This window comes from Lepisosteus platostomus, chromosome 8, assembly GCF_059453375.1.
Source record: "Lepisosteus platostomus isolate fLepPlt1 chromosome 8, fLepPlt1.hap1, whole genome shotgun sequence".
NCBI lineage: Eukaryota > Metazoa > Chordata > Actinopteri > Semionotiformes > Lepisosteidae > Lepisosteus > Lepisosteus platostomus.
Window position 1 is genome coordinate 30,169,626 of NC_142618.1, and position 144,179 is coordinate 30,313,804.

General features: G+C 37.8%; 4 protein-coding genes and 1 long non-coding RNA gene across 7 annotated transcripts; 2 read left to right on the forward strand and 3 right to left on the reverse strand.

The window, feature by feature from the left end:
* Positions 1–347: 347 nt before the first annotated feature.
* On the reverse strand, positions 348–2,896 carry LOC148657179 (cathelicidin antimicrobial peptide-like). Its single transcript, XM_088643085.1, has 4 exons — positions 2,673–2,896; positions 2,251–2,373; positions 1,783–1,890; positions 348–515 (listed from the first exon to the last, which is right to left on the reverse strand). Exons 1-4 carry the CDS (start codon positions 2,850–2,852, stop codon positions 468–470), a joined length of 459 nt encoding a protein of 152 aa, XP_088499211.1. The 5' UTR covers positions 2,853–2,896; the 3' UTR covers positions 348–467.
* Positions 2,897–7,710: 4,814 nt separating this feature from the next.
* Positions 7,711–21,305, reverse strand: LOC148657180 (uncharacterized). Its single transcript, XM_088643083.1, has 4 exons — positions 19,445–21,305; positions 18,828–18,944; positions 14,959–15,063; positions 7,711–8,992 (listed from the first exon to the last, which is right to left on the reverse strand). Exons 1-4 carry the CDS (start codon positions 19,616–19,618, stop codon positions 8,900–8,902), a joined length of 489 nt encoding a protein of 162 aa, XP_088499209.1. The 5' UTR covers positions 19,619–21,305; the 3' UTR covers positions 7,711–8,899.
* A 148-nt stretch (positions 21,306–21,453) lies between these two features.
* On the reverse strand, positions 21,454–29,021 carry jmjd4 (jumonji domain containing 4). Of its 2 annotated transcripts, none has more exons than XM_088643077.1 (6): positions 28,211–29,021; positions 26,707–26,872; positions 25,746–25,871; positions 23,957–24,188; positions 23,056–23,202; positions 21,454–22,068 (listed from the first exon to the last, which is right to left on the reverse strand). In XM_088643077.1, exons 1-6 carry the CDS (start codon positions 28,464–28,466, stop codon positions 21,766–21,768), a joined length of 1,230 nt encoding a protein of 409 aa, XP_088499203.1. In that variant the 5' UTR covers positions 28,467–29,021; the 3' UTR covers positions 21,454–21,765. The 2 variants fall into 2 exon arrangements, with proteins under 2 accessions (XP_088499203.1, XP_088499202.1); XM_088643076.1 differs by having other exon boundaries at positions 23,957–24,224; positions 28,211–29,019.
* A 193-nt stretch (positions 29,022–29,214) lies between these two features.
* On the forward strand, positions 29,215–63,288 carry snap47 (synaptosome associated protein 47). 2 transcript variants are annotated; one of them, XM_088643074.1, is made up of 6 exons: positions 29,215–30,043; positions 30,161–30,315; positions 30,631–31,179; positions 32,783–33,291; positions 36,728–36,846; positions 58,309–63,288. In XM_088643074.1, exons 3-6 carry the CDS (start codon positions 30,677–30,679, stop codon positions 58,453–58,455), a joined length of 1,278 nt encoding a protein of 425 aa, XP_088499200.1. In that variant the 5' UTR covers positions 29,215–30,043; positions 30,161–30,315; positions 30,631–30,676; the 3' UTR covers positions 58,456–63,288. The 2 variants fall into 2 exon arrangements, with proteins under 2 accessions (XP_088499200.1, XP_088499201.1); XM_088643075.1 differs by lacking the exon at positions 30,161–30,315.
* Positions 63,289–91,866: 28,578 nt separating this feature from the next.
* LOC148657183 (uncharacterized) lies at positions 91,867–102,297 on the forward strand. The gene is made up of 3 exons (XR_015941093.1): positions 91,867–92,047; positions 98,095–98,226; positions 101,958–102,297. It is a non-coding gene; the product is annotated as an uncharacterized LOC148657183 (long non-coding RNA).
* The last annotated feature ends 41,882 nt before the right edge of the window (positions 102,298–144,179 follow it).

The following is a 144,179-nucleotide window of genomic DNA, read 5'->3' on the forward strand; positions in this document are numbered from 1 at the left end:
TACATCTATATCTATATTCATACGTGTGATACGATTTTCTGTGTACTGTTCTGTTCTAGTTTCCTCTTGTGTGTCCGGACTGTGAGTAACTCTTGTACTGTATTGTATGTATTGTACTATTATTATATAATTCGTTACACTGTGGCTGTGTTGTGTGTGTTAAGCTGCTGTTGCACTGCAATTTCCCTCACGGGATCAATAAAGTATCTATCTATCTATCTATCTATCGATCTATCTATACAATGACTCATAAATGAAGAAAGTAAATTAAAAAAACCTTAAAATAAAATAATGTGGCCAACCACAATGGTTCTTCAAAACACATAAAAGCAACCAAATAACATTCATTAATTCAGAAAGCTTTATTTAATAAAATCTTCTTCCACAATAGTTTATACAACATAAATATAGTTCACAATTGTCCGCAGGTGAGCTCCAGGCACAATGCTGCTGTTCCTAACATGTTCTTATGATCTACCAAAAAGATACCACCAGCTGGGTGGTTCTTCAAGTTTCTGAAATAGAAATTAAAGATAGCAGGTGAGGAAAATACATTATGTACAGTAGTTTTTGATCATTCAAGAAAAACTTTAAAAAATAGAACATGTATTGGCACCAAATAGCCTTACGAACTATTTTTTATTATTTGTTATATTTTTGTGTTTCAGGCATTCTGAGATTCTGACATAAAAGCACATTTGAATTATTGATATTTTCTGGGCCGCTTTCTTTCTATTCTTCTTAAATGCAGTCTTTTTTCACATAAATATCTCATTGAAGAAATGTCTTAGTGATTCACAGACATCAAACTACTCACAAATCAGGGGGCATTAAATATACTGAGACAAATCTGGATTTCAATCATTAAGTGGAAAAGTAAAACACCAAGTATGATAGGTCTGGGTTTAAAAACAAGATTAAGAGAAATATATTTCATATCTGGACATATTACCAGGTGTAATGATGATTTTCATCATTACATGACTTGCTTGTCATGTGTTTCATAATAATAATAATTGCTTACACTTATATAGCACTTTTCTGGACACTCCACTCAAAGCACATTACAGGTAATGGGGACTCCCCTCCACCACCACCAATGTGCAGCCATGATGCGACGGCAGCCATAGTGCGCCAGAACGTTCACCACACACCAGCTCTCAATGGGGAGGAGAGCAGAGTAATGAAGCCAATTCATAGATGGGGATTATTAGGAGGCCATGATTGATGACCACAGAGAGTCAGGACCTCGGTTTTACGTCTTATCTGAAGGACAGTGCCTGTTTACAGTATAGTGTCCCCGTCGCTATACTGGGGCATTAGGACCCACATAGACCGCAGGGTGAGTGCCCCCTGCTGGCCCCACTAACACCTCTTCCAGCAGCGATCTTAGTTTTTCCCAGGAGGTCTCCCATCCAGGTACTGACCAGGCTCACCTCTGCTGAGCTTCAGTGGGTTGCCAGTTGTGAGTTGCAGGGTGATATGGCTGCTGGCAATGATGTGTAATGTACTGATGATTTTAGTACTTTATTGTCATGTGTTTCATGATTGTCAGTAAAGGTTCAATTTGTTGAATACTGTCCATTGTGTGTAATTGTTCTGATCATACCTTTTATATTTAGAAAATGTGATACTGTACATGATTAAATTACACTAGACATCAGGGTATGTCATATTTGTGTTAAAGATAATATTTTAAACATAAAAAATATGTCAAAACATTCACAGTTGAAATAATTAACTCCAGAGATGGCTTTTTAGCTACTTTTTTGAAGGATTTACCTTGCGCTCCTCTGGGTCTGTAACTTCTTCACAGGTCACTACTACAGCGCTTGCTTCTCCTGGCTTAGCCCTCACAACCGTGACAAGACCTGTGCACTTCTTTAAAGACTGAAAAAGAGAAAGAGGAAATGCCCACTGTTGTTTACTGCTATAGGACTTGAGAAGTGTTTAAGTACTATCTCTTGGTAAATATCTGGATGAACTGAATGCGATGTGTTTTGCAAAAGAACAAAGGTGTTATCAATGACCTTCTTTGCACATCACCCAGAGAAGAGCAAAATAATAAATATTGTGTGTCTAGTAACATATTGATTTCAGTTTAGTTTCCCCAAATTGATTTAACTAAATAGCAGGAATTACAGTAACATTATACCATTTCAGAAGTTAGTTGTAGGGTGCACAAAGAAAACATATTATATCAGAGGTATTTTTGGCTATAGTGAAGAATAAAGAACAGCATGAGCTCACCCCATTTTCCTTGAAGTCACATTCTTCCTTTCCATAGTCCACAAATCTCGGGCACACAGTCTCCTTCAAAATGAATCTTATAGTATACTCGGTTCCAAAGCCATCACCAGGAATGAACATTGACTGAAAAAGAGAGAAAACCAGGACACATATTGCATAAGAGTCATATAAATCATTGTGCTGAACATCTTCCCGTTTTAATATTTCAGCTCTCAGTTACATAATTGAACCCTTAATTGACTGAATAATTGGACCACTTTGAACTGTTTGACGGCTTTTAAACAAAAATGCTTCTGCTATGAAATGTTTTAATATGCTTTAATGCTTTGATCAAAGTTAATTATTGTTGTCTTTATGTACAGACTGTTTTATAATTCACTTCCAGGCAAAAATAATCTGAGACTTTGACAGTACTGACTTACCATTCCCTTTAGAGGAGCTACTTTGGGAGGTTTGAAAGCATTAGTCTCCACACTTTCCTGGTTGTAATGAGCTGTTGCTGCTGAGAGAGCATCCATGTAGCTGAAGGTCTTCTTTGCTAGAGACACAGTGGCCACAGCAGCCATGCAGAGCAGCAGCAGATATTCAACTGAAGTTCTCATCTTGTCAGTTAGCTCTTCACTCTCATCTGGGGTTTATAATCTGCCTCAGACAGCAGAGAGCCTTTTGAATGTTCTGAAATTGTGCAACACACTGCAGAACATGGTGGATGTTTGCCTTTGAGAAATTTAGGAAACTTTATTGTGTCATGACATGACTTCGAGTTTCAAACTTTCCAGTAAATTTGAAAACATGATGAAGGAGGCAGTACTAAAGCAAATCAATAACTTGCTCAATGGTACATTGTGGGAAAGGTAACAGTAGACAATCGTGGAAAGGAGTAGAGGGTGTTTATGTATTGTGCCCCTCAAAGTAAATATTGATTTTGGCCTTCAAAAATATTGATTTCTTAATCTTGTAAAGATATGTTCTTTGTGCCAGTCAGAGAGATGTGAGTACATGAACAGCCCATTTGGAGAGGGACTGCAATGGTCAGTGATAACACGACCAGAACTACACAATAAAATTCCTACAGCATTTCCTCATGATGGAAAGCACTAAGGTGACCTCTTGCTCTTTTAAATTTCTACATTTGTGTGATTATTGCTGCAGTCACTCCTTACATTAAGGTCTTCTGAGAGCTGGGTTTCTTATTTTCTCCTTCATTGTTCAGATTGCTTTACTTTTGCTTTACTGTTTTTCTTCTCTATTTTACCCTTTTTCCTTTTCCTTGTATTTCATTTCCACTGTCACACTCCGAGCAAAATTCCTACTTGGGATAACACTTGGATAGTCAGAACCCTGCAGTCTTAATGGCCTGGACTGGGAATTCCAATATCCATCCATCCATTTTCTAAAACACTTAATCCTGGTCAGGATGATAGGGAGCAGGGGCAAATCCCAGCTAGCAAGCTACGCCCAGTACTGAAGTTTAACTGGAGCACCCAGAAGACACCAACGCAAAGACAGGGAGAGCATACAAATACCATACAGATAGCAATCTCTTAAAATGGCATAATAAATGTTCCAAAAAAATGAATACTCCTGCAGGCTGCGCTTTGCTTGCAATAATTACATTATTGAAATCTGACATTAATTCCTTTTTCATGTACAATTTCTAAAAAGTGTGATTTATGTTCCTTAAACAGCACATTGTTGTTAATTTGTTTGATGGTTTGAGTGCAGAAGTCCTGAACAGAGCATACCATACACTTTCTTTGCTTCTCTGAGGCCTCAAAAAAGGTTGTGAAACTGAGGAGTGAAAATGAAAGGAGGAGTAGTCTGCTTGTCACCAATGTCTGACAGGCCAACAGGAATTTTCCAGGGAGTGTTGTTTATGTGATCTTCATACTTTAACTGCTGCGGTAGTTTTTTAATATGTATGTTGAAATAACTGATTGTGATTTGTTAATTCCAGTAAGTTTTAACATATGCCCTTAAATATTCTGGTTAACAGAACAAATTGCCTGATTAGGACATGAATACATGGTTCTTACATACAGTACAGTGAAAAGCATACAGTACAGTAGGTATTGGGACAATGTAATGAAATTCATTTTTACTGTGTAAGAATTACATTTAGATTTGATATGAAAGATTAATACGAATCTTAAGTATACCGTTTCAGCTTTTGTTTCTGGGTACTGTTTTGCATACATGTTTTGCCATGTTAGAACAATGTCACTACTCCATTTACTCCATACTCCATTGGATCCATGGATACTCCATTTTAGGTCAGTATTGGGACATATGGCCGACAGATGTTTCTAATTGTTCAGGTGTTCCATGTTGCATTCATTGTGAATGTACTGTATAGTCTTGGTTCCAACCTTTGGAGTTTACTTTTTGGCCTGGCTCTTGAGCTAGATAGCAAAAACCCACATCAAGACTGGAGAGTTGTCTAGCAAGCAATTCTGAAGATAAGAGCAAAAATAAATTCTAGTTAGAACCATTGCAGACAGACAGGGCATCACAAAATCAACTAAATGGAATGTCTAGGGAAAAAAAGAAACTACTAGAGGAATAAGCAATCGGCAAAGATTAGGTCATCAAAGGATGATGACAGTAGTTGATGACAGAGGAATCATTAGAGCTATGAAGAAAATAACAGTAAGAGATTGCAGAGTGCAGGAGTATCTCAATCCTCAATTACAAAGGCTACAATTGCAAAGATTGGCCACGAAATTTCTGTAACAAAATTTAATGGACAGATGAAATGAAGATAAACTCTTTGTCAATGTGAAAGAAAGGCAAAGATTGGCAAGATTATAGTAAGATGTTGCTTTATATGACAAAACAAGCTTACTAATTTGGTGCAACATTCCTCACTTAAAACATAAACTCAACCTCTCACTCAACATTTGATCATGTGAGTTGATCAAGTTGATGTGTTACACCCTGTACTACTCTGAAGGAATCCGAGTTGGGTTTCATTTTATGTATGTCACGATTATAGTCCCTCCTCCTTAAGGGTGCTCCAGCCCTTTCACTTCAGACTTAATTCTGTGCACCTGACCCCTTTTCCCAGCCCACCTTAAAAGCCAGGCGCTGACGTTCATCCTGGCTGTGCATCTGGTTTCCGCACCGTGCGAGTCCGGGATCTGGATGCGCCTGGTCCCGTTAAGGTTTTAACCTCTGTTCCTGTTCCTTGCCTGCCGGTTCTGACCCGGTTCGTGTTTTTAATTCCTTGTTTGGATGGATCACCTGGCTATGGACTTTCTTGTGTTTTTGGATTCCCTCTTTGGATTACTTTTGGATTGTTTGCCTCGGCCACACCTTCCCCCTGCAGCAGCGCACTTTGGACACGCCCTCCCGTTTTCAGCCCCGTATTCCTGCATGACTTTTTCCTAGTGTTTCCCCACTTCTTCGGATTGTGTCGTCCGCATAGGGTCCGGAAAGAACTGTTCGTTACAATGTATCATTCTAAGATCAGGTTAAAGTCTCAGAATTTCCTCTGATTCATAACAAGATCCTGCATTCTGCCTTTCATCTCTTTATGTACTGTGAATGCACAGAGAGGACCTGTCATCCTTAAAAATAATTTAACAAAAAACACGTTTTGTTGAAAACTTAAAATATCTTTTATTTATTTTGCTTTGTTTGTAGATGGCAATTTCAGTTATAAGTGAAATTTAAGAGTGGGTTTATTATTCAACAGGATCAACACAGTAGATGTTTTGGCAAGGTGAACATTCATACAGTAGCAATACAGTGCATAAAATGTGGAAGTTTCAGCATTTTTGAGTGTATTATTACTTCACCAAGAGAAATCCACAGTACATCAGTGTAATTCAGCATATTATTAGGCTTTGTCATTACAGTACGTCACTACAGAGAACATTATTCACATATGAGATTAAGCAAGATTGGATTTCCTTATTGGAAACTGAGAAAGCAGCATTTAGAGGGAAAAACAATTCCTGTCAACCTGCTGGTAGTTATCCACCCCAGAAGTAGCAGAAACAAGTCGGAGTTCATCAAGACTGACAAAAATGTACTTTTTGTGTATCTTCTGTAGATAAAAAGTGTTGGTGTTCATTTGTTCTTTTTAAATGATGCACTACCTGTGTTTTAATTAATATACTAAGATTTACTGTATAATAAATATTAGGAAATTCTAAAATTTCCCAACAGACTTGAGCTGAAAAAGCTGGCTGCTTTTCAAAAGTCTCAGCCCAGATTCATTGGAAGGAAAATAATCTCCAGTGGATACCTCCTGCTTCTGCTCTCCAGTCTCATTACTAAATCTTGAAAAGCATTATGTAAATATACATTTTTTTGGTCTTTAGTGTGGGGAAAAAATGTGATATGTTCATGTACAGTACCTGGATAAATGACCAGAGATATTCAAATATGAGGGTGTAAAGCTATAGTTGATACAAATATTATTAGAATGAAACCAGCTAAAAATTATGAAAGGGAACCAAAAAAGTGAATGAGTAAACAGAAAATTTATATTGGTGCCTTAGACCTTATGGCATGTTATTTTGCAAGAGTAAATGATTGTGATAGAGGCAATCTATAGCAGCGTCATTTTACAGACATGACAGAAGTATCATCTTTAAAGTACATAATATCTCCTATCAGCCTATTGTATTTGTAATGGACTGACAATGTCTTGGTATTTATGAAAGTGCTCACATGTAATGCTTTAATATGTGGACATATATTTATTATTATTATTATTATTATTATTATTATTATTATTATTATTATTATTATGCCTGAGAGAACACATGGGAACGGACATATTCCCACTATGAGCTTTTAACCTAGTCATGTTGGAACAGTTATCAATTATTGAACACTTGGAAGTTGCATAGAAGTTGTACTGTATGTTCTCCCTGTGTTTGTATGGGTTTCCTCTGGGTACTCCAATTTACTCCCACAGTCCAAAGACAAACTGGCAGGTCATTTGGCTTCTGGGAAAACTGGCTCACGTGAAAATACAGTATGTGAGTGTCCCTGAACTGGATAAATCTGTTAGATAATGGATGAATGGAATATTACTAATACACTAATACAGATAAAAATGGTAATTCATCCAGTTATACACCACCCACAACCCTTTTGTTTGATTTTACAAGTTAAATACATTTCAAATACATTGTAATTAACAATGTTGACTCAAACACCCTGGAGCAATTGCGGTGAAGTGCTTTGTTCAAGGATAAAATAGTAGTATTCCATGTGGGATTTGAACCTATTCTAAGGATAGAATTAATATAATTGGAAATTACATATTATATGTGGTGTAGGGGACATTTTCAGAAGAAAATCATAATACCTGTATAGTAGCTTTGCATTCCAGCCACAGCAATCTGTTGAAGGCTGCAGCTGCACATGTATTTCTAATAATATAGTATCATACCAAGTTAATGAAAATGTGCCATAGCAAAGGAGAGGAGTCACAAACATAAATTCACTAAATAAATTGTATTTGAATCCAAATCAATAAAAACAATGTAAAAAGGCAGCTGGGACTTCCAAAGATAGATGTAGACAACACAGAAGCTTTAGGAAAACTTAATATATAATTTGTTTTATGGCAGATACTCAGTTTTTGGTCATCAATAAACGCATCACCTTTTCAGAATCCAGAAATGAACTTCAATCATTTGTTTTCCACTTTTGTATCACGTTTGAGTTTCAACAGTTTCAACTGTTCCACAGCCTAGTAGGGGATAAGAATCAGATGATTATGCCACCTTGTGGATGAAAACTGAATACTCTTTATGTCCAAAAAAGGTTTGTCCAACAAGGATCCCATAAAGCTTGGCATGTGATGCACTGTGTTGAAAATACAATCCTTGCTCTACAGGCAGAGCAACTTAAAAAACGTGAAAAGGGTTCTTAGAGTGTATAATAATATGGGAAGACATGGCGACACAGTGGTTAGCATTGCTGTCTCACAGTGCTGAGGCTCTGGGAGCAATTCTGCTATCTTTGTGTAGGTTCATATAATCTCCCCAAGTACATGTGGGTTTCCTCCATGCTCCATGCTCCAGCTTCCTTCCACAGGGCCTGCAATTGACTGACATCCCATCCAGGGTATACCCTGCCTTGCACCTGTTGCTTCCAGCTCCCCAGTGATTAGCATTGCTGCACACGGAGCTGGGGCCCTGGGTTCAATTTCTTGGGTACAATCTTCATGGAGTTTTTATTTTTCCCCTGTGTTCACATCCAAAGACATTCTGGTAGGTTAATTAGCTTCTGAGAAAAATGGCCCTGGAGTGAGTGTGTACATCTCTGTATCTGTGTCTGCCCTGTGATGGACTGGCATCCCATCGAAGGTATATCCTGCCCCTAGTTGCTGATCTCGATAGGCTCTGGCTACCCCATTCCCCTGTATTGGATGAAATGGTTATAAAATGGGTGGATGGGTGAATAATAGAATGGATGGTTCTTTTGGATCCATGTTAATAAACTTGAGAAGAGTAACAATGATACTTAAAACAATTAATAAAAAAGAGAAGCAAAGACAAGGTACGAAAAAAATGAAAGAAAAATAGTTAACAAATTGTGTAAATTGCCTGAAGTTCTTAGCAGTGAAAAGCACAGTTTTGAGTAATGTTGCTGTCCATCTTTTGATTTCACTAGCTGCGAAAGTCTAGTGCTTTTGACTCCCATAGTTATGTTGACCTATGGAAGACCCACTCCTTGACCTTTGTCCTGGAAGATTCTGATTACCATCTTGCACTCCCTGAAAAGAACATTGAATAAAATAATGCATTTAATTAATTCACATCTTAAATCAAGACGCACTTTATGTTTATTAGCAAACTTTAATAACAACTTAACCAAAATCTGTATATGATAAAACAGCTATAATAACAGAAAAATATAAAGAAAAATTCTGTGACTGAACATACAGTAATAATGGAATATCACATTATGTGGCTATAATTGAATGCTGTTTCATGATTATCAAGAAGTGAGAACATTAACATTGTTTTCTGAATCTGAATCCAGATCTTTCGTTGGAAGATGAAAGCAATACTGGCATCATCATCATCTTGCACTTTTCTTATAAGAAATGCTATTTTTGGGGTACAATAACAGTAATAGTGATTGTACTAATAAGAAATTAAAGTTAGAAATAAAAGTATTTCAGTAGTTCTGTCAAATCATAATTACTCGAAAATAAGCAGAGGGATAGCATATTTAATAATTTGTGTTTGGCACTAACTCCCCTAGCTGAGAAAATGACAGCCCTGGCTGAAGAGCAGAGCTGTTACAATTCCCCTCTGTCACAACCCCGCCTAATCAGAATAAATGCAACCGGCATTCTGACACAGCTCCCGACAATCATAATCAAGCACCTGTCAATTCCTGCAAATGACACCGTCTGGACTAATTACCAGATCACACTCCTCAATCACTACCACACTCTTAGAATCCCAGAGTACTTATGTACACCAGTTAACAACTACAGCTTTGGATAAGTACTCCCTGTTTTTTCCCTTCTCTGTCTTAACCCCGCATAGGGTTAATCATTTTTTCTCTCCCAATGTTACAGAATACCGAGCCATTAAAATGAACCCCACAAATCAAAATATGATTAATTCCGTCCTCAACCAGCAATCCCACGCCCTCATACAGCTCCATGTTTCCATTCAACAGCTCACGGATCATATGGCTAGACTCCCTGAAGAACCTTCGACTCCCCATAGCCCCCCCTCTGCTGTAGCTTCACTCACCGTGGCTCTCTACAGCTCACCACCCCTTCCCACACGGGATACATTCGATGGACATCCAACTAAATGTCAGGGCTTTATAGCCCAGTGCTGGTTAGCCTTCCAGTTGTACCCAGAATGTTTTTCCACCTCTTGTGAAAAAATTGCTTTTGTCATCTTGCTACCTGCTGGAAGGATTCTGGACTGGGCTGCTGCCCTGCTAGCTAAAGGGGGACCTGTAACAGCCAATTTTAATTAATTCTACCCGAAGTTCAAGGCAGTATTTGCTCCGGCTAGCTCTGAATACCATTTCTTATCACAGCTTTCTACTCTCCGACAGGGCGATAGACCTAAATGAGATCACCATTAAGAACCGCTACCCTCTGCCCTTGATTGCGGCAGCACTAGAATTACTGCATGGGGCTACAATTTTCACTAAACCTGATCTCCGAGGAGCATATTATCTAATCCATATCAGGTAAGGTGATGAATGGAAAATGGAAAAACAAATATGTCCTCGTATATCTTGATGACATCCTTATTTTCTCTAACAATCCCCAAGACCATGTCCAACATGTCCAAGAGGTACTCTCACAACTCATCCACAATAAGCTCTATGCTAAATTAGAGAAATGCCTTTTGCATGTCTCCAAAATACATTTCCTCGGTTACATAATTACTCCCCACAACATTGAAATGGACTTCTTCAAAGTAAAAGCCATCAGGGACTGGCCAACCCCCAGGAAAAAAATTTTTATAGACGTTTTAATTGCAACTTTAGTTCCATGCTGGCTCCCATCATGGCCCTCACGAGAAAAGGTCCCAACCAGAGCAGATGGAATCCCAAAGCGAATAAGGCATTCCTCCACCTGAAACATCTGTTCACAACAGCCCCGCTTCTCCATTGCCCAGACCCCTCCTTGCCCTTTGTGGTTTAGGTTGATGACTTGGCTCACAGTGCAGGGGCAGTCCTTTCACAGGGTCACAGGGAAAAAGACATACTCCACCCCTGTGCATACTTTCCCCTGCAGAAATAAACTACGATTCAGGTAACCGGGAGCTCTAAGCTATCAAACTTGCCCTTGAGGAGTGAAGACATTGGCTGGAGGGAGCACAACACCCGTTCACCATCATAACTTGCCACAAAAACTGAATCTACATCCAATCGGCCAAACATCTTAATGCCCACCAAGCCAGATGGTCCTTGTTTTTCTCTAGGTTTTGTTTCATCATTACATGGTCCCCTGGTTCTCAAAACGTGAAGGCTGACACTCTCTCCTGCCTCTTTGACCCTCCAGACCTTGAGAAGACACCCAAACCCATCATTCGCCCGGTAAGTTCCTTGCTGGCATCAGAAGGGACATTGAGGAGCAGATGAGGTACGCCCGGGCTGGTCATTCAGTTCCCCCACAGTGCCCTCCAGATAGGCTTTTCATCACCAATCTGGTCCGGTTGGCAGTCTTACAGTGGTGTCATGATTTGCACATTGGATCTGATCGATAGGGACTTCTGGTGACAGACTATGAAATTGGACGTCGTCGACTACATGCGAGTCTGTACCGTATGTGCTAGAACCAAGACCCCACGCAATAAGAAAGCCTCCTCCATCCTCCCCAGGTTCCCGAAAGCCCCTGGTCCCACATCTCCGTGGACTTTCTCACTGATCTTCCACCAAGTCAAGACAAACTGCAGTTTTGGTCACAGTGGACAGATTCTCCAAATCAGCTCATTTTGTCCCTTTATCTACCTTAACCACTGCACGTGAGATGGCAAACTTATTCGTTAACCACGTCTTTAGACTCCATGGCATCCCAAAGGACGTGATTTCAGATAGGAGTTCTCAATTCATCTCAAGATTCGGGTGGGCCTTTTGTAAGCCTCTTGGGGCATCCATTTCGCTGACTTCAGGATACCATCCGGAGGCCAATAGACAGACCGAGAGGATCAACCAGGAGCTCTTGACTTTCCTGAGGACCTACAGTATATTTCGGCAACCCAAGACAACTGTGTCTCTCTACTTTCTTGGGCCGAATTCACCCACAACTTCTTTCCACTATGCTATTGCATACCAAACCCCTCTCCCCCCCAGAAACCCAGGTGCCCTCTTTCCAGTAATACTTATCTTCAATTCAGAAGCTTTGGATGACCGTTAAACCTTCACTCCAAAAGACTGCACAATGTTACAAAAAATCTGCAGCTCGACACCGTCATCCTTTTCCCCGCCTCTGAAGAGAACAGTTTGTCTGGCTCTCCACCAAGAATCTCCACCTAAGACAACCCCTTAATAGATTCGGATCTCATTTCATCGGCCCTTTTTGGATAATTTCTCAAATCACCCCTGTCTCTTACTGTCTGGCTCTATCACCTACTCTCAGAATTCACCCCACTTTCCATGTCTCCCTCCTCAAACCTTTCCACAGGTCTCCCCTCTCCAAACCTCAACCTCGTCCGCCCCCACCATGACTAGTAGAAGGTGCTCCCACCTTCACAGTCAACAAGATCCTGGACTCCCATTGGTACCAAGGCTCCTTACAATACTTGGTTGATTGGGAAGGGTGTGGCCTCGAGGAAAGATCTTAGGTACCTGAGAAGGACATTCTGGATCCAAATTTAATTCAAAACTTTCACCGCGCTTTCCCTAAACGTCCTGTTAGGGCGTCAGGAGCTGCCTGTGAAGGAGGGGGGGGTACTGTCACAGCCCCGCCTAATCAGAATAAATACCGCCGACAATCTGACATAGCTTCTGACAATCATAATTAAGCACATGTCAATTCCTGCAAACGATGCCATCAGGACTAATTACCCTCTCACACTCCTCAATCACTACCACACCCTTAGAATCCCAGAGTACTAATGGACTCATTACCCTCATCGCAACGAGCGGAGCTCTCTCTCTCGTGTCTTCCCTGCGTCTCTGTGCAATTCCCCTGATGATCTTGGGTTCTTGTGCTGTTGCTCTTCTGATCTTCTGGCTAACGACTTGCACCGGTTAACAACTACAGCTTTGGATAAGTACTCCCTGTTTTTTCCCTTCTCTGTCTTTACCCTGCGTTCCACCTTGCCTGGGAAATCGCATAGGGTTAATCATTTTTTCTCTCCTGACATTATACCTTCACTGGTGAGGAATTAGCCAGGTAGCTGCTACAAGGGTGCAGTTGTAGAGGAGAGAAGGCATATATAATAGCAATTTTATAGTTCTATAATAGCAACTAATAGCAAATATAAAGCAACTTTATGTTTAAGAACACAGTTTAAGTGCAAGATTACAATTTGATCTCCTCCCAGACTTCTGTTTAGCAATACCATTTTAGTTCAAATTCCAAACTATACAAATTGAGCCTATGAATATAAGGGGATAACATACTTTACTTTTGTTTGATACTTTAGGTTTTGTTTTTACCCAATCTGTCTGAGGAAATGACAACCCTGGTTGAAGGTCAGATTTGTCACAGCCACCCAAAAAATGAAGAGAAACCCAAAAGACCAGTGCAGACCTCAATGCTATTGGAGTGTGATTTTTGTTTGGTTGGGTATGTTTGGATATTGTAAAGATACATCAGAGAATGTGCTGTAGAATGGAGTGGATGAGAAGCTTTGGATATGCAATGTATCGGAGAAACACTGATGACTAATGTAATGAATAGGAAGTATGATACAGGCGATGGAATGTAAGTCAGTGAACAGGTATAAAACCCAAGACCTTAGCTTGCTTGAGATAGGAATTCTGTGGTGGGCAGCAGAACATGTTGTGATGACCTGGAAAGAGTAGCCAGAGGTGAACTGTACTGATGGTGAAGTAGAATAGGAACTGGTAATGAGTGATCACATGCAGAAGTGACAAGAACCGAGTAGATGAGGACAGGTTCCAGTGGATTTCCCAATGAAGAAGAAATATCAGTTACATTTGAGGATGAAAGCTTGGATGGGAGAAAGTGGGGGACATTCTATTTAGGTGCCAGTGGATGGGGGGGTAAAAGGGGGGTGGGGACCCAACACTGTGGCAGATTGATTCGCAAGCGAGGCACTGGCACCAGGGGTGGCAAAAAGTTGTCTCATGTGCAGACTGATGTTGTGTGTTCACATCCTTAGGGCAGAGTGAACATTAGCAACCAGAACAGGTCTTATGGGAACAGTGAAGAGGAGGATTGGGAAAAGGAGAAAGAGACATAACAACAAGGACAGGCTGGCTGGGACCGTAGGTGCAGTTGGCTTGTTTGTTTGACAAGAAATGGAGAGAAGGCTGAAGGAGAGATTGGAGTGAGTGGGGATACAGTAGTTGAAGACAGAATGGATACAAAATGGCTGTGATTGTTACCAGTCCCAAGGATGGTTAATGACATTGGAAGAAAATTGGAAGAAAAGAGTGGACATTGTGCGAATTGCAGGGAGGAGATTTATTGTGGGTAGACTGAGACTGGAGAACTGCTTATTGGAGAAGAGGTGAGGAAAGAGAAGTGGAAGAGGAAAAAGCAACAAAAGTTAATATCTAAAAATACTGAGTGTGAGAGACCTTTGACTCCGGAAAAAAATAAACGTAAAGTGCTATAAAAGATACGTGCAGAATTGTGCAGGCAACTATGTCTATTGTATGTAAGAGAACATAAGAGTGTAAATACAATTTGACCTTCTCCTGAACAAGTTTCAGAGCACCTTAGATAAACTTTAAAAAGGCTTAAGATTCTGCTAAATATGAACAGAGTGAGTTATTTAACGAAAACATTTAAGCAATTTTTGTTTTATTAATTTTTTTATCTTTTGTGAATTCACAAAGACTTTAACATTGCCCTTAACTGTTTGTTATAATGTTACATGATACACAGTGAAATCAATTCAAGGAAAGTTTAAAATCCAAATAATTGTCACTTTGAAGTACTATAATGTATAATTCAATGAGATGTTAAAAGTTAGCCACTAATTTGCCATTAAAACCATGGGCATCCATAAACCTCATGATTGCTGAGACCCATATCACAAACTTAGATTATTTTCTTACCTCTTTAAGCTTTGTTGGGATAGGCGCACAAGTAACTTTGATATTCTTTACTTTAGAAAGGTTTTCCTTTAGCACAGAAACTAGAGAGTTACACTTTAATTGCATCTGTAAAGGAAAAAATGGGCAGACATTAACAGGCAAATTTCACAAATACTTTACAGTATTTGACAATTACTATTTGAATTCAGGGTGCTTTTTGAAATGTTAGGTATGTGTTATAATAAAGGAGTTACAGTATGTTTTCAGTTTAGCAGCATGGTATATGACCTGAACAACAAGATAGAACCATACAATGCACTTACCATCAAACAAAACATACATACACTTACCATAACATACAAAACATAAGTAACAAAATAATTAATCTTTAATTTTTAAATACAAATATAATCTATGGAAATCGGGTGGGGCAGTGGTTAGCAATGCTAACTCACTGTGCAGTAGCTCTGGATTTAATTCTGGACCTGGGATGCTATCTGTGCGGAGTTTGTATGTTCTCTCTGTGTTTGTTTGGTTGCCCCCAGGTGCTCTGGTTTCCTCCTATAGTCCAAAAACATGTTGGTAGTTGGCTTGGCTTCTGGGAAAAATTGGCTCTGGTCTGAGAGTGTGCATGTTTGTATCTGTGTGTAATCTGTAACTAACAGGTGTCCTTTCCAGGGAGTATACTGACTTGTGCTCTTGTTTGGTGGAATAGGCTCCAACTCCTCTGTGATCCTGTATTGGATAAAGAAGCTAAAATATGTATGTATATATAGCACTTTTAATTCTGATCCCAAGGATCCCAAAGTGCTTTGCATCAAAAAGGGGACCCACTTCATTCACCACTGAAGTGCAGGACCCTCCTGCGTGATGTGCAAAACTATTATGGGCCAGCAGCCCACCTTTAAAGCAGATCAGAGAAAAGAGAGAGACTGCCTCACCAATTGAATTGAATCAAGGTGGAAAATTAGTTAGGTCAGAGTGGGATTTAGCCAGGACCTAATGGTTAAGACCCCAGTTTTCACTACCCTATAGCGGCAATGCTTGTTAATAAGACAGAATTAAGCGTTGCTGTGCTTTCCTAAATGAGGCCCCATCTCACTCTCCATCTCTGTGGTGCAGCCACAGAGAAAGTATTCATGCAGGCTGATTTAAGAAGTTTTCTTTTGATAAGGGACAGCTCCCAAACGGGGATGCACTTAGCTAAGCCTGGCTATCATGATCAATGGTCATCCATTGGCGCCTATCTGTCTAGGGAGTGCCAAATGGACATCTGGACTGCATTCCTAAGTGTCAGGAGTAAGTGACTCATATCTCACCTTGATCAACCAATCAGGTACTGGCAGGGCGTGGTAACACCACGTGGGTCTCCAATGCCCCTATTGGACTTTGTTCTAAGCACGAGGCCGAGGATCCCGTACGTACTCAGAATTCTACCAACGTGAATGCTCCGCTTGATCAACGGCAGCCTACAGTTGGACCCTCCTCGACAACCTGAATAGCTTATTCAGAAGCAGCGCTGGAACGGGAATGAACCAGCTTCTTCCCGGGCAAAAGAGTGACTTGTGAGGACTCGTGGTCACATTGTGTGAATAGAGACTTTCTACTAGCCAGCCAGACTGCTGGTAGATCCCCTCGGAGCAATGACTGCCCTGCGCGCCGCAGTTAGATTCCTCTGCCCGTCCTACTCCGAGCTGCACCTCGACTGGTTGGCCGGTAGCCAGAGGACGCTTTGACAACGCCCATTGGACAACCGCTGGAACAGAGGCTGCAACACAGCCTGTCAGCTGGTTTGGTGTTCGTGCCGGGAAATTCCAAATCCATACACAGTGGATAAGTAAACCCCATGTTCTACATTGCGTCTCGAGAATTCAATTGTACCTCAACACAAGTTGTTAGCAATTTAATTCATGAGTAATGTATTTACTTCCGAGTTTAGAGTAACAGTGGGTAATAACACTGATTAGCGATTTGGTAACCGAATGATATATATTGACATATATTCTCTGTTGTGTATCTCTTTGTGTTTGCATCTCTTCGAGATTATATACCTTGTATATTGATAACCCTCACAGTAAGGTCTGCCGTTTGTATCCAGGCAGACTAGTACACGTTTGGTGCACAATTTATATTAATAAATGTATCTCGTGTATTGAACCCGTGTGTGTGCGTTGTTAGTTGTTCTGACGATTGATTTTCTAAAAGCCACAAGGAACCACCTCGTGATTACTGCTACAATTAATAATTGTCTCAGTAAAACCATCAAACCACTACAACCCCCACAACTCTTTGAATGATCTGTTATGTTTTGAATGATCTATCAAATTAATCTATAATGTTAAAGTAGAATGAAAGTTGTTGGATTGTTTTTACAGGACATTTAAATGGAAACTGAAATGTTTTGATCTTATAACTACTCCCTTTGCTATGAAACTCCAAATTTGCCCCAGGTGCATCTAAATTTCCTTGTAAGATCACTCGGAATCCACCTGTGGTCTGTCCAATTGCTTGATGTCAGCAGAAATACACCTATTTATATAAGGTATCCCCAGTTTACAGTGCTTGTCGGAGTATACATACTCCGTATCTATACAATACAGTATCTATACAACTCTTTGATGGATGTTTTAGGAAGCATAGAGCTAGTGAGGGGTATAAAACCATATCTAAGGTGTTGAAAGTTCCCAGGAGCACACTCAGGTATATCATAAGGAAATGGAAAGAATATGGAATCACCCAGACTCTTCCTAGAGAAGACTGTCCTCCCAACCTGAGCAACTGGACAATAAGGACCTTAGTCTCAGACAGAACTACAGAGTTCCATGGCAGGGTTCCATGAGACCAGGGAACATGTCCAAGAACAACAATCTCTTCAGCACTACCCATATTTAGCCTCTATGATGGATGCTAGACAGAAACTAGTCAATTAGCATGCCTGAAGTTTGCAAGTAGGCACATGGCAGACCCTGAGACCGTGTGGCAAAAATTCAATGGGCTGATGAAATAAAAAAAATGAACTGTATGGGCTGATGAAATTAAAAAAATGACAAGGGTACAGCTCATCACCCATGTAAACTATAAATGGCAGTATATTACGGGTATCGTTTTCAGTGGTAGGAAATGGTTCACTTGTTAGGATAGTGGTCATAATAAATGGAGCCAAATTCAGGCAACAATGCTTCCCATCCAGCCTGACAGAGCTTGAACAAATTTGCACGGAAGAATGAGAGAAAATCCCCAAATCCAGATGCGCAAAACTGATACAGACATACCTAAGAAGACCCAAAGTTGCAACTGCTGCAGAAGGTACTTCTACAAAATTTGACTCAGTGTGGCGAATGCTTCAGGAAACAAAATATTTCCCCGCTTCATTTTTCAGAAATTTTTAATTTTTTGCTTAAACTTAAATTTAAAAAAAAATGTTACGTGCTATTTGAATGAAGGGAAAAAATAATTTCAATGCATTAAAAATTGGATGTAACACAATATTTACATTGCTCTGGGGGTAGATATTTACTGAAGGCACTATAAGTTAGATAAAAATGGGTCATGACAGTACAAGGAAGAAAAGAAAATTTAAACACAAAAAATAAATTGTCCGTTTTACACTTTCATCCAATTTTGCATTTTATGGTACGCAGGATACATTTTATTTAATGCATTATTTCTATAAAAAAGCAAGAGATGAAAACAAAGCTATTGAAGCATTAAAGGAATCAAACCAGCCTCTTTACTCAACTCCCTGATCTAAAATTAAAATCCAAAATAACATTCGGCACAATAAATTTAGCCTTTTGATTTAGCCATTTAATTTCTAAAATTTGAAATGCAAAAATCACATCAACTGATATCTCCTTCACATTCCTGCTGTTCAAAGAACTGTAACTTACTACTCCTTCCATAAAAGAGCAGTGCAACTTGTTGAAGTTCTCTGTATTTGGGCATACGGTTTCTCTCATAGTGAACTTCAGCTTATAATACACACTGGAGTCATCCTCCCTCCTTCTCTAAAGAGGAAAAAAGAACAGTTTCATTACCTTTTATCACATACTATTCTTCAGATGGTATTGGTAACAACATCTTTAAAGTAAATACTTTAAAAACTGTTTTCATTACTGTTTCCTTTTGGTTTAATCAAACTACCTACATACTGCATGCCCTGTCTTTATGGTGTTACAGGCACCACTCACACAACATTTCCACATAAATATGGAATTGTGTTTCTATTCAAATGACATGAAAAGGCAGTTGAAAAGAAAGCAGAGATGCAAATTCAAGTGTCTACATTCCTTACCTTTACCTTAATTTTTAAAGGAGCAGTAAATGACTTCTGCCCTTTGTGCCGCTTTTTTCCTGATCTATATTTGAGAATACGTCTTTCAATTTTGTACATTTATTATGCTGAATAATGCTATTCAGGCAGAAAAAGAGCCTTTGAAAATCAAGATGATTTACTTATTACATGACTCTTGAAATGAGAGCATTATGTTGAAGCTGGAGGACTCACTGGTTCATGTAGAGCACTCTCTTCCTTGAAAGCATTGGGCTGCTCACTGCCCCTGTTGTAGAACTCTACAGCAGCAGACAGGGTATCCTGGGGTGAGAAAGCTGCCTCTTCTAGACTCCCAGTGACTGCAGCAGCCAGGGACAGCAGCAGAAGGTATCCAGCAGAAGTCTTCATCCTGTCTGGGACTCCTTTATTAATGGCTGCTGCTAATGAGCAAGTGCAAGGCAGCTGGTTCTTTTAATAATCCTTTGCCTACTGATTGAGCAACTTGCTTCAAAGTTCAGGGGGAGGATATTTGTATCTGGAAATCTGAATGTCTGAGGCAGCCACTTTGTGTTATATGTCTCGTTCTGAGACATTTACCATAAAAAATACTAGTATTGGATCAGGCTGGCATATTTGCCCCATTGCATATGTTTGAAGTATGTACTGTATGGAGCAAAATGGTGCTTGTCACACCTCCCAAAATATGAATTCAGCAACCCATTTTTAAATTGATTTTTTCTCCATCTTTGAATCTAATTTACAGTAATACTTTTCAGTGATATTATCAAAGGACAACAGTTCAAATTTTCTATATCTAAAAATATGTAAAATGATTGTACAGAAAAAATACAGAATTGGTTTTGGAACCATTTACAGAACTGACACAATATGAATGCAGTTTTATGTTGCTACTATTTGTTCCATGCAAGACAAGAATGCACTTCCATTTTATGAAAGACACAACTCCTGTCGGATTAGACCATACTGTACACTCAGGGAATGCAATCACAGGCACTTGTCAACGTTCTTCCACATGTTCGACAGGGTTCATTATTACAGCAGGGGTATGCTACCCTGACTGGCACTGGAGTAGAATGCAGCTCACAGCTCATAGGCTGTGAAACGTATTCTCAGCCTTCATTTTATATCAAGATCCTCCAATATAGAATTCCACCTATCTAGGACTAAATTAGTAAAGGTTTCTCCAAAGAGGGAATTTCTTTTATGGAAAGTCACTGCATGGATGACTATAATTTTACACACACCCTGTGTAAGCAGTTGTCTATAATAAATGATATCACAAAGTAGTTACCTCACTTACACCTTATCAGTATTATGCATGGTTCCAGAACAAACATTCTTTCCAAACTTTGTCTGTTGATTTATGTCTAGTCTTTATACACATTCTACCTTGTTTAATCAGTGTAGCACAAATGCAGGTTGAGCTTGATTATTTAGTAACACCAAAGATTAAACGTCTTCTTTCTTTGGTATTTTCTTTTTGTTGGATAAATAATTCAACGGTGAAGACCAAAGATCTTTTCCCTGCTGTCAAGCATAGTGGTAAGATTATTACTGTTCTGCTTCTCCTCTGCAGGTACTGGGAACCTTGTCACAACTGATGGCAACGCAGAAGGAGGAAAGTACTGGGGAAATAAGAGGTAAACCTGCTTCAGCCCTAAAACTGGGACAAAAAAAACTTTCTGCCAATGATCTAAATGTAAATGTAAAGTAAGACAAAGAAAGTGAAAGTTGTTAAATGTCCCTTTCCCTCTCAAAGTCTTGAATTAAATCCCATTGAGCATCTGTGGAAAGTTGAAAACTGTTGTCCATAAGCATTCTCCAAGCTAACTGAGAGAGTCTGAGGAAATCTACCAAGAATGGTCAAATATTTATCAAACCGATGTGTAAAATTCATAAAGCCTTGCTGCTGCAATTGCTGCCACACACTTATTCACTTCCGAATACTTCAGCAATCAACATATTTCACTTTTTCTCTTTAGTTTTTGCTGACATTTACTTAACTGATCTTAACTTTAGTAGTATTCAGTGTCAGCATTGAATCTATGAACGAAATATTAAACTTAAATAAAATAATGTGTATTCATCACTTCTCAAAATGGGACCACCATAGTACGGATCTGCATCTTTTTCAAAGCACTGTATGTCCTTCCTTTACAGAAACACTGCTATTCTCTTCAGTGCTTGTGAACATTTTATATTAAAACACTACTGTACACAAATCATTGAATATCTGTTCATTTTTAACAGGGAAGATGTTTTATATTCAGATAGATTTATTTTACCCTGTATAAGCAGGTAACCTGCTTTTGTTCAGATTCAACTGATAGATGAAACAGAAGTGAGACTTAGGATCACACACAGTAAAAAGAAGAAAAAGAATTGGTTACTTGTGTCACACTTAACAGTGCCAATTCACAAGACACTGAAATATCCACAGCGGCAGTGCAACAAATGAAATCAACACAAGTGAAAAACTGCAACATTACATGTTGCATCCTGCAGCATCTGTCTTTTTCTCTGAGTGGGTATCATCACAGTACTGATCCCAGTGCCTCTTTGATTTGCTGTAGCAAGTTTTCTGGCTGTGATGACAAGGAATCAGGGTCCAGCCTCTTGAAGTCTTCGTTGCTGAGCAGACACTCCAAGACATGTGCCACTCGCTGCAGATCAAAAGCTGCGTGGTAAGGACCTAGAGCAGCCAAGGCCTCAGACAGCCTGCTGGAGGAAGAGCTTCCTGCACAGGAGTTGAGGAAGGCGAGACGGTTCTCTGCAATGATCTTCAGGAAGGTGTAGAACTCCCTGTAGTCAATGCCACTGCATGACTTCATGATCACCTGGAACACACACGATCGGTATGTGATTTTTAAAGCAACCCAACGTGTTTGTAGAGACCTGCATTTTCGACAATGTTCTGGTTTAGGGAAAAGCTCGGTCGCTATGCTTTAACATTAAATTAGCTCATGAATTACAAGTTGAAAAGTCCCAGAGAAGAGGAGGCAAACGATTCCACAAAGTAAACTGCAATGGAATCTCTCAGATTTCAAAATGATCTTTCCATATTGCTCCTATTTGTTTTTTTCTTTTTAAAAAGGAGGGACATTTAACACACCAAAAAAGAACAGCAAATCTTTAAAATCTGAATACAAATAGAATTTTACAATGTGATACAGGAATGGGGAGAATTGAGAGAGACTGTTAATATTATACTTATAAATCACCTAAATCAGGGATGGGCAATTCCATTCATTTTAATTTAAGTAATGGCTTTTGATTCTAATCACTTACTCATTGAAAAACGTGAAATTCAGCCCTGGAGGACTGGAGTTGCTCATCACTGATCTAAAATGATCCCGTCAGCTTAGAAGGAATAACTAGAGATGTGTTGGGAAGAAGGTTTTGTGTATCATCAAGCTTTTAACTTTTAATTTTGAGGCTGTCCACAAAACTGATCAAACTTGCTGAACTGTCCTAAACATGTACAACCACTTTTTTTTTCTAAAAAAATAGTATATCCACAGAATCGCTACAAAGCACATGTTTAAATATTAATCAAAGTAGCAAATTCAATTATAGCCAACTACTCAATCAAAATGCAAAGTCCTGATGAAACTACACACAATTATTATCAGAATCACAATACAACAAAGTACAGCAAGTACAGGTGCCATGCTAAAGATACAGTCTGACTGAACAACCAGCTTGTTACAAAGTGAAAATCCCAAGGTGCTTAACTATTACAAGTCTTTACTTCTGCAATACAACTTGAAGTTCTCAATGACCTACAAGGGGAATGTGAGAATCCTTGCTTTCTGTCTGAATACCTGGCAGTGCTGGTGCCAATTGTCCATGGTGTTTTTCCACTCTCCAATCTCATTCTGCACAGCACTCAGCTCCCCTTGAAGAAACTGCCACATGATGTCCAAGTTACAGCCATTGAGCCAATTGTGATTAATAGAGATGGTGTCCTCCTAATACATGAGAAAAAGACAACACACAGTTTTATAAAACTGCAACTGATAGCCATTCTACTCTTAAGACGTTTTCAGATCTTTTTGTTCAATTAACCAGATTAAATCACTGTAAAATATTTACAATTTGCATTATTTTTTACCATCACAGAACAACAGAGATTAAGGTAGCACCCACAGACAGGTATGTCTTTACGGTTCTTAAAAGATATAATTTGAGTGGGACTTAATTATTAAGACAGTTCCAGTAAAATAAAAACTCAAAGCCATAGACCTTGTTAAAACAGAATCTTGAGCCCATTAGGAAAACCAGCCAATGCAGATATGTAAGAGTCCTTGTAACATTGTGTCTTGTCTGTGTCTTAGTTAAAGCACACAATGATGATTGCTGCCTTGCAGTGCTGGGGCCCTGGGTTCAGTTCTGGCCCTGGACATTGTATGTTCTCCCTGTTTTTTGCATTGGTTTCCTTTGGGTCAAAAGACACATTAGTAGGTTAATTGGCTTCTGAGAAAACTGGCCTTGGTGTGAGCGTGTGCCTGTTTATGTTTATGTTTGTACTCTATGTGCCCTGTGTTAAACTGGCATCCCGTCCAGAGAGTACTCAGCCTTTCACATTTTGCCTGCCAAGATAGGCTCTCCCTGAATTGGATGAAGCAGTTAGAAAAAACAGAACAATGGACATCATAGGTCTTATGTAATATTATATGTGATATAAGACATATAATGTGTTCAAACAAATAAGGTGGCACTTACTAAATTATACACCTGGTGATGCCATCCACTGGGCACAAAGATGACTTCACCCGCTTCCTGGATGATTTCCAGAGGCTTACAGACCTCCTCGTAATGAGGGTATTGCCTCTTGTCCTGGAGTATTGGCGCAGTGATGTCATAAGCAAGCTTGCCATGACAATCTCGAAGATATTCTTCCTGTCCCGGAGGGTACAGAAGCCACTTTTTCCTTCCACACACATTCGCTGACCAGCTGTAGGAGCAAAAGACATCCACGTGGAAGGGGGTCCTGCGAAACAAAGTTAAACTATATGACACACACAGAGATTTTCCAGCAGAACGGGAGCTGGAGGCACATGAATATCAAAAATCAAAATAAACAGCGCCATCTAGTGGTAGTGATACTTGGAAATGGATATTAAAACAAAATAAGTCTTTTAGGACATTAAAAACTGATACTAATTAAACAACTTTTTTGCCCTAAAAAGGAATGGGAAGTCAATGTCCCTTGCTGGGGAATGATACTAAAGTCACCCAATCAAACCTGACCATGTCACACAGCTCCATCCTATTTGATACCAAAGCAGGAAGAGGTCGAAAGCCAAGGTGGTGACAACATCCCCCTTGTTCCTTTTAAAGCAGAACGCAGTCATCACCAATAGGTAAACAGGAAACAGGAACCATCTGCTACCCAGGTTGAGAGGAAGCTCAAGATCATTGAGGGCCTGGGCTTGGAACAGGAGCAGGTGCTGAGTCCAATACATTGAAATGCAGTGAGCAACAACACCATGTCAAGTATCAAGGATGGCTTGTATTGTACCAATGGACGATCAACACCTTCAGAATTTAAAATGAACTCACCAATTATGCCTAGAACGTCCCCTGCCTGACAAGTTGGCATGAGAACCCAACAAGAGAGATCCACAAACTCTGGGGTTTAAAAGGAGCCATTAAAAAGGTCAATAGAAATGTCTGGGGGGGATCATAGGCAGAATGGCCCAAGTAACTGCTGGCTGGATGGTGAGCACCCATCAAAATTCCATCCACAATGGTCATCATGTACACCTTCAATGAAAAGCCTACTTTTCCTCCCCCCCCCCAAAAGCCAAACAGAACTGGATCAGGCCAAGATCATAAGCAGTGCACCATGTCTCAAAAAACTACCAACGTGTACAAGGACTTGTCTGCTGTACAAGGAGTTTTCAGAATGTGCAAACCATCACCTCTGAGAAGATTAGTCCCAACAGTCATCACCACTCAGTGGCCAGACTCACAGCTTGGTGGTTACAGCCATGGCTGCCCATATGCATCTGCATCTCTCAACTTTGAAAACAACCAGCTTGGAGCTGTGTGACACAGAAGAGTCTAACTGGATGGCACTCTGTCTGAAATAGAACTAATGCTGCTTATCTTGAAAGGAAATAAAAAATATAAATAATAATAATTCCTTACACTTATATAGTGCTTTTCTGGACACTCCACTCAAAACGCTTTACAGGTAATGGGGACTCCCCTCCACCATTACCAACGGCAGCCATACTGCGCCAGTACACTCACCACACACCAGCTATTAGTGGGGAGGAGAAGAGAGTGATGAAGCCAATTCATAGATGCGGATTATTAGGAGGCCATGATTGGTAAAGGCCAAGGGGAAATTTAGCCAGCACACAGGGGAAACACCCCTACTACACTCCAAGACACTGCATTTAACCCTTCTAAAGTATCAAGAAAGAGTTGGTGACATTCGTCATGCTTTAATAGGTTTAAGAAATGAAATGAAACAATCCTTTAAATTGAAAGAATTCCATACCATGAGCCTTCAGGTCCCATGTAGACAAAGCGGTAATCATCCACTTCAATGGCATCCCAGTACTCATTCAGCCAGTCTGAGGTGGCAAACATTGGAGTGCTATAAACATTATGCTCAGGAAACTCCCTGTCATAAATTTCACAACATTAGAAATCATTATTTTGTTATGACCTAGAATATGCTATTCACATGTGGCCCCTAAGTTTCATTTCACCACAGAACTTTGGCCACTACTTCACTTTGAACCACGACTTCATCATATTGATCTGGCAAATGATCATTTAGGGAAATTAAAACTTGAGTGTTACAATTCTCTAACGAAGTGGACTGGAAGGGTCAAAGGTTTAGTAGAGCTGACAATGTATTTCTAACTTCATTAAACTGATACTGTAATTATACAATTCCTATCAATGGTATAAAACAGTTCATCACAAAGTATCCTAAACAGCTTTATATACAGTACTATGTTGAAACAATGTATTCATAATGTCTTAAACATTATAATACAACATAACTTCTATATTTGTTCCAAACGCTGAAAAATTTGAGTTCTCTTACAAACTGGTGTTATTCTAAAATGTTAAAGGATGTATGCACAAAAAATAAAATATGGCATTCTGTACTTTTGCCTCTTATTCATCTTTTCATATCAAATCTGAATTGCTTGAGTATGCAGCAAAAATTGCAGTTTTGACTTCACTGTCCCAATTCTTAAGGAAGACACTGCAGCTGCAGAAGCCAGACTCAAATCCAGATGCAAACATATTTTAGATAACAGACTAATTCAAAATTACATTTAATGAAACACTGTCTAGTGTCATGGTTCACAAATGCCATGCACATCATTAAATGGCATTAAATGAATCTTCAGAGTTGCAGTACCATAAGAGCAGCCTGCTGTGTGAGTAAAGAAGTGGGAACTACCACAAAACTCAGGGAACATGCAAAATCATGATTTTACCTGTCCATATGCCAATCCTTGAGGTATAGGCATCCCTTGTTAGATGAGTGTCCGTTTTGAATGTATTCTTTCCAATAGGCAACATAGTCTTTAAAGGGCATAATCTGTTTTGGATTGGCATTGTATTCCTTCACATTGCAATTTGCCACAGGAACCAGAGCATCTCCTAAAATACAAAGTGGACATTGATATAAAGATAAATTAAATCTAGCCAGCTAACTGACAAATGAAAAAACTAAGTAAAACATTTCTGTTCAGGCTTTTCCTAATAGTTACAGTACCTTAGAATGGTAATGACCTATGATTCCTACTACACAGAAAGTCAAGCTGAACCATTAGATATCAGTGCACATTTTCCATTCACATTTATTTTATTTAACAGTGCCTTGCAAAAATATTCAACCCTTCTTATGATGTAACAAAACAATTTCCAATTGTTATCGTCTAATGAAGTAATTAATTAACTTTTAAAAGATGAATATTATGATTAAAACAAACCTTTATGCTTAAATATGTTAAATGTAAGCACCTGAAAATAAAAATAAAAATGTAAAATGTGTTGATTGCATAATAATTTATCCCCTTTGCTATAGTAACTGCTAGGGTAGTAATAGGGCATTCAGGTGAATGATTGTATTGGTGCATCAAAGTAGACAGGATAACAGAAAACTTGTCATTTCCCTTGGAAATGCTTCAAAATTCATCCTTGACTATTTGACTCCTTGAGCAACACCTGTATAAGATGTTACACATCATCTGTGTAAGATGATGTTTGAAGACCTCATTGGTAAAGATCAGACCGATGGAAGGAAACACATTGTCTGTTTTTAGAGATGCTTACTGAGGACCCAGACATAAATTCACAACTGGGACAACGAGACAAAACAGAGAAACAGGATGTATGCTCAGTCATCAATGGGCAAGACCATAGAACCAATTTTCTGGGACTCTATGTTAAAGAAAACTAATAGGGGTAAATCACAAGTCAAAATCTGAGGAAAAAAATACAGTACAGTAAGTCCCATATTGCTCCACCAACATTCTTGAATATACAGTATTTGACTTCTTGCAGCTAAATGACCCTCCCTACTGTTAAGTATTAAACCTGAATGACTATTATCTATTTTCTAAGTTACAGGCTCACTTCTGTTGTGAGTGAGCAGATCATGAAAGTCTTAAGGCATCCACTGAGGTCTGTCTAGAGGTTCATCCTTAAGCATTATTTCTGTTGGCATGGACAGTATGAAAAAGAACTGACCCTATGGCTTTAACTCAAGGGGAGCTGTAATGCTTTAAAGTCATTGAGGACAGAACTGCAGGTACAGTATATGTACTGTACTGTACATTATTTACCTTAGATCAAGCCACAGACCCGCCTTGCAGAAATTGCATTAATTCGTTAAGAATGACAAACAAACCCACTATAACTAAACAGCACATTATTGCTCTAGTTCAACAGATGTTGTTGAAATAGAATCATAAAGTAGAAAATAAAACTCTTTACCATAGTCCTGCAGCAGTCGCTGGAAATTTGGTTTTCCTTCTTCAGTGACCCAGTGTTTCCTACAGCTCCAGTCTTCCGTAAATTTTGTCGAAAACACACAAGGATGGTTTGGAAGCAAGTAATTTTTAAAAAACTTGGAATAGCTAAAATCCCTTTTTACTATATAGTCGACAAAGTGAGAGGAAAAGAACTGCTCGTATGATTTTCTGGAGATCTTACTTAGACTTGAACACGACTGAAAGGTTTCCCTATCCATTTCTGTTTTTATTTGTAGAACTAATTCACGTTCTGCTTTACAATGTAAAATGGTAGTAAATTAAATTCATTAGACGTGTAAACGACCTTTTCATTTTCATTCAAAACCAAACGTTCTCTTGTGCATGACTCCATGTTCATAAAACACAGCACACACGTTAATGATTAATGGTATTAGTTACGACGTTTATGACAAGAATAAGTTATAATAATATTAGCATCGAAGACAAGCTGTATATTATTTCGAAAATTAAAAGTGCACGAATTATTTGTATGCACTTTTTAAAAGCTTAAAAATCAAACTCGCCACACTGGATCACGTTGTAAATATAAATTCTATATTTATCTTACCAGGCTATTATTATACAGTATTCTTGTTCCACACAAATCATAAAATAAAATCGCATCGTACAGAAAGCGCTCTTATTCAGAGTTGTAAAATGTGTTGCAAAAATTATTACTGACTTTCCAAACGTGGTCTCTTACAAACTCCATTTTTCTGTTACACTTCGATATCTGCAAGACTACTGTGGATCTCCTACGTAAAGGGGGAAGGATCAAAGCGTTACACCAAATATATTAAGGTTATATTTTTTTACGAAAATCATTTGCGTTTCATACTTACTTGTGCATCTAATTTTTCTATCCTATTTTATATTTTTTCTGTGTCATTTTTATAACACTAGAAGCGAAGTAAAACAACACATCAATAAACACATCGCAGTTAGAGTTTCAGTTGGACAGTCGGACTGTAAATATTGTGACACACCTTTGACACTGGACTGAAGAAGGAAAACAGGAGCTTTCGACTACTCTTATTGATTGAAAGAGATGAAAGATAAAAACAAAATCGGATTCGTTAAAATGGTTAACTGAAAGAAATTCGTCTTTGTCTTCTCGGCAATACAGATATCAGAAAGATGTAGCTATTTTAATATAATAAAATATAATATTGATAGCTGTACGTTGTATTAGTATTCAAAATATTACAAAATTCACGTATAATGCGGCTAACAATGGAAATATTGCAAAGACGGAAGTAGCAATTATTTGGGTATGTACAGTAAACAATCAGGTTCTTAACGTACTTTACATTAAATACCTGATTTTATATTTTTATAGTTTCGAGTTAATTTGATAAACATTCTAACATTGAATACAAAACGTTGAAGGAATTAACGGTTGAAAAAATAAACGATTTTATCTATTAGATTGTATCAGTTTTGGTGTTTTTTTTCGTTATTAAAGGGGGTCACAGGTTTGAGGCGAGAAGCTCAAAGGGCGTTTAGGATGACGTGCTCCTTTGAGTAACGTTTATTGAACGTCTAATTCATGTAGACCGACATATTCTATCAAATTGAAATAAAATACGATACATAAGGAATCCCGTTTAGCAAACGTGTTCGGTTACGAATCAAGCAAATAACTGTTAAAGCAATATTAAGTTAAACTATCAGTTGGCATATTATTCAGGGGATTCAGTATAAATAGTCCCAGCAAGAATGAGAACATCTTAGGTTAAGAATTTTGAATTGCAAAACTACACTGTCGGACAACTTTTTCACCTTCTGCATTCAGGTATAGTCTGTCGTATTTGGCACAGATTTCCTTCATTTGTTTATGAACTTTTAAATGCATGAGCTCCTTGGATTTTAATGATAAAATATTTTATTTCCAACTTCTGTCGTAATCTAGATTCCTGCCTTGTAAACACATGGGTGATGTTTGCTTTTTTATTTACCAAAACAACGCATACAGTATGCAAAAACAAATGGCAGGTAATCGGGGGCAGTGTTGTGGAGGAGTTCAAAAAGTCAAGGCAGGTGTGCCATTTGAAACATCACAGACAGGTACATATGCCGCTCCATATTACCATGTTTTGTCACAGTACTTGAATTTCTGCAAATGCTCTACACATTTTGTGCATTATTATCAATATGCTATGTAAAGTAAATACTGTTGAAATACTGTATATAGAAATCCTGAGGCCTTTTACACTAGGAGATATCTACAAAGTGTTTTCTTGGTTCTTATGAAAAGACCTATCATAAGATATTAAAATGTGGTTTTATGACAGAGAGGTAGAGTTTTAATTTGTGGGGGGTGGCAACAATGTAAAAAAAACATCTCCAGTAACTACACAGTCTTCATCTTTATTTTTGCAGTTGCAGTAGTTAGAAAACTGGGCAAACTGACCCTGAGGCTTTGAAGATGAGCAGGGACGTCCCCATTCATAGCTGGCTGGGCTCCTACTACATTAATAGCGAGAAACGCTGGGTCACTGGTACTCTGTCTCTGACCCGCTTATCTATGAGGTTCACAGCCAGCAAGGGAGCGGAAACTGTGGCCAGCATCAAGCTTTCTCGTGTTGTAGAGATCAAGAAGGAGTCCTCCAGCTTTATTTTCAGTGCTCTTACCATTCTGGAAGAAGGGAACATAAAGCACTGGTTCAGCTCTCTGCAGCCCAACCGGGCGGTTGTGTACAATGTGCTAGAGCACTTCTGGAGGGAGGAGCTGTTGTCATCTGATGGTGCCACTGGAGCCACAGCCTCAGAACCACAAATGAGCAAGGGGAAGGAACTGATAGGCCTGGTATCTGGTAGTCAGAAGAAGCTGGAGGATACTGGGACAGTACTTCACCACCAGGGGGAGCAATTCGACAACATCATGCTGGGGTTGGACAAGATCGAGTCGGATTTATACGTAGCAGACAAGTATGTAAAACAAGAGAATGCCTCTTACTGCATGCACACTCGCACTGTGTGACACAGAACTTTTGTAAAAACCTGGATCCTTATTTTATACATGAAGCGATATTTGGGATAAATATTTGTTGGTGAGGCATTGGGACTGGCACATACACTGGCTTTTAATGTAGGTTAGAGATTGGAAAACTATATAGAATGGAATGATCTTGGTAACAGAGCAGTCCTGATACTCTTAGTGCAGATGTTATGAAGGTGTGTAAGTCCTACGGTTTTGGATGTGGATACTTGCAAAATACTTGTTTCTAAATGTAAAAAGTAATGTGTCTAAAATATGGATCCTTCATTACAAAACATCAACACAGTAGGCTGTACTTGTAAACGAGTATTTTTCTTCTTTTTCATCATTTATCTTTGTTATACCTATTAGGTTTGGAATAACCAGTTGTTTGCATTTCATGTCTCAGCTTGCGGGTACAAACCATGTAGCCACATGCAGGGTAGAATGAGGCAATGCAAGCCAAATTCTCAGGTTTGCCCACCTTCAAGTTATTTGTCTGTTAACATGACGCAGGCAGCTCAGCCCTGTACTTTCCCTGTCATTCTATTGCTGAGAGTAGAGCAAGCCCTAGCCAGCTGATCCCACCCTACCCTCAGAAGTCCCAGTCATAGGCAGCCAGTGGCATGATGCTGGCTTGAACCTGTGGTTATAGAACTCATTTTATACTCTGATTATTGAACTCAAGCGTCAGCAAAGGCCTGTCATTGGTTGAGCCATTCAGGGAGCTCCTGTAAGCTATTGCAGGAAGTTGTTGTTTACTGATCATATGTCAGATTCTTTGGGATTACCAGTGTACTCACTATGCACTCTGAATATGCTTTTTTTCTTAAAGTTTATATTGTTATTTTTAAAATGATGGATTTCATTTACTAGCCCTTCTGGCATTAGACACAAATACTGCAAAGTTCAAAATTCAAAGTCTTTAAAAAAAATAAAATTACAGTAATCAGACATATGCAAATAGAAAACGTTTTTTTCTGGAATCATACATTGTAATATGTATGTAACTTGTAATACTATGATTGGAGTTATTTCTTTGTGAAGTTGCCTCTTGCTTTCATCTCAGTTACTTTAATCCATTAAATTAAACTGTGAAAATCTGCAGAAATTCAAAAGACTGGTAAAAATGTTTTATAACACCAACGAAGTGGAGTACAGTATTTCCCTTCTCTAAGTGACCCGAAAAAAAATTGAGAGTGCACATTTTTGGTAGATTGGAAACACTTGTACACTCAAGATTTCCAGCTAAAAAAATAATAAATTTTAAAGAGGATTTAGAGAATTCCCTTTACATACATATTTATTATTTAAATGCCTCTGTATTATCATTCCTTAATAAAAAGGGGTTTGCCAGAAATCTTGAGTGCTTGACTGCTTTCAGTCTGCCATATTTTGTTCCTCAGGTTTGTGCCTCAGACAAAACAGACTTTTCTGAAAGACTTTTGGATTAAAGAGCTAGGACTCTGGATTGTACACAGGTGCGTAGTTGAGCCTCAAGAGCCCTCATTGCTTCGTTCGACTAATCTCTTTTCCTCTGCCCCAATTCCTCAGGCTGCTTTCAGAACTGGAATCCCCACCTTGGTGGCCCTTTAGTAAATTGCCCTGGAGAAGCCATCAGGAAGCAAAAAGCAAACAGAGAAACAAATCCCAGAGCCCTGCATCTGCATCTACCACAAGAGGTCATGGAAAGCAGGGGGTGATAACTAACATTCCAGTGATTTATTCCAAAGGAGGTGACACCAACCTCAAGCCGGGCAAACTTACAGTGCAAGTGTCAGCTCTAGAGGTTTGTGATGGCGACTCCCGGCTGATGCACAGATTCGAGAGGGAGGAGGTAGATGACATCCGAGTTCACAGCCCTTATGAACTAAGCATCCGGCAGCGCTTCATTGGCAAACCAGACATCAGCTACAAACTCCTTTCGGCCAAAATGCCCGAAGCTCTGTCAGTGCTGGAGATGCAGTACAAGAAAAAAATTGAGTTCATGCCGGACTATGCAGAATTTATGACAATGCCTCCAACACCCACATCTGGTTCGGAAAACTGTATATGGAATGCAGGTGATTATTTGGATTTTTTTTTCAATAAAAAATAAATTTCCCAATTCAGATAAAGGAGCATGTGTAACAGAGCAGTTTATAATATCCCCGAGGCAAGAAACTTTTTAAAAATGAAGCTGTAAAATGAAGAAAAACAAGTGCCCAAAGGATAATGTATGACAAAGTTTCATGTACTTTGCAGAAACACAAAACAAAATATTAAGCGTAAAAACATGGTTGTTAACTACATGTTAGTGCAACTACAGATGCTTTGAAGATGGTGAAAAGCTGACACACTTCAGTACAGTAATGTGTGAGAGAAAATAAAAGGAGAGGCTCTGCATTGTATATTAAAGTAAAATAGCAGTATACCTAGATCACATGAAGTAACATTTAGAAGCAACAACATTTATTAATTCTGGTTAATTCAACATTCATTAATTCATTTATTAATGTTTTGTTCTTATACAGCATTATATAGAGTTAGTTTTGTAGGTAGTAATTACTTCCCTCTCTTTATAGTGTATGTTTAATCCGATGTTTATAGAACAGGTCAACATTTTAAAAGCAAAATTAATTTCAAAGTGTACACTTTACAAAATGTAAAGTGCTATCATAGCATTTATCAACCCTACCCCCTCACTAGTCAGTAGCACACTATTGTGTATGTTGTATGTTGCAATGGGCATATTCAGGTTTGGCCGAGAAATGCTGAATTGGATTTTTCCATTCCTGAAACCCCATCACTAGAATCCTAAGTGGTATGTGTTTCTGTGTCACTTTATTTTATAAACTGTCTTTCTGCTGTTCTGTAGGTTAGGCTTAGGCTCGTTACAAAGACTGTGAGAATGTAGCACAATATTAAATTAAATTAAAAACTGCCTAAGAGGCAAGGGTTTTCCCAAACCCTGTCCTGAAAGGCTGGATTCCTGTAAGTTTTCATGACAGCACAAATCTTAATGATCTAATTGAACTGATTTTTAGCTTAATCAGAGCAATTTTACAGATTTCCTCAGTTCTTATAGCATTGGTTACTTGAAGAGATTTATAAAACCACCAGTAATGCTTCATTCCAGGATTGGAGTCAGGAACCACTGGTTTGCATGTTACTTATTCCACTGGGATAGACACTGGCACCTAGTAAGGCTAGCATAGTGACAACTGACCATATTTGCAAGCTCACTGCAGAGAGCTGTGTCTAAACAAGAAAAGGCAATTACAAAACACGGGTCAAGTCTGACACATTTGCAGAATCCAGGATTTCAATTTTATTTCTCAGTTTAAGTGAAAATGATGACTTAACAGTACTTGTCATTTTAAAATGAAATCTCCATTGTCAGTTTCTGTGGTGATGCTGTGTGGTAGCAAACATTTTTTTAATTGCAAAGGAACAAGTAATCAGTTTATTCCATGCTGAAAAAAAGAAGAAAGAAAACACAACGTTCCGGCCGTGGAGCCTTCTTCAGGTGTGAGGTGCTCACACGTTGTATTTTCTTTCTTCTTTTTTTCAGCATGGAATAAACTTATTACCTGTTCCTTTGCAGCCTACACATGCTGACACAGCTACCCACCTGAACTATTTTTTATTTACAATTTAAATCAACTATTTGAAAACTTGAGTTAGCTTACTCTAAAGACATAAAAGGGAGGTTACAAATTAGAGGAGGTGATCTGGTCAACCTGGCACAAATATTTAGATTTTTGCATTTAAAAATGTTTATTTAGTTCAACACAGAATTTAAGAGGTTTAAGATACTATAGTTGGAAAATATACTCTTAAGTGAGAAAGAAATGAAAGGCAGGACCTTACAGTACTGTGTACTGTATGTGATCACAGATACACCTGTCGTCTGCAAGTGCACCAGGTGATGGCACTGCAGAGCTACAGTATGTGAAATATAGCTGTATAAAAACTAAAGTAAAATAAAGCTGCATAAAGTGTTATTCAGCTTTATCAAAGTCATGTTGTTGTTTATTTCCATGTGTAGGATTCTGCCATTAATTGAAAGTGTAGTGAGCTTCAAGTGTATAAATTGTCCCACAGAAGTAAAGATTCTTGTATCTTTCCTATGTAGTGAATGTTAAGTATCTTATTACATTTCCTGTGGTGTTTCACAGAGTAATTTTATTGGGCGTGCAAGTATTCTGTGCAATCTGCCCCTTTGCTTCTCCAAATTCCTTGGCACACATGTTGCACCATTTTTAAATCTATGGTGTATTTTATGTTTTGTTAAGCTTGTGAATTTGGTCGTCAGCTTAAAATAGGTGCCTCTACCTATTAATAGGTGCATATAACGTGCTGCCACCTAGTGATTGTCAAGTTCAGAATTATACTGTAGCTGCATTACTCTGAGTGCTCTTTTAGGCTAATGTTTCACAGTACATCTAAACTGATCTGAACATCTAAACGCCAATAGCCATATCACCCTGCAACTCACAATTGATAACCCACTGAAGCTAAGCAGGTGTGAGCCTCGTCAGTACCTGGATGGGAGACCTCCTGGGAAAAACTAAGGTTGCTGCTGGAAGAGGTGTTAGTGGGGCCAGCAGGGGTGCTCACCCTGCGGTCCATGTGGGTCCTAATGCCCCAGTATAGTGATGGGGAAACTATACTGTAAACAGGCGCCATCCTCCGGATAAGACGTAAAACCGAGGACATGACACTTTGTGGTCATAAAAATCGCAGGGCGTTTCTCGAAAGAGTAGGAGTGTAACCCCGGCGTCCTGGCCACATTTCCCATTGGCCCTTACCAATCCTGGCCTCTTAATAATCCCCATCTATGAATTGGCTTCATTACTCTGCTCTCCTGCCCACTGATAGCTGATGTGTCGTGAGCGTTCTGGCGCACTATCGCATCATCCAGGTGGATGCTACACATTGGTGGTGGTGGAGCAGAGTCCCCATTACCAGTAAAGTGCTTTCAGTGGAGTGTCCAGAAAAGCGCTATATAAGTGTAATTAATTAATTAAACTATATAGGCTTGGTACCATAATAAAAATTATTGAATACCAAAAGTAATGACGAAGTTTAATTAAACTATTCTGTGAAAAAGACTAAAACTAGAAATAGAAATAAAAATAAATTCCATATACATTATCTGTATTGTATCCAGATTGAATGACAGAAAATCATATTCAAAGCAGATAGAAAAAGGTTTGGGATAGAGAAACTGTAATTTACAGTTTCATGAATAGTCCATTGTTAGGATCTTATTTGCTAATTCAATTAACAATGCCCATCTGAGAACTGTGGCCAAAGGAATGAACATTTTCAAAGATCAAACGTGCTTATTAGCCTGCATTTGCTCTCTGTTTTTTAAAAATAATATTGCTGAATACTACTTGGTACTGAATTTCTTGTTGTTCTTCTTATATGACTCTGCGCTACATTTACCAATGTGAAGGGAATTCTAAAAACAAATTGAAAAACGAATTCTAAAATCTTTTTCTCCTTTAGCCACTGGATTCATTGACCGAATAAGAATGAAGGAGCTCCCACCAGGTGAGCTGGTACAGTTGCAGGTACAGGCCCAGCAGTCACCTGTCTCAGAGTCTGAAGCCCAGGAGCTCAAACAGGTAAAGGCAGTCTGTCTGAACCCCGGCCATAAATACTGTATATTTCCCCAGGAAATTTGTGAGGTAACTGCTATGCCTCATTTGTGTCAGGAGGCAGTTGTTTCTTTTCTTGAATGGCACACTGCACGTAGGTCCTTTCTCTTTGTAAAAGTTGTTAAAAGGTGTAATCTACACAATTATAAATTACATTCAAAGGTAACAGACTTTAATTAAGTTCAGGTGAAGAAGGCTCCACAGCCGAAACATTGTGTTTTCTTCCTTCTCATTTCAGCATGGAATAAACCTATTACTTGTTCCTTTGCAGACTTTTACTTAGTCCTCTCTGGTGAAAATTACTCCAGACCAAAATCGGACACATTGGATATCACAATAAATTATTTTATATATTGGGTGCAGATTATTGTTTCTGAGAAGGCAATCAACAAAAGAGCACTTTATAAACAACAACAGCAATAATAGCTTGGTACAGTAAATTAAATTGCTGAGTTCTGAATAAACACTTTTTGAGAGAAATGGGTTCTTCGCTCCAGGGCCCTTCCTGTCTTAAAGTTAGCACAACCTAGACAGAGGGATCCCCTGTGCAGAACAGAGAGGAGTCTGGCACAGAGTAAGGTTCTGCTGTTCTGTTTTAAAGCTTTCCTCGGTGTGTAGTGCTGTCATGGAAGGCAAGAATCCTGGAATTCTTAAGCCAGATTTCCTCCTGTCCTCCAAGTGCAGACAGCAGATACTTATTGGCTACAGCAGTGCTAATTTCTTCCATAACATATGTCAGTATGCCGCAGGTTGTTCTGGGGTCTCAAAAGTGAGCTGCTGCTTTAGTAAGCTTTTACAAAATGTTTGGGACAAAATCCTTAGGATGAAAAAGAGAAGTAGAAGTTGCATATCTTCTACAATTGATCAGAATGCATTCTGACCCATTTTTTATCTTATCCTGAAATGACAAACTCTTCTTTTTAAATTTTCTAGCATTACTATGGTGCTACTATATAGAGACTAGTCATAAACTTCTGTGCTGACAGTACAGCACAGCAAGTTTGGACTGTCCCTGTTGACTAGTATCTGGTATTTCACTAAACTGTAAACAGATGTTGCATTTAGATGGAAAAGGTCTAAATTTTGCTGCAACAGCAGCAGTTTCTTAGGTGAGGGGGGAAATGAAAATGCTTTTGACATATTTTTTTCCAAGTCTCCTGGGTTATATATTTATTTCAGACAAAGAATCCCACTTTTAGTCACTGTCTGCTGGCATCTTTGCTGATTTAAGAATCATCCCAAAGCAATTGGGCCAAGCCTTGATTAATAATGTTTTCGTGGATGGAAAATAAAATTTCAGAAAAATACATTGACTTAAGTGTTGTTGAGTCCATTAGACTTCTGCAGACTGGCAAACCAAAAGTGGGCGTTACAGCCACAAACCCATATATCACAGAATTAAACTGCACAAGGCATCAAAAAGAGCTTTAATGAATATTCTGTTCTATTTTTAGAATATTAATATAATGTCTGCTGGTTGTTTGAATTAAAATGTTAAGTCCATTTACATACTGTAGATTGTCACTGTGTACGTTTAGTTTCTATCTGTTTTGTTTCAATACAGGAAATTTAAAGCATATGAGAAAAAGCCTTAGTTTTTAATACAAATAGTTCTTTAAAACAGTTTCTACAATCGTACTAACAAGGTTTCTGTAGTACGTTTGCTGTCTTACTGGTTTGCTATTATATAGGTGTTGTAACAGAAGAAATAAGGTTCTTGATCCCGAGATGAAGTAAAACAGATGAGTTTATTGCATGCAAGGAACAATAAAGCCGAAGTCTTGTTTCCCGCAAGAAACAACAAAACCGAAGTATTGTTCCCCGTACTGTTACAAACTTTTGGGTTATATACAGTTTTCTTCTCCGTTTCTGACGTCACTCGGTCTGATGGTAAAGAGGGGGGTTCATGGTATTTGGCCAGTTTACGATGTTCTGGGCAAATGCTCAGTTTAACATTACACCCAGGGGGGTTCCTAGCTGGCATCTGCAATCCTTATCAGTTAACCCCCTTTCCTGCCATAAACCCCAGCTTGTGACTTGGAAGTCTAAACCCCCTACAGAAAAGATTAAATTCAAACCCCCGTCTTCACATCTTTCTTCATTCCCCCCTTATAAAATATGGCATACGTCAGTGTAGCCTATTTTTATACATACAATGTCAGGGCAGATCTTTCCTTTCTTGGCGAACAGGTATGTATTGCCATGACATTGTACGTTCCACGGTTATGGCAAGATGTGATACATGTTTTTGTGCACGTGATGATTACAATTATACATATAAACAATACTATTCCTACAAATAAACACTGTAAAAAAAGTTCCGCCCCAGGCCCCAAACACAGACTTTACCCAAGATCCAATTCCCCAATTTTCAGTATAATAGTCCTGATATTTCTGTCCCTCATTGTAAATGTGTTGGGCCAGATCTGAGATGTGCTCAGAATTATCAGGGATATATGTGCAGCATTCAGTGCCAATTACTGCACAAGTTCCTCCTTGGGCCGCCAGTACATAATCTAAAGCTAGTCGGTTCTGCATGGCCACTGTTCTGAGGGCTACCATCTCATCATTAACAGCCTTCAGACTAGATGAGGTAGAATTTGCTAATTCTTCTAAAGTCGAGGCCATTTGAATTAACTCTCGACTCAGAAAGTTCATGCCGGCTTGTGGAAATATTATACCTAAATAATATTCCCAATCAGCCAATTTTCTTTGTGGTCTGTGGTTAGGTCCGAAGGGGCTGTGGGTTTGAACACGGATATGAGGAACCACATATCCTAAATAACATGAGCCAGACCACTGGGCTGGCAACCATGGGTAGGCTCGTTTTCCACAAATGAAATATGTTCCGTTTGGCGCTCCCCATGCCTCTGAAAATAAGAAACTTATACCGAATTGTGGGGTGTGCCGATCCCATCCTGGAATTTGGAAGGTAGAGGTGGATATATTTGCAGCGATGGTAAGGTTGCAACGACTCCATCCAACCAAGTGCAGACCATTAGTGTGTTGAAAACATATGTTTCCCTCACGTTCCTTATTTAGAGTCAGGTATGGTGGTGTATGGCTTCTGTTATATTTAGGAGCGTAAGAGCCTGTGAAACTCGTGGGCTCTAAGCCTCGCTCCTGTAGATATTGTAATGTTGTGCAGGTTAAAGTCGTGTTATGGCAACCCCCATAGTGACGCGTGGATCCAGCGATCTTTTCCTTCCACTCGAACCGCAGACTCGGTTGTCAACAGGATCTGGTAGGGTCCGTCCCACCTGGGCTGGAGAACCTGTGAAGGAAATTTCCTGATCCATACCCACTCTCCTGGGATGAGGTCGTGCCCTCCTTCAGGTGGTGGTCCCCACGCCTCCAGGACCTGCTCACGGGCTCCTTGGGTGGCCTCTGTCAGCAACTTGCAATACTGTAACAGAGAATCAGTTAGTAAACTCAAGCCTACTCTGTCATGTCCTGGAGAGTCACTCAGTCTCATGGGACGCCCCGTGATCACCTCAAACGGGCTCAGCCCCACTATTCGATTTGTCCCAGCCCGGATGCTGCACAGTACGGCGGGCAATGCATCCACCCAGGGGATCCCTCCCAGGTGGTACTTTGTCAATTTAGCTTTCAAAGTCCGGTTCACCCGTTCCACCATGCCGGAGGACTGCGGGTGATGAGGGCAATGCAGGTCCCATTTGATCCCTAGTAGGTCTGCCACCACCTGACACACTTTTCCAGTAAAATGTGTGCCCTGGTCTGAGTCTATGCGACACGGGAGTCCCCATCGGGGAATTACTTCTGTCACGAGATATTTGGCAGTTGTCTGCGCAGTCTCTCGTTTGACAGGGACAGCCTCCACCCATCTAGAAAACTGGTCCACTATCACTAGGAGGCCTGTTTTCCCTTTACAGGGTGGCAGTGAACAATAGTCTATTTGCCAGTGTCTAAAGGGCCCCTCGGGTGCAGGACGTCGAAGATTAGGAGCCCGAACCGGCGGTGCTCCAGAGGCTTTTTGGCACTCTCCACAGCGTTGTACTACATCAGCTGCGAAGGGTGTGAAGCCTGTGCCCACCCAGCTCTGAGCAAAGCGTCGAGTCATTTGGCTAACACCTGGGTGCCCTGTGGAGTGTATTTGCTGTGCCAGGTAGGGCATTAGTTGCTTGGGACAGGCGGGTCTGCCTGTACGCTGGCACCTCCAGGTCCCATCCTTCTGCAGCCCCACATTGCGTTCCATCCAGGTCCATTTCTCAATCCTTGGAGCCTGGGCCTGGAGCTCGCTGAGCTGTTCCGTCCGGAGTGCCTGTATGTTCACTGTGCAAACTGAAATAATCTGAAGAGGTTTTTCTATAGCCCACTCCTCCCATTGCCCCAGGGCAGCTTGACGTGCTGTCCAGTCTGCTAGCTTATTGCCCCTGGCCTCGGGAGTGTCCTCTCTGCTGTGGCCCTTACATTTGACTACAGCTACCTGCTTTGGGAGTTGGAGAGCCGCAAGCAGCTCAGACACCAGATCTGCATTCTTTACCGGAGTGCCAGCAGAGGTTAAAAAATCCCTATTACTCCATAACCTTCCAAAATCATGGCATACTCCAAATGCGTATCGTGAGTCTGTGTATATTGTGGTGGTCTTGCCTTTTGCTAATTTACAGGCTTCCACCAAAGCTTTCAGTTCAGCTCGCTGTGCTGACGTGGGTACCTCAAATCTTCCCCCACATTGGATATCATGTTCTGTAGTCACAGCCCAACCCGCTTTCCTCTCCCCACTAGAATTTATGAATGAAGTTCCATCAGTGAAAAGGATGAGGTCTTCATTCCTTAGTGGTTGCTCGGCTATTTTGATGCCCTCATCTTCTCCCATTGCCCAAACATCACAGCTGTGTTCTAACATGTAGGCTTCTGATGGGTCAGGTAACAATGTGGCTGGATTTAGAGCTCCTTCACGTTCAATGGTAATATTTGGAGCCTCTAACAAGACCTGCCACTTGCTCCATCGTATCGCATTAACCTGACTGACCCGATTCAGGGACATGAGGGTGTGTACCGCATGTGGGCATCGAACAATCAGTTGTTGATCTAGCACTATGTTATTGACTGCCTGTACTGCTAGACAGACGGCCTGAATGGCTCGTAGACATGGTCCCCAGCCCCTGGCTACCTCGTCCAAGGATCCAGAGTAATACCCTACCGGGCGGTACCTACCCCCATGTTCCTGTGTTAGTACAGCTGTCCAAAATCCATTCTTTTCACTTACGTAGAGGTAGAATGGTTGATCTGTCTGAGGAAACCCCAATGCAGGAGCCTGTAACAGAGCTTGTTTTAAATCATTAAAAGCATGTTCAGCTTCAGGACTCCAAGCAATAGGATCAAGGGACCTCCCTCCCCCCTTTAATAGGTCTGTAAGTGGTTTGGCCCTTTCAGAAAAAGCATCAACCCAATTTCTATTGAAATTGCACAGACCCAGAAATGATCGGAGCTCTCTCACCGTATTGGGACTAGGGTGTGTTCGGATTGCCTGGGCCCGATCTTCTGTCAATTCCCTTTTTCCCTGACTAATCTTTTGTCCCAAGTAAATTACGGTGTCTAGGCATAACTGTGCTTTGCTATAACTAGCCTTGTGTCCTTTTTTAACCAAATGGTTGAGAATAATTTGGAGGTCCTTCTTGTGGGTTTCCTCGTCAGGAGACGCGATTAAAATATCATCCACATATTGGATAACGACGGAGGACACTTGAGGCAGCTCCCGGAGATGCCTCCGAAGTGCCATGTGATACACGGTGGGGCTGTTATGAAACCCCTGTGGTAACCTGGTCCAAGTATATTGTTCTCCATCTACAACAAAGGCGAACCAATCTTGTACCTCTGGGTGTAGAGGAACAGACCAGAACCCATTAGCCATGTCAATTACTGAAAACACCTGGTGCTCAGGGGTCAGTAGTTGAAAAATAGCAGAGGGGTCTGCTACTAAGGGGGTGAGACGGTTGATGTGTTGATTAGCTTTTGAGTAATCAACTGTGAATCGCCATGCTCCGCTGGCTTTCTTTACGGGCCATATTGGACTGTTGCTTGTACTATGTGTTTTTCGTACAATGCCTTGAGTCAATAGTTTTTGTATTACTGGTCGAACCCCTTCCTCCGCCTCTTTGTTGATTTTATATGGCTTTGTGTATGGCGGGGATTTCCCAGTAAATGTGGCGGGTTCCATATCCAGAAGCCCGCATTCGTCCTTATCCATAGTCCAAATTGAATGCCCTTTTAGTTCGTCTTTTTGGAGGGACCAGATGTTTACCTCCACCCTCTCCTCATGTACGGTTAATGTAACCCCTTGTAGGTATTTCAGAGCATCCCATCCCAACAGATCTGGGGTAGATCCTACCCACATGACAGCATTAAATGTTACCTCCCCATCTCCTAGTCTAATCTTGAGTTCTTGAGTTTCTCTGAGTGTTATTCAATTACCCCCTACACCAGTGGCCTCCAGCTCCTTCCCTGTGAACATGACACCACACCGTTTGGCTGACTGTTCAGATAAACACGATAATTGAGCCCCAGTGTCCCATAAAAGTGACATTTGAATCCCATTAATCGTGCATTGTAATTTGAGCTCTTTTTCACTCAGTTCCTGAGATAGGCGTAGGGAGGCCACTAGGGGGAGTCCTAGTTTAAAAGCTCCCTGATAGTGCGTTTGTCTGCTTCGCTCAGATCCTGTAATTGTGACAACAGGTTTTTTTGCCCCTCTCGATTTGAGGGATTGAAAGGGGGATCTCGGTATCTTTCAAACCTGCCCTCACTGGCTAATCGCTTTTTGCAATTCTTTTGCCAATGTCCGAAATTTTTACAATAATGGCACCGAGTTGTAATTTCGCCTTTTGGATTTAGTCGGGTGTCAGGGCCAGCTCCACCCTTCAGTATGGGGGGTGTCCAACCTGTTTGTATTGCCCGCACCTTAGCATACATATTTCTCTCGATTTGCCGTGCCATTTTAACTATTTCCTCAAATTGTTTAGTCGTATCTTGCCCTATTTCGGGCTCTTTTAACTGAAGGGCTTTGGCTATATCAGGCTTAAGACCGCCCAAATAAATTTGTTTAATTACAGCAGAGGCGTCGCTATTCACATCATCTTCGTCACTTAGTCCTGAGCATTCCAGCCAGAGTGTGACGAAGCGGTCAGTGAAGTCAGCCACATCCTCGCTTTCTTTTTGCTGACACGCAGATATCTTTTTCCAATCTGTCTTTGGTGGATAATTTTGTTTAAGCCATCGCCAAACCCATTCCCATCGCCCTCCCCTGCCGTTATCCTCACACAATTGTTTAAGTTCTCCGACACGCTTTTCCCCTGTCCTTCTGAGGATCATAGCGGCAGTCAGGGGGGAGATACCATAAGTATCTTTTAATTCCTGAAGCGCACTCCAGGTTCGCTGCATCCCTAATTTTGGGTGCGGTACTTCTCTAGCCCACCGGTCAATATCCTCCGGTTTTGGATTTGATCGTATTGGGGGTTCAGGGAAGGTAGGTGCGAGAACGGACCCCCTCAGCGGGGTGCGAGACAGAGTTAGAGTGGCGCTGTCATCAACGGCACCAGCCCCTGCTACATCAAGTCCTTTCCCGCTTCGAGTGAGAGTACAGACCTGCGGGCGCCCTCCCTCTAACAGGGGAGACCCTGATCCGTCTTTATCACACTCATACCAAGTGTTATCCCAATCAGACCCCCCTTCTCCATATGGCCACTGAGGGAATTGATCCCAATTATTTTCGTTTCCTGCCTGTTTGTTCCCCTGTGGGAGAGCAGGATATAACTTAGTCGCCGGCTGTAGCACATTAACCAGTGCAGCGTGACCAGGAGTTAATTCCTTCTTTAGTTTCTCATTCTCCTGTACTGCCTATTTTAGTTTTTTTTCTAGTACCTCTTTTGCCGTGAATAAATTATCTTTCCTCTCATTTAACGCTTTTATTTTTTCTGTGAACTCCTTCTCTTTTCTATCCCATTCTGATTTCTCCTTCATGCTAATCTGCCACCTCAGGTGTCGGCCGATCACCAGGGCTGCAGCTAAATCTTTGTTTTTGTTCCAATGTTCATACGCTCTTTTACAGGCATCTTCGCCCCAAACTCCTTCTGACAGACTCAGCTTCTTCCTATATTTCTCTTCCCTTTCAGTCAATTTACACTTTTCCGATATGTAATCAGATACTTCCACCACTTTCTCAAACACCCAATTAGCACGCATGTTTGGTTTCTTTAAGATTTACTTTTGTCGTGTGTGAGGTAACAGCTCATTCAGTAGGGGGATGTTTTCACTTGGAAAAACCTGTGCATTACTGCACTCATTCAGCTAAGGGCGTCTGTTACCTCCAGATCTAAATGCCTCTCCGAGACTTTAGAGAGGACTTACACCGCACTGTTCACAGGTAAGAAACGAGACCTCGAAAACCCCCTTTCTTGATCAGTAATTCACCATCCCCAGAACGCCAGCATCGCTGCTTTTGCCCCGGGATGGACTTACGCACTGAGCTCAATCAGGGCGATTCTCGGGTCTCAACGTCCCCCAAATCCTGCCACTTAATGCCCCGCTCCCCACTATGAGGTGCGCCCATGCCAGTGTCGCGCGTGTGTATATGTATTTCACAAACAAGGAAAACACCAAAAACATACATACATATATCTCCTCCACTCATGCTTCCTTTAAAACAAAAAAAAACCACGCCACGCCAGAAACCACGCCACTCCAATCTGTGCACGATCAAGGCGTAGCTAATCTCAGGACCCCGGGCGTAATCAAAGCCCACACCAATCCTGGATTATACGTGCATTTAATGCACCACTCAGCTCCAGAACCCCGGGCGCAATTAAGGCCCACACCAATCCCGAGCCACAGAACTCCGGGTGCAATTAAGACCCACACCAGTTCTGACCTTCAGAACTCCGGGTGCAATTAAGACCCACACCAGTCCTGAACTACGTGCATTTAATGCACCACTTGCTCTAGAACCCCGGGCGCAATTAAGGCCCACACCGATTCTGAGCCTCAGAACTCCGGGTGCAATTAAGACCCAAACCAGTTCTGACCTTCAGAACTCCGGGTGCAATTAAGACCCACACCAGTCCTGAACTTCACGGTAAGGGTCCAAAACCCGTTCAAAACTCCACGCGCAATTAAGGCATACACCAGCTTCGAACGCCTGTACACAATACCGCGGAACCCCTGCCAGACCAAATTCTGGGCTTACAGCAACCAACCCATTACATACACCGGTGCCTTCCCCGGGCCAGAGGAATTCAGAAACTCACGTTTACTCCGTCATCTCGGGCGATTCTCGCAGGGAGCAGAGATTTCCCAATCGGTCAGAGAGAGTCGGGACTTTTAAATAAAAGAGGAGTCCTTACCTCTTAGTTATGTGCGCGCTGACCGTCTCTCCTGCCGATGGGAAGTTCTGCGCCTTCTGGAGCATCCGCCGACTACGCCAAATTTGTTGTAACAGAAGAAATAAGGTTCTTGATCCCGAGATGAAGTAAAACAGATGAGTTTATTGCATGCAAGGAACAATAAAGCCGAAGTCTTGTTTCCCGCAAGAAACAACAAAACCGAAGTATTGTTCCCCGTACTGTTACAAACTTTTGGGTTATATACAGTTTTCTTCTCCGTTTCTGACGTCACTCGGTCTGATGGTAAAGAGGGGGGTTCATGGTATTTGGCCAGTTTACGATGTTCTGGGCAAATGGTCAGTTTAACATTACACCCAGGGGGGTTCCTAGCTGGCATCTGCAATCCTTATCAGTTAACCCCCTTTCCTCCCATAAACCCCAGCTTGTGACTTGGAAGTCTAAACCCCCTACAGAAAAGATTAAATTCAAACCCCCGTCTTCACATCTTTCTTCATAGGTTCAAGGAAAGATTATCATTATTATTATTTGATGCTATACTGTATATTTATTCATAGATGAACTGATAAATATGCTAGACAGCTATTATAATGCAATGCTTCACCTAATAGAATATTTATCATATTGATTTTTATACTTATTGGCATTACATATACAGCAAAATCGATTAGCTCCTATACTTACAGTATTTGAAAGGTTTTAAACACCTCTCAGTGTATGTAAATGCTACTGGGGTTTAGTGTAGTGTCTATTAATGAAATACCTTTGTAGTTTTGAAGCACGTATTTCTGAAATATGGAGACCAGTGGTGTTTATAGTAAAATTTAAACATTTTCTTTTAAGACTCTAAACAGGATAGCACCTAATTGCATCTGTGAGGGTCCTTTACCAAATACAGGTATCTCAACGTGGAGCCTTCATCTCTTTACTCTGGGTCTATATCTAAACACTGTGGTTTCAGAAGCAGAGCTTTTTCTTGATGAATGACTTTCTAAAGGTGATAAGGTAGCGTGACACTGAACATTCAAATTTAACTGAAAAAATATTTTTTTACTATCCATATTTAGAAGCACCTCAGCTGGATCCTACGACTGAGGTGCAGGTAAAGATGGAGTTCTGTGTTTCTACCACATTTTCTGCAGGTGCAACACATTTAAATTTAGTTACTGAATGCAGAGTAGGTAACTCAATTTAATGTAAATTTATGAGGTCTGAACAAGTTTTATTTAGTTACACTAGGGTACATGCAAGATCATACAGAATTCCAATTCCCTGATAATTCAATTATTAAGTAAACCTCTTTGACTCATATGCATAGCAATTGTATAGTTACTATCAAAAGTAACTGATTGCAAAAGTATTCACACCAAAGTTATGCTGTGGTCTCTGAGGTTGAAGGGCCATGGCAATTGACAATCCAAGATCCGTGGTCCGCAGAGGATCCTTGTGAGCCTTTGGGAAGGCTTGCTAGGACCGAGGCTTTAATGAGAGATGATGAAGTAATTATGCATGCTGATTGAAATGAAGCTGTCTGAATAATAACTGAGCAGGAATGAGGATGCCTTGACATAGCAGAGAAGCTGACTTGAGTGAAGCTGTCTTAATAATGCAAAGGCTGCCAGTGGACCAAGGCTGTCTTGAAACTGCAGCGGAGAAGTCTGGGGTACCTTTTTAGGTGAAAAAGAAAAAGGGTTTAAGAATGACGAGTCAAGAAAAAAGTAGTGAGGGTAGAATGACCCCTCTGATTCAGTGCTTGTGGTTCAAGGGAAAAACTGGGTGTTTGTCAGGTGAGTGTTTCAGTACTGAGAAGCTTAGCACAGAGGGTTTAGATCAATGTTGGGGCACTGAATAAACAGGGGAAAAAGCCTTAAGTAGTCTGCTGGAGAGTCCACCCTATTGAAAAATTAGTGGCCTTTAGGAGTTGCGTCATGAGTGAGTTTGCGCAGGGTGGAAGCAGGCTGAGAGCACGTGTGAATGTGCTGGTTGAATGGGGAAACATCAGGCTGTAAGCCATTCCCAGCCCGGGTGTAACAGGGTATAAGAAAATTTCCAGGACATTCAATATCCTCCAAAGCACAGTAAAATCCATCATAAAGAACTGTGAATTTATGCAGATCAGGGCATCCTCATAAACTGAGGATTTGAGCGAAAGGTGCACTAGCCAGGGAGGCCACCAAGAGGCCTATGACAACCCTTAAGACAAATTTAGACAAACTGAATCTCGGCTGAGATTGGTGAATCCGTGCATATGACAACAATTCCCCAGGTGCTTTACAAATCTGGATTTCATGGGAGAGTGGCAAAACAAAAGCCATTGTTGAGAAACACATCAGATCTTGATTTCAGTTTGCCAGAAGGGAGACTGTGAGACAGAGCAAAAAAGATTCTATGGTCTAATGAGACCGTATGAGGATGTTTTGCTTCATCAGGGCTTTGTGAAGATAGATTGCAAAATGGATGCAGCAAAGTACAGAGAAATCCTGGAGAAAAACCTGCTGCACTCTGCAAGAGACCTGGGACTTGGAGAAGATTCATCTTCCAGCAACATATAGCTAAAGCCAGATTGGAGTCAGTGTTCACAAGTAGTCCCGTCAAATCCAGGACTTCAGTCCAATCAAGAATCTGTGGTAGGAGTTGATAATTGCTGTTCATCAACGGTTCCCATCCAACTTCAGGATGCTTGAGTAATTTTGCAAAGAATAGGCAAATATTGCAGTGTCCAGAAGTGCAAAGCTTATTCAAGTAGACTCCTAGCAATAATTTCTACAACAGCTGTCTACTGTTGAATACTTATACTAAAGTGAATACTTATGCAATCTGTTATTTTCTGTTTTATACATATCTATAATTTATTTAGGAGGATCTACTGTATATAATTTGTTTTCACATTGACATTATAAAGTGTTTTGATCAGCAACAAAAAATGCAGTTAAATACATTATGATTCCATATTATAACACATTAAAATGTGAAAAAGTCCAAAGTGGGTGAATACATTTGATAGCTACTGTAATGAGGTGTCTCTAGGATTTTATTCATCCCTTATTACTGTGCTGCCTTCTGTCTGTTCACACTTTCAAAAGCTTTATGCATGAGAAATATCACCCTCTCCCAAATTTAATTTCTCTAACATGCACACAAATCATTAACAAATGCATCATACCTGTATATCAAAAATATATTATTATATTTATATAATAAATTATGAAAACCAGAAACAGTAATGGAAAGCAATGAAAAACAGTGGATTACTTTTTTATTTACCTTAATTAATTAGGCAATTATTAATTAAAACATAAGAGTTGTCATCCTTTATTCATTCTGGAGTATAATCATTTTCAGTTGTTATGCTTAAAAACAGTTTCTACAAGCACAAAATCATACAGCTGTTTTTTATTTAAAAAAAAAACATTACCATTAATAAACTAACCAAAAGAAAAGTTTGATTGTTGTTTGACAGTTTATTATATCTTGAAATAATGAAAATCAAAATCATAATTGGCAACAGAAATTAACAGAAATGTGGCTTAATTCTGTTGTTTTGGAGCAGAGAGTAAGGTAATCAAGTATACTACAATATATACCCAAACTACAGTCCCATCTTTTTCTTCACAATATACAATACACATTATTAACAATACTAAATTCACTTTTACAATGAAGATATGATTTATTTGCTTCTATTTTAGCGTGCTTTTAACATAATTTATGAGAATAAGTATTGACGTTGTGATACCAATTGTATAGCTTTAATTGGTAACAGGCTGTTAGCACATTAAAAAAATATATTTAGAGTTGAAGTCATAAATACTGTACATGCAAGTTTGTAGGCAGATCACAGTGTTTACTTTTATTATGACAATTCAAAATTCAGGGCTAGACCTGATCTTTGACTTATTGAATTATTTATTAATTATGATAATTTTAGCCTACTGGTTTTAATACTCCTGTTTTCTTTCTAGAGTTCAGGTTTTAATTTAAGTTGTAATTCTGAAAATGTATATGTATGTCTTCTGTTGTGGCCAAAATAAACACTACTTAGATTTTGCTGACAAACAAACAAAAACCATTTTTAAAATGATCCTAAAGAAAAACAGATCATAATCATAACCGCAACAGATGCAATCCCTTAACAATTTAAATGATTATTGTTTTACATCTAAGATGTAATCTTAATAAATGTTATAAATGTTATAAGTCATGGTCCCCAAAAGGTATATGTTTGCAAATAGTTCCCTCTTTTAATTCCTCTCTAGCTCTGTGTGTCACTGTGACTAGTGGCCATGCTCTCACTGCTGTGTGCGGCATGCAGTAATAACGATTCATCCATAGTGGGTAGAGGGAATGATCCTGTCATTCTCACCCATGAGAGAATGGTGAATCAGCACGATGGGCTGATTCAGCTTTGGCAAATGGGGGTCTCACTTCTCCAGTGGCACCAAATAAATTGTGATGTGCAAGTGTGCACATCCTGATCCTCTCTAATTCTGTTCATTTACCTTATTTCTGTAGTGAACCTGTGCCATAGTAAGGTGGTTTTGACATATGGTGGCTAAAATTATTCACCCCCTTTAGCATTTTATTTGGGAATTCTTGCCACTAATCACCACAAAATACTCTGTAATGTCAAATAAAGAGTTACAGTCCTCAATGGCTAAGATGGGAGTAGTTGTCCATTGGAAGACAATAGCCTGGTACTTCATAAATCTGTGTTCTGTGGGAGGGTGGCAAAAAAAAAATGTTGTTGAAAAAAACTCTAGAGTTTCCCAGAAAGCATGTAGGACCCCCTCAAGCCAAGTGGAGGAAGATTCTCTTGTCTGATTTAACCAAGATTGAACATTTTGGCCTCAATATTAGGCGCTATATTTGGCACAAGACTAACACTGCACATCATCAAGAACACTATCCCTACCGTGAAACAAGGTGGTGGGAGCATAATGCTATGGGGATGCTTCTCTGCTTCAAGGACTGAAAAACATGTCAAAATAAAGCGGAAAATGGATGGAGCAAGATATACTGTAGACAGCATATCTGACAGTCTGTAAGAGTCTAAGTGCTTGGGAGGAGATTTATATTTCAGTCGACCAGTGCTAGAGTAATTCCCCAGAAGAATCTGACCTTTGTCTTTCAGGACCACCTAATTCTGCTATGCATTGTTTCTAGACCATTGCAAACAGTGACACTTCAATAGCCACTTCAATAGCTGTAACATATACAGATGCAGCCATTCAAAATGGGTGAGGTATTTCGCGGCATACCCCGGTGGGCGTGTCACAGTATCACGCGGTATCACGCGTGTCACGTGTCTCACGGCATCGCCTTGTAAAACCGCCAGGGGGAGCTTAACCTCTCATGTACAGCATTTGAGCCTTTAATTTTGAACTGTGTATTACAGCATGTTAATCATCAGTCATTAAAATGTTGGTATATATTATGAAAGCAAGATTGCTCAGTTGGACAAAAGTACACAACCTATCTTTATCAGAAATATTTATGCATCAAAGCCTTTACTGAAGATATTACTAATAGTATTAATAATGGATGACTTTGGACAAGCTGTATACTCAAAGTATAATTTCTTTAGCACATTTGTACAAGCACTTGGAATCTGTCCAAGCCATACTTTGTCAGGCATTTTGTTTTACTTCAACGGGGCATTAAAACTTCCTTGCTTTTAACAGGGCGTTTCATAATTTCTAGCTACGAAAATGATTTAAAATGCGACACCTATCATTCAACTAGAGCTTAAAATATCACAAGGAAAAATACACACCGGTATTCCATTTCTCCCTAAACATTGTAAGCTTCGAAGTCTTTAACTAACGTGATACCGGAGACAGCTCGCATGATCAGGTAGGCGAAACAGCCTTACACAGTCCTGCCGCAGTACACGGATATAATCATACCGTTATTAAATTCTTTAGATACGCGATTCCATATTATATTCCCTTTTAATCAAATTCTAAAAGTATGCTTGTTGACTCCGGTATCACGTTAGTTAAAGACTTCGAAGCTTACAATGTTTAGGGAGAAATGGAATACTGGTGTGTATTTTTTTCTTTAAAGTACCAAGACCAGCCATATACTGTATGTTTACGTTCCAAAATTAATATCGTTTATGGCCTTCACACGCGTTACAGTATGCTCCTATTCTTTTTATGCTCAGCTACTAAGATTTCCCTTCAGTGGTAAAATTCAATATCTACAACGGGCACAGTAAAGACGTTTACAGTAAGTCTTTCTACGACAGACCAACGGACCACGAGTGCCCCTGTCGGTCAACCAATCACGCACCGCGGTATCGCGTGTCATCTTACCTGCGGTATCTGTACTGCGGTGTCTGTACCGCGCACTTTGAATGGCTGCATCTGTACAATAGCTATAGCTATAATAGCTTTATTATGATATTTAAGTTGTTGCCTACACGCATGCCTAATTAATATTGTAGTGTCAGGTTATGAAGACTCAAAAAGAACTACTGGTGTGCAGAGAACAAACTTTTAATGCCTTCTTCAAATACAAGCTGAGCTAATCCTGAAGCAAACTATTGGACTCTGGTCAACAAAAAAATGAACCAGGTCTGGATATTTCCATGTTACCTCAAAGAAACTATAGAAATTGGGCTTGAAACCCTAATTTCTAGCACACTAAAATTAAATGTTATTAATTCAGCCTTTTTATTATTTACACTGCTTATTTAGCACCAGTATCTTTTTTTAATATTTATTGAATTCTCATCAGGCCATGGGGATAGTAATAAAGATTTTCAGTAAAATAATTGCTAAGTGAGGAAAAGCCTTTGCAGATGTCGGAACACCATGTATGAAGTACAGTGTGCTACAAGACAAAAAGCATAAAAAACACAAAGATAGATACAGACTGGTTCGTGTTTCTTGCTTAAAAAATCTAAATATTTTATACAGTTCTTGTTATAACGTTGCCTAAAGCAAAGTCATAAGTAACATAATTTGTCTGTAAAACACAAGATAATATTTTGTAAGTCTTTCTTTGCAGGGATTACACGGAATTGAAGCATCCTTTAGTGTGTTGTGAGATTCTGGCACTTCAGGAAGGAAATTATGAACAATCCACAATGTAGAATTGTTCTAAATCCTTCTTGCCCACCCTTAGGCTTCTCTTAATATTCTGACGTCTTGAATAGAATTACAAATGATCAACTGGTTTGAAGTCTGGCGATTGAGATGGCAAGTCAAGAATTTACTTCCTGCACTGTTACCTATTCCTTTGCTGTTTTTGATGTATGTGTTGGACCATTTTAATGCTGGACTGTCCATATTTGGCCAAATGTAAGCTTCGTAGTAGAATGAATCTGGTGTCTGGCCTAAATATCCTAGTTCATGATTCTTCCTGTCTTCACAAGGGCTTCAGGACCCATTAATGCAAAACTATTACAAAACAGTAGATCCCTACAATACTTAACAGTGGGCATGAGCGTTATCTATGATCTTTTCTATGCCAAACGTAATTCTGATGAACATGTCCAAAAAGTTCAATTTTAATTTCATCTGACAATAAGATGTGCAAGTTCTAGTCTCATTTTGGTTTGCCCATGCGTTGTTCACCCTCAGGAGGCTTTTTTTTCTGCTATTTCAGCTACAAATCTCACATTCATGCAGACAACTTTGATCGTTTTCAAACTTTGAATCCTAAAGTTGGCAGTTTATATTGGAAATCTCCAACTGTTGCCTTTGGATTTACAGTTGCCTCTCAAACTGACAGCCCTGATGGCAATTCATGCTTATGTTCTACTTCTAGTATGGTGGCCTCAATCCCATTAGTCTTTTATTTTTTTTAATAAGGAGCACTACGGTAGAAATGGGTAGAGTCAGCTTTTTGTGGACTTTTACCTTTTATCTGCAGTCTTTGAAGAGGTCTTTGATCTTAATAATAATGATTATTCTTAGTAAGATTATTTATAATAATGATACTGCTTAATGTTGTCTGTGTATAACCTACTTTTATATCCCAAGGATGCAGGAAGGTTGTGAAAGTTTTATTCTAAATTAATAATTAGAGGTGTGAATAAATGTGACCCTCTTGTTTCCTGAGATTCAATTATTTATTATAACAAATATGACTTTGCTCTTTGTAGTGTTATCATGATTATAGGGTAACTTCATTAGAATTTTTTAAGTAAGACACATTATTCATTCTGCTTTATTATGTTTTTTGATTCCTGTTTCATTGGGGGGTATTAAGAATTCTGGAGGACACTGTACAACCCTTATATATACTGTACAGTTTGTGTGTTTTTCATTTGAAAATTTTTCTAAACGTTGTTTTCTTTTTTTTTAGTTAAGAAAGTGTACCTTTACCTCAGATATTTTTCCCTTGCACTTAAAATGTATTTAATTTTTTAGCCTTTATGTATGTTTTGGTCGCTAACAGGGAAAGGTCAGCTAAAATGATGCAGGATTTTAAGTATCATATTAGGAAAGCTTAAAGAAGGTTTCACTGGTCGCAGTGTTTTGATTTATGTTTTTCTTTTGGCTCGCTGTGATTTATGAGAAACAGATGACAATACAGGCTGTTGCAACTGAGGTACTGCCATGAATGAAATATTAATTGTGGTGCTGAAATGCCACTGGCAATATGGGATTTTATTTCAGTCATGTTGAATAAGGAAATCAGCAATGCTGATAAAAGTATATAATATGTAGATTCCAGGATAGACAGAGTTTTAAGATCATGTTTCATTTTTTTTTCTAAACTGCAACCTCAAGTTTAGTTAACCTAGTGGTCAGCTGATCTGTGTTAAATTAGCAGCCGTTTGCTCAGTGCCGTCTGGCAAGGTTCCTGTGGTCTGTAGCTATGCCCATGTCTACTGGCTGGTGAAGACTGACATAATGTCATTGGGTGTGTGTATGTGTCAGGATATCATAATATTTAGTTTAGTAACTGTGGTCGCACTGGTGGGATTTGGGGTGAGTGTTTATTAGATTTGGCTTGGCATATCACTGGTTTGTTTAAGTTGTTCCTAACTGTATCATATTCTAATTTTTAACGCTTGAAATCTTATGAGATACAGATAAGAGTTGGATAGATCAATGGAAGATTGGATTTGACAGATACCATCATATCCTTTTGTAAGAACAACCTTCACACACACAGTAAATCATGTTTTAATGGGCCTACATGGCTGTTGATGCTTATTTATGTTTAAAAAGTGGGCTCTGGCAAAACATGATCAGCCTTTCAGTTTGTTCAAACATACAAAGATACTATGTTCTGTTGCAGCTCTTTCAATTTAATGTGATACAAGGTACTGAGCTGTTGTTGCAGTGTCTGGTCATCAGCTGTTCAATAGAAATAAAAAATACCAAACAGCAAACCAAAACATAGAAGATCTATTATTAACGTAACAAGAAGGGACAAAAATCAATGGACAAAAGAATCAACAGAGATCTTAAACATCATGGAAACAGCGAGATGCTTAAAATACCGATGTGCTGGACACATTACAAAAATTAGTAATGGATTAAAGCAGCTGAAACTGATTTCAAGAGGCATAAATGTCAGAAGATCACATAGAAAAGGAGATCAGATGTTTTCCTGGAGTAACCTGTTGAAAAGCAGAGATAAATCTTAAAGAGGCCATTATTCAGCTGATGAAGATGACAAATATCATGTGAAACAATATACTTTTTAAATAAATTTACAGTTATAAAATATAATCTTAAATCACAGCTGAAGTTATTCTTATCAATGATGCAAATCACTGTTTCAGGTATTTCAAGATTTGTGCATATAGAAAATATATATTCTTGAGTTTTTAGGTTACAGTTCAAGATATTCACAACAAATAAAAATCTTTTTGTGTGCTTAATTGTTTTCTAAAGTTTTCTTATGTAGACAACTTTACTTGTCATGTTTAGTGTGGCATAGTATAGCTTCTATTCCTCAATCTAGTGAGGCTTCATAAGTAGAATAATACAGTATAATGTGAGAATTCAGTGAAATACTTTCCTTAAAATGTCCCCTAAAACCATTCTCAGATTTTTCACATTTTTAGTATTTGTAAATTGTTTCTTTTTATGTGTGGTTTTATGGAGTATTAAGAATAGTGGTATGTGCAGCTGTATGGCAGTATATACGTAATAATTATTGAAATTTATGAACAAGGAAGAATTCTTTTTAAAAATAAACTTATTATATATTTAAGGTCATTCTACACCTTTTACAACTGACTTGACTGCTGAATTCCCATGACCACAATGGCACAATGCAAAGAAAATAGATTTTCACATTTAATGGATGCTGTTGTGGCCACATTTTTTAATTTTTAAAAACAAAACCTGTAAACCCATTTTCCTAGCCTGAAATGCCTGGGAACTGGAACTGTGAGCAAGAGGCCATTCAAAGGTACCAGCTAGATTTCTTTTTTCCCCCAGACAGAAAACAACATTCTCATAAGACAGACAGGCAGATTAATGGTTAGATTAATGTTAGCTATTGCAAGGTCCTGCGTGTGTCTTTATTATTTCTCGCACAAGTGCATAGGGCACACGAAATGAACTGCAGGACAAATATGTGCACCTCAGTCTTTTAATCAAGTCAGCCATTCTTTTAGCAAGACCACATTTCAAACAGCATTCAAATATTAATCAAGTACTGGCAAACACCCCTGCTGTCAGCAGGCAATTGTGCAATTGTCAGCCAATCTGTGTTATTAATTACTGTTTTTAATCACACTTCCACCAGTTAACTAACTTTATCTGCTGTCAGAGTCTGGTTTGTGCTTCTGCTTGGATGACCTTCTGGTGCACACAGGGACAGCTGGCAGTATAGAATTGAGCCCATTTCTGTAAACTGAAAATTCTGTAATATTCAAGAGAAAGGGGGTGAGGTGGTGAATCAGTATTGTTCACAGCTAATATAATAAATAATGATGTTTCAAAACTTGTAGCAAGTAAGATATAAAGGTTATCTAACATCCTCAAATGGTGAGAAAATAATAATAATAATAATAGCTTACACTTATATAGCGCTTTTCTGGACACTCCACTCAAAGTGCTTAACAGATAATAGGGACTCCCCTCCACCACCACCAATGTGCAGCATCCACCTGGATGATGCGATGGCAGCCATAGTGCGCCAGAACGCTCACCACACATCAGCTATCAGTGGGGAGGAGAGCAGAGTAATGAAGCCAATTCATAGATGGGGATTATTAGGAGGCCATGATTTGTAAGGGCCACGGGGAAATTTGGCCAGGACGCTGGGGTTTCACCCCTACTCTTTTCGAGAGACGCACTGGGACCACAGAGAGTCAGGAACTTGGTTTTACATCTCATCCAAAGGAAGGCGCCTGTTACAGTATAATGTCCCCGGCACTATACTGGGGCAGTAGAACCCACATGGACCACCTGCCCCCTGCTGGCTCCACTAACACCTCTTCCAGCAACCTTAGTTATTCCCAGTAGGTCTCCCATCAAGGTACTGACCAGGGTCACACCTGCTTAGCTTCAGTGGGTTGTCAGTTGTGAGTTGCAGAGTGATATGGCTGCTGGCTTATATAATAATAGCTGTTTTTGTTTTGTGTAATTGTCCACATCTCTTGTCCATTTTACATTTGTTTTTGTTGTTGTCAGAATAGTTTTTTTATACATTTTTACATGGCTATTGCATTTATAATGATTGTTCAGAGTCATAATTGATATATCAAAGACAAAAAATGTAACAGTAAATGTAATGTTTATTGTCCTTTTTCCTCAATTGTGTTTCCAATAATTGTTCTGGGGTGAAAACCACAAACATGGAAATTTAATTATTTGTTTCATAGAAATGTGTATAAGAGCACCTGTCCATATATGAAGTACTTCAGTTTTTGATTAGCATTCATAATTGTTCTTGTTAAACCATGTATTTTTACTTGACCCTTTATGTAACCACATAAGTCAACTGTGGACAAATTCTCATTTACAGTGACATAAAAGTAAATGAAAGAGGAAAAAAATATTGATTACATACTGGACGTGTGCATATGAGCTCAAAGCCTTTTCTAATTATAAAATAAATGAGTTCCATGTTTATGTGATTGTGTGATTTTCAGATGCTGATGAAGTTAAAGAATCTAGCCTTGGAAGCTGAGATGGAGCTGGAACGACAGGATGAGGCACTAGATGCAATCACTTCTTCCACCGACCAGGCAACAACTCACATTGAAAAACACACCCGCCGTATGAAGAAGTTGATGTAGATGCAAAACAATAGCAAACACACTGCCCATTATGAAAAGGGCAAGCACTCACAAGTCTGAGAAACAGCAGGATTATTCTTGAAGTAACATTGCCGCTGCGCTTTTAACTGAAGATGCATGGCACAGAGTGAAGCTGTCGGAGAATCTTAACTGTACAGTTCTAGGTGTCTGTTTTTCGGGTGTAGTACATCAGACTTTTTCACTGTTTTGATCTGCTGTGCACAACAAGAGCAGTAGTGAAATGCCATAAAATAGAATCTCTTAAATTGTTATTGGTATTTTGTTTTGAGTATAATTATCTTTACCAGAAATATACTGTTCATCGAATACTGTACACAACCGCTAACACTAACTCAGTGATGGAGTTACATTTGGTTTAAATATTATTTGTCACATGTTCCTAGATGAAGGGTAATGGGTATTTCTGCATTGCATATAATACGTGGTAATGTATATTTATTAAAACTCAAGCATAGACGATATCAATGTACTGCATACACTTGGCTGTACTGAACTCCACACTTTTACCTGTTACTGTATGTAGCAGCTTACTGCTGTTTGCCTTTGAGGTCCATAAGCTGTAGACAGTCACAAGACAATCCAAGACTATTATTTTTAATGAAATAGTTTTGCACAGTTACCCTAAGCAATAACAATAGATATGTACTGTAGCTGCACTGCCTATCTTTTACATTAGTCTTGTCCTTTAGCAGGGGATTTTTACAGGTTATATTTCTGTTAGTGATTGTTTTTATGCCTAAACATTGTAATTAGAATACTGTACCTCAGAGCATGTCATGCATGAAGCCTACTGTAGCAAATAGTTCCAGGAAGCATGTTTGTTATGCGTGTCAAAAGGTCATAAATGTAATTAAACTATTTTGCATGATATCCTTATTGTTAATCATATTACTTCGAGCATTAGTCACTTTTAATAATTCACCCATAGTCAACTGGTTATAAATTCTATCTTACACTTGAGATGAATGAATAGAAGTGAATACTTTCATTACAGAAATGAGTGGTTTGACATCAATTTTTAATAATAATATTCAATATAAGAGTGATATTCAGTTTTCGGCCTTGAAGTGGATTTTGCTTTAGATGTTTGAAACTGTCATATCACACATGGATGTATTAAATGTTGATGTTTGAAGTATGGCTTCATAAACCAAAGGATTTATTTGCAAGCTATTGTAGTTACAGTCATGTACTAAGGGCATACTGTATAGTGAATCGATAACAAACTCCCATCAGTCTGTTTTTGCTTGGACAAAATGTAAATTAGTTCATAAAGATATTTACAGAAAAAAATAGGAATTTTGAAAGTGCATGTGCAGGGAATTTGCTGATATAACGTAGATAATTAAACTTCTTCAAGGTTCTGTGAATCTTGCTTCAATCTTGCTTCAATATCCTTTAAAAGCAAATGTACAGTATGAACACATTTGAATGCTGATTTTTCATAGCACTGTTTTCTTTTCTTTTAGGGAGCATTCTGACTAAAAGGCAATCAGTTGTAAATACACAGATGGTAGTTTCACACTAGTGGCTTTTCAGCAAAGCATATACAGTACCTGTACATCAAATGTCAGAACCTGTGGTTCCTGTTGTGCTGAGCAGGATTACTCTTGCAACAACACATCAGCTGGAAAAAGTAACCTGTCAATAACCAGTGATAACAGTCCAGTGACAGTCTTGTCACTAAATAAACATTTACAGATGTTTAGGAAAGTAATGCTTTTCATTTGCAGTAATGTAATTACCTTCTTAGGCCCTTTAAGTCACAGTACTTACATATTGTATACTGCAGTTTTGAAATGTTCCTATTGGATCAAGTCTGTAAGGATTCTGAACTTGGCTAATTGAATTTAAGTATGTTGTGGAACAGTCTTATCATGCTCATATGTTTACATTTCCAAAATTCTGATTACTAATTTGCACTAAAAACCCTGACATAAATTATGGTCCTTTCTTTCACTTTTATGGCTGTTATCAAATGCAAAGTGGTTTCTGGCAATGTTTGCAGTCTATATTGTGTAATGTTACAAAGACGTTTTGAAAATAGTGTACCTTGCTTAGTTTACATTGATGCACATAAAGAAAATTCATTATCTGTTATAATACATACCATACATATTATATATATAGCAGTTAGAGCAATATATTTTTTAATTTACTGGAAAACAATGGTACAAGTTGACTTAAATCTAGGAATAATATATACTTTAGTTTTAATGATCCCAGGAAAACAAAAAAACTAAAAAGGCAACCAGTACCACTTATCATGCATGATTACTAGCCGGATTTACCACTAATCCAGATATTTACTATATGTAGGAGGACTTTATTCATGGTTTAGAAATTAAAGAGCTGTGCCTTGAGTGAAAAGAGGCAAACCATAATAAAGAAAACTCCCTCCCAGGCAAGCTGGATTTGTGTCTTTGCAGAGTTGCTTGGTTACTGACTTTGTTTCTTAAAAAGGCAGCAGTTTACCTGCTTTCACAAGTGAACCACATAATGTTTGTATTAAGGATTTTTGAGGAAATTGTTAAGAGTTCAAGTGCATTACTTCACTAAATCAAAAACAAATGTAAGTGGTAAGTTATTATGACTAGCACTGATGTGATATGTAATATTTCATTTTCCTCACTGTCTCATAACATATTTTTGAGAAATAGCTGTGAGGATTATTGTCATAATCTTAGCATTTATTAAAAAAAACACATTTACAGAATTGCCTTACGTGCAGCTTAGTCGATATGTGAAATGTCTTCTTTTTTATTTAGTGTGCTAATATGCAGTATGAATGTCCAGTGTGATGCAGGGAGAAGGGAGAAATTGGAAATGTATTGAAAATTAAAGTGCAGCAACATTAGGTTTTCTCTCTAAATAAAAAGGCAGATCTTAGTTTGCGTCTTTTTACAGTTGAGCCAGATTCCAGGAATTGAAATTAAGCAGACATTACACATTTCATATTTTTTTCCAAATTTTTAGAAATATAGTATTAATGTGTTAAAAATATGTATGAAATCTGTATGTTAATACTGTATTTGCTGCTGTGGGATCCTGTATTCAGTTCCTGACTGGGGCACATTCTGTATGAAGTTTGCATGTTCTCCCTCGTTAATGTGTGCTTTCACTAAGGGCACTGGCTTTCTCCCACTTTCCAAGGCCACATTGATCACAAAAATCAGTAGCTCTAGCTTGTCCCTGCATGTGTGTGCGGGCCCTCACAGTGTAGTCCTATCTTGTGTACTTCCAGAACAGGCTTTGAGTTGCTACTTCCACCCTTCCCAGAAATAGCTGACGTTTTGATAAGGGATGACATGCTAAGTGAATAAGGGATAAGGGAAGACTTATTTTGAAAACAATATTTTAGTGCATTACAATAAAATTACTTCTCACAAAAAGGAGCCTTACAAGTGGGTTGTGCTGGTAATGTGCCACCCTTGTAGTTTTCATACTTGGGAGGGAAATGATGTAGAAAAACATGCACTTCAAGGACACTCAGACAGGCTCTTGAAGAAAGTCTTTTCAAATTCTGCGACTACAGGCAGAATGATTTGTGAAACCGCAGCAGACTACAAGGATCTTAGTAATCCCACAAAGTCTTTTTTAATAATGTTGTATGAGTTAAAGGAAAATAATAAATTTCCTTTACATGTACTTTGAAGCCATGAATACATTTTCCTTCAGAAGCATTAAAACAAATGTGTAATTTCAGTAGTGTATCAAGGAAAATGTTTTATTTATAATATTTGCAGTTTTGTCATATTCTTTGGATGTACAGTAAGTGTCCTTTTTAAAGATTTATTTCCTTAAATGTATTCATTGATCCTTTATCTCAAATTCTTGTAAAGATGTGTTTTTAGTATTAAATCCATAATAAAATACCTACATTTTAATATGTAATAGTTGAATGCAAATGAAGATCTTTTATTTCGACAGCATTCTGTAGTTAATATCTGTGAGTACTCCCATATGATGTAGATTTTTGGCTTGCGATAGTCATTTATAAACCTGTATTCCCACTTGCCTTTCCTGGAAGGAGAAATGCGATGACGATAACATCTTAGACATAAACAGTCTCAGCACAAATGATGTTTGACACAACGAAAATGGAAGTTTTTATCAGTGTCATATTTTCAATGAGAGAATTGCTTGAGGGTATGTATTTGACTATGGGAGAACAGCTCTGTTTGGTTACTCCACATAAGCATGATTTACATCTGTCTATACAGGTATCTCACTTTTCCCCTGCAGGGCTATAGAGGCCTTGTATTTCACTGTTTTGTTAATCTGTATCTTATTTTTCATGAACATTTTTATTGTAATTCCTTTTTTCCTGTTAGTCCCATCGTCACCACCTGATCCTCCCTGTGATGAAATTTCTTTTATATGAAAACAGAGGAAAAAGTAAACCACCATATTACATACCTACAGAATAATGGAACTGCATTTTTATCTGTTTAAAAACAGGAGAGAATGTATTCCAGACCATTTTTTTTATATTCTATACACTGTATACACTGCCTCAATGATGAGAATCTGTGTTCTGTCAAAATCTGTGGCTCTTTTCATTTGAACATTGATAGTAGGCTCAGGAGTTAAAGTAAAACTTGATCCTACTATATAGTACAGAGGAATATGTCCAATACCAAAAGTGCAATGCTAGAGTTGTTCTAATTATATTGTGCTACACTTTAAATACAGTTCATGCTGTGCCTGTTGTCTCCTATTGTGATATGTATATATATTGATTTTAATATGCCCTTTAAAAATGTTCTAATGATGGTGATGTGGCTTTAAATAAACACTACTCTGAAGTGACTTTCTTGCTGTTGCTTACTGTTTTATTTGAGGAAAGAATATTAGCCTTTGTGCAGTTCTAGACATGACAAACTAAACTAAATGGGATACGTCTTTTCAAAATTCCACATATTGGCAGGATTTTATCTAAAATATATTATTCATCTCAAAGCTAAAATGTTAAGATATTTGAATAATACTCCTTTTTATATCCCTATATTAAACATTTCTGAGTGTATTTTATACATTTTTTGTAATGTACCATTAAAGCCTGTGTACATATCTCTTCTGAAAATGTGTTCTCGCTAACAAAAACTGACAGTATCAGAAAACTACAAATTTCATATTAAATGCACCTTTGTGAACGTGCTGTATGTTGGCCACATCCTTCCTGCTCACTAGCTGCTGTACACACACATGAAATGGGCTCTCCTACCAACCTTAATCTCTGGGGTGAATGAGAAAGTTGTTCACATTCAAGCAGCTACACAAATTGTAAATAACGATGAGGTTACAAAGTGTAATCAAATATAATGGAAAACACATGCAGGGGGACATTAACCTTTATCTTTTCCTCTCCTGATCTATTAATAGATCTGTCTGTGTGTCTGTGTCTCATGGAGAGCAAGCTGGGGTATGCGAAAAGACTATTTCCTAATGCAAGAAATTGTATAGGGCTAATAAAGTGATGTTATGTTATATGTTATGTTATGTTAATATTTATCAGGTAGTCTATTTTGTGCCAGTTTTTCAAGTCAGATATTACTGGCACATGTTCTTTATGTATACAGTGTATAAAGTGTGTCTGTTCTCTATAATATATAGATACTAAACTTTAATTCATCTACATTATTTAAGCCTTAGCATAGGAAATCCATTTTACATTTTTTAAATATCTGTTATACTGTACTGTAGTTTTTCAGTATTGTTGCAATTGTTACACTGTTCAGTTACCATTGCTTTTATTATTCTTTATACTTCTTTAAATTTGACAGCTTTAAAAGCTGTAAATGGAATCTGTAACTGTTCAAAATCTAGATGGTAAAAACTTGTAAAATTTAAAAAAACTTGTAATATTTCAAAATATTTTTCATTTGGTGTGAGTGTTGTAAATTAGACACTATCCACAGATGCACATATTTTCAAATACCTTCAGGTTTTGCCCACGTTTCTTGGTTCTAATTATTAATTAGTTCTAATTCTGATTATGATGAACTTCTTGAAATGCAGATGGATTAGCAGCTTTCTCTTTGCTTTCTCCCAAACCAAATTCACTCACTGAACTATGCAACTGGCACACTGTACGTTACACTTGTCACCCTCTGTCTATGCAGTAAAGATTGTCACCCTTTACTAGTGTGTTATGGTGAATGCACTAAATATATTATGTACAGTAGATGCTGTAAGGGGTCATACCCGTTGAATACAAAGAACAGATTTTAAAAGTGCCAATTTTAAAGGCATTGTTTTGTTTGAGAGAGAAAAAAAATCTAACCAAAAATATTAAGAAATTGATTTCCCATGTCTCTCATCACAACCTTCTACACTGCAGCTGCTTTTGCCAAAATGTTTATGTCGAAAAAAATCTCTGATGAATGCGAGCCATGATTTGCTTATGACAAAGAGTAAATTAGCTACAGTTTTATTTTATTTTCTTGCTCGCTGCTTATTTAAGAATTGATATGAAATTCTGATACAGTATATCACTGAAAGGAGTTTTTGTGCGCCAGTTTTCCAGACCCTTGTTAGTGGTTTTATTCAGCAGGATGATGTGAAGAGTATGGAGTACATTAGTAAACTAAGAGCTCTAGAAAGCAGGTTTCCAGTTTCTACCGATGGGACAGTAGATATGGTATGCAGATAATCTAACTAGGTTTTAAATGACCATTAAGTTACTTCATTCCCAAAAAGATATATGGTCTATTTTTCCTCTGCTTTATGAACCAGATTATTGTAAACAAAATAACATAACAATGCTAATAGTAAATTAATATTACAGTTTGGAAGTGCAAACATAATGGGGTTTGCTGGTTTGCTCATTTGAGTACTCTGCTGGGTCTTTTTTAGATGTTGTGCATATGTTTTCCCTTCACAGCTCATTAATTCATGTTGACTTTGGGAGTGCAGATGAAAACAATGGTCAGGTCCAGCAAGTTTGCTCTTTGGGTTCAGGACTGCCACAGTGAAGGCTAGAGTCCATTTGGATGACGGCCATACTAAGCAGGTGTTAATCCAATAAAATTGAAAACACTTAAATAGACCTAAGAGGAAAAAAAAAGACCTTTAAAGAGGTCTATACACGACGCCAAATGAAACGCTTTTCATTTATGTAAAGGATTATAATGACAAGGGAGTCAAGATTAGGTAGTTTCCCACATTTAGAAGGAAAGATCTGAATAAAAAATAGGAAATGAGTGCACCTCTCAGAACACCTGTCACAAGAATAATTGCAAAGCCATTTTTTTTGTCTTTAAAGAAAGCTTGAAAACTGTACTTGGTCCCCTGTCATGCAGTAGAGTAAGAGGATTAAAGTGACTTGTTATTATGCACTTTTGGAGCAATCTCACATTAAGCTGTAATATGACTTGGGTTTGAACACATGGTAAATGATAGATTTATCCTGCATCCACAAAATATGTGATAACCTTGCACATTGAAGATTTAAAAATTACACTTTTGGAGAAAAATGCTTAAAACCTAAAATGGAGGAATTTGTTCAGTTTTGAGGGCATTTTGTGTAAAAGTGCAAAAAAGGTTAAGAAAACAATTATAAATTATGAAAGGAAAAAATTCTTCAGAGACGTTATTTCCTCTGTTTCTTTGGAAATGTAAAACTGTCAGTTGACAGTGCCCACTGGACATAATTGATACCACAAACTTGCATTTAAACAAAATTTCCACCCAAACATTTAAAAAAAAAACGTGGTATGATAAGTACAACTGACAACCACGACAAATGCCCTCAAAATAAACATGCTACTCTGTGCTGAATAATTTCCTCAGTTGTTTTGTGCCTATAAACTTTTTGGCTGTCTCTAGATATTTATTTGTTTTTACAATTTTTCCAATGCATATAGTCACTTCAATGACTACAGTGAAATAAAAAAAATATTCTGGTAGAGCCAGTTATTTGTTATCGTTATTTGCTAAAACTATATATACTGTAAATATAAAAAATAAATACATGTGTACAGTATTTTCAGAAAAAATAATGAATAAACACAAGGGTTTACATGTGTTTATATTTTGGCATGAAAAGCTACAATATATTTTTAGATAATTTGTTGAGGATCCTCAAGTCCACACCTTATGGTTTGGGAAATTACCCATGAAGTTAAATAAAAATAAAATATTTAAAACACAAATGTGCCAAATAGTCTATAGTAATGGTAAATACTGTTAGAGTGGATAATTGCATTATATGATTTAGTCAGTTATATACTATAAGACTTATGAAGGGTGAGTTGGAATTTCTTCTTAATTTATTTTGCTTAAAAATAAAAAATATTCTTTATAGGTTAAAGTACAGTAAGTATGTATTGGTGTCACCCAATCCATATAAACTATATGCAGTGATTGAGCTCTTTTCACGTTCTACACCAGAAGACTCATCCAACTCTTTATGGAAAGCCTGAAGCCTCTCGGGTACTTAGCATACAGTATAATCACCTGACTTCCAGCCAGTCAAGATAAAGATGTTGAGACTATATCCACTGTGTGCAGACAGAAGTTGTAATTTAATTATATATAATTAAATATATACACATACCTTCATATTCTGTTCATTTTAAATACATTTAAAGTATCAAACGTCTAGAGCACTAGTAGGTATAAAGTAGTTTTAAACTTTTAGTGACATTTGAAGTGAAGAGCTTGGTGCATTCCCTTCATGGGCCCAAACTATGGATTTGGACAGAAAGCAAATATGAAATAAAAACGTTTTAGTAGCTGTGTGTACAATTTGAGACCCCATATAAAACCTGACAATTTGTCTCAAGCACTTCCCCATTATATAGATTTCCCTCTTATTTATTCAAAGAAACTGCTTGCTGAGGCCAAACCAGACCACATCTGTTTAAGATGCTTGATGCTCTGTCTGTATACTTCCTCACAGTTCTAGTTTTGTCTTATTCCATTCACTTTGGTTTCACCACTCAAACAGACAGTCTGCCAAAGAAATGACCAGTGGTAATGAAATAAAATGAGATGAAACTTTCTTTTTTACGAGTTGCTATATTTCAAATATAATTATAAGTTGTGTGCTCGTTATGTAGAAATCAGCTGAGGTACTGCACTTACATTATTAAATCAGGTTATGTGTTTCGAAGACATTGGCTGGAATAATGTAATTTGCTTGCCGAATAATAGCTCAAAATGGTCAGAAAGGTTACTACAGCATAAAATGGAAACTGGCTTTTTTACAGAGTCTAAAACGAAGACATTTTAATCAGTTTGCAAAGAAAGTAATAGAACTGGGGCTCATAAAGTAGCAATAAAAATGCAGGATGGTATTTGTTAGTAAGGAGGTGTCAGATGCACACAACCCACATATTTATGAATCTCACATAAGACATGGAAACAAAATGTGCTCCCAACAAACACTGAAAAAAATACGATTGTGTCATTTGGCAAAATAAAATAAAAACTTAGAAACTGTGATAGCATTCTCCATCACACAACAGCTGTTCTGCATAGATTAGTTCATTTAATTTAGTGAGTACCTTGAGCAGTACAACATCTCGGGAGAAGTACTACAAAACACAAAACATGAAGATAGATTTTACATCAAAAAAGGCCTCAAGTGACAGCATTGTAAGAATTCAACTTTCCTTAAGCAAAATGTATTTTCATACTTCATAATTTCTCCATAATGTTATTTACTGTATTCATATTGCATAAATGAAATGTCATTATTGCATAATTTTACTCCAACAGCAACAGTCATTGAATTTCTAAAATACATTTGTCAGTATATAAAGAGTAATAGTGTCACTACTTTGTAGAATCAAATAGAAAAAAAAACACAAAACAATTCTTAATTTTATATGTTTTTATTTTTTAGACAGACAGGTGTCAAAGAAGGAATTCAAAGTTTTTAAGACGACTGTTTCTATGAATGAACTGTTTCTACTGCCTTGTAGCTTGAACCTGCCGGTAGTATTGAAAGAACAATTTTAAAAATTCTGACCTGACCACACAGAACACCTTCTTATTTGTGGAGACAGACATGAATTAAAATGAGAGGTGCATCTGCATTAAATTGTTCTTTGCATTTTGCCTTTTTTTCTGGCAGATATCTTGTGAAAAGACAGATTACACAACAGCAGCTGGCTGAGTGGAATATCTGATTATATTGCAACATATGTCACTCCAGTTGTATTTGCAATGTTCCTCGAATGTCAGCGGCGTGGGGTATAAAGCAGTAGGATTAAATGATTAAAACTAAATTTATTGCACTTATTTTTGATAGGTGTGATAGTCATGGAATGTATGTTGGCATGTAGCATTCACTAGGAACACAAGAGACACATTTCATTAGGCAAATATCCTCCTCTCCTCTTTTATAGGAAGGGTAAAGAAAAAATACGCAGGGGGGAGGAGGTGAAAGAGTGGCAGTGCTGGCAGTACAATTCTAGGGGTGAGCTGCTACATTGGCCCCTGACTTCAAAAACCACACTTTTGATTCCAGATTCCAGGTGGATCAGTGGTGCTGAGAAGAAGAGGGGATCTAAAAGACTCTCTACGAGGGAATGGACAGTACAACTCATCAACTCCACTTGAGGAACTTCCTGGAGCTCTGGACGGCCCCCAGCAGCAACAGGAACAACAGGGGAGGATGCCTCATTTCCAGAAGGGGTATTTGGGTAATGAGAAGAGAGGATGGTGTAGGCAGCCATCCACTAGTCATAGACCAGTCCGCTTAGGGTCACGTTTGGAGCAGCAACCCCAGACTATTCCTAACCTCTCCTGTTCTTATGATCTGAATTGTCCTTTAGTTTCAGTAGTATCTCCATGTTCTTCAGTGCATGGAAGTGTATCCAGGTCCAACAGTCATTTAGTGAGATCAGGGGGTGTGGCCAATTTGGCTAGCATGGTGAGTTAATGACATAGCGTTAAGAGCTGGTGTACAGCTAGAGAAATTGAGCACCATGGAATGCCTTGAAATACCCAAAGAAAGTCTCAATGACAGTGTCACATACTGTACAATCTCTGCCACTGCTGTCCCTGTTGGGAACCAAAGGCTGTCTGATAACTCAATGTATCAATCTTTCTGCATTTCTACCAAGATATTCAGCCAGAAGTCTCTAGGGTGAGCAATTGGCACTCGGTAAAGCCATTGCTTTATGGAACAGCTTCACTAATGTTGATCGACTGTTGGAAGAGGCTAGGTTGGCTGAAGTCATTGGACTCCGGAAGATGTTAGTTTGCTGTCTGCTTAATTGCCGGGCACTTCTCTCCCAGATGAGCAGTTACTGCAGACAGGTCTTGGAAGGGTGGCCTTAGCTCAAGAGGTCATTACAAATCTAGATTCTGACGACCATGTTTAGGAACCAGCTGACACTGTAGTAAGTTGGTGTAGTGAGTTGGAAGGAGGCCTACTGATGATGTCACTGAAGCGGTGCCAGAACTGGGTGTCACAACTTTGTACCTGCTGTGAGTCTGCACGTTTACCTAAGATAAGGTCTTGTCAGCATCCTGCCTGCACTGTGTGTAGGGTGCCTGCAGACACAGTTGCACCTGTGACTTAGAAACAAAAGGTGAATGGGAAATAGTGGTACAGGCTGTAAGTGGTTGGTAAGGTGGAGCAGTGGATCTCTCAGGAACTGGATCAATCCCTACTGAAGATCCATGGGTGTCACATGCATGTGGATATCTGCAAGCTTTACAAGGTCAGTAGATTACATCAAGGTGTCCGGTGGGAGGCACTGAGGGTGGATAATGGTGATGAGCCCATGTTAAAAAGTGCTTAGAGTGATAGGGTAGAACCAGTAGAGGCAGGGGCCTGCAGTCAGTGGACAAGTGTAGGTTGTGTATAAAGGTGTTAAGACGAGTACAACTCTCCTTTGGGACTGCCTTGAGGATAGGCGGTATCCCTCCTACACACTGTTCTTTTTTTTTCCAGCTTGTGGTGGAGGGGTGTGTCAGCTTAGGATTCAGTGTGGGATTCATTTTCAGCATGCGGGAGCTTGGCCTATCGAAAGTATTGACCTGTGCAACTCTACAATATTCACAGTATATTAATGGATGTCTAGGTATTTTAGACATTTATTTATTTCTTAGCAGGGTAAAACTTAAGATGTTTGAGATGCTTTGAAAACATTATACAGTATCTATATTATTTAATGGTGCTAGGCCTCTAACAGAAAGCAATGTCAGTCTCTTGAATTCTGGACAGTTTGGGCTATATCAGAGTTCTCTGCCATTGAAGGAGTGGCTCTGAGCCCATTAACGACTGTGATAAAATGCCAGCAGGAGTAGAGCAGAACTTGTCTTGTCACAAGCTGATGATAATCATTTGCTGAAGAAGAGATGAAGAACGTTTCTTATTATAATATTAGGAATCACAAATTGTTATACCTACTGTATGTGTTGGGTTACTCTGCTATTATATTACTCCTAAAACAGGAGAATTCTACATTAAGTTTCAAGGGGGTGAAGGACAACTTCTCTCCTGCTTCCTTTAGTTATGACTGCAACAGATGCATTGCATTGGCTGGTCTTGAATTTATTAATATATTGTCTTTTGTTTGGCTATTGATACAGATTCTTAATTAACACAGGTGAGTGTAAACCTGAGCAACTGAGGTTTTTCTGAAATCGCGTAGCTTAAGCTAAGTATTTTGTTATCCCAAGATGTAATGCTGCTCAAACAATTATCAAACCTACTGTATCTGCTCTCTATTTAAATAAAATTATGTATGAGGTCAGATAGCTATTCACTTAAAATACAGAGATTGTTGTGCATCAATTTTTTTCAGACTTTATAAACAGGCGTGGAGACATGCAAAACAAAACTGAAATGCAATCAGAAGCTATTTACTGTTGAAATTGCTGCCAGTCCTTGAGAATGAAAACAGGGCCCCTGTGTAAACAAACACACATACTTGTAGGGGAACCCTGTGATTATAATGTGCCATTGGCACTTAGGAATGCTGGATCTGCTCACCACCCTTATTGCCACTTTTGCAAAGAGGACCACCATGAACAAGTGTGACAATTAATTTTATGTGGCAGACATATGTGTATTTCAATAGCAGTTAAAGGAAGCTGGGAAGACCTGGAACCAATAAAGACAAACCTTAGTATGTTATACTGCTAACTAAGCACAGTTCCTGATGCTCAAATGAAAAAAGATGGATGTCTCCAGCGGTAACCTTAACCTCATTATAATATTAGCAAAGTTCGCATCCTGGAACCACAGAATACTTCCATTGTATGGGAAAAGCATAAAGTGTTTTCTTCACAGGACACATTTTATTGCTCACATCCTGACCAGCAGCTTCACCAGTGCCATTTTAATTTTCAGCCACATGCGGTCTACTACTGCTTCATACAGGGAGGGAGGTGGGGGCTGGATCGCTCAAGATTTGCTATAAAGCTGGAATGCCTGACCGAACCACAGCTTCATATTCTTTTTCAAGAGCTGCCGACGCCCTGCAGCCCACAGAAATGAATGCCTGTGAAAAACCAGGGAGACCGTTTCTTAGCCACAGGGCAGGTGGGTGACCACAGATTACCATGGCCTTGACCAGAGCTTTGGGACTGAGTTTAATGATACGCACAATGACGCAAGCAGTCGCATTGCTCGGGAGGCAGTCAGGCTGCAACGACTGTTTGTATTGTTTGTTTGCCCTGTCGATTTTGATATTTGTTGTTTTCAATACATTCATTCTTTTGTTTCTTCCGTTTCAGTTACCAGATGTTTTACCAACATATCAGAGATTGTCACTTCAAAAGTTGGTTCTCTGAGTCAGTGAAGATTGTCCTCAACTATTCATTTTGTGAGTGTGTAACTGTGTAATATTAGGAAGGTACAACTTCTAATATATTTTAGGTTATGAAGTCATGGACTGTTTTAATTTGGTTATCTAATGGTAACTGCTACTGTGGAATAGAAGTGGTCTTCCTGATATGATTCCAAACTTCCAAACCATCCAAGGAAGATTATGATCACAACTAGACAAATTGAGCGTTCTAGACTTTCTCTCTCCAAAATGTAAACCCATGCTCACTAATTTGGATTCATTTAATTTTGGGGGGATCAATCAGAGAAAACGAGAGTATCATTAGTATCACTGGTATGCATTGTGATGCAAACAAAATCTACAGTATGTACATTTCCACTCTGTATGTTTAACAAACAACTCATACAGTACCTTTTAAAAAAAATCAAATCAGCAAACACCATTACCTGCAAAATATGCAGTTATAGTAATATGTTTTGCTTTAATATTTTTGTATGTTTGTTTTGTGCTGCATTTTATTATTACTTTGAGTTGCAAAATGCATTAATGAATACTTAAACATACGGTATGTATCCCTTCTGATTATCATATGCTTTGTTTTATATCCTACAATTAAGTAGTTGATTTTGTTTTCCTTGGTTTGTCTTGCAAATCCAGGAAAATACATTTAGTTGCTGATTTTATTCAACAAGGAAAAAAAAGAAGGCAATTCGGCAGCTTTATGGGATGGTCTGGTGTTTTTCTCTTTCAGTTGAGTAATGATACTCTTATGGGGTCATTTACTGTAAGTTCCAGTGGAATAACATATGGTTGTGTGAATTCCAGCTCCTAAAAAAATCCTGAAACAAGCACATATGTGACTAGTTTGAAGCAGACCTGCACTAAAAGGAAGTGGTGAAGTAGTGCATTGAACCACAGATAATCCAGATCTGGTAAAAGCTTTCTATGGATGATGTGGAGAAATGCAGAATAAAGATGCCTTGATCCAATCTGCTCTTGCTAACATATTTGTAAAGTTTGAGCCTGTAATTAAGTAATTTTTTTGGCCATTTTAATTTTAATTAACCAACCAGCCCATGTTTTCTAAGAAGTAATATTAATCATTTGTCCTTTTTGGAAACACATTGGAGGATTTAGTGAATTTGTGGAATGAGTTCCTGTTTTCCTATATTCAAATGTAAAAACTGTGGTAATTCCGGCACTGATTGTTAAGTTTTTTTTTTCTTTCAGAAAACATGGATAACATACTGTAGATGTGTTCTGGATAGAAGGTTCAGCTCATTAAACGTTTTTGGATCATTCTACAATTGCAAGGTATTCCTATGTCACTTTTAATAAAATTGTGCTCAAGATTAAGGTAAAGGATTAAAATATATATTTTTTTTATGTACATCATATCTTTGCTTGGGCTACTCAATAGACATTAAATGTTGCACATTTTAAACATGCTTTGCATGTGCTCCAAAAGCTCCATTTTGACAATGTCTCATCTGTATATATAACTTAATGCTTAATACAATGCCATGGGTGTTTTTCACAAAGGTCACTGAAAGATGAACTTATTCAATATATGGACAATAGGATGTCATTGTTACACAAGTTAAATAGATTCTTTGCTTTTATCAGCAAAAAGTATATGTATATTGCATACCAAGTAGACTCAAAAACTGAAATAAATCATAACTGCTCACAATTTAAAGTAAAAATCTAAGTTTTTTTTTTGAAAGATTATGGACAATAATATACAGTACAATGTCATTTTTGCAAATCTCTGTCGTGACTATAATTAGTATTATATTCTGCATGATAACATAACTCACAGAAGTTAAGAACACATATTTTATCTTTTTATATACTTCTTTGTTTACAAGTGTTTACAGTTACTTTAAATGTTTAATAATTAAAATTAATAAAATATATTTATACATAAATGAAAAGCAAAAATTGAAATACTCTCAATTGCACCAGGAAATGTTGAATAACCCTTTTATGCAATTTGGTTTTATATCACATTTACGCATTTATTTAATAGAAAAAATGATATTGGATTGCATAATTCTATAGTTGTGATTTCTATATCAATAACTTAGTAGAGGAAACAGTTATCTATTAAGGGACAACATTTTGTAACTTAGGAATCAGACTCACCAATAAAATAAAAGAAAGTTCATGCCACCTATTCTCCTGGACACTATAATGCCAACTGGATTTTGTTCTGCGAGCTAATTATTTTTTTCTCTTGTGTGTTTGAAAATACTGGGTGTACACCAAAATTATTTTCTCACTATTATGTTGCTGATTTAATTTCTAATCAATAAATTAATTGGTGAATTCTTTGTTCAATCATTCACTTGTGATTCTGGCTGCATTAGAATTCTTACAGAATATTCTTCAGCTATTCCTTGGATGTTACTTACAGAAATCTGATTCTTATCTACCCTTTAAGAGTTTTGTTGATACTGGTATTTACATTAATTGCTTTATCATTTTGTCTAAGTCTTGATGAGGTATGTAAGTACAAATCAATAGACACAGTACTATGCCCCAGCGTACTCATCTTTATTTCTTTAATTTATTTTGTTTTCAAGTACTTTGTCTTGTCTGTGCATAAAGGATTTATAGATTAGCATACAGTACATGTTATTAATTTAGATTACATTGAGTAACCTTCCAGTTTAATTATTATAAAGAATTCATAATCACAAGTATGATTTCTGTTTTTTTGTAACTTTCTTCATATTGATATTGGTGCAGTTTTTGGAAGTCACTATTGACGTTCCCAGACACTATTGCTTGTTGTGTCCTGAAGGCCTGCGCAGATCAACTAGTGGACATCTTCACAGACACATTTAATCTCTCCCTCACTCAATGCACAGTCCCCTCTTGCTTCAAAAAACAACCATCGTTCCAATCCCCAAGAAAACCGGAGCCAACTGCCTAAATGACTGCAGCACCGTTGCACTCACATCCATCATCATGGAATGTTTCGAGCAGGTGATCAAAGCACACACATCACCTCCTTACTGTGTGACACCTTGGACCCACTTTAATTTGCATACTAACAAAAGGACGCCATTGCCACTGCTCTACACACTATCCTCTCACACCTAGACAAGAAAGAAAGGTATGTGAGAATATCAATTGTTGATAACAGCTCAGCATTCAACACCATTGTACCCTCAAGACTTATCACCAACCTCCAAGACCTAGGAGTAAGCTCCCGTCTCTGCAATTGGATCCTGGACTTTCTGATGGGCCGACTGCAGGTAGTGAGAGTAAGCACAAATACTGTACATCCTCCACCCTGACTCTGAACTAGGCACCCCCCATGGCCGCATACTCAGCCCTCTCCTCTACTCCCTATTCACCCATGACTGCATCTCCTGGAACAAAACAAACTTGATCATCAAGTTTGCGGATGATACAAATGATACAATGGCTTGATCAAGAATAGTGATGAGTCTGCATACAGGGAGGAGGTAGAAAAGCAGACAGCATGGTGTCAGAACAACAACTTCTCTCTGAACACCAGCAAAACTAAAGAGTTGATCGTGGACTACAGGAGTATCGAGGAACAGACCATGCACCCATTCACATCAGCAGGTCTGCAGTGGAGTCAACAGTTTCAAATTTCTAGGTGTCAACATCACTGATCTAACCTGGACTCGAAACTTGAGGATATCTACTCTGTTAGATGCCTCAAGAAGGCCAGGTCTATCCTCAGAGACCCCAGTCACCCTAACCACAACTTGTTCTCTCTACTACCATCCAGAAAACAGTACTGAAGTACTGTATACAGACCAAGACCACCAGGTTTCATAGCAGCTTCTTCCCCCAGGCAGTAAGACTGCTAAACAGCCAACCACAGCAGACGCCTGCAATTACCCAAACAGACGCTTGCAAATAGGCAACCTCCTTGAACCTCCTTGAAGGGTGCACCGGCGCCCGTCTGTCACTTGCTCTCTCAGGACACATAGGAAGAGAGCTAAATACCTCCTATCCTTGTGTTACCTTTGCACAATCTCTAAATTGTATTGTAAATTGCAATTGTATAATTTATTGTATCCTAATGTTATTCTAACCCCTATAAATTCCAATTTCACAAGAAAAAACGTGATTTCTCCTCCATGTATTGTTGGTAGAATATTAAATGAATAATTTTAAAACAGTACATACTGTAGATACCAAGAGTTTTAACAGGCTGATAGTGTGAGATCTTAAAAGCAAAAGAACCAACTTAGGGATGTCTACCAACACCCCAATATAATCATAGAAAGTGAAAGTCTCATATGACTTATTAATTATAATATTAACAGATTTCTGTAAAAAGTGGGCAATGTGGGTGAGTAAAAAAAACTCTGAAGTACAAAGCAGGCTCAGAACTACTTGTATCTAAACATTATTATTTTGCTTCAGATATCTATTAGACCCTGCCCTCCTTCCTCCACTGGCACATACTATATACTTCACTTTATTTTAATCACTGTGGGCCATCACAAATAAATGCTTAACAATGTCTTGTGAATTACTTGGAGTAAAATCTGAGGAAGGACAGTACACACAAACCTTTGCCAAAGCACTGGGGCTACAAGATTATTTCATATAATAATATGACCCTACCTCTAAAAGACAATTTGGTTAGGTGCCAATTCAGCTATGTAACCTATTTTTAAAATTTATTTAGGACTCTGTCCCAGTCTTCTTGGGCAACCCCTTGTTTGCTCAAAAATATTGCCTTAAACTTTTTACATTCCAGTGGAGTCCTGTAGGCAGATGCAGAGTCATGTGCCTCCTTTCAATTTCTCAGCAGGAAAGCATTATGGTGGGCCTAATTCAGTTTAGTAGAGGAGACCTTCCCAAACACCTGCAAACAATATTCAGTCACATGGATATCTTTTGTATTTGTAACCATGCTTGTGATATTATCATATTTATTAATTCCATGGGCACATTGGGATGCTTACTGTAGGTTGGTCAATGTGGTTCTTAGCTAACAAAGTAGTGGCTCAATAGTGAATAAAGCATTTGAGATGGCTTGCGATATTGACAGATCCCCCTTTCCACGTGGAATCAAGAGCTCAGTTTGCTGCTAATCTTATCTACACTAAAAACATTCCAATACGGCAATTATATTTTCCAGTAAAAGCTGGACCAAATCCTGATGCACCAAAAACACTAAATATGTATGGTCCACTCAGTTAAAAGCCTTTTTCTAATCTAAGGTGAGCAGACTGGCATGAAAAACAAAATGTTTGGATGCTGCAATAAGATCCTGAATCAAGACGATCTGTGATCTGCACACAATATGCTCTGCTACACTGTTCAGTACCTGGCTCAACCAGTTTCCCAAAGATGTAGACACAAACCCAGGAGGCAAGAAGAGCAAATTAATCATTCTCTAGTTGCTTAAGCAACACAAGACCTTCTTTTGGGTAGTAAAGTCAATCCTACTGGCAGGTCAGAGGCAGCTCCACCTCCACAAAAGTTTCTGTGAGGACAACAAGGGGATAATTTCCGGTTACAGGGTCTTCTTCTGCTGTGAACTACACCATATGATTCCAAATTACCTCAGATTCCCACTGTAACCTCGGTATGTAAAGCAGTGATTCAGCTTGCCCTGAGCTGCATTCCCATCAAGGGTGAAAGAGTATCATGTTGGTGGATCCATTTGAGAGAGATGAAGAAACCATTAGTGCACTAGTGTCCCCTGCACCCATGTGTCCAGTATATCAGCCAGCCTACTCACCTTCAGATCTCGAAAAAGTTTATTACTGTGATTGGACTCCTTCACCATTATCCTGTACAATGTTTGCTTGTTTCTTTCTCAATGTCTCAACTAGCAGGTGCAATAGTTACTTATCACCCAGAATATTGTGCTCTTCACAACATTTTGCATTTGATTCAACATTAGGATTAAGGCCATTAGGAGCTTTCAACAGCAGGTCATTTGTAGAGAGACTCAAAAGCCAGATAGCCAGGTACAGTACCTGGCCTGCAAACACTGCGGCAGGTAAATTGTGCTGGTAATCTCTTTGCTCTTGCTCTCACCAGTTTTGTAATGTCACACTCTCTACTTACCACATTCTCACACAGAAACGCAACCGCACTATTTACACTCCAGCCCTGAGCACTTCTGCCAAATGACACTGCCCCTGCAAATTGGCCAACCACGACACTTCTTCAATCAACGCACTTTCTTCCAACGCACAGTACTTAAACCCTTCTGAACCCTCTGCTCTTTGCCCGGTATTGGTTGTTCTTTTGTGCACCTACCTCGCCTTAGATTCTGTTTCCTTCTCGCTCTTTGTTACCTAGCACGGAACTCACCTTCAACTACGTCTACTGCCTTACCCCTTCGGATTTGGAAGCCTTCTTGATTAACCTTCACCTTTTGATCACGGAACTGCCTTTTCGACTACGACTTCAGCCTTGCCCTATTCTGCATTGGAAACCTACTCTTCTACTTTTTTCTACGAACCTCAGAACTCGACTCGGACTTTGCCTCTTGCCTAGCCCCCTTAGGTACCGCATAGGGTTTCCATCCTCCCGTTTCCTCAGCCGGTCATTCGAGGCATGTTTACAATTCTCAGCATGTCCCTCCTGTCCACAGTTGAAACATTTAATCATTTCAATAGAAGCAAACCCACATATTCTCAACTCTCAGTTTGAACCTTGAAAGTGATGTTCAGTTCTCCATTAGTAAGAAAGAGCAGCATGTACACTTGTCTTAGTAAGTACGACAAGTATGACAACTCTGGGAATTGACATCTGATAGGAATCATAGAGATATCTCATATCATTTTGACTGTGATAGCTCAGTCCTTGTACAAGATTGTTAAAAATCCTTTCATTTGCAGAGACTGACAAAGGCAAGGCTCATACTAACATGACATCAGTTACTAATGCTTTTCACGCAATTTCAGACCATTTCCTCACACTTTAAAACAGCACAGCCTTGTTCATTCTAGAGGTGGACTTGATGCTGGCAACACCCACCACTTTTTCAAATTCCGTCACACAATTTCCTATAGAAACCAAATGTCCTTCAAAAGTTGTGCCATCCCAGCCAAAAAAATGACAAAAGTCATCAATCTAACTAGAGTTCTAAGGAGAGGAATAAAAATAATTCAATTCAATTTATTTTTATATAGCGCCTGTCACAACAAGGTTGCCCCAAGGCGCTTAACAAAGCAAGTGACCATACATGTTATGAGTACAGAACAGAAAAGACCAGAAGACAACAGAGGAGAGGAACCAAAAACTTCTTAGTAAGGCCAGCAGCCATATCACCCTGCAACTCACAACTGGCAACCCACTGAAGCTAAGCAGGTGTGAGCCTGGTCAGTACCTGGATGGGAGACCTCCTGGGAAAAACTAAGGTTGCTGCTGGAAGAGGTGTTAGTGGGGCCAGCAGGGGGCGCTCACCCTGCAGTCTGTGTGGGTCCTAATGCCCCAGTGACGGAGACACTATACTGTAAACAGGCGCCGTCCTTCGGATGAAATGTAAAACCGAGGTCCTGACTCTCTGTGGTCATTAAAAATTCCAGGGCGTTTCTCGAAAAGAGTAGGGGTGTAACCCCGGCGTCCTGGCCAAGTTTCCCATTGGCCCTTACCAATCATGGCCTCCTAATAATCCCCATCTATAAATTGGCTACATTACTCTGCTCTCCTCCCTACTGATAGCTGATGTGTGGTGAGCGTTCTGGCGCACTATGGCTGCCGTCGCATCATCCAGGTGGATGCTGCACATTGGTGGTGGTGGAGGGGAGTCCCCATTACCTGTAAAGCGCTTTGAGTGGAGTGTCCAGAAAAGTGCTATATAAGTGTAAGCAATTATTATTTATTAATTAATTATTATTAAGGAGGAAAAAACTCTAGGGGCAAAGGTCAACTGGCTGCCCAACCCCTTTGGGCATGCTAACGTTAAACAATTAAAAAAAGGAAAAAATGAATAAAAGTATTAATCCATCCATCATGTCTTCTTTATGTCAGTACTCCATGCAGAATCCTTCTAAATTATAGCTATATCCATGTCCCCTTTGGATCCATGGCAGTGATGGAGCATCCAACTCAACTCGGGCATCATCCGGACATGTGGGAAGGAGAATAGGATAGTTTGGTCAAAACAGATGTATCTACCTGGTGGGCCAACACAGAGACACACAATGGCATGTATAGCAGCACCAGCAGCCAATGTTGCAGCAGGCTATGATGTAAAGTATGAGTAGGCTAGGCTGAAGTAATAGGTTTGCAACTACTTGTACTTCTATAATAATCATGCTCCCAAGACACACTCCCTCCGGCAGCACAAACAAATTGACAAATAGCTTTTGACATAATATGTATTCTACCATTGTCATAGAATCTAGTAGACTGATGTCATCAGATCTCAGAAGCTGTAAATGGTATGTAGTAGCTAATTTATCTAAGGGTTAATAAGATACCAAGGAGTATAAGCTCTTAAGGATGAGAGGTTTGTTAAACCTATAGGTGGCACAGTGTGCCAATTTGACTGTGACCCTTAACAGCAAACGCAGACTTATAATAAATAAATGGACACCAGTAATTATATTGAAACAGGGGAAATTGTGCTGTAAGAGATGTGTGAAATCTAGCATTTTAACATTTGATGTCCTCTTCCATATCCAAAACACTTCTGGTTGAAAGGCACAATAAAAAATAGATTTATACTGTATATGTTTAATCACATATTGATATACTGGAGACAATTGTAAATAATAAGGCTTTTTATTTTTTTGATATACATGTAAATGTTCTTTCAAATATAAGTGTTAAAGTAGTCAGGTATTTTAGGTTCTAGTACAAGACTCTGAGCCATTAATTTTTTTATATAAATTACTTGAAAAGTGGAAGATTTATTGTGTGGAATTACCATACATTATTATTTCACTGCTTGTTTTTTTGGCCAGGGATTCCACTGCTACGCAGTAGGCCTCAAAGCCTTATGTTTTAATTTAATGTTTTTATTATTAAATCCTAAACTCCTGGCCTGGCAGACAAGTCCAGAGTGCAGGTGGTGTTTCTTTACTTGGACCAGAGGGAGGTTTGAGTTACCGGGACAGAATGTCAGGCTGGAGGTATTATAAAGGAAAAAAATTGCTTTTTGAAAGAGTGGCTGTGCAAACAGAAGCACTCTGATTCTTAGAGCTGTTTAAATGTTCACTTGCATTAAATATACATTTTTACAGAGATGTACAGTACTAAAACGATGGAGGCACACTGTATACCAAGTTTATGTTTTGCACTATTTTGGGGCATTCTGGGTTAGGTATTCCCTATTTCAGATGTTTCACATTTGCCCTGGTTTGAGGAAAGGGAAAAAAAAAATCACAATCAAGGTAGAGTCATAAAGGAATATCTATCTTTTGTAGAAATATGAATATTAATTAGCTTTGTCTGTTTCACACTAGAAAGTAGGAAGCAGGACTGTACTGTCTTAATATATTTATAACCCCCCTTTTTCTGAGACAATTATAGATAAGCAGGCTTGGTATAAATTCACATTTACAATACAATAAGAATCTCAAAACATTGTGGTATACCCGGGGACTACTGTCTTTATTTTATAGTGCATTAAAAAAATTGAGACTCTTCTCAGTGCTCTTCAACAAAATCTAATTTTCTCCCCAAAAGTCTTCTAAAACTACTCATATTTTATAAACCTGGATTTGTTGGTCAGTTATTAACTTCTTTCTGCTTCTTTCTCCCTCTGGTGCATCATACAATAGTGGTTCTGATAACTTCCCACCTATCAGTGGTCAACAATGCATTGGAAGCTTTCTGGTTTTAAATATCGCCTGACCAATTGTTTTCCAAACTTTGCTCAGGAAAGTTAGTATTGAGGGTCATTCTTCAACTGGAGAATGAGAATTTCCCCCTTGTCTGCACCCTTTGCTCTCATTACAGTACCCCGACAAATTTATGCATCTGTGATGACTTATTTAGAGATTTTTACATAAAATCAAAGTAGCAGCCATGGCTTTGCAGGGCTCATCTGCATCTTCTTTATCCTAGCGTTAATCCTGCATCGGCAGGGTCTGCTTGTCGGCACGCCTGTCTCCATTTGGCACGGTCATAGGTGTCTTCCGGGGCGACATTCACTTTCCGCATGTCTTCAGTGATCCGATCCATCCGCCGCTTCTTGGGTTGCCCTCGCGGCTATGGACCCTGCAGGCTCAGTCACATCGCACACAGCTAATTAAATTAGGTGGTAGCATTACGCTACAGTATGGGTATGACAGTAAAGGCAAGTTAGTGAAATTTTAGTTTCCTTATACATTTTTTAAATATTTTTATTTATGTATATTTCATATATATGATCTTGTGATGCAGGTCTTTTTACTGTTCTGGAAACTAAATGCTCTTCATCAGGAATTTAACTTGTGTTTTCCAAACAAATCCGTCTCTCTTTGTTTTTAGTTTGTAGTTACAGTAGCAATTTACAGTACCTTATGTTTTTCTGAAAGTATACATAGTTTATTTATACTCACCTACCAAAATATTGGGAACCTTGAAAACGAATGAGGAGGCCTTTTCATTGTGTGTTTAGCCTGTGGAGAATGAGATTCCACCTCACTCTCTGCCCCGACCACACTTTAATGTATATCTCAGATTTATTGAAAAGGTATGACTGTACAGTAGAACATATCTCCTCACACCATTTATCTCATTATGTGGTCAACTAAAACTGGTGTTTTAGAAGAATGGGGTAGCCTGCAAATGTTTTAAAATCTTCTAGATTATAATGGCATGACCTGTTGGAGCTGATCAGGCTGTCTGTATAAGGGACAGTTCTTTGTATTTTGGCCATTGAGTGTATCGTGTTGTTAATATCAAATTGTTTTTTGGGGGGCTTTGACATTGTGAGATTAGACAATTTGGCAGCTTCACTTAAGGCAGAATGCCGTACAATCTTGTTTACAATCATCCTTGTATTTCATTAGCTTATTAAAGATCCATTGGCTTGTTTTGAAAGATTATGGCTATTTATCCTGGTGTCACCAAATAAAGTCTGTTTAGCAGGCAGCTGTTCAGTTCTATACCTGATCTGTGCTGATTTAGTTTTATACAGTACCTTTTCTGGATTCAGTTCTGTACCTGTGATGCTGGTGAATAATGGCTGTCATGTAACATCCAGGTGGGTGCTGAATTTCAATGATGCATGGAAAAAGTATCCATGAAATACCTAAACTATCTGAACTATAGTTTTTGAACTTCAAGTCCAAATTCTTAAAGTGTGTAGAGAAGACAAAACAGCTCATCCAACCTGAGGAGAAGTTGTACTTGTTTGCAGGATCTCCATGCCAGTATGATTCAGAGCACACTGTCCAACATTTTACTTGCAAACATGAAAAAAAGGATTCTCTTCTTTGCAGTTGGATAAGAAACTGCATATACAGTACAGTATTTGGATTTGTGACAAATTAACACTACTGTTATATAATTAAGACCGTAAGTAATCTCTTGTGTGTTTTAAAGAAATGTGAAATTTCTTTCAGATTTGTAAGGGAAAGGATGCTCTTACTTTTTATGATTGTCACTACTTAAAATATGTAAACTTTACAGAGTATGTGTCTTATAAATTCCTCTGTTATTTGCAGACTGTATTTACATTTTAAAGCGCAAGGTCAGCAGTGGCGAATTCAGAATTATTAGTTTTTGTAAACTTAAGTTAATAGTAGTACAGTAATTGCAGTTCTTCATTTCCATAAATTACACTATTAATACTAGAAATGAGACTTGAAACTCACATCCATACAAAGTTAACTTCCTCAATATGAAGCAACTGGTTCTCATGGAAAAACTTTTTTATGCCTGCTATTACAAACTTTGCACATCTCTAATTCCACGCCTATATTCCTTTTGTGTCCATGACTACAAGACCCCAGTGGAATCTGCTTCCCTCTCAAACTCCACCAAGTTTATCTTTCATCTTCCCAGCTACAGCCCTGAACTGACAGGGAAACACGTTTGTGCTGCCAGAATGTAACTGCGTCAGAGATGAGATGACACATGCTGACATCATGTCTATAAGCTATAAAGTCATTCAATGGAAGAGGCGGTGTGGATGTCTGGCCTGCTGTCCATTACTGAGATCTCCTTCTGTGGAACATAGTTGGCAAACATCAATAAATTGCTTGACATCTCCCGTGCTAAATAAAAATGTCCGTAACCGAATCAATGTTTTCGGGCTGAGGTTTTTGGTCTCGTTCATAAAAGTTTAACATAGGTAAGTGATTGACTGGGGCAATTTCCTATAATGATTTAAGTGGTTGGTTCAAGTTCTCCAATTCAAGTAGTCTGGTTTCTAAGGAAAACACTCAAATAATTAGTAAAATTTACCAATTTAATTATACGGTGCATTGATTCACATTAATAGTTATTTTATGAGCCTATGTCCCTTATATAGAAAAGGGTGAAATGGATTGGCCATAAAAAGACATACAGTAATCCCAGAAGTACTACAGTGTAGTGAGGAATATTGATAAACCTGCCTACTAAAAGGCCTACACATGAAGAGTCTTGCAAAAGAATTTACACACTTCCAATGAATTTTTGTTGAATTACAAATGATGTAGACAACATTTTTCAAGCTACAGTATAATGAAAGCTGAAATGATCTGACTGAACATTTTAATGGTGAAAGAAGTGTTCTTTTATGTTCTTCACTTCTGCGAAGGAAAATTCCTTGTACATATTTTTGCAGTTGCTTCCTCTCAATTCATTAATGACACCTAAAAATAAAAAAAATGAAATAATCATTTAAGAAGCATGTATATGTCTAATTCAATTAATCTTGTTTAAATGTATAAAGCCAGCATGCAAAAAAAATAAAATAATGTCAAAATACCCTCCGTTATTATTATTATTATTAGAAAAAGAGCTGTATAAATACATAGCTTTGAAAGAAGAAACATTTACTTATAAGCTATACAGCACATTGTAGTGTAGACATCTCTATGTGGACATTTTTGTGTTTTTGGTTACTTACTAGCTCTTTAAAGTCTGTACTTTGTCACCAGGGAGATTTTCTGTTAATGTAAATTAAAGTAGGGTGTTATAAAGTATAAAACAACACATTTCTTATAATAATACAGGCCCAAACCTTTTCAAGAACACAAATCAGTTGGAAAAACATATCCTTGTCAGAACCTGTTTATCAATATTATTTTTTTTGTGTGTACAGCTGTTACATAATGAAGTCACATATTTGTAAAAAGTAATTCTAAAAAAAATCTATACAAATTATTAATTTATTTTTTTCAATTAACTGAATCAGACTATGTAATGGATTTAGGGATTTCATTTTTCAGTAGTGAAGCACAACCACTTGCAGCCATGACAGGCGTTTTTTTTACCCATTACACTTTTTGCTCCAAATTCTTCATTTGGAATTCGTTTAAAAGAAATAAAAAAATGACAACAAATCTACACTGTGAAGTTGAAAAACAATCAGACTTCAAAACAATGGCAGTCTCCTGTATTTTTTATTTTCATTTTTATTCTCAAAATTCCATTGTTATTTTGGACAAAGTTCCAGACTGGCTGCTTCCCTTAAAGTGTAACAGGATTAAGCTGATCCATTAGAATTTAGGTGGATTTCTGTCCATTTGATCATTACCGAGTATAGTCCACCATCTGAGTGAGAGTTTTCAGGCTTTGTCAGTCCAATCACTTCCCAAGGGCTAAAACACAAAGGAGCTGAACATGACATCATTCTCCTGTTACATATGTTACTGTTATTGTTTTCGTTTCTTTAGTCTTGGACACACTTTGTGATTTCTTTTAGTTTTTTTCCAGAAAGATTTCTTTCATGTCTTACCAAAAGGAGGTGCACCACTCCATCCGCCAACACAAACTGCCCAGACGTGTCTCTGCCACAGCCTGTCCTCTCCGCTCTCCTTACAAGAAGCAGTAATAAGAGAAAAAAAAACATACTAGCTTTTGTAGATCAAAATATTTCAAGTAGACATCCTTAATTATGCTGGTCATAAAACTAGATTACTATAGCATATACAGGTACATGCCACACACATGTTGTTATAATTTGTTATCTGTAAAGTGTATAAGAACAGTATTATAGACAAATATATAAATGGCTATGCACTTATTAAATTACAGACACGTGTAATAACATAATAATATTCTATTAACAATGAAATATTAACTTCCATCCATCCATTTTCTTAAATACTAGATCAAGAAGGAGCCTGTGTCGAGCACACGACAGAGTTCACTCTGGATGGGATGCCAGTCCATCATGGGCCACACACAGACATAAACACACAGGCTCACATTAAGGCCAATGTTCCTCCTAACAGTTAACATACAACCATGGGCTGTGGGAGGAAACAGGACAACCTGAAGGTAACCCATACAAACACGGGGAGAACATGCAAACTCCACAGAGATAGCATGCCACAAATTGATCCCAGGGCCCTTTCTCTGTAAGGGAACTTCTTTTGTATGTGGTTTCAGCTCTTGGTGGCTAAGGAAGTGTCTCTAAGAATCTAGATACAATTGGTAACACCTGGAGTATGTCAATATTTCAGCTTCCAGATTCAGTGAGCAAAGCAATCGAAGCAAAAAAAGATTTCCATGGTTTACCTTAGTTAATTAAGTGCTGGGTAAATGATTAAGTGTCAATGAAGAGTCCAGAAAGACATCATATAAATTGATGGTGAAACAGAGTGAAGGGAGGGGTTAAAAAAAAGGAAAATATTAAAGGTGAGGGGTCATTGTTCCAGATCACCCAGAAAGACCAGATTGGAGCTACGTTTGAACCTTGTTAAGAGAGCTTGCTATTCTGTGGTTTTTAAGGAACTCCTGTGTAAAGAATCCCTCAGTTAAAATTGGCCTCTCCTGGTTAGTGAGTGCATTTTTTTAGAATGGAGAGATTGGTTATCTGGCTGTACAGATAGAGAGATTTAACAGCAAGTTGTATTGTGTTTAGTTTAGAAGGCAACTTATCTGTTCTTGGACAGAGTTGAATAGTTGGGAGCACTGGGGTTTTTCTGGGTGGTTAGAATGTAGTCCTTTGATTTGTGAATTTGTACATAGCATAACTTGTATGTTGTATGTCTGTGTGTAGTTTAGTGTGTGAATTGTCATTTTTAATAAATCCATGTATTTGTTTAACCAAGTTTAAAGGTACTGTATATAGTTTACTTGGCAAAATCATTTCCAAGTTGGAGGTAATGATTATTTGTTTTACTTATTGATTTATCTGCTCAGCTTATTTCGGATTTTCTCCATTGTTGGAACGCTCCATTTGTAACAATATTTATTTTATGGTTAAAGTTCATATCTTTAATATAATGTGTGACCAAAATGTCATTACACTAAGGTGTCATTGAAGCCTTGTTTACTAGCACAGTCATAAGAATATAGCACGGAAATCACACAAAAACATGACAAGAGTAGGTCATGCAACTTATTAGGGAGCAGCAATTTTCTATACAGGGTGGTTCTGTTACAGCATCATGCTAAAAAAATGAATTTAAAAAGAGCCCAGTGACTTGGCTGATTAAATACTATAACAGGTACTGTTAAAAGAGGTAACGTTCCTGGGGTGGTGTTATTTTCACAAAAACAAGGACTTTTCATTTCCAAAAGTAGGATTGTGAAAATGCACTACTAAAGATGTCTCAGTATAACATTAAGAACACGGTACCTAATGACATACTGTTGTTGGATAGAGGCAACAGGGCTCCTTTTTAGTCCATTAATACATAAATATGGTTCTTGTGTGCTTTACTAGAAATAGTAGCCATCTCTCTGGTATGAAATCAAAACCGTCAGTTTCCAAGAAAACATCAGTTATTGATATTTTTAAGTTGTTTCTTATGTTTGTTTATAGTTCAAAAGTGAACAGTTATTTTTTGTGCAAAAAAAATTAAATTAATATTAAACAAACCTTTTTTTACATGGAAACTAAATGTAATTACATTAATGGAGGTCAGACTCAAAGTAATGGAAACACATTCTAAAGGTTTTAGAATGAAAAACTGAAGAAACAGGCATTCTATTAACTGAAAATACAATGGTCATGAATGTGTCTCTGGCATGTATGATACCCTCTTCTGTAATGACTGGATTATGTATTAATTAAAAGCACATCTGTAAAACTCCCATAACAGGTTGTCAGGCTTCAAGCCAGAAAACCACTGCATCAGGATTTTATACTCAGGCCCCCCAGAAACATTCAACGAGGCTGTTTATAGTGGCTCTTGTAGTGAATGGAAACACTTAGCTCCCACAATAAATTACTCAAGGAATGATGCCATACTGCACAAGCCCTCTGTTCTGCTATTGGTGACTCATAAGGACATTCTTGAGAATAATTTGGGACTGTTTTGATGCAGTTATCAGTGGTTATGTGCATATAGAGTTTCAGCTCAGGTTCTCTATGGAGCACAAGCCTGGGTGGAGTGGTGCGGAGTGTTTTGGCCCAATTGAGAAGATTTATTTCATTCATTCGTTTTGAAAACCTCATGGGCCAAAGCTCATTGAACAGAGCTGTCTTGTTTCACATTGCACCCTGGAAGACATCTCTAATGCAGACTCATTCTTTCCCCTCTCCGTCCCCACACCAGCAGACACTGTGTTGAGGTTGATGTTCAGGTCATTCTAGGCTCTAATGGATAGAACTTACCACAGTGCTTCCCATGCCTTGGAATAGCTGTGCTGCCTAAGCATCCCAGAAGGATTTAATGATGTCATCACACTAGTGATGAACTAAAAGTAGTAAACAGGTCCAATAGTACAGTAGATCATTAAGTAACAGAATCTGATGTTTGAATAGTTTAGAAAATATATCATACTGTACCTACAGTATGTGTGTATTTTGATGTTTGTCAGTTGTGCTTGATTCAACTTTTGTTTAATTACAATTTAATCCAAATACAATTTAATCTTGAATTTAGTCCACTAATTATCCCACATTCCTATAGCTTCAATGTTGTCTATAGACTACACCTTACTTAGTCTTAATCTTTTTTAAAGGGGGTGGTATTGACAAAATCTGGTTCCACCCAAGGTTCCATTTCACATACATTTACTCCATATACTCTGCTTTGGTTTTTGACTATATGTATTCTGTCCTAGAAAGATTTTAATAAATGACATTATTTTGTTGAAAAGGTGTCTACACTGAAAGTACAGTAAACCTCAAGTAACATTTATAATTCTGAATGTTCTGGTTTGAAAAAAAAAAATCCAATTTAATAGTATTTAACACCATATTGAACTCTGGACTGGAAAATTCCCAATGTAGTTTCCTGAAGTAAATATCTGAAGGTCTAAGCCACGTAGCAACATCTTGCGGCTCTGTGGAACCGTATTGAGTGCAGCAGCAAAGCAGAGATTTACAGCAGAGGCATTGATGGAGTGAGTCTGTAGAGAACTTGCAGACTCCAGGACATACTGTAATAAGAGTGTGTAAGATTAACACATGGATATCTGACATGGATATTTTGTGTGCTTCAGGTCCACTTCACTGTAAAAGTTAAACAGTTAAACTGATTTGAATCAGCTCAATTATGCTGAGAGACGTAGCCCATAACCTGAACATTTTTCTTGGCTTCAATTCTCTTACCCTGGGAGACCAGGTCTACTCTCACAACTGCTGGCTGAGATGCTGGCTGAGGACCAGCCTGACTGGGAGAATACATGAAGGAAGCAAGGTTTCAGCTTACTTTTCTAGAGATGAGAGGTCTACCGTATAGAACTGTAGGGGTAATGGAACAAACTGATTTGTGATATTTATAGTGTATAAAATGTGCTTACTGGCCAGAATATTAGTAACAATTTATCTCTGTGAACAACAAGAACAGCTTGTACAGATTGTGGTGTATGCCATATTTTTAACACAGGTTTACAATGTAAATGATTAGGCAATTGTACAGTATGTGGGATTGAACTGTATGTGTCACGATTTTTCAATAGGATAAATATATGATGATGATTTTGAAGGGAAGTCCATAAAAGGTGATAGAAGGTGCTGGCATGTGTTAGATTTCATCATATTAACATCAGTCAGTGTATTCTAACAAATACATAATTAATAAATAATGTAAATACATTATTGAGGTATTATTACAGATCAGGTTCATTCTCAAAAGCTTTTACTTACATCCTTACTGAGCTAGTACATGTATTGTAGGAATGGGTTTATGCATGGCTCATGTTGGTAGGAATTTACTAGCAAAACACATAAAGTACACAGAGACATGTGTAGTAGCATGAATGACAGGAATTATATGACATGACTAAACTGTTCTCTGACACACAGTGTCCCCGATATGTCACCTGTGATTGATTAGATAAAAAATGAATGCACATATAAAATTTTAAAGACACAATTTTTAAGGTAATTCTGAGTGAGGCAACTGTCAAAACAATCCACTGGCTTGGTTTGAGCAATACAAACATTGCACCTCCTGGCACATCACAGAGACTATGTTGTGATGTGGCAAGGCTGAAAATAGGGCCAATGGTAGTGTCATTTGATATTATGTACCAGTCCCATGGCCAGACAGTTAAGGAACTGTGCTTTTTCTGTCTTTTTCACCTCTCTGATACATTCTGCAAATTGCTTTGGAGTGTGAATGAATGTGTGAATTTTTCCATTTTGGATTTCAGAATTACAGTTATGAAATATGATTGTTTATTTTTTGCGTCACTTTGCAGTAGAAGACTGCTGATGTTTACTTCTGGTTATGTTAGCAACAGTCAAACACTATATATATACAGTATGTGTGTGTTTGAGTGAGTGTAAACTTCAGGTTTACACTCAGGTTAACACTTCAGGCTGCCTTCCTCTGAAGTAAGATAAAACCTTAATTCAATTTACGGGTCAAAGATGTTGTTAAAATTGTTTTTATAGTGTCAAAAAGAAGACAATGAAAAAATTAGTCAAGAATATATATATTTTTTTCAACAAAGACATTGTAATGTCTGTAGTTTCTAAAGTAGTCTGGTTTGCAGCAATACATGTCATGACCCATAGAGGGCATCATGACACTATCACAAAACTGTCAGCAGTCTGTGGCAAGCATAATCTCTCTAAATTGAAAACAGGTACTATTTAACTCTACAAGTACCACACTTCTCAGTTGGTTTAATAAATAGAAACTCGTTCTCTGTGGCAGTTTGAACCTTGCCAGCCAATTTATATCAGATGTCATTGTGAGGTCTCATTAATTTCAACTGCAAGCCTTGGAGGGCAAATTAATAGGATAGGTTGCAAGGCAGGGGCTGGCCCTCTTCATTCAAACTAAGATTAAATTTCATGTTTTATCTACTGTTACTATGTGCTTGCAGAGCAATAACACTGATCTCTACATTATTGAATTGTATTAGTTACTGTGCGCAGAACCTGCACAGCAATGATGTAATGATAGCTGTAACAATAATAATAAACACAATTGGCTCTTAAGTTTACATTTCAGCTCTGTGAGAAAATGGAGAGTGGTTGGGTGGGACTTGGGAAAGTAATTTCGCCATGCAGCTCTGCTGGCAGAAGGCCTGCTTGGTAAGCAGTGGCCTTGACTACACGACCTGTGAAGTCATAATCCAGATGCACACTAAAATACTGGTGCATAATGCACTGCATAACTACAGGCTTGTATAAGAGCATAGGAATCTCCATTTCATATTAATTTTCAGATATAGGTCCTGGGACATAAGTTGGCTATGCCTTTCCCAGGATGGCGAAGAGTAAAATAAACTTAAAGTGAGGCGATTTAGTAACTTCTAATTTTCTTTTATTTTTGGGGGGATTCACATGTAAGGTAGGTGATGTAAAGATATCTGCTTATCGGCTTTTACATCTGGCTTATATACAGTATGTTGTTCTTACCTGTCTGATAAGTAGTAAATGATGTAAAAAACATTTTTACTAGGATTGCTTCAGTAACCAAAAAGGCCTGTTAGGATTCCTGCATTCTGTATACTTGGCAATCGGGGCTCTGACAACCAGCTCTTCATTGGCAGAACTGTCAGAAGATGATCTAACACCTAGGATAGCTCAATGGATCTTCTATGCAGATAAAGCTGCAGAGAAATGACACCTCAAATTAGCGTGATCTTCGTGATACTGGATGGAAATAGCATTATGTGAAGATATGTGTGGCTGCCGTTGTCCAATGGTTTCTCCACAATGAAAGATGTTGCACACAGTTGTCTTCTATTTCCAAGACTATTTGTTGGTGTGAGCATCAAGACAGTGATGTCTGGGAATTTATTATCTGCAATGGAGGTGGCTGTTGCAAAATGGTCGCTAAGCACTTGGGTTGAAAAAATTGAGCATTTTGCAACAGTGAGTGATATTCAATAGCTCACTGCATCACTACTGACTGGATAGTTGTGTCCAAAATGATATATCATTCTACAGTCAAAAAAAGGGATAATTAAGACCATTGTGGTCTATCCAAGCAGTCTGTGGTTAGGACACAGAACAGAATTTGTGACTCAAGCAATGACATAGAAATTCTTGCTCTGATTGAAAACTGATCACTTGGAAGAGGTGGTGAGGCCAACTCAAGGTAAACTTATAGGTGGCTAGAATTTATTATAGCCAGAGAAAGAACATTAAATTTATGTAATTGGTTTGCCAAAAGTCAAATTCTTACCAGCCTTCATGAGGTCCTTTTTGGAATCTATAAGCACCTTATGATTATTTTTCTGAAATTACCAGGAAACCAATATATCTGCATAATTCCTGTATACGTCCCTACTCTAGAGTCAGAGAACTAAACCAGGGTAGATTTCAAAGGCAAGTTTGTCCAAATTCTTTGTGGAATCTCAAAGGAAGAGAGACTTATTCTACTTGGAAAGTTGGAAGACAAGCTAGTCTCTAGGAAGGAAGCCTTGGCAAAGAAAGAGTTTGAAATGTAAACTACAGTAGCAGTCTTCTCCTTGCCAAATGCATTGTAGAGTATAGACTTGTCATCATCAATACGCTTTTTACCAGAAAAGCAGACACAAAGCATCCTGGCAAAATCCATGTTTCAAACAGGTGCCCATTTCACAAAGTCATATTCTGTTTCTAGAATCACAAAGATGGGCTCATCACCAGAGACACAAACATGTGACTGCAGGATTGATCACCATTTTATCTATCAAACCAGCATTCAAACATCATCTGCAGATAATATCCTTCAGAGATTCAAAAGAAAACTTTTGGTAAAAAGAACAGGTGGTGAACAGACAAGACAGAGAAAATTCAACATTTTTAAACTTGAGTGATATCTGTAGTTTCTTCACTGCCACAAGGACTGATTGGATGATCTGATTCTTTAGGACCAATCCATTTGATAATTAAAGAATAGGGAGAGCTGATAAGGAAAGGAAGGCAGTAAACACTTCATAATCTGCTGTCAACGATAGTACTGTATGTTCAGTTTTTTAAGCAGATTTTTAAGCAGATGCTCGAAGGAATTTATAACTCTGATATTGTTTTTAGTGTTGAATTGAGAGGGCCTGATTTCAATATTCAGTACATTTAAGAGTCGCCGAAAAGTTGTAGCTGCAAAGGTTGAGATAGGATGGAGGAGAAAAAATTAATACAATAGGGAAAAGGCTTATGTACTGTATTGTGGTAATAGTTATTTTAATTTAGGAAATGATAACAGGAATTATTATGTGTTAGAACAGCTGAGTTGAGAGTGAACATGGCTCCTGTCATCTCTCCCTTACTTTCATAGTAAAATCCATTTAAACAGAGGATGTTTGGTGGAAGTACAGTATATTTGAAAGAATGGGAGGCACGTTTTTACACAAGGGGTTGTCAGGTTCTTGTGGAAGCTACCCAGATATGTTATTAACAGCTAATACTTCAGCATCCTTCAGTTGAAGAAACAGATGGATTATATCCACAGATCAATATACTATCCAATGCAAACTATGCTAATAAAGTCCATCAGCAAAGCAAACCAAGAGGCAAGGTTGCGCTGATAACGACTATCAACAGCCTCTGACAAAGCATAGTAGTTGCCATCTTAACAGCCATGAATTGGGAGTGGCATTTGGCAAGGCAAGATTGCCTCATTGCATCATTGCATGAGACTTCAACCTGCACTAAAAAAAGCACTATGTTAAAGGGACAGAAGAGTCAGGTTTTTTGAGTGGGTGGGATGAAGAGGTCACTGAATGGACTATGGAAACAAGAAAAGAACCCGTGGGTCTGGCCATACCAGAAAGTCAGCAGGGCATGGATCTAGCACTGGCACTAGTATTGGTGGTGCATCTACTGACAGTTCAGTTCCTAACTGATTTTCAATCTGCAATAAAACACAAGCCAAAAGACAATGGGAATGAGAAGGGAGAAAAGGAATGAAGAAGAGATAAATTCTTAATCATCCTTTTATTCGAATACACTAAAGTGAACAAGGAAATAGGAGCCAATTTTTAAATTCTTGTAGTTGCAACAGAAAATGCCAGGGAAGAAAAGAGTCATGCTAAAAAACATGTTGTAAAAAGTAGCTCTAAAAACAGCATTGACTTTTAATAATTTGTCCAGCATCCCTTCCATGGATTAAAGCGGTGTCCTTCTGGTGAAAACCAGCTTCCAGTTGGACACTTAAAAAATAACAGATATTAACTATCTGCTCCTCCTCTAAATTTCATCAGAAGAGTGAGATGAGTCATGGTATCTTTCTTCTGACTGGCTTACTGACACCTATTTATTGGTATAAATACTCAGTCCTCCTCCCCTTGAGGCAAATATATCCCAATAGGTTTTAACTTCTCTTTGTTTTTGGTAATCTTATATCTCTAGAATGAGACCTATCCTTCACCCTTTGTTACAACACTAAAATTAATGTGATACTTTAAAATATTTCTCAAACTGATAATGCTCATGAATGTATTACAAAGTTCAATCAAGGGTTTTTGCATCAGTCCCAAAGCAATAACATGAATCACTGAATCACCATATTGTAAAATCTTTAGCACTGTTAATATGACAGTTGCTTTATGGTTTGAATACAGAAACATCTGTCTGTTGTGTTTGCACAATGTCTCTGCCTCTTTATGCCATCACCATGATTACCATGTCTGAGATTCAGTTAAAAGGAAGTCCATGAGGTACTGATCACCTCTCGAACATGGAGGGGTCTAAGTTGACTGGACCATGTGATGTACTGTATGATATATATTTTGTCATCAAGTTGTTAACAAATACATTTACCTACCTAGAACAAATTTAATCTACTTCTGGTCCATTTAAAATTGGTTGGAATTAAAAAATATATAATTCTATTAAAATTCAGTTTAATTGTGTGCAAACAGGATGCGGATAGTATTTGCTTATGTTATTGTTTGATGAAACAAGCTTTTGAATGAAATTAAGAGAGATGTATAAGATGTATTAGGTGTGCACCATGTGGGTTGATATTGAAAGCGGCCCATTTTTGGAGTGGCTGAACATGCTAGTTTGTGTGCTTTTACGTTTTTATTGATACAGTATATCTTTTACGCATGATATGAAAAACACAAGACATGAAAATATTATTTGCTTTGTAGTTCTGTAGCAGTGCTTCACTCATATAGATTTTTATGGTCTTTCTCACACTAGGTACAGTAACTTCAGTCTGGGAGAACGTGTTCATCATACAAATTGAAATCGTGTGTGCTACACTGAGGAAACCTGACTGTCAATGGATTTTATTTATGTATTTTTAAGGTTTTTGGACTAGCTCTTTGAATAATGGTTAAATTTAAAATAAACATTTATGAAAAGAAAACAGTCTCATACATCAGTCAACTGCATTTTTTGCAACCTTAAGGGGTTTGTCCAAAGTTGTTTTTTAGGCTGGTCTGAAGGACTAAAAATTATTTATATTTTCTATTAAAGTTGCATGCCTTGAGAACTGACAGAACTGTTTACATTAAGTTAAAATCTAGGCTTCAGTTCTATATTGTAAAATAAAGTAAATAAAAATAAAATACCAAAAATAAATAAGATAAAATAAAAGATATAAATAAATTACTTATGCATCTGAAAATGGTGTCTAACGATGAAACGCAGTTCCATGAACAGATAAGAATATGTTTCAGCATTTATGCTGATTCATGGAAGCAAGCTTAAAATTAGAGTGTGTGAAAGTACAACGAAAATAATAATTTATAGACTGTCCTTTTCAACCTAAAGGACTGTCAACACCCCCCCCCACAAAAAAAAATAAAAAAATAAAATAAAACTGAACTCTACAAAGCGTACAATACTAAAAATAGTTGTCCTGTCAAGGTCACCACAAGAACAACACAGAAAACCATCCAAGAAGACATAAAGAATCCCAGAGTAACATCTTCAGTTTCTCTCTCATTGTGGACAATGTCAATCTTCACGCATAAATCAGCAGGGAAATCCTGAATGGGATGGGTGGGAACATCGCTGCCCATTGCTGCCCATGTCAGGTTCACCAAACAGCACTTGGATGATCCACAACACTAGTGGAAGAATACTCTCATGACAGACAAATCCAAAGCTGAGTTATCTGACAAAATGAGAAACTGAAGAAGTCTGTAAAGATGAATGGTCTATAATTCATAAAAAAACTGATAAAATATACTAATAAACAGCTACAGGAAATGTCTAGTTAAAGTCATTGCAGCTAGGAGGTGTGACCTGTTACTGAATCTAATAGATAGAGATAGATAGATACTTTATTGATCCCGTGAGGGAAATTGCAGTGCAACAGCAGCTTAACACACACAACACAGCCACAGTGTAACGAATTATATACTAATAGTACAATACATACAATACAATACAAGAGTTACTCACAGTCCGGACACACAAGAGGAAACTAGAACAGAACAATACACAGAAAATCGTATCACACGTATGAATATAAATATAGATGTAACCATAGATATAAATATAAATATAAATGTATTGCACAGGTCCCTGGCATATATTGCACAAAAGTGGTTGTAAACGGGAAAAAGAAAAAGAAAAAGAAAGAGAACAGATGTAGCAGTATATGTGTATATGCGTTTAGTCCAGAAACAGGCTGACTTCACATACTTATTCACACAATATTATTTACTGTTATATCTTGTCCTGTTAAATAGTCCAAAAACAGGTTATTTTCATTTTTTATTAAGACTTTCATGTTTGTATTATTAATAAAGCAGCCGGCCCCGGTGGAATATGCGACAGAACACTAAAATATTGAGGAATTGAGTGAAGTGTTTCGACACCTATTCCAGCTCTCTTTAGACACTCGCATTGTTCCGGCTGTTTGGAAGCACTTTACAGTTGTACCTGTTCTTGAGATGCATGGACCTAAAGCTCTCAATGATCTGAGGCCAATAGCTCTGACTCCATTAGGGATGAAGACTCTTGAAAAAATAGACAAGTCACACACTGTGGCAACAATAGATTCAGCTCTTGACCTCTTCAGTTTGCCTACTGTCCTGGACAGGGAGTTGACAATGCTTAAATGTTTCTACAAAATGTTTTAGTGTGGAAAAATGATTAAGCTATACTTTGTTGATTTTCACCAGCCTTTTACACAATGCAGCAACACATTTTGGGTGAAAAACTAATCATACTTTTCAAATTAGATCATCACCTTATCATGTGGATCATTAGTTTACTGGCTAATAGAAAACAAAATGTACTTCTTAATGGTTTGGCGTCTGACTTATTTGTGCTTCTCCTGGTTTACCACGTGGATGTGTTCTTTGTTCCCTTTTCATCTTGTATACTGATTACTGTTAGATCAACTATGAAAATGAAGTTTGCTGATGACAGGGTTTACAGTCCTTTAGGTTGAAAAAGACAACGAGTCTCTAACTGATCATTTTCTTTGTTCTTCTCCTCTCAGAGCCTGGACAAACACATGGACCCATTTGGGAAAAATATGTCAACCGGTGTGATACTTCTTGCCTTGAGACAAATGTGTCAAAAACAAAAGCAATGATTGTTGACAAAGCAATATGATTTCCACAACAATCCATGGTGAGTCTGTTGGTATAGTACACATTTACTGTACAAATATCTGGGCACTGTTTTTGACAATAAACTTACAGTAAGTTCTCCACCTAGAACACTGATGTCAATGTGAAGAAATCCCAGCAGTGCTTATACAGTATGGCCTGAGAAAACCGAGTTCCTTTGGGATTAAGATCGCTTAATTGGCTATGTACTGTACATTACAAATTGGTGTATTAGGAATTGATCTTTTTTCACATACCCCAACAGACACAGTGAGAAGCTTGGGGTCAGAGTGCAGGGTCGGCCATTTATATGGCTCCCCTGGAGCAGCTGGGGTTAAGGGCCTTGCTCAGGGGCCCAGTGGAGTAGGTTTCCCCTTCTTTGTTCTTCTTCTCTTCAACAATTTAATAGTTCTATTGAAAGTATTTCAACATTTTCATTAATCTATTGGTTGACTTCACTCACTTCAAAAATACTTCAAAATGTTGCATATCTGCTATACAATTATTGCTGAGCCTTTGAGACCTCAGGCACAGCTGTATGCCAAGCAGATCTCGAAGAAGGCCTATGCCATCATTGAAGACCCATCTCACATCCTTCATCAGTCTTCCGTATGTTTGTCTTCAGAAAGATGTTTTCACTGTCCACAGTCCAAGACAAAAAAAAAGTAAAATGTAAAAACTTTTAACACTATTACTTCTATTGGATAGGGCCCCCTCTACAAATGTGCATGTACTTTAATACTTTCTTAAACATTACACACTGTTACAGTACTTTCAATCATTTTTATTGTCAGTTTGCTGTTTTTATGTATATATTTTTTCTTAAACTAAGAAGACAACATGCTTTCTTTGTCATTTTTTTATGTGATATGTGTTGTTCAAGTTCAAGTTTATTGTCATTACACTCATATACATGGTATATGGTATAACGAAATGCTATTTAGCTAGCTCTCGGATATAAGTAGTACAAAGAGAAAAAAAACACAACAACAACAACAACAACAATACAATTGTGTAGCAAAAGAAAGACAGAGACAACAGGCAGTATGCAAAAAAACAACAACAGACGATGTGCAAAAAAAAAAACAACAACAACAGGCAATGTGCAAAAAACAACAACAGGCAATGTGCAAAACAACAAAAAGGTAACAGGTTATGTGCAAAAATATGCATCAACAGAATAAAATAAAGGGATAGAAATTATGGGGAGTGAACTTTTGACATGTATGGTAGAGGTAGATTTTCAATGTGTGTTTGGGTTTTTGGTAAGAAAGAAAGGAAGAAGGCACTGTGAGGTTCAGATCATAGGTGAGAGGTGAGGTGAGAGTGAGAGTGAGAGAGGCTGGGAATTTAACAGTTTGATAGTGCGAAGGTAAAAACTGTCTCTGAGTCTGGTAGTCCGGGCCCGAATGCTCCGGTACCGTTTTCCAGATGGTAGCAGATCATAAAGTCTGTAGCTGGGGTGTGTGGGGTCTTTGATTATGCTTAGAGGTTTCCTCAAGCACCGTCTGTCATAAATGTCCTGGATAGATGGGAGGGTAACCCCAGTGATGGACTGGGCAGTTTTCACCACCCGCTGTAGGGCTTTGCGGTCAGCAGCACTGCAGTTGCCATACCACACTGTGATGCAGCCTGTCAGTGTGCTTTCTGTAGTGCATCTGTAAAAGGTAGTGAGGATCTGGGGACATATCTTGGCTTTCTTCAACCGTCTTAGGAAGTACAGGCGCTGTTGAGCTTTCTTGATCAGACAGGTGGTGTTGAGAGACCATGTGAGGTCCTTGGTGATATGGACACCAAGGAATTTAAAGTTACTGACCCTTTCCACTTCAGTCCCATTGATGTGGATAGGGGCATGTCCGGTTTGCAGTTTCCTGAAATCAACGATCAGCTCCTTGGTTTTGCTGACGTTGAGGGTGAGTTTGTTGTCATCACACCATGTTGTAAGGAGATTGACCTCCTCCCTGTAGGCCCTCTCATCATTGTCTGTGATCATATCTACAACTGTGGTGTCATCGGCAAACTTGATGATGGAGTTGGTGTTGTGTTTGGCCTTACAGTCGTGGGTATAGAGGGAGTAGAGCAATGGACTAAGCACACACCCCTGGGGGACCCCAGTGTTCAGAGTTACTGTGGCGGAGGTGTGGTTTCCAATCCTGACAGCCTGAGGTCTGCCTGTCAGAAAGTCCCGAATCCAGTTGCAGAGGGTGGTGTTGAGACCCAGTGCACAGAGTTTCTGACTAGTTTCTCTGGGTTTCTCTTCAGCTGAGCTGAAGTCGATGAATAGTAGTCTTGTGTATGTGTTCTTTTTGTCCAGATGGGATAGGGCCGTGTGTGTGGCAATGGAGATTGCGTCATCTGTGGATCTGTTGGACCGGTAGTTAAACTGGTATGGGTCCACTGTGTTTGGGATGGTGTCCTTAATGTGCTTCATGACCAGCCTCTTGAAGCACTTCATGATGACAGGTGTTAGTGCCACTGGTCGGTAGTCATTAAGACATGTCACTGTGGTTTTCTTTGGTATTGGGATGATGGTGGCTGTCTTGAAGCAGGTGGGGACTACGGCTTGGGCCAGAGACATGTTGAAAATGTCTGTGAATACACCCGCCAGTTGATTGGCGCAGGCTCTGAGGACGTGACTGGGTATGCCGTCGGGTCCTGCAGCCTTGCGTGTGTTCACTTTTAGCAGAGATCTCCTCACCTCATCTGCAAACAGTGAGAGCAGCTGGTCAGCTGCAGAGGGTGCAGTTCTGATGACTGGTTCTGTGTTGTTGGCTTCAAACCGAGCATAGAAGGTGTTGAGCTTGTTAGGCAGGGAGGCATCATGGGCAGGTGCACAGATGTTCTTCCTCTTGTAGTCTGTGAGGGCCTGTATACCTTGCCACATGCGCCTTGGGTCATTAGTGGTGAAGTGTTCCTCTAATTCCTGTTTGAGCGTGTTTTTTGCATGTTTAATACCATTGTTAAGATTGATCCTGGCTGACCTTAGTTCTGATTTATTGCCCGATTTGAATGCTGCATCCCTTGCTTTGATTAGGGTGCGAACCTCACTGTTCATCCATGGTTTCTGGTTAGGAAAGGTTCTTATTTCTTTTGTGAGAGTGACATCATCAGCGCATTTCCTGATGTAGCTAGTGACTGACGATGCATATTCCTGTATGTCGGTGTATGATCCCTGTGTGGCTGCCTCTTTAAACACATCCCAGTTAGTGCATTCAAAACAGTCCTGCAGGACCGATTCAGCTCCTTCAGGCCACACTTTCACTGTCCAGAGCGCTGGTTTCACGTGCCTGTGCAGCTGTCTGTATGCCGGGAGGAGAAACAGAGTGATGTGGTCTGGGTTTCCACAGTGGGGGAGGGGTACTGCCTTGTAAGCGTTCTGAATCTTGGTGTAAACATGGTCCAGAGTGTTTTCTCCTCTCGTTGGGAAGGAGACATGCTGATGGTATTTTGGGAGAACGGATTTGAGATTTGTTTGATTGAAGTCACCCGCGATGATAAAGGTTGCGTCGGGATGTGCAGATTGTACTGTATGTTGTACTGCTTGCTGTTGCTTAAATTGCCCCTCTGGGAATGAATAAAGTATTTTGAATTGAACTGAATAATTATGTTTTAGGTGTACAATTTACAAGAATACAGACCAACCAAGGTGGTTCACAAACGTTTGCTCCACACTGTAATACAGGATAAGTCAAAATGTTGTCAACAAGAATAAATGTCAATTATTTTACTTAAGTTTTGTTTTCTCCTCCACAGGTGGAGCTGCAGTTGCACAGTATCTACAATGGCATCACCTGTAGAGAAATCATTTTTCTGTTATCATGAAACAAAATGAAACGTTCCATGCAGCGATCGTTCCAAATTAAGTTGCACAAACATCCAACAACACGAGACTCCATCCTTAAGTTTGTGGAGCGTGGATGCATCTGCAAGGGCAAAAGCACAGGTCGTCCAGGCACAGACAACGCGACTATGGAACGTGTCCGAAACTTTGATATTTATGCTTTCGTTGGAAACCTTTTTTTTCACAGTAACCCATGTAATCAATTTGTAATAAACTGTCAAAGTTGACGACAACATTTTGACTAACCCTGTATACTGTATGCATTGTTTTCATCATGTGAATGATATTCTTTTCTCTTGAAAAGAAAATAGGGTAAAACTTGATGTCTAAATATTTTTGTTCAAAGTAGATATCAGTGAGGCAGCGCGGTGTGACTGCGCTTAGCATTATTGTTCGCAGTGCTGGAGTCCTGGGTTAAATTCCCAAGGTGCGATCTACTCTATGTGGAGTTTCTGTGTGAGACAGAGGTCTTTATTTACCATATGTAATTGTACATTGGAATTCTTATTTGTGCTGTTCTCTCGGGACTTGCAAAACACAATAGACAACACCACACAATGTGCTCAGCATAGTATTGTTGTGGTGTATAATAATGACAGTCACAGGCGACCATGAAGCACAACATAGTACGACAACATACAGTACAACTAGTAGTACAGAACAATAAACACATACTGTAGAACAATAAATATGTGGTAGCCAAGTAAAAAGTGCAGAGATCAGAGGTGCATTGAATTCTGAGGCATTGTGCAGTTAACTGTTAATGATGCGTACCACTGGAGGGTAGAAGCTATTGTCGCGCATAATGGTCCATGCTTTAATTTGGTAGTACCACTTGCCAGAGTGTAGAGGGGAGAACAGTTTGTGACCAGTATGGTTGGGATCCATCTGGTGTGGATCTCATCGATTGATGATACAGTAAGTCACATCCTATAATCCTCTGTGCTGTTTTTAGAGCGTCTTTGTCTTGCATGACAATACTGCCACACCATACAGTGATACCACTATTTAGAACACTTTCTATGGTGCTATAGTAAAGTTCATGTTCATGTGTTCTGCATAGGTATCCTCCAGGCACTCCGTTTTCCTCCCAGTCCAAAGACATACTACTAGTTTAATGCAGTGTCTGGACCTCTAGCAACATAATTAGCAAGCTGGCAAGCCTACGACCAACCAGCTGATGGCATTAGCCTGTTTTTGTACTTTCACATGTGCCTGAATGTGAACCTTAGATTAACAGACTGTATGCCTTGTACAGCACAAATATTTTCCCTCATTACTTCCCCTCCTTTAAGTCTGGCTGCCTGCCATCTGACCCAAAACTAGTATAGATTACAACGACATCATGCTACTTAAAAATGTACGACAGCTGATCAATAAAATATTCAGAATCTTGAAATGTGAAACATGGATAGCAATGCATCTTCACTAGCCCAAAAAATAAATCACAGGCAGGCAGTAAATATTTGCTTTAACTAATAATAAACTTTCAATATTTCACCTCTTGCACACATACTGTACTTTATATACTGTACCTGCAGTATGCATATAAACATGTTACATTTATGTTGTTAAATTCTATCAAGTTAGTTAAGCAAGACCTCCAGACATACTCTTTAAGACAGTTATGTGTTACAGTTAAATAGCAGGACAAAATTTGACATCCCGCTTCAGACACACACCATGAAAGGCTGCCTAGTTTGTTTTTTTTTGCTCTCTAGCTGTGTGGTATGTCTTCAAATAGTAAAATTAACTAATATGGCCAGAGTACAATATACAGTACGAATACTGGTTTGAGGCTACAAATGATATTAAGATTAAGCTCCTTTCAACTTCTTATATTTCAGATGAACAAAAAATAATTGCAATTCCATTACAGTAAAAAAAATTGTTTTTGCTTTTGCACGATATCCCGCACACCACTAAGAAAACCTGAAAGCTTTTGTTTCTGATTGATCTGATAGAATGGGACACTGATTGCTTATAGTTTTAAATTCGCTGTTGTCATGGCAACACACTGTTTGTTTTTCCTACTTTCTTTACTTTTCTCTGACTTGACAGCTTCTTTTATGGCCCTCTTAATCTTGGCTGTAGGGTTCCTTGGGGGTGTTCTTATTGCACTGACAGGCAGCGGCCGTCCGATTTGATGTACAGTAAAAACTAACGTATTTATCCAACTGTTACCTCCTGTACTGTATGTCTCAATAGCATAAGGAAAAGTTCATCGCTTTAAAAAAAAAATATTTATCGTCGGCAGCTCATAGTTTATTTATCCATATGATGAGTTTTCCATTGTTTGTTCAAAATTTTCCACACAAGGAACAAATCTTCTGTGGTGACCACCCATGGATTCCTCAAAGACATAATAATTAACCTTTTCCCAGCAATAGCAAATTAAGATGGAAGTATTTTAATTAAGACATTACTTAACTGGAGCCTACACTTTATGATTTAAAGCACTCATAAATGATGCTCTGAAAGACCAGGGTGTTTTGATTAATGCCTCAGATATGAAGTCATAATTGAGACAGGAAAGTCTCTGTGTAAAATTAGGGGTTGGTACTGGTGGGAGGAGGCTCAGGAAACTGTTTAATGCAAGTTTTTGTAACCCACAATGTGTCCTAAAATTTAGGGTTTTTTCCACGAGCCTAATGTACAGTATATTCTCCTGAGCAGGACAAACACATAGGAGGAATGAAAAGATCTGTCCTCATCTCTCACCCATAAAGCATCAAGGTGTGAAAAACACTTTGATGTCTACAAGTTTTTAGCACCATAAGTAAAATGTATTCAGAGTAACTGTTTATTGTCACTCTTTTTCATCTAAACTTGTAACATTAGAAGTTTGCTTTCCCTTCAGTATTGTGTAAAATACTTCGTGAATGTTGCAGCAAGTGTTTATAAAAACTTTTTGCATAACAAAGTGTGATTGAAAGCAATGTCAAATAAAAAATTAACTGAAGACATTTTGATTTGGATCTACACTGTATATATATATTTAAAATTAAAATCACTGTGCTGAAAACAAAACATTCATCTACAGATGATTATTAAAAGACTGTGTAGGATTCCGATTTTATGTACTGAGCATCAGAAGAAACATATCACTCTGTTTATGCAAGTACAGTATATTTTGGAAAACAAACACAGATTTGGGGCATTAATTAAATACTGTTAATATAATGTTTATTAGCTGACCACTCATGGATGACTGTGATGCATCCTAATTACAGTGACTGTTTCACTTAATCACCTCATTAGAGTGACAGCTGAATTGGCATGGGAGGGGAAGGAATTTAACTTGCTGAACTTCAAGCCTGGGGACAGTCAAGGAAGAGCAATGCAGAATGGAACGAATGTGACCGATTTATCAAGGTCCGAAACCATTGGTATATTATATTAGAAGCTTAACTATTTTTGCACCGTAATTCAACTTCTGTAGCATTCATAACAAGCAATTTCTAAGCTTCTACAATTCAACAATGATAGGCCATAATCTAGAGGCCATGAACCATGACACCATGCTGGATCATGGTTCAAAATGTGGTTTGGGCAATTAAGTTTAAGAGATCTTTTGTTTAATTAAGATGTTTAACGGTACAGACATCAACCAGTAATGATTGATTGGCAATTTCAATGTACAGTATGGTGCTACATTGATCAAGTCTTGGGACCTCAAATGCAGTACTGAACACAGACTCATCCTGAAGTGACAGTATTCCAGGAGGACAGTGTTCATACAGTTCATACATATGTGTAACTACAGTTTTTATAAGAGATATGAACATGAAAATTGGTTTGTAGAATCCCTGTTTTCCAGACTTGAGTCTCATTGAACCCCTGAGGAACAAGATGGGATGACATGTGGCACCTAGATATCAGAGACCAGTAAACAGGCACATGCTTGTCAAGGCCATATGAGAGAAATATTAAATATTTCTATACAGTACATTGTATTTAATGTCTCAATGCACTGACAATACATTTATTAATGTGTTCTCATTATTTGTGATACATTTATTTGGATACTAAGTATACAGTACACTAGTAGTACAAAGGTAACAACTGAAGGAATTTTTATTTTGAATAGTTTCCTTTTTACACTACCAGTCTTAGACACACTGCTCTCAGTCACACATACTGTACATACAGTACTTGGTGACCTTAACTTTCAATACTGTAACGTATGTCCAGCTGTACCTCTTGCTGACAGTTTTACTGAATAAGTTACCTCTTAGTGCCTACATCAAAACCCCCTATTGACATTATTATCCACACCATATTTCATATATTCAGGACACGTATCATGGAAAATGAACATTATTTAGGACAGTTTGGATAAGACGACTTTCATTTTAATGATAATCATAATGATAACCATCTTTTTCAGCTGGTTCTGATTTATGAAATCACTGGAATTGCATTATTGTTCTCCAAACTATTAACATAAGTGTAATTCATAATCTATTGTTTGACTCCCATATGTGAGACTGAGATTTGGCAGCAATAAGCAAAAATAATACATGTAAGGTACTGTACATGTACTATGAAGAATTAAGATCTGTTCTTTCCTTTACACGGGAAGTGGAGAAATCTTTAGTCACTTTAGAAGAAAATATAGACCAGAAAAAGAACTAGAACTGAAAACATATCAATTTCAGAGCTGTACTTGGTGAGGAAATTTTCAGAGAGCAAACTACAGGACAATGCTTAAACGTAAGTTTACCTTTAGTTGTATTTTCAATTTGTTTTTTATGGTAATTTTAGAATTTTAGAGTTTCACATGTATTGTTTGTCTGAGTTTATACTGTGCTATAATCTTTGACAGTGTTACCTCTATATATAAGAAATACATTTGGTTTAACATCAGGTATAAAAAAATAAATACAAAGTCCAGGCTACCCTTCCAAGTCAACATACAGTATGAGGAACCCAGCAGGTTAAGAGGAAAGAAAGGTGTTTGTTTTGTGAGTGTCAAGGACAGTTGTGCAGACCTGCTGACAGCTGATGACAGCCAATGCTTGTACCTTTGGCAATTACTAAAAGTGGTGTAAAACTAGAATATGTTTCCTGGGGCTGTTTAGAGCAGTTTAGCCCACTGTGAACATTCACGAGATGGCCAAACTCCACAATGATGTGAGAGCAGGGAGTGTCTACCCTCTCTGCACCAGAAAAAGGAAAAAATGATAATAGAAAGCAGATGTCAGGCACTGTGGAACATACCATATGTCACTTGTATCCCTAAAAAATGTTTAAAAAGCTTTTGTGTAGGTCTGAAAGAGAAGGATAATGGGTCTCTCAATTTGCCCATTTTAAACTAAAGTGCACGGGGATTTCTGCATATTTTCCAACAGCGCTTTGCGATCATTGCAAAACCTGCAGGAAACAATGAGTAAAGTGCCAAAGTCATATGTAACAAATTATATATGATATTTTAAAAAGTCAAATTCCCTTCTACCAAATACAAAATGAGTGTGCAAATTCTGGGTGGTGGCTGCTCAATTACAATCTCATCTTGCATCTAATGAGCTTTTTCAACCTTTTCAGTCAGGGTTTAGACAGACATAACAGTGAAGGTTAAGGTTGTATAGTAAATGATATGCTGATAGCTTCTGATTCTGGCTCACGTAATGTTCTACTGGATCACATGGAATATTATCTTGAGATCACTGGAACTCCATTCTATGGATCTTGGCTGTTTAGTTGCCTAAGGGAAGTCAATTTGCAAATATTAGGCAAGGCAGGGACTTGATTGGTGTAGCTTCAGGGTAGACTGGCAGAATTAACTGCATGACTATTGTCTATTACACTCATCCATCCATTCTATAACTGTTTCTTCCCATTAAGGGTCACAGGGGAGCCAGAGCCTATCATTACAGGCATTATGATATGTGCTTCTTCCTCTGCTGAAAACCAGGCGCCAACAAATATGCAAAAACGCTTTTTCTGTGCAGCACTACATCTTTGGACATCATTTCCAACTTCTATTAGAGTTTAACATTAGACTGTCAACATTTTCAAAACATCCTCAAAGATGTGTTTTTGCTAATATTTTTTATGTAATTTAGTCTTTGGATTTCAATAAGTAATTTTGCTGTACATATTTTATGTACTTCTGCTTCTGTTTAATACTGTACTACTGAATTTTTTAAATGAATACAATTTCATAAAGTTATATTAATATGTCAGACTTCAACAAACAGCAAGAGTCGCTTGTATGGGAATGAATTGTGAAAGAGTTTACAGTTCTTAATAACCGGTTTTGAAACTGACATTTACTGGACTAATTTGTAGGTTCAGCATGTACAGTACATCTGGAGCTATTTATTTTTAAATACTAGCTATATTAAGGACCTATTAAAAACTGATACTTTAAAAATGCTTACATGTGCTACTATAAATTTTATTTTTAACCCCCCCACACACACAAACATATTTTATCAGGTTTTTTGTGAGGAGGTTTTGGTGATTTTAGCAGGAGCTTTTGGTGAGGTTGTGATGAGGATAATTGAACTGAAAACTTCATGCACTGATTGAACTCTGGGAATATAATGCAAACCACATCATTCAAACCAAACACAAAACCAGTGCCTGCCGCTTAGATTCTGTTCATTTGACTGACAGTTGCCCAAATGTAGCATAATATGTCTGTGCTCTTCTTGACTGGTTGTTATGAACATGACTACAATTAAATCAATAAACAGTGTTAGTGCACCAGTTCTTTCTGAAAGCTTTCAGGTACGTTAACCTGGCAACAGTTATTAACCTATGCTGATATACAGTACTGTACAGTATAAAAACTAACCTAGCAGTGACAGGGATGATGGGGGCTGATTCAGTGCAGGCTTTTTCATGCTGAAGATTGAATGTAGTTGGTTCAGTAAGTTTGTACTGTAATTGTAAATTGTTACATTTTCCACTGGCTTTCTTTGTCCAGTTACCCTGTTGTTTTTCTACAGCCATGGAATATTGAACAAATCATATTAATTATGTTAATTGATTCTAGAATCCTTTTAGTTTAAATACAGACAGCACTTTATCTAAAGCAACAGCAATTAGCTTGTGAAGAAAATGCCCTTTGGCTGAACCATTTTATGTTTGGAATATATGTTATCTGTAAAATTATTGTTCTTTCTTTTAGTGACATTTGAAAAAGAAATGGGATTTTCAAAAACCAGGATCTGAAATTAATACAGATGTATAAAGAGCTTTCAAGAAAATGCAAAAACAATGGAAAATAATTTATCCTTAATAGATTCTTTTGAAACTTTGTCATTTATTGGACTATTTTGTAGGGTTAGCATGTACACCTGCAGCTATATATTTTAACTACTAGCCATATTAATGAACTTATAAAAATTGATAATTTAAAAAACGCTTTCATCTGCTAGTCTTGTTGACATCTTATGGCAGGAAGAAAGTCAGGCACTTTAAAAAAGGTTTAATAAGAATGTTTAATTTTCCATGTTGTGGAATTTTATTAGGCTGAATTAACGGCTGAATTTAATTAGATTTAGAAATGGGTGTCAAACCATAATTATTGTAATTGCTGTTAATACACAAGTATTTCCAATTAGGTTTTAAGGGCCCTTTTCCCAGTATGCATTAAAATAAGTAATTAAGAATAACAGGTTCTCCCTGTAATTTAACCTTACCGTCACATTTTCCAATGCTTATACTGTACCTGTTTGATTTGATCCACTCAAAAAAAAGAATATAGACCTACCCTAAAGGGTGGTGAAAATGTTTGTGAACTTCCAATATAATTCTGAGAATTGCAATTTCTTCCCTTGTTTAATCAAAATTGGTCTTTTCTTACATACAGTAATCATAAAGATCACAGTGACTCTTCCCAGGACAGGTCATTCTGTCAAGAGCTCTCCAAAATCATCCAGGAAGTCACCAAACCCCAGAGTAAGATCTAGGAATCATCAGGTCTCTCTTGCTGTGACTCAAACTCTATAAGATTTCATGCATCAGTCATCAGGAAAAGACTGAGCAGGAATAATTTTCATAGGAGGATAGCCAGGAATAAATCTTTATTAAAAAGAATTTTGCTGCCCATCCCAAATTCACCCAGAGAGCACCCAGATGATCCACAAGAATACTGAAAGATTTTTTGTCCTGGGTAGATCAGTCAAAAGTTGAGTTTTGTGGTCACAATGGAGTATCATGGTACAGTATGGAGCTGCTTTGCTGCCTCAGGACTTGGACATCTTGCCATCATTGACAAAACCAAGAATTTGACATTGCATCAGCATTTTCTAGAGGAGGGATGTCAGGTCATCCATTTGTCTGCTAAAGCTGAGCCAAAGTAGGTCATGCAGTAAGACAACTTACATGCGCAGAAGTTTTACAACAGAATAGCTGAGAGTAAAGATCTTAGACTGGTCAAGTCAAAGTCTGAATGTAAACCTCATTGAGATATTAGGGATGGAACTAAATTGAAAAGAAAATCTCACATGTCACCAGACTGACACAATTTTTAAAGAAGAATGGCCCAGAATAGCCAATGAAAGAAAAACAAGTTACTGTACCTCAAATTTGCTTTAATTACATATTCACAGTATATTTACAGTCTGATCATTCTGATAAATAATCAAAATCCATTTTGTGTTTTTGTGTAATACTTTTATTCATGTCACATTTAGCTTTTATGAACCATGAAATTCTAATTTCTGTATGTTTTAAATGTACTAGAAATAGTACTAATGATAGTTTAAAATATTAGACTAAAGACCAACCTTCTCCAAACTTTTCTGTCACTGTACAGAACAGTATGTAGATAAAGCATGCACAAACATATAGTACTTAATCGTTGGTTTTATGAAAATCCAAAGGTTTGTGAAATAGTTAAGTGACTTTAAGTTATTTTGTCTTGAAAAATGCTGGTTGCTAAATACTTATTTCAGTTCCTAGTCAAATGTTATTCTTCATTCTCCTTTTAAAGTACAGTATGTTTGAAACAATCTTTGATGCACAAGGTTAGTTAGATGACGGGTAACATCGTAATGTGGAGCTGACCATTGTGTTACACTAGAATGTTCCTGACAGTGGTAAAATGTTTGGCAGTGTGGTGGTAATGCACAAAAGAACATCATGGTGGTATAAGACATTAAATCTTGCTGTTACGGTACTTTGAAATAGTAATGATTAATGGTATGTGTTGTATACACATCCTGCTCCACCCAAAGAAGAGAAAAGCAATACAGTAGATCATTAAATATGAAACAGACATGGAAAAGTCATGTTTGCATAAGTGCAAAAAATGTTTTGGGTGGCAAACCTAAATTACTTTACAGTAGATATACAAAATTAATTTGACGAGTCACACAATTAGTTGAATGGCCTCAATCTCTGTGCAATAATAATGGTTCACATGATTTCAAAATAAATACATCTGTCTCCCAGGATTGCTTCGGTCTTAACTTGTATAAATTCAACTTTATCTAAAAACCTCCAATGGGTTTCAAATAATCAAATGTTCAAGTTAGGGAATAATTACATTACATAAATAAAGAGCAAGTAATGCAATAAGTTCCTTCTGTGAATGAATGAATGAATGAATGAATGGAGTAAGTGTAATGGAGTCAGCATCAGGATCCACGTGGGTTTTATACTTCAGTCTTGCTTTTGTTTAATCTGTGATTAATTTAATTTCTCTCCCCAATATAAAGAGGGAACTTTCTTTTTTCTCTCTACCTCCTAGGCTGCTAGCTGCTGCTATATATTCTCTTGCTTTCTAGACGCTCCATGATTAGTATACCCAACATTTAACCATTAAAGGATAATAAACTCTGCTCTCCTGTCCCTCTGTCCTCACTCACTGACTCATCTTGGGAAAATAAGTGAGGATTGATGCAGTGCCACGAATGGTAATTCAATACATGTGTTCACAAAATGGCTAAGCAAGGGTTATTTTTACATGTAAAATTTAGGTTCGATCAAGTTTGGTTTACATAAAATTTGCAGAACAGAATGTAATCCAGGGAGTGGATGTACACCTAAATTTGAAGAAATTTAACCAAAAACAAGGAGATTTAAAAAGTGATAAAATTGTATAAAGGCACCAATCGAAAGAAGGGTATAAAATATTTCAAAGCTCCTTAATATCTGTTTAGACATGGTGAGATCAATCATAATGAAGTAGAAAGTATGCAGACAGTGCCTTGATCTGTGCTGTGCCTCCAAACTGAGCAGCTAGACAAGGAGGTAACTAGCTAAAGGTGCCACCAAGAGGCTGACAGCAACTTTGAAAGAGTTTTACTGTACATAGTTCAATGGACGAGATGGGCGAACAATTGGAACTTATTGTAGATGGAGTACTGGCAAATCATAGAGGAAAGCCTACCTGGCCTTAAACTCGGATTGAAATTCACAATTTAACAGGATATGTATGCAAAGCAAAGGCCAAAGTTGTCACAAGAGTGCGTTATTAAAGACCCTATGCAGACGGTATAATCCATAAAAGACGACGGAGGAAGGTACAACGGGGTTAGGATGGGTTGACAAGACAGGGGACAGTGACTGTAGTGAGCAGGTGCACAGGAGAATTGTGGTTGCAACCAAGTCCAAGGAAATCCAAAAGGGAAGTCGGGGCGCAGTCCGTAATCCAAGAGCCGGGAGATCCATCCAAGACAAACAGTTAAAAAGTGGAACCGGGTTGGAACTGGCACAGGAACAGGAACTAAAAACATAATGGGACCAGGTACTCTGAATCCCAGACCCTGGCAGTCAGGACGCCGGGGAAGAGGCCTGCCTTCGGAGAACCCTGAAAATAGGCAAGCCTTGTGGCATCCATCTTCCAATACTGATCCCAGAACTGCAGAGACGCTAGGCTTTTAACCAAAAAGCAAACGAGACGCACCAGGAAATAATAGAAATTAATCCTAACCGAAAGGGATAGGAAAGCCCTCTAGAGGAGGAATGTGGAATGTAACAAAAGCTGCCTTGGAATGGCCTAAGAATAAAATAAAATGAATGGCCCCTTTGACTGGCCAAAGTCTTGACTTGAATCCTATTGAGAATCTTTTAAAATATGAGAGAGAGCTTCAGCAAAGCTGCCATGAAGAATGAGCAACATTGCACCACACCAGTGCACAAAATTGCTAGAGACTTACTCAGACTTGTAGTTACCAAGGGTGCCTTCTCCAAACATTGAATTCATGGATCTGAATACTTATGAAATCAACATACAGTATATTAGTTTTTCTCTGTTGCTGATATTTACTGTACTGTAACTTAACTTAACCATAGAGGCATTCAGTTTGCGCATTCAGATTTTGAATAAAGTTTTCAGTTTAAAAAGTGTGAATGCAATATTTTATTATTTCATAAATTCGGAAACCATAAAAAGGGCCTGAATACATTTGCAAGATACTATATTTAAAATGCCCTTATTGATGAATTAAAGTTTTGTAATTTTAAAATTAAGCACGTTTTGTTTTTCAATGGCAAAGATGTAGTGATGAGGTCCAAACCAAGTATAACAACTAAAACTTTAACTAGAAAATTTAACTAGAAATGTTCTTATTTCCCCCAAAACCCATGTCTCCTCCATTTTCTGCTTCTATAGCTTCTACCAAGGTCTCCATGACTTTAACTGTGGTCATAGAGATAGGCATTGGAAAGAAAAAAAGTGTGGTTTTCTGAAAAGTAAACCTCTCAATCACCAAGGCACTGTGCAAGTACTGTATGCTAGAAAGGGAAGACAATGGTAAACACATACTCCTCTGACTTAATGTTTCAGTTTATTCTCAAGAAAACACAAAATTTAAAATAGAAGAAAAACAATTTTTATATGAACCTTTATTTAAAAAAACACTCTTTTTCTTAAAGATCTTAACACTGATTTTGCTAAGAGACTAAGGAAAAGTTTTCTGCGAAACTTTAATTTAATTAATTTTAGTTGTCTGTACAATGAATAAAAAACAATAGTGCACCTTTCAATTTTTAGAAAAAATCCTTATTTTTAAGTCAGATAAAAGCTGTGACTGAAGTAACGAGGTTTTCTCAGACATTTTGGTTAGAATATAAATTCTGTATTATTAAATAATCTAGACCAGAATTTTGCATTACTGTTACAGATCAATAGTTAGAATTTCTGACTTTTTTGAAAGCCTTGCTTCCATTTAATAATAATAATAATAATAATAATAATAATAATAATAATAATAATAATAATAATAACAATTAACAACTTTATTTTATATAGCGCCTTTAAAGGTGGCTTCTCAAAGCACTTTACAGAATGACAACAACAATAAATAAAAAGAATACACAAGATGAAACACAATTAGAATAAACAGAGGAGACCGTGGATGGTGGTACTAAGAAAAGCAGAGGGGTGAAGAATGGAACCAGTTAAGTAAAGGCTTTTCTAAAGAAGAAGTCTGGATTTGAAGGAGTTTAGAGAAGGTGACTCTCTGATATCCTATATAGAAGGATAATATACTGTAATAATATAGATAATAAGAAGCTCAGATTTATGTTTGTTATTACTACTGACAAAATATGCAAAAGAGAAAACAACTGAGTTACTATAACCCAAATTTTTACATTTTTTAAAAGCCATGAAAAACCAAAGTGCAAGCAACTTTTAAAAGCAATTTCACAAACACATGAACTGAAAGGATTGTCAGCTACCAAAATGCAAAAGAACATTGAGAAAGATATTTCATATTAGGATACATAAAAGGTGCCTTCAATTTTTTTTATTCCATTGCTAATGATTACTTTGATTTTTAAAATGTACAGTATTACGGCTATAGAGGTCTTTTTATGAAACACAGAATCATGCTTCCATTAAAAATACAATTTGATGAGGCAAGAAAAGACACTCACGTTGGATCTTAAGACCCCAGGCTGTTGAAGCAAACCATGCACGCAGGCATGAAAGTGTGTTTCAAATTCCACAAACTAGCATGTTAAACAATGAGAAACGAAGAAGTGGCATTCCCCAGGCAATATTATTTGAAAGATTAAGGGATGATTTATAGAGGGTCAAGTTTGGGTTTAACATCACCTGATGGTAAGAAAGGCCAAGCTAAACAAACTTTTATCACTTATAACACTGACTTTATGCAATCAAGGACCTGCGTGCTTGTGTGCTCCCTTGAATTATTAATGTGTTCCCCTAGGGCAGCAGCAAGCTGTTCAGCAGTACTTGCTTGGTGTGCACTCACTAGAGCAGTGTAACATATATTACTGTTTTTAAAGCTCATAGTCCCACTGGCAAACAAAATGTCAAGACTAAAACCAGGGAGAAAAGAAATAATTTGAAGTTATGAAATACTTCAAAATATTTACGCCCTTTAAAAAATTATTTTTCTGTATATTGATTCTTTGAATTTCAACCTCAATCAACAAGCTTACCACTACTTGTATGATTAATTTTCAGTGCTGTGATTTATGTATATACTGTAGGTAAAAGTTATAGATGGTGAAATTCTGTATAGTTTCTTTTTACATGCAGTACTCTGATAAATGTTCACATTTTTTCTTGTTTGTTTAAATGCAAAAACATTTTTATTTTTGCATTGCATATTCATGTTTATAGGAAGCACACTGTAAGTTTAGCTAATGTATAAGATGAACAATATTATATCACAAATCCACATGCTGTAAAATGGCTAACATTTTTAAAGTTTCAGGAAGAAATGAATGCATCTCATATTTGCATGCCATTCAAGACTAGAATGTTGTAGTTACGATTGTCATTTAAGACTTTTCTTTTAGTTATGAAACAATGCTTCAGAATAAATGTCAATTAATGCTTCTAAGGATGGCAAAAGAAAGAAAGGACCATTAGGAACTATTAGAGTCAATCTCAGGCATTCCTTGAATAAAGGAAGAAATGCGTTTCATTTGAATTACAGTATAGAACAGATTAATCAAATGTTTTGAGAAATTGTTACCTGGGGTCAGTTAGGTCATCTTGATACTGGTCCACATACAATGGAAGCTTTTCTAACTGCTAAAACTGAAATAAAGAGCACAAATAAACAGGACCTTCTCAGAAAACAAACTTAATTAAATATGAGCCAGCAGGAGGCTCAACCCACCACATTGATGGCACAGCTAACGTGCTTCATAAGAAAGCAACATGAAAAGTTACACCATAGGATTCAACACCATACAGATTTTCCGAGACCATGTCTTACAGTGCTACAAAATGTAAGTGTGATTAGATAAACTGTGTTTAGCTAACACTACAAAGAAAAATGAAAAACTAAAATATATTGATTGCATAAGAATGCATTATCCTGAGTCACTACCAGGTGGAAGCACCAAGAGCAGCAATTCTTTTGAGGTATCTATTTCAGATAGTTTATAACTAATATATATATATACAGTGTCTTTGAAATTTGAGTGGAAACTAGAGGGAATCCATAGGGAACCCATGCAACAAGGGGAGAACATACAAATTCCATCCAGGTCCATAATTGAGCTCAGGGCCCGAGTGCTATGAAGCAGCCACCATGCTCCCTTAGTAGATATATTTAAAAAAAAATTATAAACAGCCTCTAAGGTCATTCAGGCTCACGTACTATATATCTCAATATAGTACTTTATGCTCTTCCTGCATTCCTGGACTAAACCTGGGTGTTCTGAAATAGTCTTGTGAAACTATTTAGTCTGGTGAACAGTGGAATGTTTAGGAGTTGAGGCATTTCATTAATTTAACTCACAAACTGACTCACTCTGGGCACTGATCCAGATTGTAATTGCATCTATCATACTTTTAGAGGTACGGTAATTGGATGTTTTGTTAAATCGGTTTTTAAACATTGATTAAGCAAACAGTGATGTTTAAGTATATTTAGAATTCATATTTTTAAATACAGATTTAGCAAAACTTCAAAATATCAGAGGTTTCAAGATCATGTCTGTTACATGGGGATCAGCTGTCAATCCCATGTACCCCTGGTCAGCTCAAATTCTGTATTTTCTGGATTCTTTATTTCCCTGACAAATCCCCTGTTTAAAAGCTCTGGAGCCAATTGGGACACAATAGATCGTACTTTGGGTGATGTAACCCAATGTATAACCTAATTACAGAATATGAGAACTAACCATGTATATACTCTACACAATAAATTCATAAAATCATTGTTTGCCTGCTCTTTTTAATACTGGTTACTGGTCAGTGCTTTATGTTGCTTTTCTGTGTCTCTCTTTTTAAGTTTTCTTTGTATTCACCTCTGCATTAATGCTACAGAATCGTCTTCATTATGGGACTAGATATTGTCCTTCCTGGTTTAATTGGTCTCACAGTAGTTTTATTGAATAAGTGGAGCTGCAGCTATATACGTATACACAGGTGTGAGAATGGCTGTGGGTGTTAGAGTCAGAAAAGGGAGTGAAAGCTTTGTTAGAAAATCTACAGTGTAGAGTGATAACTATCCTCAAATTTAGAGGAAGATATAAATTGTATGTATGCTTGTTTGTGTACCATTGACACTTAAACACATCATACTCTACCTCAATTAAACTCAGTACTGTGTCTTGTTATTTAAGTTACAAATATTCAGCTTGTTTTGTTTACGGTTTTGTGCACTATAAAGACATATTAAAGCAACATAACATACTGTAAAGGTGTGCAAGGATACTTTTGCTAGCCATTGTACATGAGTTTGTATATTTAATGCACATAATAATGTAAAAAAGGAAATTACAATAACTAAAGGAAAGCAGCTTGTGTATGCATTTGTTATCCACTTAGGGATTATGCATATAACAAATGCAACATGTACAGAATAGATTAATGCTCCAGCTGCACAGTCCACACTACTCTAAAGAGGTATAAACAGACATTAAATATCCTCTACAAGAAGGCAAATCAGTTCTAAAAAGGCTTAATCCAAGAAGACGTGAACATCTATTGTGAAGAGATAAAGCAAGAAAGATCAGCAGCAAATTTTATATAGTTAGCAGGAACAAAAAAGCATAAAACGTGGAAAGGGCGCCTTGGTCACAATGCAATATTCAGCATGTTTGTTAATATGCATCATGGAAGTTTATTATATCGCAAACACATGGTTAAATACTTAACTTTTTTGAAGATTTTTCAGAACTCCTTGTGGTCTAGTTGTAAGGAGATAGGGGGGAGAGTTAAGGATGTATCTGATTGGATTGCTTTGCCCATCAGATTTGGCAGAGAAATATTGTGGATATATTGACACAGACCTTTTTTCCGTATGAGTGTAATGAGCTGGAAGTCCTGAAATAACATGTTGGGCAATGTATTGAAGCATTTGATGCTGATTTTATTATTTCCTCAGACTCGTATCCAATTGAATATTTATACTGTAGGTAATTTAAAGCAAAAGAGTAAAGAACCCCACAGTACACATACAGTACAAAGGCAAAACTTGGCAGTGGACTGAATCCAAATTGGAAGTGTCATGTGGTATTATGTGCATTTTGTCTTACTAGTAATCTATTTGTTGGAATTCTCCATACAGTATATTAATCTATCTTTTGATGTTTTATCGGTATACTTTAGAATCAGTGATCACATTCTTTCTGGGGCTTGAGGGAATATCCTTTACTTAAAAGGCTGATGGTGCTGAAGTTTATTTTGTCTTGAACAGACAACATTACCAGGGGATCTAATACAGTGGAGTATTCAACACCACACGTCCCCAATTAGGAATTATGTGGAATGACAATTAAAACCCAGAGCAGATGGCACTTCTTCACAGGAATACAGAACAAGCTACTCAGCCATGTTGTTAAAGCCAATATCCTGGCTTGTTTCAAGAAATGGCTGGATGCGATTCTTGATTCTAATAATGTTTTTAAGGTTTGTCTTTGATTTGTTTCCATATAACTATCCAGAAAATAAGCTGTCACTGGAAGACACAGTGTACACATTATATTTTATATACTAGTAAAGTTATTTAAATGTCATATATTACTACTTTAGTGTCATGTACAGTAGTCACATTTTCACATGGGAAGTCCAACCAGCTTTGGAAACTCTGGCATGAACCAATTTGTTTTCTCCAATCTGGAATAACACCCAAATTAAAATTCTACTGTAGTTGAAATAAATGTTTGGAAGAGAGATTGGTCTTAACTGGAATGTTAATGAGCCAACAGCTAAATTATTATTTGAAATGTAAAAGACTAATGTAAGAAAAAGCTGGTGTCACATCCCATCGCATTGATTTAAAAAATCATCCTTTTCTCATTCTCAGCAAATGTGTTAAATCAGTTTTGCTCTTGCGGGAGTGTATCTCAGATTACACTCTTAGTTTCTTAGTCAAAAGTTGTTTTTTTCCCCCAATTAGTATTTACAGTATTCTTAACAAATAGCGGGGCAGTCAGCTTGAACTGAGAAGAAAACTGTCCCATAAGTATAAATAATACACAGATTTTTATCTTTCTGAAAGCCCATTAGTTTAATGGATCAGTGCTAATAATATTTGAGTGATCCATGGAAAAAATAATTAATTGTAAATGGAAATGGAAAAGGAACACTCCAGAGGGGTTGACATCACCCGTGGCAGGCCTTTACGTTCCATTGAATTTTGTGACAATGCAAAACTATCGAAGAAGAAAAATGTAGTGTCATAGCTGATAAATATCGGTGTGCAAACTGAGTACAGTCTCAATTCATCAGCTAGCCTTTTTTATTTGAAACAATCTCTCAGCAACTTACATACTGAGCTTCACATACTTTTCATCCTGTTGCTTTTAAATATGGATGGAGTGCCGGTCACAATTTTCTCAGCCTCGTTCTCTCTCATTCACTTTTGGAGAACTAGAAAAAGCAAGTGTAAGAAGCCAAAGCCTCGGATGTTACTGACATCTGAAAACATTTCGGTGCCAATGAACTGACCCTGAGCAGTGCAACAGTATGACAGCACCTTCGCTTGCTGCCAGGAAGGGGCTTTTGTTTTCACACAGACGCAGGACGACCCCCGAAGGCTGGGAATTGCTAAAGAAAACACTCTACATCCGTCAAATGAGGACAAGGGTTGTGTTCCAGGCTCTTGGATGTTCCATAACAGCAGTTTTGCTGTTCAGTCAGCTTTGCCGTACATCTGTCCAGTGAGAAAGTTAAAAAAGCTTTGTATCAGCAGGAATTCATAATGGAGCCTAATTACTCCAAGGAAAGAAAAGCTATATTTTTTGTGTCATCTGTCTGATGAGGGTGGAGTGAAGGGTGTGTGTGTGTGGGGGGGGGTTTGAACAGTCCACTGTGTGAACTTTTTTCATCCAAGTCCATCCACCTGCTGTATATTTTTTCTTCCTCCTCTCCCTTGTTCCGATGCTCTGACAGTTTACACTCTTTATTTGTACAGTCAGAGGGATGTGTATTTATTGTGCGGTTCAATGATGATCAGACCACATCTGCTAAAATCATAGCTGCCAGCAAACATTAAAAAAAGCTTGGTCTTTTTAGTCTGCTTTTTAAAAATAATTTCAAAGATACTAAATGTTAATATATAATTTAATTTTGGATGGGTAAAATGAATCTCGTTATTCCTATAAAGGAACAGATTTAATTATTTTAAGAAAATACAAATTATGATAGCAGCTGACTTCTTTTGTGTATCACACATTTTTAATTTCTGATTCCAGGAAACATCTCCCTTGCAATTTAACTAGCTCATTAGTTAAGCAATGTATTTTCCTAGGTCTTGTAAAAAGCTTTAGATCACTTTTTATAAATAATGCTGTTTGTTAACAAACCATGTTTTTTTTTATTTTAAAAGCCTCTGAGAGGGTTTATTTTACCTTTTGTTTTAAATCCATAATTTAAACACTGAGAAAGTTATTATACGACTGAAAAAATTTACCATGTAAATTATGAGATAAATACATACTGTAGAATTGCTTTCTAGAAGTCAACAGAAAAATTTCCTTCAGTTTATATTCAGAAAGCCATTCCACTGCAGTGACATCATTTTCTGGCAGGTGATATTTAACAACTGAACAATACTGCATTTTATTCTGCTTTCACTTAAATAGTATTCGAAATGTATGTAAATTATATGGAATTAGCGAAGCATGAGAAAAAATGCCGAAAACTGTGAACCAAAGTAAAGAAAAGCTTAACAATATTCTGCAAGTGAGTTATTCATGGCCATCCTAAGACCAAAACTCAAAAATCATTTTGGATTGCTGCACGCTACAGTTTTGTAGTTTTAAAAGTATACTATGTCATTTTTAAATAATACAAGCGTGTTAATGTGTTAGGCAATTGTCAGTCGGGGACTAGGGGTTTGGTTGGTTGGAAGGCTGTCACCATTATTGAAAGGGTGGTCTTAGCAAATGGGAGATGTAAACATTATTGGTGCTAAACTGTGCTAGTAAGCAACAAACATAAAAAAACTCAAACATTCTAGATCACAATATTCACCTACAGAAAACAGGGATTGGTCTGCTTTTACAATGCCAAAAATACAGTAGCTCAAATACACACACTAATAAAGTGATAAAAAAAGGTTAGATTTGGTTGAAAAATGGAACTTCACCACCCTTATCAGGTTCCTTAATTTGCTGTATTAAAGGAAACAGTCAGAAGAATGCACGTTGATAGCTGAGGAGGGGTGGGGAACATCTAGAAATATGCCGTGGTGAACACCGTACTTACAATTACAGGTGACAACCAGACGGCTTTTCACAGGAACGTCCTAATGCAGTAACATAGAAAAGAAAACAAAATAAAAGTTAACTGCTGAGTCTTAATAAATAAATAAAACAAAAGTAGTTGTTCTTTTCTTTTCAAAGCAATAGAAATTATCTTTCCCACTAGTTCTAACCTAAAATGAAAGCTTCATTGAAACATTACTGCTGACAATATTAGGACTTGTTTTGTCCTTAAATAAATTCTCAGTTCTAATTTCATTTCTCTTAAGGAGAATAAGATTGTTTGTTAAAGCTGTAGGGTAACACAGTGACATTGCTGTCTCACAGCCCTAGCTTCATTAGTTCTATTCTGGACAGAGGTGCCTTTTATGAGGAATTTGCCTGTTATTCCCATATTCCTGTAGGTTTTCTTTAAGTGCTCTGGTTTCTTCCCACTTTCCAAAAAAATACAGGTTAATGGTCTCCAAATTATCTGTGTCTGCTTGTTTATGTGTGTCCTGTGATGGGCTGGATTGCTCTCCAAGATGTAGTCCTTACGCCTTGTACTCATGGGATAGGTTCCAGAGTGCTGTCACCCTTACAAGAAGTAAGAAGCCTTTTGAAAATGGATTGATGTTAAGATTCATATTCAATTAACTCACTCTAAAACTTCATTTAATTATTTTTTATGATGACTTCACTACCTGCTTTTAAGTCTGGATTATCTTTTTGCCAATGGCTTTGACATCATGTACATTTTTTTGTAATTTAAAAGGGAAATTCTGCCAAGTTCACAATTAAAAATTAACTTACGTGGAAAAAATTGCCCATGTACCGTGTTTCAGTGTTGATTGATTCAGAAATGTGAGGCTGAGTTGTTCCACTGTAGCTGGCACACCTAAAAAATAATTGCCCGTTTAAGAAACAGACACATTAAAAATTCTACTTCTGAGGAAAATGTTTCTCAACATGCATTGCATTCCCAGTTCATAGTATATGAGGTTTTCATTACCCCATTTATTTATTTACTTACACAACACACCTTAATAAAGAGTGTGTCGATTTTAAAAGCTTATGCTCACTAGAATATAAATGTACACATTCGGTTTTTGTCAGCATTTCTGTTGGACATTATAAATGATGGTGGCAAAACAAATACAAAAGCAAGATTAGAAACAAGAGAAAAACTGAGTTGCTAGTTACATACCCAGTTAAACTCTTAAGGTTTCAGGAACTCTCAAGTTCAGTTTCTGAATTCAACACACGAAGTCAGAATAACAAAAATCAAACATTTAACCAAATAGACTCACTCTATTCTTGTCCATATCTGCATTAGGTAACAGAAAAAAGGCCAATCTGGATCATAAGTCTGAAGGCCTTTATCAGTGGACAAGAAAACATGGTTCTTCAAAATATATCACAATATGGCATTTGTTAACCAGAAATCTTAACACTCCCTTTTTTATTTCTGCATTGCCTCCCCTGCACAGGCAGCAGCCAGAAAAACTGTCAAAAATTGAAAAAAGGGGGCCATAAAAATCTGTTAACAGTTGCTATAAACTTTTATAATATTCAGCAGCCCTGCTACTGAGAATATATTGCCAGTCTTAATGTGAGACTTGTGTGTAATTTATTTCTTGTCACATCCACAAGGGTCCAGATTTAAGCCAGACAACATTCTCTGAGTGACGGTCATTTTAGCTCCCCCAGCTGCAGAGATGTTAAGGCCAAATTTATCAAATTGTTCCCACAAGGCAGGGTGGATTTTTGCTTGAACCCAAAGGAGGTGTGTAGCCTTCCAATCCTAGGTCACTGCTTCAGTTCCAGTCCAGGCCAAATTGCATTTCTGTTAAGCAAATATTCACTTTTCACTCTTACTTATGATTGCTTATGAATACTTACTTATGACTGAAGACAATCCTAAAATCACTGCCTTAATTATTTTACATAAACAAGAGTCTTGAGTTGAGCCCACCTTCGGCTTAATAAAAAAGAAAATAAAAATACATACTGTATGTCTAGACAGAGTTGGTACAGTATGAACTTCCAATGCACATCCTGTCTATCCATCCATTTTCTAATCGCTTTATCCATTATAGGGTTGCGTGGGGAGTGTGTCCTAGCAACCAAAAGGCATATACTCAGTCCACTGCAGGGGATAAACAAACTCAGACATTCACAAACTCACACTAGAGACAATTTTCCCAGAAGCTAATTAACCTAAAAGTATGTCTTTGGACTATGGAAGGAAACTGAGCTCCCAGAGGAAACCCATGTGAACATGGGGAGAACATACAAACTCCACACAGAGACCACCCAAGGAAACCAAGTGCCCCAGCACTGAGAAGCAGCAATGCTAACCACTGTCCATGCACATCACAGTAGCAGACAAAAGTTTTCATGCACACATACTCACTTTCCTACCAAAATGTTGAAAACAAATACAAATTGTCTCAGTAGCTTAATTGTTAAAAATATTAAACTTCAACACAATACTGTTGAAAGGTTTGTTAGGAAAATTACAATACTTACATTCTTGTCTTCTTGTTAGCAAATTGTGTATTATGTTTGTCCCTGTAACAACATATTAACTTTAATTTTAAAATATTGCTTGCTTTTGAAAAGGTCTCAGTTCATCATAGGGTTGAGTAATGATGGAGTGAAGCAACTAAGAGGTAAAAATGATGCTAAAGATTTGGCACAGATAAAAGGAAAATTCAGTTTGAGAGACATGTGAACTAGCTATCTGTTGTGGGAATATAAATATGAATTAGCTCAAGCCATACCATACTGCCAGAAAGCAGAACCATCTAAAGAGATGTTTAATTATGGCATATAAAATACAAAGAAAACCCTACTGGGCTATGATATTTTGAACAGCACACAGAAGACTTTATGGATTACGGCAATGTGAATATTAATTAGCTTTGATGTTTCACAAAGCAGACCTGTCAAAAGATGTTTCTTGTAAGATACATACAGTATATGCCTATTTCACTGGTTAAGGTAAACTCTGTAAGGCAGAAACTGCTTACTTTGGCTTTATATCTACAGTATATGCAAAGAAAAATTGCAAGTCTGTTTAGATGGCTCTGCTTTCTAGTATTGTGAAATGGCTGATATTCACATTCCTGTAGTAAACAGCGACTTTCTTGTTCTTAAAGAAACCACACTGAAAGGTGTTTTTTAAAAGATATAGTATCACCCCTTCTTTTGGATTTATAGGTAAGGCAAAAGCTTAGAGCTAACAGAGATTTGAATCTCACCTACTCTGTCACCCTTGACCATGGCCAGTGAGAATGACAACCCCATCATACAAAACATTCACCTGACCAAAAGCCTTGCCGACAAGTGTTATTTATTCCTGAATAAGTAAGAAATAAAAGCCCCAAAGATCATCATTATTTTAAGAAGAAACAGATGGATTGTTCTTTGGAATACGAAGTAGATATATAGTGTATGTACATACTCTATTTCAGGGAGTACTTTGTAGGAAGAAATATTGAATTTGGATTGACATGTTCTGTCCAAAGAGATGCATAAAACTAACTTGATTGTGAGAATGCATAAAATGTGCTGCCCTTTTTTATAATCCACAAAAGATGCATTTGAGTATGGGGGGATTCCACAATAAAAGTACACATGGTTTTCTAGTTACAGTCATTTTTTAATATAATCTTCCAGTTATTCATTTTCCAATGTGAAAGATTGTTTTAACTCTAATTTTGTAACACACTATGATGTGTCATCTAAGTAAGATGTGATATTTTCAGGTACTAAAAGGTAAATAAATTACATGCTTAAAATTATACTATTAAAAATAATTAAATTATTGTATTTATTGACTTACTCTCATGGATATATGTATGTTTATACAATTTGCATACTGCTGCTGGTGTATTGCATAAGCATACACCACTTTAAAAGATAAAAAACACAGTTGCTAATTTAGATTTGGCATGAAATTTCTTTTTACACTGTTTGAATGGCATTTTGCCCATTACATCAAAACTCACAGTTTGGGTTTATGGACAAACCTATCAAAAGAGAAATGAAAGACAGGAATAACTTGTAAAGAGAGCTTAAACAAAATGTTTAATTTAAGTATAGTGGATGTACTGTAGGCCATTAGTCATACAAAGAATATTCTATGCCTAAACTGGACTATTTATTTCCACTTATTCTATATGGGTGTTTCTCACAAAACAAGGACAGTCACATCAAGACCCTTAACATAATAATACATTTGGTTAAATATAGTAAACTTATACAGGAAAGTCAAAATCACAACTCATCATCTTCAACATCTATAATTAACTATAGACAATTAATCTCATAGTGAAAAAAATATAGATTATTCTCTTGGTTTTTAACAAAACTAAGAAAGAATGAGACACTGACAAATAAATAAATCACTACCTTAATATTCAGTAACGTTTTTTTTTTATCTGAATGTGTCTGAAATGAGGTTGTTTTAGTCCAAGAAAAGAAATTAATAAAGAAATAGAGCACCCATGGGGTTCCTAGCTGTTTTTAGAGCAACTTCCCTTTACCTGACCCCTGACCTTTGCGGATGGTTCTTCTATCACCTGGGGAGGAGGCATTTATCCACATTCAATGGGCCTGAAGATTTATGGTCTGTGAGCACTGGCTGCAAACTGAAGACTCCCTGGACAGGATCACAGTGCAGCTGACACAGAGAAAGCCAACAGCGGACTGCAGGGGAATAGAATTTTACTGCCCCATCTTCCAGGGAAAAACCATAACTTATCTCCTTCAAACTTGGGATTTTCCTCTTTCTGTAAGCACTCAGTAGCATTTATAAGGGCTAATTTACAGCAGACAAAGCACAATAATGAGTTTTAATACAGTCTCTCTGACAAATTCTGACAATAACAGATGCTTGCAAATTATCTAAAGGTCCCTAGTGCAGAAATTCATGTTTTGTGCTTTATATTAAATATTATTGGGCTATAAAGGTAAGAAGTGCTTGTCTCTATTTCATGAATTATCATATCAATAAAAAAATATTCTGTATTATGTGTGAATATCCAGAGACAGGACAAAAGTTCATCTTGAGAGTGTTGATTCCTGAGACACAAAAGACACAATTTATCCTCAGTTTTAACAGTTTCTTCATAATGGTCATAATGAGCACACTATAGTGAGCATGAAACAAGCACTGCAAAGCCATGTTAATTTTTTTATACTGTAATGCTCAGAAAAAACATGTAAAATCACATAATAACATCACATCACTTTATTAACCCTTTACAATTTCTTGCATTAGGAATTTGTCTTTTTGCATACCCCAGCTTGCTCTCTATGAGACACACAGACACACAGATAGGGAGAGAGCATGGGGTCAGAGCACAGGGTCAGCCATTGTACAGCGCCCCTGGAGCAGTTGGGGTTAAGGGCCTTGCTCAGGGGCCCAGTGGAGTAGGATTCCTCTAACTGGGTTTGTTTGCCAGGCCCTGAAAATACAGGTTCACCTGAAAGCTTTTAGGTTATCAAGCAATTTTTGGCAATTTGTTTTAAATCAAAATTACATATACTGTAATTATTCATGTAAATGGATTTTTAAAATTAATTTTAGAAACATCTTTTCTTGTTTTGCTCTAGCTTCATATTAGTATCCTACAGTTGGACGACTCAAGACTGGTAGAAAGTGTGCTCTCTGTTAACATCTTTTCTTAGTATGAGAATTTTGGTGTTGAAGTTAAAGCTCTCAAGGATTATACTGTAAACAAGGGCAGCGATATTATGACTCAGAAACAGAACCTGCTAAACCACTTGTATACCAAGAATGTTTGGAGGAAAGCAATGTTAATACTAAATGATACCTTTTTGAAATTTGAAAAATTACCGTCTGTTCTGTTTTAGAGTACTAAAGGCTACAAAAACATGTTTAACAAGTCAATCTTACAGAGTGCAATTATTCTTTGGAATTCTGAAGTATGAGCTCATTCAGAGCACTGTATTAACAGTATTGACATATACGGATACTGCATACTGTATGTACCTGTATGTCACACATGGATTTTATGTTTTGTACTGTATTGTACTGTTATTTATGTTGCATTGATTGAATACATCTTGTAAAGTCCATTGGATGGCTTATTTATGTGTTGTGTCTGTGAGGCCAAAGGAAAATTCCACTGTATGTGGATAATAAAGTAGATTCTGATTCTGATTCTCACCTTACTCTTTCCTTTGTTTTAGTGCTCAAAGTGGGAGAATTGCATGGAATACTGGAATTTTGTATTTAAATCATAGTTTTGTGTTATGGGTCAAAACCATGTACAATATACAGTATATTGGCATGTTGAGATTTAAAACATTAGTAGTTCAAGGGATAGAAGTAAAAAACTTCTATATGTTCTGGAATGTTCTGTATGTTCTGGGACCATATTAACTTTGGTGTTAATATTCTGTGCAAGGATCTGATTCCTTTTCTCATTATATACAGTATAACATTATATATACATTTCTCATTATATATAAACACACTTTCACATACATTTCCACTAGTGTCTTTTGATTTTTGTTTCACTGTTGGTTCCCAAGACATCCACTGGGATACTTTGCTAGTACCTTATAGGATTTTGAATACTTGGATCATGTCCCCCTCTCCCTAATTCAGTTCTTTCATTTCTCTTAGCTTGGCATTGTAGGGCATTCCTACAAATATTCCTTCCAAATACTACACAAAATGTATTTGATTGCTCTCCTCTAGACTTATTTTAATGTATACTAATATTTTATTTCCTTTTTTATTTCCTAAGGTCTTTTGTAAGTAGTCCCTTCAAACCCATCCTTTCCATTTTGTATGTATAATTGATGTTTTTCTTTGCAGTCTTTACTTGTTTACATTTCAGTATTTTAGTTATATCCTATTCACCTGGCTGGGGAAATTGGCAGCCTCACCATAAGGATGAGGCATGAGGCTCCCCAGGACCCCCATCAGATTGAGAGAGTTGAGTCAGGGAGTCGCAGCACGGGTGTAGATCTGGAGGTGTGGGAGTGCTACAAGAGAGATGCGGTACAGGAAGTCCCTGGTGTGAGACTTATACAGTATATGCAGGCGAGTCGAAATGTGTTAGATTAGGATGCAACCTTCCTCCCAATTTCTGGATTGACTTTGTTAGAATTCCATTAAACTTAATCTTCCAGTGCTTGATAAACCTTGATTTTTTCTAAATATTTTAAAACTTCATTTTGCTTGTGCAGTGCTAATCATATTATTGTTGGTATTGTCTGCCAAATTGACAGTTTTACTATCCCACAGAGCAGAGGTCCCAGCACAAATCTCTATGGTACTCCACGAGTTACATCACCCCATTTTGAGCTTTCTATCTAACTGTACTGTTTTATATCCCTTAACCAATTCTCAGTCCAAACACATGCATTTCCTAGACTGCCTGTTATTTGTAAAATAAAAGTTTATAAAGAATTACATCAAAAGCAATCTGCAGATCTACAGTGGTGTGAAAAACTGTTTGCCCCTTTCCTGATTCCTTATTTTTTTGCATGTTTGTCACACTGAAATGTTTCAGATCATCAAACAAATTGAAATATTAGACAAAGATAACACAAGTAAACACAAAATGCTGTTTTTAAATGAAGATTTTTATTATTAAGGGAAAAAAAATCCAAACCTACATGGCCCTGTGTGAAAAAGTGATTGCCCCCCCCCTGTTAAAACATAAATCAACTGTGGCTTATCACATCTTTGGAAAGCTGAGTTCAATTTCTCTAGCCACACCCAGGCCTGATTACTGCCACACCTGTTCTCAATCAAGAAATCACTTAAATAGGACCTGCCTGACAAAGTGAAGTAGACCAAAGATCCTCAAAAGCTAGACATCATGCTGTGATCCTAAGAAATTCAGGAACAAATGAGAAACAGAGTAATTGAGATTTATCAGTCTGGAAAAGGTTATAAAGCCATTTCTAAAGCTTTGGGACTCCAGCGAACCACAGTGAGAGCCATTATCCACAAATGGCGAAAACATGGAACAGTGGTGAACCTTCCCAGGAGTGGCCGGCCGACCAAAATTACCCCAAGAGCGCAGCGACGACTCATCCAAGAGGTCACAAAAAACCCCACAACAACATCCAAAGAACTGCAGGCTTCACTTGCCTCAGTTAAGGTCAGTGTTCATGACTCCACCATAAGAAAGAGACTGGGCAAAAATGGCATGCATGGCAGAGTTCCAAGACGAAAACCACTGCTGAGCAAAAAGAACATAAATGCTCATCTCAGTTTTGCCAGAAAACATCTTGATGATCCCCAAGACTTTTGGGAAAATACTCTGTGGACTGATGAGACAAAAGTTGAACTTTTTGGAAGGTGTGTGTCCCATTACATCTGGCGTAAAAGTAACACAGCATTTCAGAGAAGGAACATCATACCAACAGTAAAATATGGTGGTGGTAGTGTGATGGTCTGGGGCTGTTTTGCTGCTTCAGGACCTGGAAGACTTGCTGTGGTACATGGAACCATGAATTCTGAAGGAGAATGTCCGGCCATCTGTTCGTGACCTCAAGCTGAAGCGCACTTGGGTTCTGCAGCAGGACAATGATCCAAAACACACCAGCAAGTCCACCTCTGAATGGCTTCAGAAAAACAAAATGAAGACTTTGGAGTGGCCTAGTCAAAGTCCTGACCTGAATCCAATTGAGATGTTGTGGCATGACCTTAAAAAAGCGGTTAAGGCTCGAAAACCCTCCAATGTGGCTGAATTACAACAATTCTGCAAAGATGAGTGGGCCAAAATTCCTACACAGCGCTGTAAAAGACTCATTGCCAGTTATCGCAAATGCTTGATTGCAGTTGTTGCTGCTAAGGGTGGCCCAACCAGTTATTAGGTTTAGGGGGCAATCACTTTTTCACACAGGGCCATGTAGGTTTGGATTTTTTTCCCCTTTATAATAAAACCTTCATTTAAAAACTGCATTTTGTGTTTACTTGTGTTATCTTTGTCTAATATTTCAATTTGTTTGATGATCTGAAACATTTCAGTGTGACAAACATGCAAAAAAATAAGAAAACAGGAAGGGGGCAAACACTTTTTCACACCACTGTAAATACTGTATAGAGTACAACATTACTAACAGTTAGTTAAACCAGACCAATCTTTCTTAATCCACGTTGAATATACCCCAGGAACGTATTTACATATAGGTGATCCTCTAGTTTAATTCTAATATTTTTTCCACATTTTACATTTAAGAGAAGTCAGACTTATTGGTCTATAATTAGGTGATCAAGTTTTGTCACTCTTTTTCTGGATGGGCGCTACATTATCTTGAGTGACAATATTAGAAGAGCTGTGAAAATGGCTTATTAACAACATAAGTAATATATAAGGTATAGCACAATTAGTAGGATACCATCATTTCTTAATTTTGAGTGCTTCTAGTATTCTATGTACATCTGTGCCTACTATGAACTTTGTGCTGCTGCCTGTTTGCATGTTTTTCACTTCTTCATTGGAAGTCTAGTCATTGCAAAGCAAAGGCAGTGCTGTCCTTCCCTTACTCTTTAAGACTTACAGGAAATGTGAGCCCAGGCAATGTCTCTTACAAAAAGTACTGCCCTTCTTGGTGAGATGACCATTGGCATAGACAGACAGAAGTCCTTGGAGAACCTTCATTAGCTCAGCAGAAGTGATGGACGAGCAGCCTTGTACAAAGCAAACTGCAAGACTTCAAAATGTTAGTTCCAGTGATTTTTTTTAGCCTCAGCTCCATTTGAGTCCAGAATAAACAGGTGTTCTTTCAATTGCTGACATCTGATTTGCTTAACTTGACATATACTGTATGCTTTTTCTCAGAAAATTGAGGTACATTAGTTGAAAACATAGATGCCATATAAGTGTTGTGTTTTTATAATGCATTTGATACAGTTGTATACTTGGTGATCTTCTAAAGGTTTAAAAAATTACAGTAGAATCTTAATGGGATCTTAAGCCAGGACTTATATAGTGTACTGGAGTCTCAGGCAGTTTTTTCAAGATCTACGTTCTATTTACTGGTGTCATAGGACATATGTTGCAGTGGTTCGGTGAAAACAAAAATATCTGAAATATGAAAATTAATATTTTTTATTGGAATGAGCAGTCTTATTACTTTAACAGGATCACAGTCATTACCCTGATGGACTGCAGAGCTGAAACATCGTTGGCACTTGTCAGTGGAACTGACTGCCAAGACAAAAATCCCAGTGTTGCTAATTAGCAACATGTTATAAGTGTCCTTTAGTATTATTTTCACTCCTTTACAGCATGCCCTGGACAGGCAGGAAAAACAGCCCAATAAAATTTTATTTGCCACTGATGAATGCTTATGTGAGTACTGTATGTGATTTTGGCTGTGCTTAGGACACTTGTATCAGGTCTCATGTAAAATCTCCTCAGACTTTGACACATCATAAAAGGCTTCACTGTGTAATAACTAGCCAAATACTGAATCTCTGAGACAGGCTATTTAAAAACCCATATGTTTCCTTTGCACTTCATTTATGTTACCTTTAGAACCAGGTGTTTGCTCTTAACTATCTGTTTTATCAATTTCATTTCATTTTATAGAACATGATCTTTAAAATTCTTCTTAAAACATTCTTTAACTTTACTGTATGTTTCTTTTTTCTTTTTAGCTATGATGGGCAAACAGTATGCAGTTGAGATGTACAATTTCTATTTTTATATAAATAAATCAATTCAAATATCTAATATTATAACAAAAATGGTTGGAAGGATTGTGCCCATTGCTTGCAGTAATAGGCTTTGCCCCCCCCCATGACACCGTATTGTATTAAACAGTTAGAATATGGATTGATGAATGGAATATGATATGTTCTGTAGTCAAGTACTATTTTTGCTGGGAAAATATTGCTGGATGCATTCCAGACCTTGGGAGCTATCGGTATGGAGTCTGTACAGTATGTTTTCCCCATGTTTGCATGGGTTATCTCTATGTTTGCATGGGTTTCCTTCCACAGAGTGTTTTTGTGTTTTTGTGTGCCCTTCGAAGGACTAGCAGGGTGTATCCTGCCTTATGCACAATGCTTCCTTGGTTAAGCTCCGGGACACCGTGACATTAAATTGGATGAACTTTTGCCAATCTGCTACAATGCCCTCGATTAATTAAAAAGAGAGGGAATAAAGGCCATCCTCTCTTAGATCATTTCTAGTTGAAACTGAACATTGTCTCATGATCTAAATGGTCATAGACCCTGGCACATTTTCATCAGCAACTTAAAAAAGCAAATTACTATAAATGAATAAAAAAAAACATTAAAAAAACAATATATTAGTATTAGTAAAACAAAGTATACTAAATAAACACAAAGGAAATGAACCGGCCATTCTGCAAAGGTATTCACTTTTGCTCAAGGCTCTAGATTTTGAATTTAAAAAAAGGCTTTGATTACTGAAACAATCTGATTGATGAATGAGATCCCTTCTGAAGGGAGATCAGATAGCTGCTTATCTCTGACAATAAAGAGAGACAGTTGGCACATATTCCCAGACTGCTCCAAACAATCACATGCATTGTAAAAAATATTATTTTATGAATATAGGAGTTACATCCTCTGCATTTGGTGAACGTATAATCAGGTTGAAAGGCTCCCTTCATATATCAAGGACACTAACCATGCCCTCCAGCTTTTTAACAATTTCCAGTTTTAGGTTCCAGAATGCTACATTTTTACAATGGATATCACATCTCTCTACACCGCCATTCTGCACAATGACGGTCTTACAGCCCTCAAGCACACGCTGGAAAAACACTGTGCTCGATCCACCCTCCCACACTCTTGTACGTCTTGCAGAATTGGTATTCACACTCAATGCCTTCTCATTCAATAACCTTTTTTTTACCAGCAAGTTAGTGGAGTTTCCATTAGCACCAGAATGGGACCCAGCTATGCCAATATTATTGTTGGCTGGGTAGAAGAACGCTTCTTCACTTCCCACACTGGCTTTGTCCCTGACCTCTAAAAGCGATACATCGATGACTGCGTCAGTGAAGCCACATGCTCTAATGACCAGTTAGAGCACTTACTGCATCACTTCACCAGCTTCCACCCCTCCCTCAAATATACAGTTAACGCATCTTCTACTACTCTTTTGTTTCTCGACATAAACCTATCCATTAACCATCCCCGACTCTCTACTTCAGTCTATTACAAACTCACGGTTTCACACAGCTATCTCTTGAACAGCTCATTTCACCCCAAAGACACTAAAAACTCTCTCCCTTTTTCACAGTTCACAGAGACGACTGAAGTGATGACATGGATTTCCAGAACCAAGCACTCAAAATGCACTCCTTTTTCATCAACAGTGGATACCCCACCCATGTTATTGACCAAAAACAACCCCTGGACCATCAACTCAATAAGGAACCCCTGACCTAACAAATGCATTCCTTTGGTGCTTCCCTTCCACCCTAACACACATTCTATCCCCAGGACCATTAACGACAACTTCCATCCTACAGCTTGATCCCTCCACTGGGGCCATCTTCTGACCGCCCCATCATCTCATATCGCAGACTACCTAATCTGCGTAACCTTCTTGTTCACAGCTCCCTTGACCATCATCCACACCAGGTACTTTCTCCTGCAACAGAGCTCACTGCATCACCTGCAAATACATACTGTACTGTATCTAACACCACTCTCATTCAAGGCCCATCAGGACAATTCCGGATCACCCAGGTGACCTCTTGTACCTCCAGCAACCTCATTTACTGTATCTCTTGCAGGAAACTGGAAGGAGACAAGAAGACCACTTCAGAGAACATGTTAGGGCTGTGAAGATTAAAGATTTCTCCAAGCCCATAGTTTCTCAGTTCACCTCAGGCGGCCATGATCACACTAAACTCTCCATCTCCATTCTCAAAGAAGGGTTTCTTAACTCCCACAGCAGAAAGACATCAGAAACAAAAATTATCCTGAAACTTGGTTCACAACTTCCCCCTTCTCTCAATGAGAGACTTGTTTTCATGTTATCTTCTTTATTCACATGCAGGGTTCGACTTCACACCTCTCTTCACCTCTCTCCACTTCTCTCTCCACTCTCCTCTCTCTGGCTCAACCCTGCTCCTGCATCCTCCACTCTCCCAGCTTTTGTTCTCGTATACTATTTAATCTTTGCTGTCTGCCCTGTCTTTCTCACACCCGAAGAAGGGTCCACAGCCAAAACGTTGTGTTTTCTTTGTTCTCTTTCCAGAATGGAATAAACCTCTTACTTGTTCCTTTGCAGCCTATACTTGTACATGCTGACACAACTACCCACCTGAACTATACAGTATGAACAGGTAGTCCTTTTCCATTTGTGGTGTGTTGATCAGCGCTGTAGTAAAATTCAATGCTGGACGAAGTGCATAGGGTACCATTTGCTAAGGAATGTGCTTTCAGTCCCACACCTGGAATTATTTCCTTCAAGATGAACAATTCCAACTTTATAACCTTGATGGTAGAGTAGTTGTTGCCAATTATAGTAAACAAAATCTGTGTGTGTTCTGTTTTTTCATTCCAACTAACTACTCTATTGCCTAAATGAACTAATTGTTTGCTTAACTGGACAAAATTATATTTTTTGCGAGGTCTGCAGCTTGTTAGAAGTGTAAACAAGCAAGAATGAGTATCTTGCTAATGGGAGCTGGCTTTTACTGATGTCTTATCAGTATTTTACCATAATAGAATAATCACGATTGCAGTGGCCATATAGTAATTTTGACATTGCAGAACGATAAATTTTTGGTTTTATACTTAGGTAAATAAAAGATGACATTATTGAAATGAATAAGAAAGAGACAGCACCTACCACATATAGTGGAACTAAAATGTCCATAAGACATTTTTAGTGGGATATATTAAAATAAAAAGGTAGTTCCCTTTTCTTACAGCTGGAACTACTGTTAAATACAAGACTTTTTTCTTTCCAATATAATGGATGTATAAAATTTAGATTTCACAGAAGGACACTAACAAAATGAGCAAAAGAAGAGCACGATAGGCAAGATCCATTGCATCAAATATCAAGATCAAGAGCCAGTGTGTCTTCCTGCACATTACTGTATCTTTCTCCTGAGACCCTCAAAAGGATTGACTCATAAACACTGATGCAAACCCATTTTGGAATATTGCACAAGTTAGCCATTGTGTAAAAAGCATGAGGCACTAGGGGCACACTAATTTCCATTATGAAAAAATAGACTTTACATTGCAAGGCTGACTGGTAGTATAGTAAGCATCAGGATCATCTCACCCTCCTGTGTCTATGCCAAAGGCCATACTGTCTACATGGAGAAACATAAAACATTATTACACCAAAGGAGACAGAAAATGAGTTCCCTGGGACCTTGCTTCACTAATAAAAAATTAAATGCGGCTTTTATAACATCTCCTGAGCTAAAAAAAAAGATCATTCAGATATAAAGTAATTCTTTCTTCTTCTGGCCAGTTGCGTATATGTGACATATTGGGGCACATACTGTACGACTCTTCCAGCTGCTCAGGATGGGTGGGGGAATGTACTGTTCCATCGTATCACAGACATCAGCTCTTGAAATCTATTAACTGTGAGCTCGAGTCCCACGTCACCTTATGTTAAAAATCTACCCACTGAAAATAAGTTCACATTAGATGTCAAGTACATATTCTTTGTGATTTTTTGTTCCACATTTAAGGTGCCTTTAATGTAGAACAAATGTACCGTAGCTCCTCACTATCTTAAACATAAACATCAAGAACTAAAGCAACATAGTTTTGATCTTCTTACGGGCTTTCATGGCATTGATGTTCATGAAAGTAAATTATTATTCACATTTGTCAAAGCCTGTTCAAATACTACTCAAATAATTTAACCATACAGAAGAAGTATTTCATGAGTGAATTGACTGTAAGTAGTAATAAATATTTTCCATTGCTACAAAACCCTGACAGAAACTAACCATTCAGAAGAACATAATCTATGTTTCATTGCAAGCATCTTAAGAGTAAACATTTGAAATGCACCTAAATCCCTATTTGGAGCATATAGGAATCGATAAGCCACAGTAGAGCTTCATAAATTAATTTTACTTTAGCACTTCTGATGTGGTATTAAATCATTTTCAGTATAATAAAGAATCTCCCCTCGAGTTTTAACTTCAGTTGCTATGGAACATCCTCATAGGGATCATCTCTGCACTTGGGCTTAAGGCTCCCATGAGTGATTACTAGCCTTTCTTGCATTTGCTTTGTGTGCAGGTAGAAATCTCACTCCCTATTAGCGCATGGGGTTCCTCAGCTCCTACACCCCTCTTCGACCTTCTCCTTACTCCATCCTTGGGAAAGATTACTATTTGTTTCTGTTACTGTTGTCATGGTGATCCCACCAATTTGCCAGTTAATGACATAGTACCCAACGTGTTCTGTCAATGCTTCAGTGAAGAGCAGGAGAATTCTAAGGGAAATCATAGGGCTTTTTGTTTGTGGATGCTCAAGAGAACTGTGGACACCTTCTGTTTCCGTCTTCCATCCATCCATCGTCCAACTGCTTCTTCACAATCGCAAGGGAGCTGGATCCTGTCCAGGCAAGCAAAGGGTAGAAGGCAAGGAACACCCTGGACAGGATGCCAGTCCATTGCAGGGCAGACACTGAGACACACAAGGCAGGGCCAGTTTTCCCAGAAGCCCATTAACCTACCAGTATGTTTTTGGTCTTGTTCTGGTTTTGGTGGGAGGAAACCAGAGCCTCCAGAGGATGCAAATACAAGAAGAACATAGAAAGTTCATGCACTAAGCACTCCAGGTCTATGAATTGAAACCCATGGCCCCAGTGCTGCTAATTTCCACATTTGTTTGTGATTATACAGTATACAGATGAAATTGTATCTATTTCTTCATTGGCAAAAATCTATTTTCTTCACACAACCCACTCTACATAGATGGAAATGAAGGTATACAATTACAAATGCCCAGGGTCAATTACATTTGTTAAATATTGTGGATTTTAACTTTATAGACACTCAATAAAGAATTCACTTTGATGTGTACATTCATTTCAAGGGATAACATGCTGTTTTCTTTTACTGAAAGAACATTATCCAAGAAAGTACTTTAGAGCTATTCTTGGTAATGTTTCACATCTTTCATTCCATGAAATATTATTTAGAAACATGAAATTTAAAGAAAATATCAAAGAAGTCCCAGAGTGGTGAGACAAACATATGGTAAACATTGATTACATATTTAGTAAATAGATTTTTAATTGCAAATTTAAAAGCTACAATAATTTAGAATTTAGTGTTTGCATGTTCCTAAAGAGTAATCTGAGTGTGGCCTTAGGCTTATTTTCAAGTCTATGCTTTTTTAAAATGGCTAATTTTAACACGTGTTTTTGTGTACGGTTCATGTCATTTCAGATATGACACCTACAGTAAATTTTGAAGAAAATTAGTAAGAACAATACCACTACTCATTTCCACTACACATTCTTATCAGTTTGTTTTTAAATATAAATATACCTACACAATTTTATTTAATATTTTGCCCAATTTTTATTCCCTGACAACTAAATATTTAGCCTAACAACCTGTTTGCACTGAGTTTGCCATTTCAAGCTGTGTGGCCAGGATGCCTGAGACTTGGCAGGAATATTTTTAAAAATAAGAAAAAAAGTGTTTCTTGTTTGTTGAAATTTTTAATATTAAGAGGCAGATTCGTGCCTATTTACCATACTGTAGACTTTATTCCACACAATGACAAATCAGTTCCATTTTTTTTTCAGCACTAAAATAATGTAATCCTCAGAATCATAGATGCAATATTTCAGATATGACATCTGCGTTTGTTCTGATCTCCTAGTTTTTTTATGTTAAGACTTCAAATGGATTAGTCTATAAACAGCTACTGTATATAATTAAGATGTTGTGAGATAAACGATGCATTGTAACAGACTAACTGCTCTGAAGTTTATTAACATCCCATTAAAATTATGAAGGATTTCCTGAAATGGATTTCAGTTTTTTTTATTCAGAGTCACTCCATGTAAAGTAAGTTGATGCATGAACTTATTTCATATTTCACATGCAGAACCAGATCCAAAAGCATCTGTGGCATATTTAAGATCTGTGTTTTAAAATATTTGTGATTTTTAGAAGATTGAAAATGAACCCAATATAATTAAAATACTGTGTTCATTTATGGAAACACAATTCTGTAAGAATTCTCCTTATTCTTTACTTACATTTTATTACCAACATCATTTTGCCAGATTGTTATAAGAATACAGTACACTATGCAGGACATTAACAGATGTTAATAGACACACCTAACTACATTATCATTTGTTGAGGCTGAACAGCAGCATTCCAGTTTTTAACAGGGTATGCTTTGTGATGCTCATACTAAGTTTACTGATGTGTTTGTTGAATTGAGGTAATGGAATATAAATGTTGTTAGCCTCCACTGTAAATGTGTCTAACCCTCTTTTACTGTGTTTAAGATGCTCTCATAGGGACAATGATGTAGACATTAAGCAACCAGTTACTGTACTTCCAGCTAGCTACACATACCTTGTCCAAAATAGACTTACGGAGTAGTGACATACACATCCTTTGGAAAGCTTACTTTTTTTACCACAGAGCTTCTATTAATATTTGACATTTTGGTGTGACAGATTTGTTTTGGCATACTCAGCATCTGGCTTTCAAATTTAAGAATTAACTTAAAACAGGCAGTGACCATGACGGGGGATTCCCTAAGTTCCTTACATTCATACTGTAATTACTTACTTCTGTTTCATGAAAAAGAAGCTTTTATCATATTGGAAATAATCACGGAAAACAAAGTAAAAGTTTACAGTAAAATGCAAATTGTACATTTCAGATTGATAACGTTTATGTAAAACTGAAATGATACCTAATACAGTATTATACAGTATTAATATGCTAAAATATTATTTGTTGTCAGGCAACCCATCAGAAAGTACCACACAGTTTAAGGGCCTACATACAGTAAGAATAGGCAATGATGCCTTGTTTTAAAATATGTGGTAAATACGTACTGTGCCTCCTGGAAAGGAAATGTTACACGACAAGAGTATAAAAATGAGCTTATTCCATTTAACTCATGTAGGCTACTTCTGTCAAATGATTGCATCTCAACTTTTTCACTCAGAAAAAGACAGTGCCCTCCAGATTGCTTTGTACCACTGATGAAATACAAACAAGAAACATCATGTACCAGAATGAGATTACAGATTGGATAATTTGTCTTACTTAAAACATAATGTCATACTGTAATGACAATAGCACTGCAAAGAGCATAGCCATATTTGTCAAAAATAATTAATGGAATTACAGAAAACAAGAGGGTCATATTTATTCACAAATATGTAGTCAGTGTTTTGCAAATCATCCTTTGGTAGCATTTACACTGAATAAACACCCACTGTTGAATAGTCTGAAGGTCTGGCATTTCAGAAGAGACATTTATTAACTACATTTCATGTCAATTCTATAATTTATTTATGATAAATTTAAAATCAAAGTTTTTTTCTGTGCAAATCTCTGTAAAAAACACATTACTCTGTAAGATAACAGAAAAAAATTAAAACTTTTAAGGATGAAAGATTATCTAGGCTCTAAATATTCCTGTTATTTTTTTTTATTTGGAGGGCACAGTACAGTATGTAAGACTGAGACATTCATGAAGCTTGTAATAGAGTAATATACTGTAAGAGGTGAGGAAAAAAATCTGCAGAATTCTTGAGGTAGTAGTTGAAGATGTAGTAAAGATCTTAAGTATAATCTTGGTACAATTACAGGACTTATTCTTTTTTAAAACATTAAGATTCACATTAGTACAAAATGGTTTCTATTGGCTTATACAGTAGCTCCTTTACAGAGAGAGATGATGAATAAAAATTGCTTTTATGCAGTATAACACGTTACCAAGCACTTTAAATATGTAAATATGTAAAGAAACCCAGGGACCCATTTTATTTACAAATACACAACCCACCTAGGTGACATACTGTACAGCAATCATTATGAACCACCAGCTCAACTTACACAGCAGGCCAGGTGGAAAAGTGAGAAACCTCAGTACTTGAGTTAAGGAGGGACTTTATGTAGGCAGGATTGAGCAAACACATAAACCAAAATCATTTAGTGTGAACATCAGCGTTAACACCTCTACTGTTATAAACCAGGCCAGGTGAACCTCAGTGACCAGGTGGTAAGGAATATGACACCACCTTTAAAATCTGGCATTGCATGGCACCAAAAGATCACAATATCTCCAGTTACCAAAGAAGGGGAATGTCCTTGGAAATGTTACTTCAGTAGGCAGAGGGCTAACTAGTAGTCCACCAACAACACTATTAACACAGCAACTTGATTTTCCTTGGATATCTCCATAGTCATGACTAGGTCCAGTCCTACTTAGCCTTTGAGATCTGAGATCAGATTAAATATGCTAATTTTCAAAAAATGGAAATTCGATTGCTACACAGTTTCCAATCAGCTACAGATGCGTCAAGACCTTTAGGTTTTCTTAAAGAAACATGAATACCTACTGTATGCATTTGTCAAATGGGAAGAGCAGTTTACATCATTTTGATTACTGCAAGTGTAAGAATGACACCACATTAGATTAACATACTATAATAGATACAATCAGTGCTTGAGCTATTCTACAACATCACACAAAACCTCTGAAGGACATGTTGCTCACAGAGAGGAAAATAAATACATGATGGTAAGTCAGCACTCACAGCAAACAATAGGCCAGTTCTATTGAAATTTTGCATGCAGCTGGCCTCACAATCACCAAGCACCCACTGGGTTTCATCACCAGGTACTGTATCTCCTCCCCCCCCAAAAAAAAAGAACAAACTTTGCATTTCTCTCTCTCTCTCTCTCATGCACTCATGCAGTGCTGTTAAGAGGTAAGCTAGTGGCATTCTATAATACGTCTTGTTTCCTTAGTGCAGTTTCTGTAAAAATAGTGTTTTCTACCTTTTTTTCCCCCTCTGTTCTACAACCTGCGTATGCACCCGCAGGCTGAGAAATGAGCAGTATAAATTGGTGAGAACTGATGCACTCTGGTGTTTTAGAAAAACAAGCTCCATTAACTATTGCCAATCCTGTCCTAGCATGTTCCATTTGCCACAGTGACAGACTTTTTGTCACATACAAATAAAATATGAAGTTATTAATTACATTCTCAATAAACAATAATATTGCTTTCCCTAAAATCTTAAGGTTTAGTAGCCCCTTCAATTTCAATTAAATGTATTAGTTGTTAAGCTTGTTTCAGGGGATCTTTTTAGACTATTCCTAGAAAACCACAAACTATAAATACTGTATTAATCTGACTAGCTAAGCAATATGTTGATGGTTTCAATTAATTGTCTTAAGGGAATGTCAGTTTCCTTTCCCTTAACAGGACAAGACTAATCATTTCAAGAATATTTTAGGTTATTTGATATCATAGATCTTTAATCGTGTACATTTATCATATCCATTTCAGATATAAAGAAAAGTGTGAGATTCCCACTAGCTAACAGTGAATGCTTGTCAAATTAAAATGGGTACAAAGTGATAAAGATCTTATTACTGGGAAAAAATATGTTTTCTATCAAGAGGACTGCTTCTGTGAAAATGAAAATAACATTTTGCTGCCTGGAGCATTCAACGATAGAAAGTCTATAATGGATTTAGTAATGTGAGTAAGGATGGGTTGTATATACTATCCCTGAAGGGAAAGAATCAAGTTGAGACAAGTCCCTTTTACAGACATTTAGATTGATAATTTCAAGTATACACAATATCACTTCTCAGCTCTGAATTTGAAAAGAGTGAAATACTACCATGGTCTTTTATACTTGGGAGATATATTATCTTTATGATGATTACTATAGCATCAGTCGAGTGCTTTATAAAGTTTATCAGAATTCCAGAATGTTCTCAGCAGTAGTGAAGAAAGATATTGAAATCCCATATTTAAGTATTATATAAGCCATCTCATAAATTATACACTTTTTACAGTATAAGTTATCATATACACTATAGTGTATAGCAATTGCATTATAGAGCTATTGTTGAGTTAATGTTTTACTTTTAGGATACTCTGAGAGTTTTGGCTTAGAACGTTTATTTCAATTAACCCCTCTCTGGAAAGACTGTGAATTTAACAAAATCTGTCTGAAGTGTACAGTTCTTACACATGCTACCATTCATTATCAAAATATCAAAACTAGAACTGCAGCTCAGCACATCCACTGTAAGCACTATCAGAGAGGATCCACTGAGTAAGAGCATTGATTTTACACTCTAGAATTCATTTTAAAGGTACTACTTTGTTACAGGGGACCACCTGGTTATCATTCGCTGCTAACCATAATGTTTCCTGGCCCACTGGTTAAACAATGGCTAATGGTAATGTATGGAATAATTTATCTCTATTTAAAATATGACAGTTTTTTCACTGAAACATATCGATCAAGTAACAATGAATAAAATTAAAACAGTGTGTTATGTACAGCGAGTATGTGTAACTAAAGCAAAGATTAAATCAAAACATGACTCAACATTGACCAACCTGCCAATTTCAAATCCCAAAACCCTGAAAAGTACAAGGTTTGAGATTTGTGATTTGTATGTACCTGTAGGCCAGGTTATGATTCAATCCAGACCCAAGTTACATTAAAATTGTGAGTTGTGTTGACAAAATAGGACAAAATCATGCACAGTCTATTTTCAAAACAGCATACTGTACTTGTTCCATATCTGTATAATTTAATGAAAGCCAAAAAAGAAGGATATATAATTAAATGTAGATAGATACTTACATCCTTTTGTTCCCTTGTAATGGCTGTAATTCTCTAGTAATTAATGTCTTATTAACTAAATAATAACATTCCTTTAGCAGGTATGGATAGAAAGGTGGACAAGCTGAAACATTTGTTTGAAACGTAATCCCAGGGGCATCCTCACTAACTAAAACATTAGTTTGACCTTTCCTTTGTCTAGCATTCTTCCAGCAGGCATTGATTTCAACCCCCTACTGTATCAAATTCTATGGAACCTCAAGCATGAGCTTATACTTAATGAGAAATTTATGGATGAAATGGGAGCTCATTGTTGACTATTCTGGTAATAAGCTTTAACGAACTTGGCCCCCGGCAGATGAATATTTTTTAAGCACTCTAGGCAGAAAGCAGATACTTGAAACCCCTTTTTGAATAAACAACTTATATTTACATTATTCTAATTACTCTCCGATGTCAGTTAATCACATCCTTTCAAAGCAGTATGGTGCAAATGGCACATTCCTCAGGCAAGTCAGTCAACTGCTCTTTGACATACACTTATCATCTGGCTCTTTGATTCCACCACTGTTTGATGTGCCTGAGCCTTTTACTTTTCAAATGACATGAAGTATACATAAACACTTACAAAGTCCCCAAAATGCCACTAAATCAAAACATCTGCCCACCAATGCACACAATTTTCTGGGAGAGATCATGTCCCATCAT

Excerpts from the sequence above, each read along its gene's own strand:
- LOC148657180 (XM_088643083.1), bottom strand. The coding sequence starts at position 19,618 with ATGAAGACTTCTGCTGGATACCTTCTGCTGCTGTCCCTGGCTGCTGCA. Across the intron at positions 15,064-18,827 it reads GCTCTTTTATGGAAGGAGTA|ATGCAATTAAAGTGTAACTC; the intron begins GTAAGTTACAGT and ends TTTCCTTTACAG. Across the intron at positions 8,993-14,958 it reads TCCCAACAAAGCTTAAAGAG|GGAGTGCAAGATGGTAATCA; the intron begins GTAAGAAAATAA and ends TGTTCTTTTCAG.
- LOC148657179 (XM_088643085.1), bottom strand. The coding sequence starts at position 2,852 with ATGAGAACTTCAGTTGAATATCTGCTGCTGCTCTGCATGGCTGCTGTG. Across the intron at positions 1,891-2,250 it reads GTGACTTCAAGGAAAATGGG|TCTTTAAAGAAGTGCACAGG; the intron begins GTGAGCTCATGC and ends TCTCTTTTTCAG. Across the intron at positions 516-1,782 it reads CAGACCCAGAGGAGCGCAAG|AAACTTGAAGAACCACCCAG; the intron begins GTAAATCCTTCA and ends TTTCTATTTCAG.
- jmjd4 (XM_088643076.1), bottom strand. The coding sequence starts at position 28,466 with ATGGATAGGGAAACCTTTCAGTCGTGTTCAAGTCTAAGTAAGATCTCC. Across the intron at positions 26,873-28,210 it reads GCGACTGCTGCAGGACTATG|GAGATGCTCTGGTTCCTGTG; the intron begins GTAAAGAGTTTT and ends TTTGTATTTTAG. Across the intron at positions 22,069-23,055 it reads ATTGGCACCAGCACTGCCAG|GTGATCATGAAGTCATGCAG; the intron begins GTATTCAGACAG and ends TGTGTGTTCCAG.
- snap47 (XM_088643074.1), top strand. The coding sequence starts at position 30,677 with ATGAGCAGGGACGTCCCCATTCATAGCTGGCTGGGCTCCTACTACATT. Across the intron at positions 33,292-36,727 it reads AAACTGTATATGGAATGCAG|CCACTGGATTCATTGACCGA; the intron begins GTGATTATTTGG and ends TTTCTCCTTTAG. Across the intron at positions 36,847-58,308 it reads AAGCCCAGGAGCTCAAACAG|ATGCTGATGAAGTTAAAGAA; the intron begins GTAAAGGCAGTC and ends TGTGATTTTCAG.